At 41.3% G+C, this 144,179-nt stretch overlaps 8 protein-coding genes across 12 annotated transcripts in view; 4 read left to right on the top strand and 4 right to left on the bottom strand.

Annotated features, from left to right (window-relative positions):
- b4galt7 (xylosylprotein beta 1,4-galactosyltransferase, polypeptide 7 (galactosyltransferase I)) overlaps positions 1–17,798 on the bottom strand; it is a 29,128-nt gene extending 11,330 nt beyond the window's left edge. For 2 of the 4 annotated variants that reach the window (XM_061976830.2, XM_061976831.2), the window contains exon 1: positions 17,679–17,798. In XM_061976830.2, coding sequence (XP_061832814.1) covers positions 17,679–17,698 — 20 coding nt within the window. In that variant the 5' untranslated portion in view covers positions 17,699–17,798. Of the gene's footprint in view, positions 1–17,194; positions 17,639–17,678 lie in introns of those variants that run through there. The other 2 variants (XM_061976827.2, XM_061976828.2) reach the window with 1 other exon arrangement.
- Positions 3,254–20,447, top strand: LOC133617107 (potassium voltage-gated channel protein eag-like). The gene is made up of 3 exons (XM_061976832.1): positions 3,254–3,456; positions 18,684–18,879; positions 20,217–20,447. Exons 1-3 carry the CDS (start codon positions 3,442–3,444, stop codon positions 20,294–20,296), a joined length of 291 nt encoding a protein of 96 aa, XP_061832816.1. The 5' UTR covers positions 3,254–3,441; the 3' UTR covers positions 20,297–20,447.
- A 6,278-nt stretch (positions 20,448–26,725) lies between these two features.
- On the bottom strand, positions 26,726–30,256 carry tmed9 (transmembrane p24 trafficking protein 9). The gene is made up of 5 exons (XM_061976826.2): positions 30,092–30,256; positions 29,338–29,438; positions 29,149–29,274; positions 28,910–29,056; positions 26,726–27,804 (listed from the first exon to the last, which is right to left on the bottom strand). Exons 1-5 carry the CDS (start codon positions 30,237–30,239, stop codon positions 27,655–27,657), a joined length of 672 nt encoding a protein of 223 aa, XP_061832810.1. The 5' UTR covers positions 30,240–30,256; the 3' UTR covers positions 26,726–27,654.
- Positions 30,257–31,751: 1,495 nt separating this feature from the next.
- tmem216 (transmembrane protein 216) lies at positions 31,752–37,847 on the top strand. Its single transcript, XM_061977337.2, has 6 exons — positions 31,752–31,880; positions 32,200–32,213; positions 32,331–32,424; positions 32,511–32,603; positions 37,233–37,434; positions 37,514–37,847. Exons 1-6 carry the CDS (start codon positions 31,871–31,873, stop codon positions 37,527–37,529), a joined length of 429 nt encoding a protein of 142 aa, XP_061833321.1. The 5' UTR covers positions 31,752–31,870; the 3' UTR covers positions 37,530–37,847.
- Positions 37,848–68,864: 31,017 nt separating this feature from the next.
- Positions 68,865–102,731, top strand: polr2b (RNA polymerase II subunit B). Its single transcript, XM_061976825.2, has 24 exons — positions 68,865–69,014; positions 69,372–69,444; positions 74,068–74,218; positions 74,301–74,413; positions 74,498–74,717; positions 76,530–76,688; positions 76,757–76,921; positions 76,992–77,188; positions 77,263–77,382; positions 83,130–83,316; positions 83,388–83,531; positions 88,118–88,257; positions 88,336–88,447; positions 88,525–88,679; positions 88,750–88,948; positions 92,762–92,930; positions 92,991–93,182; positions 93,253–93,503; positions 94,308–94,397; positions 94,457–94,564; positions 97,787–97,900; positions 97,968–98,128; positions 102,266–102,461; positions 102,530–102,731. The coding sequence occupies exons 1-24, from the start codon at positions 68,996–68,998 to the stop codon at positions 102,617–102,619; spliced, it is 3,525 nt and encodes a 1,174-aa protein (XP_061832809.1). The 5' UTR covers positions 68,865–68,995; the 3' UTR covers positions 102,620–102,731.
- A 2,948-nt stretch (positions 102,732–105,679) lies between these two features.
- igfbp7 (insulin-like growth factor binding protein 7) lies at positions 105,680–114,790 on the bottom strand. The gene is made up of 5 exons (XM_061976823.2): positions 114,319–114,790; positions 111,790–111,899; positions 106,550–106,657; positions 106,336–106,462; positions 105,680–106,279 (listed from the first exon to the last, which is right to left on the bottom strand). The coding sequence occupies exons 1-5, from the start codon at positions 114,743–114,745 to the stop codon at positions 106,257–106,259; spliced, it is 795 nt and encodes a 264-aa protein (XP_061832807.2). The 5' UTR covers positions 114,746–114,790; the 3' UTR covers positions 105,680–106,256.
- An 80-nt stretch (positions 114,791–114,870) lies between these two features.
- cox18 (cytochrome c oxidase assembly factor COX18) lies at positions 114,871–128,710 on the bottom strand. Of its 2 annotated transcripts, none has more exons than XM_061976822.2 (7): positions 128,513–128,710; positions 127,944–128,296; positions 124,686–124,786; positions 124,459–124,613; positions 124,279–124,394; positions 124,106–124,213; positions 114,871–116,981 (listed from the first exon to the last, which is right to left on the bottom strand). In XM_061976822.2, exons 2-7 carry the CDS (start codon positions 128,262–128,264, stop codon positions 116,820–116,822), a joined length of 963 nt encoding a protein of 320 aa, XP_061832806.1. In that variant the 5' UTR covers positions 128,265–128,296; positions 128,513–128,710; the 3' UTR covers positions 114,871–116,819. The 2 variants fall into 2 exon arrangements, with proteins under 2 accessions (XP_061832806.1, XP_061832804.1); XM_061976820.2 differs by having other exon boundaries at positions 114,872–116,981; positions 128,518–128,707.
- A 938-nt stretch (positions 128,711–129,648) lies between these two features.
- selenot2 (selenoprotein T, 2) lies at positions 129,649–141,583 on the top strand. Its single transcript, XM_061976824.2, has 6 exons — positions 129,649–129,883; positions 132,906–133,016; positions 136,194–136,320; positions 136,388–136,475; positions 136,546–136,699; positions 141,107–141,583. The coding sequence occupies exons 1-5, from the start codon at positions 129,681–129,683 to the stop codon at positions 136,665–136,667; spliced, it is 651 nt and encodes a 216-aa protein (XP_061832808.1). The 5' UTR covers positions 129,649–129,680; the 3' UTR covers positions 136,668–136,699; positions 141,107–141,583.
- The last annotated feature ends 2,596 nt before the right edge of the window (positions 141,584–144,179 follow it).

Below are 144,179 nucleotides of genomic sequence, written 5' to 3'. Positions count from 1 at the left end.
AAAAATAGCGTAATAACAAAAGTTTTAAACAAAATAATACAACCGGAAATTATATAATATGTTACTGCATAACCTAGCAGCGACAATAGAAGCATCTGTAACCTGTATTGAAAAAGTTATATTATCATATATATATATATATACCAAATAATATATTATTATATGTGTACATCGTTATAGCATGAGGCTGCAATATATATCGTGGTAAAGATAGCACCCATCCGTACTCTGTATGCAACCTGTTTAGCCTGGTCCTCCAGTGATGATAATACTTGTAAGAAATTTAGTTTTTTTGCCGCAATGAAGAATTATTGAGTTAGGAGAGCGGCACCACACCGACATGGAGACTGACAGTTTGCCGTTAGCCGCCTCTGTGGCAGCTATTTCTTCCGGTGGACGGGCTGAGCATCAAAAATAGGAATCGATGTTTAAAAACTTGGAATGTGACACCTGGTTCCCATCGATGCCCGACGCCAAGTCCTACCATTATTCTGACCGAACCCAGGGTTTAAGATAAACTTTTACCGCCTTTAGGATAGTTTTTCTCACCTTTTCTTGATCATTGTGAGAGGTTAATATATCATTACATCATCTACATATTGTTGGCTGCCTTCTTCAAAAGACTAAATACGATACTTCCTGAGGTTTCATAAACGATTACTCATTTTGTCGTCAAGTTATCTTCCCCTTAGGTCTTTTCTTTCAAACTGTTGCCTCTTATCGAATGGTTTCTCATTAGCCCCCGTGGCTTTACCTTTGCTGCGGTCGCCGCTAATAACGTCAGGTCTCGGCTTAACAGCACATGCGGTTTTATACTGCTTCCATAAGTCTTCACGTGAGTGAATTTTAAAGTGACGTGTCAGACGCTCGTCTTTAACCCTCCATGTTTAATTATTGCAGAACAAGTTTGGCAAACTACAAGTGAAATGTCTTCTTCTGACATGCTGAAGAAAGTCCCTCTTTGCACACAACAGGCAGCACACGCGGTATCATGACACCACAAATATGCAACCATACTGTAGGGAAGGGAAAGGTTGAAGCCACAAAAGCAAGACCAAGGACTTTATTATTATCAGCTCATTTTATTGGTTGATTTATTGTAATTATTGATGTGACGTCATATTTACCATTATTGCCCAAGTACCACATTAAACATTGTTCAATGCTTAGTAAATAATCAGCACATGTATTTTGGGACCAACAATAGTCGAAGTATTCTTTCCGGTCTTTTTTCATTCTTAACATTTAAGTAGAACATTTAATTACTGGCTGGACAACTCCCTTTCTTCATGCGAGGCCGTCACAAATGTCTGAAAAATGTCACGTTTGTCTTATCGTTTTGGTAAAGACGTTATAGGGCCTAAAAGTGTGACGTGGAAACGCATTGCATTATATGTATATATTAAGGGTGTAACGGTACGTGTATTTGTATTGAACCGTTTCGGTACGGGGGATTCGGTTCGGTTCGGAAGTGTACCGAACGAGTTTCCACACGGACATATTAAGTAGCGTACCGCATGTTGTGTAAACAATGCACACTGAGGCACAACACACGGCATGCTAGCAGCGACCGGGCTACTACAACATGCAAAAGCCAGAGCTGGAAGACCCTCCTGCCTCGTTAAGATCTCCCGTTTGGGAACATTTCAGTTTCGCGGTACGATACAACAATGGATAACATCGCTTCAACGAAGAGAAAGACGAACAAACACAGCTCCCACCGCATTCAAGCAACCTCTCCTCGGCGAGTCCGGCAGGGCTAAAGCAATAACAAATGTTTTTAAAGGAGCAGACTTAAGACCATATTGCATTAAAAACTAGATTTTGACCCACTTCTATGGTGGAAGAACAATGAGCCCATATATCCTCTTACTGCCAAGTTAGCCAGGCACTACCTCGCCATACCTGCTACCTCCGTGCCCAGTGAAAGGGTATTTTCCACAGCTGGAGACATTGTAACTGCAAGCAGGTCTGCTCTTTCTGCAGACAATGTGGATAAACGGATTTTTCTGGCAAAAAAACATGAAAATTGAGTGAACGTCACCAGGGTTAAAGGCTGGGGGGGAAGAAAGGTTAATCTGAGGCTGAGTTGACTTGAAACGGTTTACTGTTGCACTTTTTGTATGGAGAAGAAAAGTTTTGTCATTTTATTTAATCTGAGCAACAACTTGAAGCAGTTTAATGTTGCACTTTATATGTGGAAATGTTGCACTTTATATGTAGAAAGGTTCTGTTAAGAAACCAATTCTGAGCCTTATCTTATTTAGTTGTTTTGTAGTGTTTTATATATGTTGACTGCATTAACCCTGGCAATCAACCCTGTGTGTATATGTATGTTATTGTTATGTTAAAAGTAGGCATGTCCGATTATGGCTTTTTGCCAATATCCGATATTGTCCAACTCTTTAATTACCGATACCGATATCAACCGATATCAACCGATACTGATATCAACCGATATATACAGTCGTGGAATTAACACATTATTATGCCTAATTTGGACAACCAAGTATGGTAAAGATAAGGTACTTTAAAAAAAAATTAATAAAATAAAATAAGATAAATAAATTAAAACCATTTTCTTGAATAAAAAAGAAAGTAAAACAATATAAAAACAGTTACATAGAAACTAGTAATTAATGAAAATTAATAAAATTAACGGTTAAAGGTTAGTACTATTAGTGGACCAGCAGCACACACAATCATGTGTGCTTACGGACTGTATCCCTTGCAGACTGTATTGATATATAATGTAGGAACCACAATATTAATAACAGAAAGAAACAACCCTTTTGTGTGAATGAGTATGAATGAGTGTAAATGGGGGAGGAAGGTTTTTTGGGTTGGTGCACTAATTGTAAGTGTATCTTGTGTTTTTTATGTTGATTTAATAAAAAAAATAAAAAAAATTCATACCGATAATAAAAAAAACGATACCAATAATTTCCGATATTACATTTTAATCGGCATCTCTCGTTAAAAGGATAAAGCCATTGTTTACAAATTTTGGTAAATAAATAACCAGAAAATGTATATTTTGTTTTTTTCTTACTGTACCGAAAATTAACCAAACCGCGACCTCTAAACCGAGGTACGTACCGAACCAAAATTTTTGTGTACCGTTACACCCTTAATATATAGACATACGTGCGTACATACATACATGTATATATATACATACACTGTTGGCGGTAACACACTTTTTGTGTCTTTTTACGCAATGAAATCAGAAAAGACACGCATTTCCGGAAGTCCGTGCGTCCCCGGGACGCAGATTTGATTTTATTCTTGTACCGGAAAGTTCATTACTTTGAAGACGTAATGAACTTTCCGGTACAATTTCTTAAATTTTGATTCACCGAGAGTTTTATCAATGACAAATACGGCCTCAGTTTGCACTCGGACAACTTTACCGCGAGGAGCTGTCAAAAGAAAGACTTCATGGTAAACACAAAGGTGAGTGTAAGGTCAACCTTTTTAACTTCATCCTGTGCCATTTCCCCAGTAAATGACTTGTTTCAGTCTTTGTGAATCCATGGAAACGTCACTTTTATCTCCCGCTGTGTCGACATCGTCCGAGGATGGAGACAGGCTAGCTGTTAGCTTCAAGCAAACCAGCACCCGACCAGACTCCTCCACCTCATAAACATACTTTGCAGGTCAACAAACGGGGAAAATATGTGCCTTTTGAAGTGTTAATGTGCGAAGAGTGTTCAAAAGGAGTCTCTTGGAGAAGTGGCTGACAAGTTAGCAAGTGTTGCTCGCATCGCTGACATCGCCGTCATTGTTTACTGAAGCAGAGATGCTGACTGTGCGTTATGATAAACGTGCATGCTTCGCCAGGCTTTGCCTTTTATCCATAGACTTATCAGATAAACTTTTTTTATTATCTATAGCAGGGTTGTCAAAAATGTGACCCGGAGGCCATTTGTGGCCCGCAGCTAATGTTTTAAAGGCCCAATAGACATTCTAAAAATATTATTAAAATAAACAAAAACATAACAAAAGTGGAATACAAAAGCTTACAGATGAATTATAATTTAGAAAAAGTTGCAATGTTGACTAATAAAACAAAGCTGTTTTTTTTTCTTTAAAACTTGTCATTGCTCAAAAGATAATATTGAATCAAAATAAAAAATGTTTCATGAATTATTAACCTATCCAAAGCTCTGATTACTTCACATCAAATATTCCACTTTGAAAAATATTTTTGTGGAAGATTTTGCATATTTTTTGTGTTTGCCATAAAAAAACAAAATGTTCGACAAAAAGGGCAGAAAACAAACAAACAAAAAAACAAAACTTAGAATTGACGGATAGATGTGAAGTGGATGAGGACTCTAGATATTTAAGCATTAAATAACTCATGTATGTATGCCCTGGCACACCATTATCATCATTTCATGACCGAAGCAAAACATTTTTTACACTTTTATACTGAAATAAATACACCTACAACTTATTAAACAAAAAATATAGAAAAAAAATACCAGCAGCGGTAAAGTTTAGATCCATGAAGGAAAGAAGAAATTGAATGAATGTTTATAACTGAATACATTTACATAAAAACATTTTTTTTTAATTAATTAGGTAACGTTTATGACAACCTTTTCTCTAAACACAATATAAAATGTGAGATATAAGAGGATAATGCATACATTTACCACTTGTTTTCAAAACGGTTACAAAAAAATGGGACGCAAAAATTTACTGTGGGACCCCATTTTTATGACTTTTAAAAAAAACTATTAAAACCTGTACTTAATGGGTAGATCTGAAATTAATCTAGAGATGTAAATGTTGATAGATTATATAATACATAATAATATATAACTTATTTTCAAAAAAATTGTGAGTGGGGGACCTTTTGGATTGCCAAGAATTTTAGTGGGATTTTTTTAATTTATATTTTTTTTAAACTGTCATTGCTCAAAAATTCATAATAAATTAAAATCAACATTATGAATTATTGATCTTTTTAAGGCTCCAATTATTAATCTTTGCATCTTTGCAAAAAGTTCTACATTTGTGTTTTTTTTCTGTCAAGATGGAGGGATGAGTAAACATTATGAGATATAAAATGAACTTTTAAAAATTATTATTATTTTTTTTTTAAAAACATTTTTATGAGAGAGGCCCTTCTGTGTCCCGGGACCAAACTTGAAGGGACCATGAACGGTAAATTTATATATATTTTTTAAATACAAAACCCAAAACCAGTGAAGTTGGCATGTTGTGTAAATGGTAAATAAAAACAGAATACAATGATTTGCAAATCCTTTTCAACTTATATTCAATTCAATAGACTGCAAAGACAAGATATTTAATTTTCCAACTGAGAAACTTAATAATTTTTTTGCAAATAATCATGAACTTAGAATTTAATTGCAGCAACACATTGCAAAAAAGTTGTCACAGGAGCATTTTTTACCACTGTGTTACATGGCTTTTCCTTATAACAACACTCAGTAAACATTTGGGAACAGAGGAGACCAATTTTTTAAGCTTCTCAGGTGGAATTCTTTCCCATTCTTGCTTGATGTACAGCTTAAGTTGTTCAACAGTCAAGGGGTCTCCGTTGTCGTATTTTAGGCTTCATAATGCGCCACACATTTTCAATGGGAGACAGGTCTGGAGTACAGGCAGGCCAGTCTAGTACCCGCACTCTTTTACTATGAGCCCATGCTGTTGTAACACGTGGCTTGGCAATGTCTTGCTGAAATGAGCAGGGGCGTCCATGACAACGTTGCTTGGATGGCAACATATGTTTCTCCAAAACCTGTATGTACCTTTCAGCATTAATGGCGCCTTCACAGATGTGTAAGTTACCCATGCCTTGGGCACTAAATAACCCCCATACCATCACAGATGCTGGCTTTTGAACTTTGCACCTAGAACAATCTGGATGGTTCTTTTCCTCTTTGTTCCGGAGGACACGACGTCCACTGTTTCCAAAACAGTTTGAAACGTGAACTCGTCAGACCACAGAACACTTTTCCACTTTGCATCAGTCCATCTTAGTTGAGCTTGGGCCCAGCAAAGCCGGCGGCGTTTCTGGGTGTTGTTGATAAATGGCTTTCGCTTTGCATAATAGACTTTTAACTTGGACTTACAGATGTAGCGATAAACTGTAGTTACTGACAGTGGTTTTCTGAAGTGTTCCTGAGCCCATGTGGTGATATCCTTTACACACTGATGTCGCTTTCTGATGCAGGACCGCCGGAGGGATCCAAAGTCACGGGCATTCAATGTTACGTGCAGTGATTTCTCCAGATTCTCTGAGCCCTTTGATGATATTACGGACCGTAGATGGTGAAAGCCCTAAATTCCTTGCAATAGCTGGTTGAGAAATGTTGTTCTTAAAACAATTTGCTCACGCATTTGTTCACAAAGTGGTGACCCTCGTCCCATCCTTGTTTGTGAATGACTGAGCATTTCATGGAAGCTGCTTTTATACCCAATCATGGCAACCACCCGTTCCCAATTAGCCTGTTCACCTGTGAGATGTTCCAAATAAGTTTTTGATGAGCATTCCTCAATTTTCTCAGTCTTTTTGCCACTTGTGCCAGCTTTTTTGAAACATGTTGCAGGAAACAAATTCCAAATGAGCTAATATTTGCAAAAAATAACAAGGTTTCTCAGTTCGAACATTAAATATCTTGTTTTTGCAGTCCATTCATTTGAATATAGGTTGAAAAGGATTTGCAAATCATTGTATTCTGTTTTTATTTACGAATTACACAACGTGCCAACTTCACTGGTTTTGGGTTTTCTATTTACATATGGAAAATGTTTGGACACCCCTGTTCTATAATGATGAGGATGTTATTTATTTTAGCTGTGAAATCCAAAAAGTTAGCAGATCATCGATGACAGTGATTCATAAACTGTGGTGTACGCGGACTCCATCTAGTGGCGCGCCAAGGAAGCACTTAAAGTACAGTGTTTTATTTTCCTATATTCAAAGAAGGGTTGTACGGTATACCGGTATTAGTATAGTACCGCGATACTAATGAATCATATTCGGTACTATACCGTCTCTGAAAAGTACCGGTTTAACATGTTAAAAGAGAAAGTAACCTGATATTAACAGTAAATGAACAAGTAGATTAATAATTCATTTTCTACCACTTGTCCTTAAAGGCCTACTGAAATGCGATTTTCTTATTCAAACGGGGATAGCAGGTCCATTCTATGTGTCATACTTGATAATTTCGCGATATTGCCATATTTTTGCTGAAAGGATTTAGTAGAGAACATCGACGATAAAGTTTGCAACTTTTGGTCGTTGATAAATAAGCCCTGCCTGTACCGGAAGTAGCAGACGATATGCGCGTGACGTCACAGGTTGTGGAGCTCCTCACATCCGCACATTGTTTACAATCATGGCCACCAGCAGCGAGAGCGATTTGGACCGAGAAAGCGACGATTTCCCCATTAATTTGAGCGAGGATGAAAGATTCGTGGATGAGGAAAGTGAGAGTAAAGGAATAGAGGGCAATGGGAGCGATTCAGATAGGGAAGATGCTGTGAGAGGCGGGTGGGTCCTGATATTCAGCCGGGAATGACTAAAACAGTAAATAAACACAAAACATATATATACTCTGTTAGCCACAACACAACCAGGCTTATATTTAATATGCCACAAATTAATCCCGCTAAACAAACACCTCCCCCCTCCCGTCCATATAACCCGCCGATACAACTCAAACACCTGCACAACACACTAAATCCCACAGCCCAAAGTACCGTTCACCTCCCCAAAGTTCATACAGCACATATACAGTGGGGCAAAAAAGTATTTAGTCAGCCACCGATTGTGCAAGTTCTCCCACTTAAAATGATGACAGAGGTCTGTAATTTTCAACATAGGTACACTTCAACTGTGAGAGACAGAATGGGAGAAAAAAAAATCCAGGAATTCACATTGTAGGATTTTTAAAGAATTTATTTGTAAATTATGGTGGCAAATAAGTATTTGGTCAATAACAAAAATTCAACTCAATACTTTGTAATATAACCTTTGTTGGCAATAACAGAGGTCAAACGATTACTATAGGTCTTTACCAGGTTTGCACACACAGTAGCTGGTATTTTGGCCCATTCCTCCATGCAGATCTTCTCGAGAGCAGTGATGTTTTGGGGCTGTCGCCGAGCAACACAGACTTTCAACTCCCTCCACAGATTTTCTATGGGGTTGAGGTCTGGAGACTGGCTAGGCCACTCCAGGACTTTCAAATGCTTCTTACGGAGCCACTCCTTCGTTGCCCGGGCGTTGTGTTTGGGATCATTGTCATGCTGGAAGACCCAGCCACGTTTCATCTTCAAAGCTCTCACTGATGAAAGGAGGTTTTGGCTCAAAATCTCACGATACATGGCCCCGTTCATTCTTTCCTTAACACGGATCAGTCGGCCTATCCCCTTAGCAGAAAAACAGCCCCAAAGCATGATGTTTCCACCCCCATGCTTCACAGTAGGTATGGTGTTCTTGGGATGCAACTCAGTATTCTTCTTCCTCCAAACACAACGAGTTGAGTTTATACCAAAAAGTTCTATTTTGGTTTCATCTGACCACATGACATTCTCCCAATCCTCTGCTGTATCATCCATGTGCTCTCTGGCAAACTTCAGACGGGCCTGGACATGCACTGGCTTAAGCAGGGGGACACGTCTGGCACTGCAGGATTTGATTCCCTGTCGGCGTAGTGTGTTACTGATGGTAACCTTTGTTACTTTGGTCCCAGCTCTCTGAAGGTCATTCACCAGGTCCCCCCGTGTGGTTCTGGGATTTTTGCTCACCGTTCTGATGATCATTTTGACCCCACGGGATGAGATCTTGCGTGGAGCCCCAGATCGAGGGAGATTATCATCGGTCTTGTATGTCTTCCATTTTCTGATAATTGCTCCCACAGTTGATTTTTTCACACCAAGCTGCTTGCCTATTGTAGATTCACTCTTCACAGTCTGGTGCAGGTCTACAATTCTTTTCCTGATGTCCTTCGACAGCTCTTTGGTCTTGGCCATAGTGGAGTTTGGAGTCTGACTGTTTGAGGCTGTGGACAGGTGTCTTTTATACAGATAACCAGTTCAAACAGGTGCCATTAATACAGGTAACAAGTGGAGGACAGAAGAGCTTCTTAAAGAAGAAGTTACAGGTCTGTGAGAGCCAGAGATCTTCCTTGTTTGAAGTGACCAAATACTTATTTTCCACCATAATTTACAAATAAATTCTTTAAAATTCCTACAATGTGAATTCCTGGATTTTTTTTCCACATTCTGTCTCTCACAGTTGAAGTGTACCTATGATGAAAATTACAGACCTCTGTCATCATTTTAAGTGGGAGAACTTGCACAATCGTGGCTGACTAAATACTTTTTTGCCCCACTGTATTTCCCCAAAGTCCCCAAAGTTACGTACGTGATATGCACATAGCGGCACGCACGTACGGGCAAGTGATCAAATGTTTGGAAGCCGCAGCTGCATGCGTACTCGCGGTACCGCGTCTACGTATCCAACTCAAAGTCCTCCTGGTAAGAGTCTCTGTTGTCCCAGTTCTCCACAGGCCAATGGTAAAGCTTGACTGTCATCTTTCGGGAATGTAAAAAATGAAACACCGGCTGTGTTATCCGGCACAACAGTCAGGGGGTGCATTCTACGGCAGGGGTGCGTTATTCGGCACAACACCTGCCGCAATACACCGCTTCCCACCTACAGCTTTCTTCTTTGCTGTCTCCATTGTTCATTGAACAAATTGCAAAAGATTCACCAACACAGATGTCCAGAATACTGTGGAATTTTGCCATGAAAACAGACGACTTAATAGCTGGCCACCATGCTGTCCCAAAATGTCCTCTACAATCAGTGACGTCACGCGCAGGCGTCATCATACCTAGACGTTTTCAGCAGGATATTTCGCGCGAAATTTGTTGCAATGTTAAGATTTCATCATTGATATATAAACTATCAGACTGCGTGGTCGGTAGTATTGGGTTTCAGTAGGCCTTTAATAATGTTGACAAAATAATAGAATGATAAATGACAATATGTTACTGCATATGTCAGCAGACTAAATTAGGAGCCTTTGTTTGTTTACTTACTACTAAAAGGCAAGTTGTCTTGTATGTTCACTATTTTATTTAAGGACTAACTTGCAATAAGAAACATATGTTTAATGTACCGTAAGATCTTTTGTTAAAATAAAGCCAATAATGCAATTTTTTGTGGTACCCTTTATTTAGAAAAGTACCGAAAACTACCGAAAAAGTTTGGAAATAATTTTGGTACCGGTACCAACACAGTGTTGCTGTTCAAACTGTTATGTTACAGTGGCCAAACATATTAAATACACGTGTTAAATAAAACCTCTGCCGCGTTTTTATTTGGGACAACACTAATTGATAAGGGTGTAACGGTACACAAAAATTTCGGTTCGGTACGTACCTCGGTTTAGAGGTCACGGTTCGGTTAATTTTCGGTACAGTAAGAAAACAACAAAATATACATTTTTTGGTTATTTATTTACTAAATTTGTAAACAATGGCTTTATCCTTTTAACATTGGGAACACTATAATAATTCTGCCCAAAAATAGAAATAGCTCTGTGTGTGATGGATGTGAGCCTAGGCTGATCAGTGCAACAGCAGGCAATCATGAATGCTAAGGATAATAATAACATACATATACACACAGGGTCCATTGCCAGGCTTAATGTGGTCAACATATATAAAAAAACCAACTAAATAAGATAAGGCTCAGAATGGTTTCTTAACAAACCCTTTCTACATAAGTGTTTTTTTGATTGATTGAGACTTTTATTAGTAGATTGCACAGTACAGTACATATTCCGTACAATTGACCACTCAATGGTAACACCTGAATAAGTTTTTCACAACATTAAGCTGCCTCAAGTTGTTGCTCAAATTAAATAAAATGACAAAAGTTTTCTTCTACATATAAAAAGTGTAACATTAAACAGTTTCAAGTCAACACAGCCTAAGATTAACTTTTCTCCCCCCCCCCAGCCTTTAACCCTGGTGACTTTCACTCAATCTTCATGTTTTTTGCCAGAAAAATCAGTTTATCCACATTGTCTGCAGAAAGAAGAAGTGGGTCAAAATCTAGTTTTTAATGCAATATCGTCTTTCACCATGCTTTCTGTGACCAACCGGACCAAACTCACACGCATTACAAACATAGCAGCTAAAATCCTCGGCCATAATAACACCCAACATTTCAGATTTAAACCACAGGTCCATCACTCGACTGGCAAACACAATAGTCCAGGATATCACTCACCCACTACACCAGTGGTTCTCAAACTTTTTTTGTCATCCCCCACTTTGGACAAGAGGGAATTTTCAAGCCCCACCTGCCCCCATCACCCAAACAGAGCGCTAATGCCAAGCTTTAACATTTTCAAATTTATTGAACATCAAGTTGTATACGTTCAAGCTCAATAACATAAAATAACATCAAGTTCAATAATAAATAAAATAACTGTGCAGCTGTGGTATAACTTGCATCAAGTTCAATAATAAATAAAATAACTTCCATCAAGTTTAATAAATAAAACAAAAGTGTTATAACTTGCATCAAGTTCAATAATAAATCAAAAAAAGTGTTATAACTTGCATCACGTTCAATAATAAATCAAAAAAAGTGTTATAACTTGCATCAAGTTCAATAATAAATCAAATAAGTGTTATAACTTGCATCAAGTTCAATAATAAATCAAATAACTTGCATCAAGTTCAATAATAAATCAAAAAAAGTGTTATAACTTGCATCAAGTTCAAAAATAAATTTAAAAAAGTGTTATAACTTGCATCACGTTCAATAATAAATCAAAAAAAGTGTTATAACTTGCATCAAGTTCAATAATAAATCAAATAAAAGTGTTATAACTTGCATCAAGTTCAATAATAAATCAAATAAAAGTGTTATAACTTGCATCAAGTTCAATAATAAATCAAAAAAAGTGTTATAACTTGCTCACGTTCAATAATAAATCAAAAAAGTGTTATAACTTGCATCAAGTTCAATAATAAATAAAACAAAAGTGTTATAACTTGCATCAAGTTCAATAATAAATCAAATAACTTGCATCAAGTTTAATAATAAATCAAATAAAAGTGCCACTTTGCAATCTTCGCAAAAAAAAAAAGGAGGAGCTATGCATTTGGCAAGACAGGGCAAGTGACAGCACTTTTCCCTGGGAGAGCCACCTTGCTTCACTGTGAAACAGCACGGCTGTATGATCAGCTCCCATTTCCTCACACAGTGCAGAGAACAGTCGCGCTTTCAGTGGTCGTGTTTTGATCTAATTTACCGCGCTCACATCTGTTAAAACCTCATTGAGTTCGGGGCTGAGCTGCCTTGACGCGAGTGCTTACCGGTGAATGACACAGTGTGCCCGTCAGATTTTTGATTTTGTTTCTCTGCAGGCGCTGGCTCTGGCTCGACAACCTTTGAGGTGCGAGTCACAAATGTATATATTTGTGTAATTGTGATCCACACATTAGCCTGCTACCCATCTGCGCGAAAATTTGTTCCGCTTAGCCCCGCCCCCATTAGTTACTGTTGCTATGTCTGTCAAACTTTCGCTCGTACCGAGAAATATAAAGCCTACAGTAAAAATAAGTACCGGTAATTTCCATTTATTTATATAGCGGATTTCACAGACAGAATCACAAAGTGATTTACAGTGTGTATAGAAAATGAAAGCATAGTAAAAAAAATAATCTAAGAATATAATAATAAAAAAAACATTTTAAAGTGAAATTTCCTCCCGTTCCTCGCGCCCCACCTGTCATGTCTCTATTCCCCACCAGTGGGGCGCGCCCCACACTTTGAGAAACGCTGCACTACACCAATACATCATCCCACTACCATCAGGGCGCAGGTACAGAACCATCAAATTCCGAAGGGCCCGCCTCAGGAACAGCCTGATCCCTGCAGCTATAGCCGCCCTTAACAGCAGGCCCGGCCGACCTGTCTGACAAGCCCATAAATGTGTTTGTCATGTATGATGTCTTTTTGTTATGTGATGTGTAATGTCTAGGGATGTCCCGATCCAGGTTTTTGCACTTCCGATCCGATACCGATATTGTTTTTGCATTTTCGATCCGATACCGATACTGACCGATACCGATACTGACCGATACTGGCCTATCCGAGCATGTATTAAAGTTTAAAGTTATTTAGCCTACTTAGTTGTCAGAATCATGTTGAAAAGGGTTTTAGTAACAAGAAACTGGCCTGTTTATTCAAGGATAAACACAAAATAGACAAAATTATACATGACAAACAGAAATGGCATCATTGAACTAGGGCTGGGCGATATGGCCTTTTTTTAATATTGCGATATTTTAAGGCCATATTGCGATACACAATATATATCTCGATATTTTGCCTTAGCCTTGAATGAACACTTGATGCATATAATCACAGCAGTATGATGATTCTATGTGTTTTGATTGATTGAGACTTTTATTAGTAGGTTGCACAGTGAAGTACATATTAACACCCCAATAAGTTTTTCAACTTGTTTAAGTCGGGGTCCACTTAATTGATTCATGATACAGATATATACTATGATCATAATACAGTCATCACACAAGATAATCACATTGAATTATTTACATTATTTATAATCCAGGGTGTGGAGGGGGGCGCCGGATGTAAGTGTCAGAGTTTGATATGAGAATAAATCTAAAGTTAAAATATAGGGTAGAAATGCACCCATTTGCAGGAAATGTAGTCTTGATTTTCAAAATTTTCTTTCAAGGCTTGCATGTCTACATTAAAACATTCTTCTTCATACTGCATTAATATATGCTACTTTTAAACTTTCATGCAGAGGAGGAAATCACAACTAAAAAAATGACTAATTTTTCCATACGGTGTTGATGTGAAAATTTTTGCCTCGGCATTTTGATGGTGTGGACGTGTGGCACCGAATGGAGATAAGCGCCTCGACAGACGTCACAATATTTGAACAATGATGACGAAAACTGTTTTCTCTGTCGTGTCCGTGTGTCGAAAATTGTTATGCGCTTATTTTTTTATTAGATTTTGTGCGTGGCATAGATTTGCTATGCGCAGAGGACGTTTAAACAGTGCGCAATTGCACAGGCGAGCACCTTAGAGGGAGCGTTGCTCGCACGGCTGCGCTAGCATCACAGCTAACGTTAGCCATGCTGCTACCTCTCTGCTCGGGGAGGACGTATACGTATGTGACGTATGACGTGACAGTATGTGACGTGTGTAAGAAGGTGCGCTCGCTGTCTGTGAGAGGGAGACACAGGAAAGAGTGAGAAGAGCCTGTCGTGTAATGCCAGCAGCTAAAAGCAACTGTGTGAGAATTCACAGACATGTGGATGTGTTGAAGGTGTGCTGGAAAATGCGGAACGGAAATTACGGAGCAGCAGAAAAGTGGAATGTATTATTTAAATAAGTGCGTTGGAAAACACGGACCGGAGTTTTTTTTTAAACTGGACCTGGATCGGCATTTTCCTATGCCTTGCCGATACGCAATTTTTGGCAAATATCGGCAGCCGAGCCGATCCAAATATCGGATCGGGACATCCCTAGTAATGTCTATTGTTTAAATGTACGGCAGTGAAAATGAATTTCCCCACGGGGACCAATAAATCTATCTAATCTAAATCTGCTGCTATAAAAACACCAACGGCATTTGTTATTGCTTTAGCCCTGCCTGACTCGCCGAGGAGAGGCTGCTTGAATGCGGTGTATGCACGACGCTCGTCTTTCTCTTCGTTGAAGAGATGTTCACTTGGGGCTGGTGCTGCTTCAAATGGGTTCCCATGTTTTTGACGTGTTGCCAGAAGCATACCCTACTGCTGCTGAACAATGTCGACAAACCGCTTTCGCTTTGTTGTCATAGCCCCGTCGCTGCTAACATGCCGTGTGCTGTGCCTCGGTGTGCATTGTTTACACAACGTGCGGTACGCTACTTAATATGTCCATGTGGAAACCCATTCGGTACACCTCCAAACCGAACCGAAACCCCCGTACCGAAACGGTTCAATACAAATACACGTACCGTTACACCCTTACTAATTGATAAACAGTGTTGCTGTTCAAACTATTATGTTACAGTGGCCAAACATATCAAATACACGTGTTAAATAAGTGAATGTGAGTGTGAATGTTGTCTATCTGTGTTGGCCCTGTGATGAGGTGGCGACTTGTCCAGGGTGTACCCCGCCTTCCGCCCGAATGCAGCTGAGATAGGCTCCAGCACCCCCCGCGACCCCGAACGGGACAAGCGGTAGAAAAAGGATGGATGGATATAAAACCTCTGCCGTGTTTTTTATGATTACTTAAGCCTACTACGTTACTGCGTTTTAATGTCGGCCCTTATGATGGTACTTGGGGAGCGAAGTGTTGTCTAAAGTGATACTTGGTGAAAAAAGATGTTAGCAGCACACAGCAAGCAAACATGACAAGCAGGCTCACCTCAACCTTTGTTTTATCAACATGCTAATGTGTACAGCTCTACTAATGACATTGGAGTGTTACTTTCAAAAGCAAAATTAAAGTATTGCTAGAAACATAATTTTATATGGGACTTTATTGTATTATATGTATGGTACATGTTCCAAAAAGAAAAAAGCATAAAACACCACCAGAATTAGAGATATTACAAGTCAAAGTGATGAATCTTAGTGTTACGCTCATGACTTGGTGTAACTAAACATTACCCTATAAGTTGAAGGCAATTGCATTTTATTGATATTTGAAATGTATTCAATGTTTATAAATGAATATTTAAATATACTAAATGTAAAAAAGGGAATAAATATTCAAAATAAGATTATTAAATGAAATCTAGTTTGGTTACGCCATCATGAGCGCAACACAAGGTTGTAAAAGTTTCAACTACAATTCTAAATAAGATGTCAAAAGCGAACTGAAATCAAATACACACAGCTTAAAGCAGGGGTCACCAACCTTTTTGAAACCAAGAGCTACTTCTCGGGTACTGATTAATGCGAAGGGCTACCAGTTTGATACACACTCAAATAAATTGCCAGAAATAGCCAATTTGCTCAATTTACCTTTAACTCTTTGTTATTATTAATAATTAATTATATTTATCTTTGTGGAAACACTGATCATCTTAATGATTTCTCACAATAAATATATATATAAACAGATAAATATCAATATGCAACACTTTATTTTTTATATTTTCTCTAAGTGCACATTTTTCAAATTGAACATTTTCAAATGATCACTTCTAAGACAGTCTTGTGAAATCACAATATCCCATTTTAACTAGCTAGCCACTAACATTTTTTAACAAATCATGAATTACTTTGCACCATGTTTGTACAAATAATAACTCATTTAAAATACAAAAGTCAATTCTCAAATGTTTAAATAAATCATGTCACACTTTGAACTGGACACCAAATCTGTTATCTGTTTCTTTGTCAGTTAGTGAAGACCAAGTCTTTGAAATATTTTCTTGGATTTTCAAATTCTATTTGAGTTTTGTTTCTCTTAGAATTGAAAGCGAGACCAGCTTGCTAGTAAATAAATACAATTTTAAAAATAGAGGCAGCTCACTGGTAAGTGCTGCTAATTGAGCTATTTTTAGAACAGGCCAGCGGGCTACTCATCTGGTCCTTACGGGCTACCTGGTGCCCGCGGGCACCGCGTTGGTGACCCCTGGATTAAAGATTGATCAATACCGATTTAAATTTAGTAATACATAAATATGATGATTTATCAAAATATAAAAGAAATATACCTGAACAGAACGCTCATGATGGTTACACCAAAAAATAACGCTATGAATCGCATTTTTCCAAGTTGTTGGGGCATTTTTATGCTATTTCCAAGCATCTCCTTTTTATTATCGTTGATTTTAAATGGTCAAACTAATGCATATTATATATGCATGCCCTAGTAAACAAAAAAAGTCATATTTATTTTGATTGTTCCATGTTGAAGTACATTTGTGCAGGTGGGTGCGAATGTACCCATTACCAGAGCTGTACACTAATTCATTAATCAACTCAGTCTTTCACTCACTCAGCCCTCACTTCTTGTTGAACAACTTTTTGTGATGACTCATTTCTTGGAAAACCAACAAGGACTGACTTCAGTTTTCATTAAAATAAATAAAAGCAAAAGTTATCCATAATTTAAAAATGTTCTCACCTTCTCTCCTCCTTGAAGTAGAGCACAGGCTTTCTTCTCGACGAGAACATCATGTTTTAAAAGTCATTCATCTAACAGTGGCTGTGCTTTGCTTTCTTTCAAATGTTTACCATTGTGGCATCAATGGACTAAATGACTCCATGGACTTGGCCAAGAATCAGCAAAAAGTGACAAGATTAAAAATGTAGTTTTTCAGGAAGCTGCCCGGTGTGTACACGTAGCATGCTAGCATACCTGCACCTAGCTATGCTAACGCGCTAGCTTCAGGCTAAAAAGCGAGACGTGAGTCGCCGTGACAGCGCCACGCACCGACCGCTTTTTAAAGGTGTGAACCGACACGGACCAGCAGTTTGAAGACATACACACAACCAGGCATTTTTTTCCCCCAAGAATAATTTCACATTAAGAAAACATCCGGCGATAACAGGTCCAACGTGTACGGGTTCGAATAGGAACAAAGTGGACGCGGAATCAAAGTTCCTACCTCTTTAAACCCTTGGCCATGTCCAGGGCAGCATTTTCCCCAAACAATTATTGCTTGTGTCACGCGTTTCCTGCAGTCCAGATTATTTTTTTCAATTTAATGATTTTAAAAGGTTAGATGTCGGGAGTTTTTCTCCGGTGTCGTGCGAAATTCTCTCTCCCTGGAATATTTGTATCCCTACCGCGGGAGCGCGCATGGGGGCGGAGCTTTGTGGCTCGTTCAGACAGCGGCAGCACTTCCGTGTTATTAGCGATGTCAATGATTATAAATATTCATTTATTATTCATTAATTTATTTATTTCAGGCAATGACATAAAGAAGTACAAAGTTAATATAGTGTAAAAGGTAATGTATGCATACTTGCCAACCTTGAGACCTCCGATTTCGGGAGGTGGAAGGGTGATGGGGGGCGTGGTCGGGGGCGTGGTTAAAAGGGGAGGAGTATATTTACAGAATTCACCAAGTCAAGTATTTCATATACCTATATATATATATATATATATATATATATATATATATATATATATATATATATATATATATATATATATATATATATATACATAAACTGTGTTTAGATCATTGATACTTCATACTTGCATAAATAAATCTTAAGGAATATAACATAACTTGGCTTCTGAGAGCTTCAAAATGTAATGAATACAATGCTAAAGTTGTTGATAAACAAGCAAATATTTTAATAACTAAATATGGTCATTTTAAATGAATCATCATGATCATTTAAAATTAATTATTTCCAATATTTTTATTTTAATGTATAATTCTATGGCTGGATGTAATAAGTAGTCAGAAAAAATACAAATAAAAATACAATTAATTTTGATGTTTTTAGCAAAATAAAGTAAAAATGTATTTATTTATTTATTTATTTTTTATTAATAAATATATTTATTTTTAGGTAAGATAAACATAATAATACAATGTATCTCTAGTCTGGATGATTTAGTTCTTGTCACCCTGTTGTCCTCCCGTCTCTTCCCCAAGGATGGCTCCATGAGCTGGGCAAACGCCTGGAGATGCTCTACGTCAACAACACGGTCGGCGGCCCGTCGGTGCGCAGCTCGTACATCGCCGCCCTTTTGTTTCACCCTCAGCAGCCTGACCAGCGTCGGCTTTGGCAACGTGTGCGCCAACACGGACGCCAAGAAGATCTTCTCCAACTGCACCATGCTCATCGGCGGTATGCCGAACGCCACGTATGGAATAACGTGATTGGGCAGGCACGCTGTTTATATCGTGGGAAAGCGCACGTGAAAAAAGGCTGTCCTCACTCAGGTCCGCATGGAGCTGGAGGGGGTGTGGCCTCCAGCTCCGGCTGAAAATTGGGAGATTTTCGGGAGAATATTTGTCTTGGGAGGTTTTCGGGAGAGGCGCTGAATTTCGAGAGTCTCCCGGAAAATTCGGGAGGGTTGGCTAGTATGAGTATGTAATGTATGATTGTTCAGTTTTGCTTGAAAGTGAGTGGGAAGAAGATAATTTATTTAATCCCACCCCCAGTTCTCCATTCAGTGATTATTCACATGAGTTTCACTCTTACTTTGTTCAAGGATTATAATACAGATGTTGTATCATAGTGGCATTACCACAGGTAACAATAATTATTACACTGTAACAATAATTTATATCAACAATGTAGGAATATTGAATATAGCAACAATGGTAATAGACAACATGGCAATAATGGTAATAGACAACATAGCAATAATGGTAAGGAAACATTGAGCACATGTTAACACTTTGAGACAGAGTATAGCAGCAGGTCAAATTAAAGACACTCATCTCTATATTTGAACCAGACCCCATGTTTGTATAATAGTTTAAATCGATTAATAGTTTGGCATTGCTTGGGTTGTAAGTCCAGTTTGTTCCATAGTTTTACTCCGCATACAGACACACAAAAACGTTTACGAGTGGTTTGAGCTCTTGGCAATAAGAAATATCCAAAGCCTCTCAAGTTATGAGCCTGCACTCGTCTTATAAAAAAACGTTGTAGATTAGGCGGCAATAATTTCTTAAATGCTTTATATAAGATTATTAATGTATTATATTTAACAAGGTCATCAAATTTGAGCAACTTTGATTGCATAAACAGATTATGAGTATGTTCTAAATACCCAACGTTGTGAATGATCCGCACTGCTCTTTTCTGTATTATGATCAGAGGATGAATTGTGTTGTGGTAAGTATTCCCCCATACTTCAACACAGTATGTAAGGAATGGGAGTACCAAGGTGTAGTATAGAGTACGGAGTGCATTTTCATTGAGGTATAGTTTTGCTTTGTTTATAATTGAGAGGCTTTTGGAGATTTTTGTTTTAATGTGTCTGACATGAGGTCTGACATATTATGTATACTTTTTATGCGATTAATAACACGAGTCCAACTTCACAAGTTTTGTTGTTGATGATGCTAAGTATCTACAGAATAAAACACATGATGTCAGTATATCAATTAAAGAAAATAGAGGGGGGGCACATTTTATGTCAGCACAGAAATATTAGCTTTGTCCCAATTCAGGGTCTGCATCCTTCGAAGGACACATCCTATGCGGTCTACAAAGTGTGGGTCCTAGCGAGAGTCCCCCAGCAGTGGCTTGAGCGATATGAATTGGGACAGTCTAGCATCCGGGACACTTCCTGGTCACGTCAGTTGTCCCCGCCCATTCTACGTCACGTATCTGCTGCTCAGTCGCACAAGGTTAAAAAATGGAATTTAAGTTATTTACTGAAATTGAGTGAGCCTATGACTTTACACTTTGTTTATTATATACATACAGTATATATATATATATATATATATATATATATATATATATATATATATATATATATATATTGTATTCTATTTTAGTTACTTTGAATTTACAACCCCTTGGCGCTGCTTTGTACTGTTTTTGTACTGTTTTGTACTGTTTTTGTACTTACTTTGATTATTATTTTCAACTGTTTGTAAATGTTGAAATTTATAAATAAAGGTTAATTTAAAAAAAAAAAGGTGTGAGCACTTTGTTTATTATACATACAGGTATATATTTTGCATTCTATTTTAGTTACTTTGAATTTACAACCCTCTGGCGCTGTTTTGTACAGTTTTTGTACTGTTTTGTACTTTTTTTGTACTTTTTTTGTACTTACTTTGATTATTATTTTCAACTGTTTGTAAATGTTGAAATTTATAAATAAAGGTTTGTATTAAAAAATTTTTTTTAAATAATTTTAAAAAAGCCAAATTGTTGCAACGACAGGATAGTTTTATATACAGGTAAAAGCCAGTAAATTAGAATATTTTGAAAAACTTGATTTATTTCAGTAATTGCATTCAAAAGGTGTAACTTGTACATTATATTTATTCATTGCACACAGACTGATGCATTCAAATGTTTATTTCATTTAATTTTGATGATTTGAAGTGGCAACAAATGAAAATCCAAAATTCCGTGTGTCACAAAATTAGAATATTACTTAAGGCTAATACAAAAAAGGGATTTTTAGAAATGTTGGCCAACTGAAAAGTATGAAAATGAAAAATATGAGCATGTACAATACTCAATACTTGGTTGGAGCTCCTTTTGCTTCAATTACTGCGTTAATGCGGCGTGGCATGGAGTCGATGAGTTTCTGGCACTGCTCAGGTGTTATGAGAGCCCAGGTTGCTCTGATAGTGGCCTTCAACTCTTCTGCGTTTTTGGGTCTGGCATTCGGCATCTTCCTTTTCACAATACCCCACAGATTTTCTATGGGGCTAAGGTCAGGGGAGTTGGCGGGCCAATTTAGAACAGAAATACCATGGTCCGTAAACCAGGCACGGGTAGATTTTGCGCTGTGTGCAGGCGCCAAGTCCTGTTGGAACTTGAAATCTCCATCTCCATAGAGCAGGTCAGCAGCAGGAAGCATGAAGTGCTCTAAAACTTGCTGGTAGACGGCTGCGTTGACCCTGGATCTCAGGAAACAGAGTGGACCGACACCAGCAGATGACATGGCACCCCAAACCACCACCCAACCATGCAAATTTTGCATTTCCTTTGGAAATCGAGGTCCCAGAGTCTGGAGGAAGACAGGAGAGGCACAGGATCCACGTTGCCTGAAGTTTAGTGTAAAGTTTCCACCATCAGTGATGGTTTGGGGTGCCATGTCATCTGCTGGTGTCGGTCCACTCTGTTTCCTGAGATCCAGGGTCAACGCAGCCGTCTACCAACAAGTTTTAGAGCACTTCATGCTTCCTGCTGCTGACCTGCTCTATGGAGATGGAGATTTCAAGTTCCAACAGGACTTGGCGCCTGCACACAGCGCAAAATCTACCCGTGCCTGGTTTACGGACCATGGTATTTCTGTTCTAAATTGTCCCGCCAACTCCCCTGACCTTAGCCCCATAGAAAATCTGTGGGGTATTGTGAAAAGGAAGATGCAGAATGCCAGACCCAAAAACGCAGAAGAGTTGAAGGCCACTATCAGAGCAACCTGGGCTCTCATAACAACTGAGCAGTGCCAGAAACTCATCGACTCCATGCCACGCCGCATTAACGCAGTAATTGAGGCAAAAGGAGCTCCAACCAAGTATTGAGTATTGTACATGCTCATATTTTTCATTTTCATACTTTTCAGTTGGCCAACATTTCTAAAAATCCCTTTTTTGTATTAGCCTTAAGTAATATTCTAATTTTGTGACACACGGAATTTTGGATTTTCATTTGTTGCCACTTCAAATCATCAAAATTAAATGAAATAAACATTTGAATGCATCAGTCTGTGTGCAATGAATAAATATAATGTACAAGTTACACCTTTTGAATGCAATTACTGAAATAAATCAAGTTTTTCAAAATATTCTAATTTACTGGCTTTTACCTGTAATTTATGTCATTTAATACACTAACTTGAATGAAAAAAATAAAAAATAATAAAAAAAGGTTAAAAAATGGCGTGAGCCTATGGCTTTGCACTTTGTTTATTATATATACAGATATATATTTTGCATTCTATTTTAATTACTTTGAATTTACAACCTCCTGTCGCTGTTTTGTACTGTTTTTGTACTGTTTTGTACTTTTTTTGTATTTACTTTGATTATTATTTTAAACTGTTTGTACATGTTGAAATTTATAAATAAAGGTTTATTTAAAAAAAAAATTCTTTTAAAAAGCCAAATTGTTGCAACGATAGGATAGTTTTATATGATTTATATCATTTAATACACTAACTTATATGAAAAAAACAAAAATAAATTAAAAGAAAAAAATGGCGTGAGCCTATGGCTTTGCACTTTGTTAATTATATATACAGGTATATATTTTGCATTCTATTCTAGTTACTTTGAATTTACAACCCCCTGGCGCTGTTTTGTACTGTTTTTGTACTGTTTTGTACTTTTTTTGTAAATACTTTGATTATTACTTTCAACTGTTTGTAAATGTTGAAATTTATAAATAAAGGTTAAAAAAAAAAGCCAAATTGTTGCAACGACAGGATAGTTTTGTATGATTTATATAATTTAATACATTAACTTGAATGAAAAAAAAGGTTAAAAAAAATAGCACACAAAAAATAAATAAATAAATCATTTTTTTTATAAATTAAAATAAAAAAATACAAAAAAATATACAAAAACATTTTTTTTTTAAAAGGTTAAAAAATGGCTAACTTAAGAGAAGAATGTCGAATCATTTTGTGTTCTCTAGGTCCTTTACCTTATGTTTTACGTATTTACCTTATTTATTTTAATAGCTACCGGCACCGTCTGATTTTCCTGCGGTTAGAGACGACCGCTCATGGGAGACGGTTGTCATGGAGATGTGTCACGTGTTGACAAGCATTCTAAAGCTGTTATTCCTAATTATTAGTTAATGATGGATGTATTTTCATGCTTGTTGAAGTGTTGAAGTGGAACATGTACCTCACAGTCTATCTACACAGCAACACCACACGATCTTACGTTTGTACTTTATTTATATGGGATTCACAATTGACGTACCGGTAATTTTCTAATCTTGTCAATTTGGTTGCGTTATAGCCAGTAATAGTAAATATTGGGATAGCATAATATTATTATTATCATATAATTATTTGCAATGAAAGCAGAGGAAATTAATCACAACAACTACAGTTTCAGTACATGAGTGTATTAATTTGGCCCCACCCACATCTGCGGTCCTCTCCAAGGTTTCTCATAGTCATTCACATTGACATCCCACTGGGTTGTGAGTTTTTCCTTGCCCTGATGTGGGCTCTGAACCGAGGATGTCGTTGTGGCTTGTGCAGCCCTTTGAGACACTTGTGATTTAGGGCTATATAAATAAACATTGATTGATTGATTGATTGATTGATTGATTGACGTACGTGTCATGTATTGGTTACTCAGGTCATGGGACAATACCGGAACCATTGTAGGGGGAACTCAAGGGCGGGGGACACAGGATATGATAAAACCTCTGCCTTGTTTTTAATGAGTACTTAGGCCGGGGGTCAGCAACCCGTGGCTCTTGGGCGCCCCAGTGGTTCCCTGGACATCTTTCAGAGATGTGTGAAAATGGAAAAAGATGAAGAAAAAAACATTTTTTAGTTTTAATATATTTTCTGTAGGAGAACAAACATGACACAAACCTTCCTAATTGTTACAAATTCCACTGTTTATGTTATACATGCATGTCCTCCCCGTGACTGCGTGGGTTCCCTCCGGGTACGCCGGCTTCCTCCCACCTCCAAAGACATGCACCTGGGGATAGGTTGATTGGCAACACTAAATTGGCCCTAGTGTGTGAATGTGAGTGTGAATGTTGTCTGTCTATCTGTGTTGGCCCTGCGATGAGGTGGCGACTTGTCCAGGGTGTACGCCGCCTTCTGCCCGATTGTAGCTGAGATAGGCTCCAGCGCCCCCTGCGACCCCGAAGGGAATAAGCGGTAGGAAATGGATGGATGGATGGATGTTATACATGCTTCACTGATGAGAGTATTTGGCAAGCACCGTTTAGTTCGACTAATTTCAGCGATCCTTGAACTCATCGTAGTTTGTTTACATGTACAACTTTCTCCGATGCTGCCACATAGGGACGTGTTTTATGCCACTCTTTCTTTGTCTCATTTTGTCCACCAAACTTTTTATGCTGTGCGTGAATGCACAAAGGTGAGCTTTGTTGATTTTATTGACTTGTTGCAGTGTTAATCAGGCATATTTGGTCAGTACATGACAGCCAGCTAATCGATGCTAACATGCTATTTAGGCTTGCTGTATGTACATATTGCATCATTATGCCTCGTTTGTAGGTATATTTGAGCTCATTTAATATCCTTTACTTATGTCCTCTGTGTATTTAATTTATGCCATGTGTGCCATGTTGTTCCAGACCACAGCAAATGTTACCCAGCTTGCAAAGATTGTAATAAATCCATTAGAAGAAGACAGCCTGCCGTTTCCTTAAACTTGGACACACACATTTATACCTTTGGCCATTCTAAGCCAGTAAATTCCAAAAGTTATCTCATCCTGTGAGAAGCCTCCGTTTTACTAATGATTTCCAATTCCAAAAATGTGTAAAATATAAATTAAAATACAACATTTCTGTCGAAGATTTGCATCAGCATTTGATAGTAGGCTAATATAGACACTTACATCATGTGTTGCCTTCCTTATTATTTTGCGGCTCCAGACAGATTTTTTTTGTATTTTTGGTCCAATATGGCTCTTTCAACATTTTGGTTGCCGACCCCTTACTTAGGCCTACTACACTACTGTGTTTTAATGTTGGTCATTATTGTGTCTTCTGAGGTGGCACTTGGTGAAAAACGTTTGAGAAACGCTGATCTAGTGTTTTCAAGCAGGACAAAAAAACTTAGTGAAATCTTGTAACCTTTATCACAGTGGTTCGTAACCTTGTTGGAGGTACTGAAACCCCACCAGTTCACCAAACCCTTCTTTCGTGAAAAAAAAAATAAAAAAATTCTTAATTTAATCTTAAGTTATAAATATTAATCATTAAATGATGTTATTATATTAAAGAAATACTAATAAAGATATATGTTACAAACAGAACGTTACAGGAATGTACACATGAACCATGTTTACATCTCATTGTGCAACATGTGAATGTTTTAGTGGGAACTAAATGCGATATCGGAAAGGGGTACAAATTATTTCCAAAGCAGGACCCCCACCCAAACATACAATACTAGTACACAGCTCATGAAAAACAATATGTTGTGTTACTGTCATTGTAAGTGGGCCAAAACACTTATATTAGAAAATAATCCCATGGAAATGACTACTGTTATTTGATTATAATAATAAAACATTTGACTTGGTATTTAGTCAGGTTTGGGACAGATGTGCTGCTGGTGTGGCCACAGTGTGCACATCTAAGTTAAAGTACCAATGATTGTCACACACTAGGTGTGGTGAAATTTGTCCTCTGCATTTGACCCGTCCCCTTGTTCACCTCCTTCTTCTCAAATTGTAGCTCAGCGAAAGCAAGACATTGTTAAAAACAGGTTTTTATCTTCAATGGAAGTATAAGTAACTACAGTTGGTCGCTACATCGGTAAGTGCAAGTTAAAACTCTACTATGCAAAGCCAAAGCCATTTATCAACAACACCCAGAACAGCGCCAGCTTCGCTGGGCCCGAGCTCATCTAAGATGGACTGATGCAAAGTGGAAAAGTGTTCTGTGGTCTGACGAGTCCACATTTCAAATTGTTTTTGGAAACTGTGGACGTTGTGTCCTGTGGAACAAAGAGGAAGTGCAGTGATCCTCAAACTGAGGTACGCCTAAGGATCACTTGATGAAAGTACAGTGTTTTATTTTCCTATATAAAATGCTATATTAAATGTTACTGTTCAAACTGTGTGTAATGTTAGTGTATAAATATACCCTTTAAATAAAACCTCTGCCTTGTTTTTAATGAGTACTTAGGCCTACTACACGACTGTGTTTTAATGTTGGTCATTATGGTGTTTTCTGAGGTGGCACTTGGTGAAAAACGTTTTGAGAAGCACTGATCCAGTGTTTTCAAATGTACCAAACAGGACAAAAAACTTAGTGAAATCTTGTAACCTTTATTAGAACATTATTTCAGTTGTTTTACAGTCAGATTTATTCTCAAATTGTAGCTCAGTGAAAGCAAAACATTGTTAAAAACAGTTTTTTTTATCTTCAATGGAAGTATAAAGCGAACAGTGGACACAAACAAATGAGACAATTGTTGATGCCAGTGCAGTTTTTGGAAAAATATTTTCAAACCCGTCATTCAAAATTGTACATTTTCTTAAGTGGGACACAAGTAACAGAAACGTGACCCCCCTTCTACACACTGATGAACGTAAACTCTGCATAGATTGTTAAAGAGTCGTTTAAAACGAGTCCACGTGCACTCTGTAAGATAATCTCTCGTGATTTTCACAGGCTAAAACCATGTTGCCGTCTTTTTTTCCTTCTTTTTTTTAAAAGAAACCCCACGGGGCGTGCGTCACTAAGACGACAATTTCCGACAAGCGGCCATCGAAACAGATGGCGGACTGCAGGCGCGTCGTCACAGAGAGCAAAGCTGGGGTGTATAAAACAACGGAACGTGTGGCGACGACGTCTCGGCTCGACTTCAGAACGAAAGCCGTCAATAAATAGTTCGCCTGACCACTTGTCTGTCATCGTCTCGGCAAGGTTCCAGTAACTTCTCTGCAAGTCATGTGCTGCCACGGTGCTCTACTCAATCACTTCATAGGGCAAACACAAATATACATACATACATACACACGCATACATGCACACACATACATACATACACACACATGCATGCATGCATGCATACATACATACATACATACATACATACATACATACATACATACATACATACATACATATATATGTATACATACACACATGCATGCATGCATACACACATGCATCATGCATTCATACATACATGCATCATGCATACATACATACATACATCTACACGCAGTGAAGGATTTAGACCAGCTTCTTGGCCTCGAAGAAGCTCTTGAGGTGTTTCATCTGCCAGATGCCGATGGCCACCAGGATGAGGGTCTGGACGATGGACCACCAGAGGACGCGCTGGTTGGTGCTCTCACTGGTCTGACGGAAGCGCTCCTCCCGGTACTAAAGGAGAAAAGACAGCAGTGTTGATTATTTCTTGACTTGAATAAAAGGGGAACTGCACTTTTTGGGTCCATTTGTAAATGGACCCTAGACAAGTCTAAGTCTAAGTCTAAGAACCCACGCAGTCACGGGGAGAACATGCAAACTCCACACAGAATGATCCCGAGCCCAGGATTGAACTCAGGACCTACGCATTGTGAGGCACATGCAGTAACTCGTTCCACTGTGCTGCCCTTATGCCTAATTTTCTACCACTTGTCCTTAATAATGTAGACAAAATAATAGGTAGATAAATGACACAATATGTTACTGCATATGTCAGCAGACTAATTAGGAACCTTTGTTTGTTTACTTACTACCAAAAGTATATATATATATATATATATATATATATATATATATATATATATATATATATATATATATGTATACACCCACACACATATATATATATATATATATATATATACACACATATATATATAGATACATACATATATATATATAAATATATATATATACTGTATATGTATGTATACACATATATATTTATACATACATATATATATATATACATATATATACACATATATACACACATATATATACATACATATATATATATATATACATATCTATATATATATATATATATATATATATATATATATATACATATACATACATATATATATATATATATATATATATATATATATATATATATATATATATATATATATATATATATGTTAAGTAAAAGTTAAAGTACCAATGATTGTCTCACTCACACACTAGGTGTGGTGAAATTTGTCCTCTGCATTTGACCCATCCCCTTGATCACCCCCTGGGAGGTGAGGGGAGCAGCGGTGCCGCGCCCGGGAATAATTTTTGGTGATTTAAGCCCCAATTCCAACCCTTGAAGCTGAGTGCCAAGCAGGGATATATATATATATATATATATATATATATATATATATATATATATATATATATATATATATAAACCGCTCGTGCTTTGAAAATTTCTAGCGCCAACACTGTATAATGTTGCACTATCCCGCCGAGACCCCCGTGACACATCAGAATGGTACAATCCGCTTACTCTCTGGTAGTTCTGCTCCTTCTGGATCTGGTCCACTTGCTCCACCAGCTGTCTCACTCTCAGCTGCAGCTCCGTCAGTTTGTCTTTGGCGGCGATCTCGGCGTAGTTGTTGGCGTGCTCGCCTACCTGGATGTCCAGGTGAACCCTCTGCAGCGCGGCGCCAGGAAAACACTCTCATCAGGATGTTGCGGCGGCATTCAAGTGTGTAAGAGGAAAAAAACATCGGGCGCGGCCCTCACCAGCATGCCTCCAGCAAAGAGGGAGAACTTGGAAGAGTTGGAGTGAAGGCAGATCTGATGTTCTCCGGGAGTGTGAGACGTGAAGGTGAACCTTCCCTCGGAGCCGTACTGTCGAGACAGAATCACCTGCAGCCAGCACAGATGTTAGTCAATCCTGCACCTTTAATGTCTTGATGATAACTGATGTACCTTCTCGTCAGGGTCTTTGACCTCCACAAACATGCCCAGACCCTGCGTAGCCGGGAGATATTCCTCTTTCTGTTTGTCGTACAGCTGAGTCCGATAGTTTCCTGTGAAACAAAACACAAATCCTGCTATATTTCCTAGTTGGCCATTTTATTGCAGCCACAAACACTGGAATAAAGTGCCACCATGTGAATAAGTCATATATGACGCTATAATTAACTATTGCAAAAAACTAGGGCTGCAACTAACAACTAATTTGATAATCGATTACTCAGTCGATTATTACTTCGATTAATCGATTAATAATCGGAAAAAAGAGACAAACTACATTTCTATCCTTTCCAGTATTTTATTGGGGAAAAAACAGCATACTGGCACCATACTTATTTTGATTATTGTTACTCAGCTGTTTGTAAATGTTGCAGTTTATAAATAAAGGTTTATAAAAATAAAATAATTTAAAAAATAAATAAAAAAAGTAGCCTCTGCGCATGCACATAGCATAGATCCAACGAATCGTTTACTAAATTAATCGCCAACTATTTTTATAATCGATTTTAATCCATTAGTTGTTGCAGCCCTACAAAGAACCAAATAGAAACACGGTAAAGTAATGCTTAATTTAGCCTAATACAATAAATAAGACGTATCCACATTTGCTGCAACTTTGATATAAATTATTAGCTTCAGTGTTGCCATGTTAGCTAAAAGTTGGTCAGCTAGCCGTTAGCGTTAGCAAGACAGCTTGCTTCGTTACCGATGATCATCGTCTCATCTGGGATTTCTTCTATGAAACATTTCTTTTCCGTCTCCCCGATGTGGAAGTACAAGGCGGAGACGAGGCCGTAGAAGACGTTGAAAAGTAAAAACGACAACAGAGCAGAATACATTCTGACAGCCGCCATCTTACTGCCAGGCGAGAGCGCTACTGCGCCTGCGCGGACGCAGCAGCGCCACGTAACCCCACGGACTGACACTGGCCAATCAGCGAAGCGCAAGATAATGCATCGATTTTAAAACTGCCTATATTTTCATCTAATACCAATAAAGTGATTGAATAGAGTGTAAAAAAAAAAACGTAACAAAAAGTACTTATTTGTAAAGACAAAAAACTGACTAGTTTATTTAAATTTCCTTTTTTTTTTTTTTTTTTTTAAATTGAAAAACAAAACGTCTTGGGTTTTGAAGAGCAATAACAACGCCTAAAACAGGTTGATTTTAATTTAATTTCCTATAAAAAAAACATTTAGATCCTTAGTAAAAAGAAACGAAAACAGACCAAAACGGATGCTTTTAAAAAAAAATATTCCGACAGCGGAAGTTTTTATTTTCAAAGTAAAAGCGAGATACTACGGTAGCCGTGCAACCGGCGAAAATGTATTTGAAGCCCCACAAATAAATTATTTTAGACATGGTGCAACAATCATGGAATACATCTTCAGATATCTCAATGCACATATAAAACAAAGGTGGAGGCAAAAAAAGATTTGATTTATGGTACCGTTTCTACAAGCCAACACGGTCCAGGCTTTAAAATCGCTACTTCCGGTTTCACTGTGGGCATATAAAAACACGTCCGTTCTGGTCTGTTTTCCAGTTTCTGTTGATATGTGCGTAGAGATTTCCGTAGGTGTTAGCCCTCGTTGTGCATTGTCTAAAAATAATTTATGTGTAGTACTCGAAAGACATTTTAGTCAAAGTCAGTAATTATCCCTGCTTTTATTTTGACATAGATTTTCCGGTGTTTGTACATTTAAAAAAAACCATCTGTTTTGGTCTGTTTTATCGTTTTTTATTTACTGGGGATTTTCATTTTTTGTTACATGATGCATAAAATTAAAATTGAGGTGATTATTGTTCTTCGGTCTCGAATTCTCAAATGCAAATCAAAAAACACATTTTGGGCCATTTTTTCTATATTTAATTTCTGAAACAAAAGTTGGACAACTATTTAATGACATATTTTTAAAACGACAATAGGACTCTTGCTGAACAAATGTGCTAGCGTAACGCTAAAAACATGCTAAACGCGAAGGAAAATCTTAAAATACTGCTTCCGGTTCAATTTGTCATCACACAGATAAACACGCATTTTTGCATTTTGGATAAACATGAATTGGATTTTTGTGTTTATCTGGAAAAATAAAAATCCATAAAAAGAAAACAGTACAAACTCAAATATTATGGCAATATTTTAATGAAAAGCAACCCTTTTTTGTTTGTTTTAAAATCTGCTTATATAGTAAAAATCGAAAAACGGCCCTAACTTTGTTTTTTGATTTGCGTTTCAGAATTGGAAATATAATGAATTGAAGGTACACAGACCGTCTTCGACACCACAAAGAAAAACGCTTTGTTTTTGTATTCATTTTTTTGCATTTTTAAAATGAAATTCAAACAAACGTAATCGTTTTTTCCCCCTAATTTCCATTCATTGAATGAAAATAATTAAAGAAAAATATAAAAATCGCGGTGTGTTTTAATCGACGGACGCCGAAACGTCACTTCCGCACAGGTGTTTCCACGGTAACCAGAAATGGCGCCGGGTAAGTCGCGCTGCCGTATTATGTTGCGATGTACGAGTAAATTATGGCTCTTCGAAGTTGTACTTGACTGTAATTGTATTAGAATACGTGTGCGCTTTTTACCTTGAGGGGCTACGGTTTGACATATTTTGATATTCCCTTCTAAACGCAGTTTTGTAAATTGAACTAGCAAAAGTTAAGAAGCGGAAGCTAACACTAGAACCTACCAGTAAAACCACAGTAAAGTATCATTTTAGCAGCACCACATATTACTGTTTCATTATTCTGATAATAACACATTTGCACTGTTGTTTTACTCTTTTGTTGTTTTTTTCTGCAGGAAGCCAGCCAATTGTATCCTTCATGTAAACAGTGAGGCTGATGTCGCACGTGCGTGTGCGCGCGCGTGCGCGTGTGTGTGTGCGTGTTTGTGTGTGTGTGTGTGTTCGAAACCTTGACCTTTGCCCTCAGCTGTCATCCACTCCTCTGCAGGTCCTCTTGTACCTCAACAGTTGGTACTTTGGAGCTTTCTACCTGGCTGAAGTTCTCATGTTCATCTATAAAGGTGCTATTCTTTCAACACACCTTTACGACCTGGCAGACATCTGCACGTATGCTATATTGGCTTTTATTAACTCATGTTGTCTGCAGGTATTTTACTGCCGTACCCGACTGGTAATCTGGTTCTTGATGTGGTGCTACTGGTTCTCTTCCTCGGACTGGAGATACTCAGGATATTCTATGGTGGGTGTGTACTCATAGTGGACCTAAAAGTCCATTTAAGCCAAGGGCTGTTTAAACTTTTTCCAGCATACCGTACATAAAAAACTATTTTATACATTATGTACTAAACCCAAAACTGGTGAAGTTGGCGCGTTGTGTAAATGGTAAGTAAAAACAAAATACAATGTATTTGCAACTTATATTCAATTGAATAGACTGCAAAGACAAGATATTTAACGTGTGAAATGGAAAACTGTTATTTTTTGCAAATATTAGCTCATTTGCAATTTGATGCCTGCAACATGTTTTAAAAAAAAGCTGGCACAAGTGGCAAAAAAGACTGAGAAGGTTGAGGAATGCTCATTAAACACTTATTTGGAACACCCCACAGGTGAACAGGCTAATTGGGAACGGGTGGGTGCCATGATTGGGTATAAAAGCAGCCTCCATGAAATGCTCAGTCATTCACAAACAAGGATGGGGCGAGGGTCACCACTTTGTGAACGAATGTGTGAGCAAATTGTCGAACAGTTTAAGAACAACATTTCTCAACGAGCTATTGCAAGGAATTTAGGGATTTCACCATCTACGGTCCGTAATATCATCAAAAGGTTCAGAGAATCTGGAGAAATCACTGCGCGTAACATTGGATGCCCGTGATTTTCGATCCCTCAGGCGGTACTGCATCAAAAAGCGACATCAGTGTGTAAAGGATATCACCACATGGGCTCAGGAACACTTCAGAAAACCCCTGTCAGTAACTACAGTTGGTCGCTACATCTGTAAGTGCAAGTTAAAACTCTACTATGCAAAGCGAAAGCCATTTATCAACAACACCCAGAAACGCCCGAGCTCATCTAAGATGGAAAAGTGTTCTGTGGTCTGACAAGTCCACATTTCAAATTGTTTTTGGAAACTGTGGACATCGTGTCCTCCGGAACAAAGAGGAAAAGAACCATCCGGAGTGTTCTAGGCGTAAAGTTCAAAAGCCAGCATCTATGATAGGTGTATTAGTGCCCAAGGCATGGGTAACTTACACATCTGTGAAGTCACTATTGATGCTGAAAGGTACATACAGGTTTTGGAGCAACATATGTTGCCATGCAAGCAACGTTATCATGGACGCCCCTGCTTATTTCAGCAAGACAATGCCACGCCACGTGTTACAAAAGCGTGGCTTCGTAGTAAAAGAGTGCAGGTACGAGACTGGTCTGCCTGTAGTCCAGACATGTCTCCCATTGAAAATGTGTGGCACTTTAGAAGCTTAAAATAGCACAACGGGGTCCCCGGACTGTTGAATAACTTAAAGCTGTACATCAAGCAAGAATGGGAAATAATTCCAACTGAAAAGCTTCAAAAATGTGTCTCCTCAGTTCCCAAACATTTAGTGTTGTTAAAAGGAAAGGCCATGCAACACAGTGGTAAAAATGCCCCTGTGCCAACGTTTTTGCATTGTATTGCTGCCATTAAATTGTAAGTTAATGATTATTTGCAACGAAAAAAAAATATGTTTCTCGGTTGGAACATTAAAAATCTTGTCTTGGCAGTCTATCCAATTGAATATAAGTTGAAAAGGATTTGCAAATCATTATATTCTGTTTTTATTTACCATTTAAACAACGTGCCAACTTCACTGCTTTTGGGTTTGGTACATAAAAGATACTGAAACCAATGCAATAGAAGTCTGTCAACATATGCTTAACTATCATCCACAACATCCACATCTTTGTGTTATCGTTAACAAAGCATATTCTATGTAATTCCGCCTTATATTAAGCATTTTCAAGCATAACAATGACTAAATGAGCTAGAAATACCAATACTACAGTCGTATTGGCCACGAGAATAAAACAAAAATAATGAGACCACTCTGTTCAGTATCGTGGCCACTGATTGGCTCAGCCTTAGGCAGCATTGCTAACATTAGCATGGTATCTTTTTTTATATCCAGATTTGCAGCCAAACCCCTCAGGGTCATATAACTTGGTACTCGGCACACGCTAGCTGTTGGCATGCAACCTTTTTTTGAGCTAAATTTTCATGCGTACGCTTCATAATCAAATAACCTGGTACTTGACACATTCTAACTGTTAGCATTTAAGTTCGGCTTACACATTTCGGCATCCACGCGCAATTTCTCCTGAAACTGCATGTTTTTTTTGTGTTGTGCTCTAACCCAGTATGTGTTTATTTCGTCTTTAAAATGTGTCGAAGGCCAAAAAAAAAAAGAAATTTTTGGGGGGGTTTCTAGTCACATACAATTGACAAGAATAGTCAAAAATACATCAAATGTTTCCTCCCCAAAGAGTAACAAAAAATAATAATAATTAAAGCTGCAAGCAGCGATGGACGGGACCAACTTTGAGGGCTCATAAAATCCAAACCGGAGCAGTAATTATAACTCTTTCATCAACTTTTAATCAGAAGGGTTCAATCTTTCTCCTGTGCTAATTTGAAGCCGACACGACAAACGAACTCAGAGATAATATTTGAAAAAAGGTGATTGTTTTTACACAACTTTTGTTTTGAAGGGGGAATTGCAAACTTCCTGTTCATTTTTGCTGGGGGTTGTCAGTGTATGAAATATAGGTCTAAGTGAGACCTACGTAGAGGTTTTTATTTTATGTCTCAACGACATTTCTACTGGGAGTTACAGGCAGTTTTGTCTGTGTTTTCTTCCTAGGGGGCGCTGGAGTGCAATTTTGAGTTTTGGGGTATTTGGTTTTTTGATTAGATCGCCATTTTCGCCAGTCCTGATGTGTGTGTCCAATTTGGTGAGTTTTGAAGCATGTTAAGGGGGTCAAATTACAGCTCAAAGAGGCGGCGGTATAATAATAAAACGCTAGAAATACAATAGGGTCCTCTGTCCCAAAGGGACTCGGTCCCTAATAACTAAAACAATACATTTGAATATCAACATAAAACCACAGGCATTCCTGAATGGCCCTACAGAGATACAACAATCGACAAGCATACAAAAGGCTCATCAACAACCCACATTTCAATTGTGATTCAAGCCCTTTTAAATGGCAGAGGGACATGGTAAAATACACTATATTGCCAAAAGTATTTGGCCACCCATTCAAATGATCAGAATCAGGTGTCCTAATCAATCAAGGTAAATAAATAAATAAATCACTTGGCCCGGCCACAGGTGTATAAAATCAAGCACTTAGGCATGGAGACTGTTTGTACAAACATTTGGGAAAGAATGGGTGGCTCTCAGGAGCTCAGTGATTTTCCAGCGTGGAACTGTCATAGGATGCCACCTGTGCAACAAATCCAGTCCTGAAATTTCTGATGGACGAATCAGGGTTTGGAGGTTGCCAGGAGAACGGTACATTTCGGACTGCATTGTGCCGAGTGTGAAATTTGGTGGAGGAGGAATTATGGTGTGGAGTTGTTTTCCAGGAGTTGGGCTTGGCCCCTTAGTTCCAGTGAAAGGAACTTTGAATGCTCCAGGATACTGTGGAGAATACATATATGTTTTTAAGAGTTCTTTCTTTATTCATAATCATGCTTAAAGCAGATAGTGTTTTTCCATTTGTATTCTTTCTATTTTTTTAGGAATATGTCCGCAAGTAAACTGTGTGTTACCTTGAAGGCTTGCAATGTAGGAGTTGGAGTACTCCCTTATATCTTATCTGTAGTAGAACAATGAGCCTGTATTCCTTTCTGGAGAGGGTGGGGGCTGTTTGCGTATTCAAGAAGTTGTCTCTTCCTGTTTGAATGTTAGACCATCCCGAGATGACGGTATGACTGTATTGATGTGGGCTGGTCTCCTGAAGCTTCAGTAAAACATGATAATATTCCTATTCTGTCTTGATGGTCCTTCTTACTCTGCATATATGTCATCTGAAAGAACTTGGGATTGACCAGTGACTTTAATTCCCTGAGAGGGAATACTGGTCAGACGCAACAATACCAAAACATTTTTGACAATTACATGCTCCCAACCCTGTGGTAACCGTTTGGAGCGGGCCCCTTCCTGTTCCAACATGACTGTGCACCAGTGCATAAAGACATGGATGACAGAGTCTGGAGTCTGGTGTGGATGAACTTGACTGGCCTGCACAGAGTCCTGACCTGAACCCGATAAAACACCTTTTGGATGAATTAGAACGGAGACTTAGAGCCAGGCCTCCTCGACCAACATCAGTGTGTGACCTCACCTTTCTATAAACATACTCCGCAACCTTGTGGACAGCCTTCCCAGAAGAGTTGAAGCTGTAATAGCTGCAAAAGGTGGACCCACATCATATTGAACCCTATGGGTTAGGAATGGGGTGGCACTTCAAGTTCATATGTGAGTCAAGGCAGGTGGCCAAATACTTTTGGCAATATAGTGCAGTTGGCGTAGCGAATGCCACAGCGAGCCGGCTAACAGCCGCTGTCTCACTTGACAGCGTTAGCTAGCATGGATAGCTACACACAGACAAGATGTAGTTTGTCAAACCATGGGATGGGAGGAAGTGAGAAGAAGTGTGTAATACTCATTGAATTAAGGAAAGAAATCACGGAAAACATGGTAGAGGTGCGTGTAGCCACCTTGGTGAAATGTGGCACTTTAAACTGTACTTTACCGTGTGTGTGTGCGTGCGTGTGTGTGTGTGTGTGTGTGTGTGTGTGTGTGTGTGTGTGTCTCTCCAGCCTGGAAGGGCAACTTGTGCGAGCACTCTCTCACCACGGCCGTGTCGCTCTTCCTGCTGCTGCCGTGCGCCACGCTGGCCGCCTACTTCCTGCTGCTGCAGACCTTCGTCCTGCGTCTGGAGTTCCTCCTCAGCATCGTGCTCCTCTGCTTCTACGGCCTCCAGTTCCTGCTGGGCGTCCTCGCCTTGTCCGCCTTCTCCAGGTCAGACCCAGACCCCCTCCTCCCCCCCGATCCTGTTGTTTAGTGTGAAAAGTTGACGTGGTTTGTTTCCCTCCCGCAGGTCCGTAGTTTACTGACCAGCACAAAGCTGAGCCGGTGACGTCACGTCTGATCATGAAACTCGCTGTAAATATTTTTGTTTATGGAAGCTTTTTACTTTTATACAAAATGACAAATTGTGTGTAAATAAATGATGTTGAGACAGACAGACTTTTGGCATCTTCCAGCATGTCAGGTGAGCAGCGCCCACACCTGTCACACTCCCCTGTGGACTGAGTGGTCAGTATGTTGATGATGGACGCCAATTTTTTGTCATTTTATTTCACAAACCATCTACAGGTGTCAAATCTGGACCGCCACATTGTTATTAAAATGCAGCCTGCCACATCGTTTTATGTGGTCCCCCATTTCATTTTAATTTTGGCCTACCATATCATTCTAGTGTGGTCCGTCCCACGATATTACTATGGGATGCCACATAATTCTAACGTGGCCTACCACATTATTTTATGTGGTTTGACATAACATTCTATTTTGGCCCATCCCACAGTTTCATCATGGCATGCCACATAATTCTAACGTGGCCCGCGGTATCATTTGATGTGTCCTGCTATATCATTTTCATGTGTCGACCCACATCATTTTATTATAGACCACCACATCATTTTATTATAGACCACCACATCATTGTAATGTGACCCACCACATCATTTTATTATGGACCACCACATCATTCTGAAGTGGACCACCACATCATTCTAAAGTGGACCACCACATCATTCTAAAGTGGCCTGCCACATCATTTTATTATGGACCATCACATCATTCTAAAGTGGACCACCACATCATTCTAAAGTGGACCACCACATCTGTCACGGCCCTGACGCGCACCAGTGCGCGTTCATCTGGGAGCCGCGCTGAGCGCACCTGCGCTCGCGCGCGCGTCACTCAAACTGCTGCAGGCAGCTGCGTTTCTTCAATCAACACACCGGCAACTGATGAGAGGGACGACTACTTAAACAACCGCCACCAGAGATCCTTTGCCAGAACGTAGCAATCTGTACATCGTACCGTAAGCTCGTCTCCAGCTTCCTAGTGCCTTTTTGATCCTGATCTCTGTGCTTTTTTCCCCTGCGTTAATTGTCGTGTCTTCCTCATCCCGCAGCTTCCTGTGTGCGTCCCCGAGTCACGCTGTGTGTCGTGTGCTCCTGGATCTTCCCTGTCATCCTCTTGCTTCCTGGTTCTGGACTCATCGCTCCCCCCCCCCCCGGACTACGACGACCCACTCCTGCATCTCGACCAACGCTTCCGCCCCTGGACAAACCCTGTCTGACAGCACCGCTCCTCTCAACACGCACCTCCAACACTTACGGTAAAACCCTCCAGTTAAATTCCACACATAGTCTGACACCCATTTCCTGTTTGGTTACATACACATCTAATATATATATATATATATATTGATATATATAATATATAATATCATATAATATATTGGATAATATATTGTATGAATTATACATATATATTATTATTATTATTATTATTGTTATATAGATATATATTTATATAGAGATATATATATAATTCCCTTTTGAATAAATACGCCCCAGGCTAAACGCTCTCCCTGTCTCAGTGCCGTCTCCTTCTACCCGGTACCATCACAGTACGTTCTGGCCATGTCGGAACCAGACGGCACGAGAAGAGCACGCTCCACTCCCTCTCCCCGACCCCCCACGAACCCCGATCTTCCCACCGTGTACACTATTGTCCAGCAGCAACAGTCCCGCTTCGATCACTTGGAGACCCAGCTTACTGCTTGCTTTGCCAACCTGCTGTCAAGGCTGGACACCATTGATCCAAGACCCCCCCCTCCACCTGCGCTGAATACGGGTGCCTCAACGGCTGCCACATGGGACACCTCCCTCACCAGGGAACCCAAGATTGCCACCCCCAAGACATTTGAGGGAGATTTTGAACTCTGCCTGGGATTTTTGGTCCAGTGCGAGCTCATATTTCAGCACAAGCCTTCTCGCTACTCATCTGATGGGGCAAAAATTGCCTTCCTGTTCTCCCTCCTGTCAGGCAGAGCGCTGCGATGGGCCACAGCGGCAATCGACCAGAGCAACGGACTCGGTACTGACTACTCAGCCTTCCGCGCCGAGTTCCGCGCTGTTTTTGACCACACAGTGGACGGGGGGGATGCCGCCTCCCACCTCCACTCCATTCAGCAGGGCTCCCGCTCCGTTGCTGATTACACCCTGGAGTTTCGCACCCTCGCAGCTGACAGCGGGTGGGGGGACAAGGCACTCCAGAGCGCGTACCGATGCGGGCTCAGTGACTCAGTGAAGGACGGACTTCTTCGGGACCGACCAACGTCCTACCGGGCCTTAATTGACCTCGCTCTCCAGATGGACCAAAGACTAATCGAGCGAGCGGCAGAGCGAGCACACAGCAGGTCAAGCCCAAGTGCTCGCACCAGAACGCCCGCTGTCATGTGGCCACCACTATCGGCCCCTGAGACCACCGGCACGGATGATCCCATGCAGCTAGGCAGATCCCGCCTGGCAGCCGAAGAACGAGAGAGACGCTTCCGGCAACGCCTCTGTCTCTACTGCGGGGTGGCAGGTCATGAGATCAGGAACTGCCCGATACGGCCAAAAGACAAGGCTCACTAGTCAGGGGAATCCTGGTGAGCCATACGTCCGTTCCCCACAAGCTGAAGAATCCAGGCATCCTTTTCCCAGCGACTTTATCATGGAACTCCAAGAACTTAACCATCGGGGCCTACTTGGATTCTGGAGCGGACGACAGTCTCATGGATCGGGAGTTCGCACAACAGGCTGGTATACAGCTTCTACCCCTTGAGACCCCCCTACCGGCTCAAGCCCTGGACGGACACCCCCTCGGTCCCATAACCCACCGGACGGAACCCCTCTCACTTACCCTCTCAGGGAACCACACTGAAACTATTAGTCTCTGGGTTCTGGATGCCCCCATTGCCCCCCTAGTCCTTGGTCGCTCTTGGCTCTGCAAGCACGATCCCCACATTGCCTGGTCTACAGGCAAAATCCTGGCCTGGAGCGCTACATGCCACGCTAACTGCCTCGGATCCGCAGTTCCTCCGAGTGGCAGCCCCAAGGCCACCTTACCCCCCACAGACCTCTAATGTGCCCCCCGTCCATCACGACCTTGCCGCGGTCTTCAACAAGGAACAGGCACTCTCCCTTCCCCCGCATCGACCATATGATTGCTCCATAGACCTAGTTCCCAATGCTGTCCTCCCATCTAGCCGCCTATACAATCTGTCCCTGCCCGAGAAGAAGGCCATGCAGGACTACATTTCGGACTCTCTCGCCTCCGGCATCATTACTCCCTCTAAGTCCCCGGTGGCAGCAGGATTCTTCTTTGTGGGCAAGAAGGACGGATCTCTACGCCCCTGTATTGACTATCGGCAACTAAATAACATCACAATCAAGAACAGATACCCCCTCCCCCTCCTGAGCTCTTCCTTCGAGCCACTCGCACCCGCCACAGTTTTTAGTAAATTGGATCTCCGCAACGCGTACCACCTGGTACGCATCAGGAAGGGGGACGAATGGAAAACCGCCTTCAATACGCACCTGGGCCACTTCGAATACAGGGTAATGCCCTTCGGCCTGACGAACGCCCCGGCGGTTTTCCAGGCTCTGGTCAACGACGTATTGCGGGACATGTTGGACCAGTTTGTGGTGGTGTACCTTGATGACATTCTTATTTTTTCTAAAACCCTACAGGAACACCAACAGCATGTCCGACTGGTCCTGCAGCGTCTACTGGAGAACCGCCTGTTCGTCAAGGCCGAAAAATGTGAGTTCCACAATTCTGCAATTAACTTTCTGGGTCACATTATACAAAAGGGACACATCAAGGCAGACCCCAAAAAGGTCGAGGCAGTAATGGAGTGGCCACAGCCCTCCACACGGACGGAGTTGAGACGCTTTCTGGGCTTCGCAGGATTCTACCGCCGCTTCATAAAGGACTTCAGTAAGGTGGCCGCCCCTCTCCATAACCTCACGTCCACCCTCATCCCATTTCAATGGACCAAGGAAGCCAATGTCGCCTTCCAGGGGCTGAAGAGGAGCTTCACCTCCGCACCTGTGCTCGTCCACCCCGATCCTGATTGTCCATTTATCGTCGAGGTGGACGCATCAGATTCGGGTATCGGGGCAGTACTCTCCCAGCGTGCCCGAGAGAATAATGTCTTGCATCCATGTGCATTTTTTTCCAGAAGACACACCATCGGAGCGCAACTACGACGCAGGTAATCGGGAACTGCTGGCAGTTCACGACGCCCTAACTGAGTGGAGACACTGGCTGGAGGGGGCAAAACATCCGTTCCTGGTACTCACCGATCATCGCAACCTCATCCATATTCGCTCTGCCAAGAGACTTAATGACCGTCAGGCACGATGGGCACAATTTCTCAGTAGATTTGACTACACGCTCTCATTCAGACCAGGCTCCCGCAATACAAAGGCTGATGCCCTCTCCAGACAGTTCTCTGTGGAGACCATCAGCACACACTCAGCGGAACCCATTCTCCCCCCTGCCCGGGTGGTGGGGATGGTCACCTGGGAGATCGAGGCACTGGTAAAAGCGGCACTCCTCGTGAACCCAGGACCTGGTGGTGGACCCCCCGACAGACTGTTTGTTCCACCTGACCTTCGATCCAAGGTACTGGACTGGGGTCACTCCAGTATTTTCGCTTGCCATCCGGGGGTCCACCGCTCGCTATCATTTATCCGGCGCTCATTCTGGTGGCCATCTATGGAGACCGACACCAGAGAGTTCATTGCCGCTTGTTCCACGTGCGCCCACAACAAGGCTTCCCACAGCCCTCCGGCGGGACTCTTACGCCCCCTACCTATTCCTGGTCGACCCTGGTCTCACATTGCTCTGGATTTTGTGACCGGATTCCCCGCCTCCCAAGGTAATACCACTATCCTAACCATAATCGATAGATTCTCCAAGGCTGCACATTTTGTCCCCCTCCCCAAGCTTCCCTCCGCAGCTGAGACTGCCGATTTACTCATCAGACATGTGGTCAGACTGCACGGCATCCCCCAGGACATCCTCTCTGACCGTGGCCCCCAGTTCACCTCCCGTGTGTGGCAGTCATTCTGCAAGGGAATTGGGGCAACAGTCAGCCTTACCTCTGGATATCACCCACAGAGTAACGGACAAGCAGAGAGAGCCAACCAGGGGTTAGAGACAATGCTCCGCTGTGTCTCCGCCCGCCAACCCTCTCACTGGAGCAAATACATACCCTGGGTGGAGTATGCCTTTAACTCCATGACCAGTTCCGCCACAGGTATGTCCCCTTTCGAGTGCTCTCTAGGCTACCAACCACCCATGTTTTTACAGCAAGAGGTCGAGGCAGCGGTACCCTCCACCCGGGCCCACCTTAAACGTTGCCAGACCATTTGGAAGACTGCTCGGGCTGCCTTAGTGAAGACATCAGACAGGATGCGCCGCAACGCCGACCGGCACCGCATCCCGGCACCCTCCTATCAGCCCGGGCAGCAGGTGATGTTACGGGCCAAGGACCTCCACCTCAAGGTACAGTCCTCTAAATTGGCACCCCGCTACGTGGGACCTTTCCCCATCAACGCCATTGTCAACCCTGCTGCCGTTCGTCTCTCTCTCCCATCTTCCATGAAGATCCACCCAAGTTTTCACGTGTCCCAAATCAAGCCTGTGTCTATCAGCCCTCTCTCACCCCTCACCCTTGCCCCCCCTCCTCCCAGGGTCCTCAAGAGCGGTGATCGGGTTTGGACTGTTAAGGAGATCCTCAGGGTTCGTCGGCAGGGTAGAGGGTTGGTCTATCTGGTCGACTGGGAAGGCTATGGACCGGAGGACCGATCCTGGGTGCCGGCCTCCTACTTCGCGGACCCCTCTCTTATAGAAGATTTTTACCATGCCAACCCGGATGCACCCCGTAGCTCGTCTGGAGTCTCGCATAAGGTAGGGGGTACTGTCACGGCCCTGACGCGCACCAGTGCGCGTTCATCTGGAAGCCGCGCTGAGTGCACCTGCGCTCGCGCGCGCGTCACTCAAACTGCTGCAGGCAGCTGCGTTTCTTCAATCAACACACCGGCAACTGATGAGAGGGACGACTACTTAAACAACCGCCACCAGAGATCCTTTGCCAGAACGTAGCAATCTGTACATCGTACCGTAAGCTCGTCTCCAGCTTCCTAGTGCCTTTCTGATCCTGATCTCTGTGCTTTTTTCCCCTGCGTTAATTGTCGTGTCTTCCTCATCCCGCAGCTTCCTGTGTGCGTCCCCGAGTCACGCTGTGTGTCGTGTGCTCCTGGATCTTCCCTGTCATCCTCTTGCTTCCTGGTTCTGGACTCATCCCCCCCCCCCCCGGACTACGACGACCCACTCCTGCATCTCGACCAACGCTTCCGCCCCTGGACAAACCCTGTCTGACAGCACCGCTCCTCTCAACACGCACCTCCAACACTTACGGTAAAACCCTCCAGTTAAATTCCACACATAGTCTGACACCCATTTCCTGTTTGGTTACATACACATCTAATATATATATATATATATATATATATATTGATATATATAATATAATATAATATAATATATAATATCATATAATATATTGGATAATATATTGTATGAATTATACATATATATTATTATTATTATTATTATTGTTATATAGATATATATTTATATAGAGATATATATATAATTCCCTTTTGAATAAATACGCCCCAGGCTAAACGCTCTCCCTGTCTCAGTGCCGTCTCCTTCTACCCGGTACCATCACAACATCATTCTAAAGTGGCCTGTCGCATCATTCTAAAGTGGCCCGCCACCTCAATTTAGTATAGATCACCACATCATTCTAAAGTGGCCTGTCGCATCATTTTATCGTGGCCCACCACATAATTTTTTTATGGACCACCACATCGTTCTAAAGTCGCCCACCACATCATTCTAAAGTGGCCCACCACATCATTCTAAAGTGGCCCACCACATAGTTTTTTATGGACCACCACATCATTCTAAAGTGGCTCACCACATAATTTTTTTATGAACCACCACATCATTCTAAATTGGCCCGCCACATCATTTTTTTATGGACCACGACATCATTCTAAAGTGGCCCGTCGCATCCTTTTATTGTGGCCCACCACATCATTTTATCATGGACCACCACATCATTCTAAAGTGGCCCGCTACATCAATTTATTATGTATCACCATATCATTCTAATGTGGCCCGTCTCATTTTTCTAAATGGCCCGCCACCTCAATTTAATATGGATCACCACATCATTCTAAAGTGGCCGGTTGCATAATTTTATTGTGGCCCGCTGGCCGCCACACCATTTTATGGATGGCCCGTTACATCATTTCATCATGGACCACCTCATCATTCTAAAGTGGGCCACCACATCATTCTAATGTGGCTCACCACATCATTTTATCATGGACCACCACATCATTCCAAAGTGGCCCGTCACATAATTTTATCATGGACCAACACATCATTCTAAATTGGCCCGTCACATCATTTTATTATGGCCTGCCACACCATCTGCCACACCATTTTATGGTCGCCACCACTTCATTCTAAAGTGGCCCGCCACATCATTTTATCATGGACCACCACATCATTCCAAAGTGGCCCGTCACATAATTTTATCATGGACCAGCACATCATTCTAAATTGGCCCGTCACATCATTTTATTATGGCCTGCCACACCATCTGCCACACCATTTTATGGTCGCCACCACATCATTCTAAAGTGGCCCGCCACATAATTTTATCATGGACCACCATATACTTCTGAAGTGTCCCACCACATAATTTCATTATGGACCACCACATCATTTTATCATGGACCAGCACATCATTCTGAAGTGACCCACAACAAAATGTCATTATAGACCACCACATCATTCTGAATTGGCCCACCACATAATTTTATTATGGACCACCACATCAATCCAAAGTCACCCGTCATATAATTTTATCATGGACCACCACATAATTCTAAATTGGACCGTCGCATCATTTTATTGTGGCCTGCCACACCATTTTATGGTCGCCACCACATCATTCTAAAGTGGCCCGCCACATCATTTTATCATGGGTCACCACATCATTCTGAAGTGGCCCACCACATCATTTCATTATGGACCACCACATTATTCTGAAGTGGTCCGGCACATAATTTTATCATGGACCACCACATCATTTCAAAGTGGCCCGCCACCTCATTTTATCATTGACCACCACATCATTCTGAAATGGCCCACCACATAATTTTATTATGAACCACCACATAATTCTGAAGTGGCCCGCCACATCATTTGATCATGGACCACCACATCATTCCAAAGTGGCCCGCCATGTCATTTTATGGTCGCCACTAAACCATTTTAATGTAGCCCGTCACATCAATTTATTATGGACCACCACATCATTCCAAAGTGGCCCACCATTTAATTTAATCATGGACCACCACATCATTCCAAAGTGGCCCGCCAGACCATTTTATGGTCACCACCAAATCATTTTAATGTGGCCCGTCACATCATTTCATTATGAACCACCAAATCATTCCAAATTGGCCCGCCACATAATTTTATTATGGACCACCACATCATTCCAAAGTGGTCCACCATTTCATTTTATCATGGACCACCACATAATTTTATTATGGACCACCACATCATTCAAAAGTGGCCCGTCACATCATTTCATTATGGACCACCACATCATTCCAAACTGGCCCGCCACATCATTCCAAACTGGCTCGCCATTTCATTTTATCATGGACCACATCATTCTGAAGTGGCCCACCACATAATTTCATTATTGACCCCCACATAATTTTATCATGGACCACCACATCATTCTGAAGTGGCCCACCACATAATTTCGTTATTGACCACCACATAATTTTATCATGGACCACCACATCATTCTGAATTGGCCCGCCACACCATTTTATTGTGGCCACCACATAATTAAAATGTGTCCCGTCACCATATTTTAACATGGCATGCCACATAATTCTAATTTGGTCCACCACATCATTTAATGCAGTGTTTCTTAACCATTTTTCACCCGCGAGCGCTGCCAAAAATGTCTGTTTCTCAGTTGTAATACACTTGTCCACCACTTGTGGCAGTAATGACAATATCAAACAAACAGTCTGGAGCTAAAGTCATTGAGAAGTTTAAAGCGCAAAAATGATAACCAAAGTGGTGAAGATTTCAACACTTTCTCATTTGCACTTTAATGTTAATGACAGTTTTTTTGAAGAAACAAATATATTGTTGTTATTTATTGTTCATTTTATTAAAATGTATTTATTTTAGCACTGTCTATGTGCATTTATTTTTCATCCGTTTTTATCAGTCCTTTCTTTTGCAGAATATTTCAATAGTATTTATTATTGTGATCAGCGTGACCTGATGATAATATTTGTGATTAAAACATGCATTCATCTCATTTGACAAGGTTTATCCAGTTTATCCAGTACAATTAAAATCAAGAGTAAGATGCCGAATTCAATGTTAATATTTGAGTGAGCTTGGGCCCCGAGGACAAAAAAGTTAAGAACCCCTGTGTGGAGGTTGCCCTCCAGGGGGTTCTACGGACCACCAAGCACCGACATGATAGTCCGGATCAAGGTTACAACACTGTTTTATTTTTTCCAAAATAGTTCAGTGGGTGTCTTTTACAGCAATTATTTTTGTGTCTCAGGCTCGCTCTCGCTCTTGCTCGCTCTCTTGCTCCAGCTCCAACAACTCTCTCCTCCCGGCTGCCGCATTTTAACAGAGCGACAGGTGATTAGATAACCAGGCCCAGGAGGGCCATCTACGCACCTGTCGCTGATCTCGAAGCCGGTCTTGGCACACTCCGCTTCGCTGCAGGTCCGCAGGCCACGCCCCCCTTCACACCCTGCTTTAGTGTATTCCGACACATCATTTTAAAGTGATTATTTATGTAGCATGCGAAAGGCTCTTTCTGACTAAATGTATTTGTTCTTTCAGTTTTGACAGAAAAATGTTGCACGAGCAAGTGTATAATTTCTACACTTTATTCTTATCTGATGTTCCAGGCATTTTTGGTTATCAAAAATAAATATATGGTTGACATCTTGATTTACGATTTCAAAGAAAGTAATCCATCTATCTGTAAAAAATATAATAACAAAGCTATTATATGTTTATATACGTACAGTCGTGGTCAAAAGTGTACATACACTTGTAAAGAACATAATGTCATGGCCTTTTCACCTTTGAGGCCATTAATCCCAGAAACACCACCCTACCGTCAAGCATGGTAGTGGTAGTATTATGCTCTGGGTGTTACGATCCGCTGCCCGGATCATATTTTTTGTTTACGTTTTCAAGATACTTGTGTTTTTGGTTAGTTTTGGACTCCTTGAGTACCTGTTTTGTACACCTGAGTTTGTTGCCATGGCTGCTTATTATTTTCACCTGCTGCGTTTGTTCCCGACACGCACCTGTTTGTCATCACTGACATTATTATTTAAGCCTGTCCTTCCTGTCATTCGTTCTTGCTTGTTTGTTTTCATGCAACAGTTGACGACTTTTGTTCTGGCTCGGTACCTGTTAGCTTCCACGCTAATCTTCCTTAGTTTTTACCTTCTAGCTCCCATGCTAGCTCTTTTAGTTTTTGCCTTATGTGCTATGAGCACCCTTTTCTTTGTTCCAGTATAACTTATTTATTAAATAAATACCTTCTTACCTGCACGCTGTGTCTGACGCCTGTCTGCATTCCTGAGAGAACGAACCCCGCATCACAATGCGTCCTGGTCGTCCCTACTAGAGATGCGCGGATAGGCAATTTATTTAATCCGCAACCGCGTCAGAAAGTCGTCAACCATCCGCCATCTACCCGATGTAACGTTTGATCAGAACTGCACCCGCCCGCCATCCGCCCGCACCCGCCCGAAGTTTTATTTACGGAGGCAATAATTGAGCATGGATTTCCAATCGCACTGGCTGATCACATGGGACAGTTAAATGTTTGTAATGCAACCTTTAAAAATCATTACGCGGTGATCGCGGTCCCAAAAATAAACTTTTCTTGCATGATAATGTCCAGAAAAATTCGCTTTATATTACTATAGAGTCCTTTTAACGAATGAGTTTGATGGTTTATCACAAACCTTAAATGAAAGAAGTCCTTTGTTCTCCTGCACCATGCGCGCGTGCGCTTTGGCCTTGCTTCGTGTTTGGTGCGCAATCCTGTCGGCTGTATTTCACAGCACGACATACTGTTAAAAGTGTTTATACTATTTATGCTTTCAAGTCCAAGTTGAAGAAATCTTGTTAAATGTTGACAGCATAACTACCAAAATACAGAAGTATGTCCTTAATATTTTTGCAGTGCTATTTCTGTTGAAAAGTTCAAATGATTACATTAGAGATGTGATGTGCCACTTTTCAAGTGTCTGATGGCTTAAATTAATTTTCATTAATTTTTCATATTTTGAATTCTTTTGAAAGGCTTACAAAAAAACTACATTTGAATTGTAATTCCATGCTATTGACAGGACTATTAATTTTAATGAAGTTAGCTTACCATGTTTACAGTATGATAATTGTGATAGAAATGTGAATTTTAGGCACAGAATATTTTTTACAATTGAACAAGGCAGTAGATTATACAAGCTTGGACAGAAAGTTAATAATGACACCAATTTTTTTTTTAATGGAATTGTTTAGTACTGTTTTATCATTTGTTTACTGTAAAAAGTGTTTATACTGTTTATACTTTCAATTAACAAATTGAAGTCTTGTGAAAGGTTGACAGGATAACTGGCATTAACTGTCAAAATAATTTCAAACTATTGAAGTTAGCTTACAGAATAAACATGCCAATCAACCCATTTGATTTTTGCTGTAATATTTTTGTTTTGAAAAGTCACTGTGACTGATAGAAAAGTGATGGTTTTAGCAACATTTTAACCTGTCTGAATGCTAATAATCATTTTGCGTCGGGGGCGAAGCCCTGAACCCTCCACCAGGACTTTGTCCTGGACCTACCGGGGCCTGCGGCCCTTGGACCCTGGCTACTAGGTTTTTCTGATTTCAAAAGTTGGCAGGTATGGTGAGGTTATAAAGCTTTTGCCTGTTAAAGAAAGGAGACTGATCCAATGCAGCACAGACTTTCGCGTGCCACGCTGTCACGACCCAGACGCACACCAGTGCGCAATCATATGGGAGCCGCGCTGAGCGCACCTCCAAGCGCATCTCGCTGCCGGCGACGGCCAGGTATGGGCCCACGCTCCAGCGCCATCCATTTTCAGGGCTAGTTGATTCGGCAGGTGGGTTGTTACACACTCCTTAGCGGGTTCCGACTTCCATGGCCACCGTCCTAGCTGCTGTCTATATCAACCAGGGTGAGCCCCACCCCTTTCGTGAGCGCACTGCGCGCGGAGTGACCCCTGTTACGCGCCCCCGGCAACAGGGGTGGCGGGCAGGTAAGCTGCGCGGGCGGAGCGCGCGGAGTGACCCATGTTACGAGCCCCCGGCCACGGGGGTGGCGGGCAGGTAAGCTGCTTACCTGCTGCGCGTGACGCCGGCCGCGGCGAAGGCGGACGAGGCGGGGTGTCGGTGCGGTGGGCGCGGTAGTGACCCTGGACGTGCGTCGGGCCCTTCTCGCGGATCGCCTCAGCTACGGCTCCCGGTGGGGCCCTCTCGGGGGAAGGGGCCTCGGTCCCGGACCCCGGCGAGGCGTCCCTTCTCCGCTCCGTAAAAGTGTCCATCTCTTTTCTTTTTTTTTCTTCTGTTGTGGCATATGCTGCGTTTTTTGTATGTGGGTAACAACATTTAACTATGTATATATATTTCCGAATTGGTTTAACTGCCACCTGCAAAAAAAAAAAAAAAAAAAAAATCTAATTAATCCGCCCGACCCGACCCGCGCGCGGATAAAATCTTATTTTTTAAATTTCATCCGCCCGATCCGCGGATAATCCGCGGACTCCGCGGTTGTGCCCGCAAACCGCGCATCTCTAGTCCCTACAGTCCACTATTGAAGAGCAGAATAGACAATTTGGACAATCAAAAGGGGAGGAGCCTACCCACCTCCTCACCTCCTCCCTCCCACCCCTAAAGACTTTTCCAGACTGCACAAGACGCGTCTGGGATCCGCTTCTTGAGGGGGGGGCTAGTACTGGGTGCTTTGCTAGTGGGCGGGCACAGCTGCGCCCAGCCAAGCCCAAAACTCCATGCCGGCCTCCGCCACCAGACATTCGGCATGCTAAGCCGCAACCCCCGGCCAGGCTACCTCCGCCAAAGTCACGCCCAGCACCTGCTCCAAGTCTGGTTCCCACACCAGCATCGACTCCAAGTCTGGTTTCCGCACCAGCACCTGTTTCCACGACAACGACAGCCCGGATGCCTGCCACTCTGACGCCACCATCAACCCTGGTGGTCCTGCAAACACCATCCTCTCCACCTCCTGCTCCATCGCTGCAAAGCACACGAGACCCCGCAGAGACCGACCAAGTAAAAAGGGCATTGCACCAACAGGCCAAACAACTTGGACAACAGGAGGAACAGTTTGGCGTTCTTGGGGCTTGCGTCAATGCCATGGCGGAACGCCAAGACGCCCGCCTTGATGTTTTGGAGAGACAGCTGGGCAGTATACTCTCCGCGCTGCAGGTGATGATTCCCCCTACGGCCAACCCAGCAGTCCAGCTGAGACATCCACCACCCGCAGATACTCCGTTGCCTGCTCCGCCTCTGGCTCCGCCCACGCCGACAGACGAGCCGCCTGCTCCGCCTCTGGCTCCGCCCACGCCGACAGCGACAACGCCTTCTGTTTCCACGGCGACGACGCTTCCTGTTTCCACGGTGACGACGCTTCCTGTTTCCACGGCGACGACGCTTCCTGTTTCCACGGCGACGACGACGCTTCCTGTTTCCACGGCGACGACGACGCTTCCTGCTTCCACGGCGACGACGACGCTTCCTGTTTCCACGGCGACGACGACGCGTCCTGTTTCCACGGCGACGACGACGCTTCCTGTTTCCACGGCGACGACGACGCTTCCTCCTGTTTCCACGGCGACGACGACGCTTCCTCCTGTTTCCACGGCGACGACGACGCTTCCTCCTGTTTCCACGGCGACGACGACGCTTCCTCCTGTTTCCACGGCGACGACGACGCTTCCTCCTGCTTCCACGGCGACGACGACGCTTCCTCCTGCTTCCACGGCGACGACGACGCTTCCTCCTGCTTCCACGGCGAGGTCTGCTCTCTCCTCGTCGTCTCAGCGACCTCGGGTGGTCTGGCGGCGCAAGCGGCGCTCTCGGAGGTTAGAGTATGGACGCCAGTGGCGCAAACAGCAGCGACACCCGAGACGTAGTCGCAGAACTCTCCGGCTGATGAACTTCTGGCGCCACTCACGCCCACCTTCTCGGCAGCCACAAATGTGGCCTTTCCGTGGTCGCCCGCCTCGCCTCCGGCAGCGGCGTTCCATTCGCCGCCGCCACCTGACTCGTCCCCGGTGGATTCGGGGACATGTGACCTGGCGACCCTCCGCCAAATCCTCCCTCCACCCTCCCTTGACTCTTGAACTTTGTTATAGTTGGGGGGGTTTTAGTTTTTCTAGGGGACATGGTGGGGGAGGATGCCGGACAGACCTGGCAGGCCCAAACGCATTGTGAGGGTTTGCTGGGAACGTCTGGCAGAGTCTCCTGTCAGAGAGAGTTTCAATTCCCACCTCCGGAAGAACTTTGAACATGTCACGAGGGAGGTGCTGGACATTGAGTCCGAGTGGACCATGTTCCGCACCTCTATTGTCGAGGCGGCTGATTGGAGCTGTGGCCGCAAGGTAGTTGGTGCCTGTCGTGGCGGTAATCCTAGAACCCGTTGGTGGACACCGGCGGTGAGGGATGCCGTCAAGCTGAAGAAGGAGTCCTATCGGGTTCTTTTGGCTCATGGGACTCCTGAGGCAGCGGACAGGTACCGACAGGCCAAGCGGTGTGCGGCTTCAGCGGTCGCGGAGGCAAAAACTCGTACATGGGAGGAGTTCGGGGAAGCCATGGAAAACGACTTCCGGACGGCTTCGAAGCGATTCTGGACCACCATCCACCGCCTCAGGAAGGGGAAGCAGTGCACAACCAACACCGTGTATGGTGCGGATGGTGTTCTGCTGACCTCGACTGCGGAAGTTGTGGATCGGTGGAGGGAATACTTCGAAGACCTCCTCAATCCCACCAACACGTCTTCCTATGAGGAAGCAGTGCCTAAGGAATCTGTGGTGGGCTCTCCTATTTCTGGGGCTGAGGTTGCTGAGGTAGTTAAAAAGCTCCTCGGTGGCAAGGCCCCGGGGGTGGATGAGATCCGCCTGGAGTTCCTTAAGGCTCTGGATGCTGTAGGGCTGTCTTGGTTGACAAGACTCTGCAGCATCGCGTGGACATCGGGGGCAGTGCCTCTGGATTGGCAGACCGGGGTGGTGGTTCCTCTCTTTAAAAAGGGGAACCGGAGGGTGTGTTCTAACTATCGTGGGATCACACTCCTCAGCCTTCCCGGTAAGGTCTATTCAGGTGTACTGGAGAGGAGGCTACGCCGGATAGTCGAACCTCGGATTCAGGAGGAACAGTGTGGTTTTCGTCCTGGTCGTGGAACTGTGGACCAGCTCTATACTCTCGGCAGGGTCCTTGAGGGTGCATGGGAGTTTGCCCAACCAGTCTACATGTGCTTTGTGGACTTGGAGAAGGCATTCGACCGTGTCCCTCGGGAAGTCCTGTGGGGAGTGCTCAGAGAGTATGGGGTTTCGGACTGTCTGATTGTGGCGGTCCGCTCCCTGTATGATCAGTGTCAGAGCTTGGTTCGCATTGCCGGCAGTAAGTCGGACACGTTTCCGGTGAGGGTTGGACTCCGCCAAGGCTGCCCTTTGTCACCGATTCTGTTCATAACTTTTATGGACAGAATTTCTAGGCGCAGTCAAGGCATTGAGGGGATCCGGTTTGGTGGCTGCAGGATTAGGTCTCTGCTTTTTGCAGATGATTTGGTCCTGATGGCTTCATCTGGCCAGGATCTTCAGCTCTCACTGGATCGGTTCGCAGCTGAGTGTGAACCGACTGGGATGAGAATCAGCACCTCCAAGTCCGAGTCCATGGTTCTCGCCCGGAAAAGGGTGGAGTGCCATCTCCGGGTTGGGGAGGAGATCTTGCCCCAAGTGGAGAAGTTCAAGTACCTCGGAGTCTTGTTCACGAGTGAGGGAAGAGTGGATCGTGAGATCGACAGGCGGATCGGTGCGGCGTCTTCAGTAATGCGGACGCTGTATCGATCCGTTGTGGTGAAGAAGGAGCTGAGCCGGAAGGCAAAGCTCTCAATTTACCGGTCGATCTACGTTCCCATCCTCACCTATGGTCATGAGCTTTGGGTTATGACCGAAAGGACAAGATCACGGGTACAAGCGGCCGAAATGAGTTTCCTCCGCCGGGTGGCGGGGCTCTCCCTTAGAGATAGGGTGAGAAGCTCTGTCATCCGGGGGGAGCTCAAAGTAAAGCCGCTGCTCCTCCGCATCGAGAGGAGCCAGATGAGGTGGTTCGGTCATCTGGTCAGGATGCCACCTGAGCGCCTCCCTAAGGAGGTGTTTAGGGCATGTCCGACCGGTAGGAGGCCACGGGGAAGACCCAGGACACGTTGGGAAGACTATGTCTCCCGGCTGGCCTGGGAACGCCTCGGGATCCCCCGGGAGGAGCTGGACGAAGTGGCTGGGGAGAGGGAAGTCTGGGCTTCCCTGCTTAGGCTGCTGCCCCCGCGACCCGACCTCGGATAAGCGGAAGAAGATGGATGGATGGATGGATAGGGGACATCTGGAATCTGTCCCTTAAGGGGGGGGGTACTGTTATGATCCGCTGCCCGGATCATATTTTTTGTTTACGTTTTCAAGATACTTGTGTTTTTGGTTAGTTTTGGACTCCTTGAGTACCTGTTTTGTACACCTGAGTTTGTTGCCATGGCTGCTTATTATTTTCACCTGCCGCGTTTGTTCCCGACACGCACCTGTTTGTCATCACTGACATTATTATTTAAGCCTGTCCTCCCTGTCATTCGTTCTTGCTTCGTAGTTTGTTTTCATGCAACAGTTGACGACTTTTGTTCTGGCTCGGTACCTGTTAGCTTCCACGCTAATCTTCCTTAGTTTTTACCTTCTAGCTCCCATGCTAGCTCTTTTAGTTTTTGCCTTATGTGCTATGAGCACCCTTTTCTTTGTTCCAGTATAACTTATTTATTAAATAAATACCTTCTTACCTGCACGCTGTGTCTGACGCCCGTCTGCATTCCTGAGAGAATGAACTCCGCATCACAATGCGCCCCGGTCGTCACACTGGGCCTGTTTTGCTGCCAATGGAACTGGTGCTTTACAGAGAGTAAATGGGACAATGAAAAAGGAGGATTACCTCCAAATTCTTCAGGACAACCTAGTATCATCAGCCCGGAGGTTGGGTCTTGGGCGCAGTTGGGTGTTCCCACAGGACAATGACCCCAAACACACGTCAAAAGTGGTCAAGGAATGGCTAAATCAGGCTAGAATGAAGGTTTTAGAATGGCCTTCCCAAAGTCCTGACTTAAACGTGTGGACAATGCTGAAGAAACAAGTCCATGTCAGAAAACCCACGCATTTAGCGGAACTGCACCAATTTTGTCAAGAGTGTAAAAGAAAGGGCATCTCTATCCTCCTTCAAAACCACACTAAAAGAACACCTCCAGGTAGTGATGGGTCTGGCAACACCGATGCATCGGCGCATGCGTCGAGCTCATAGAGCAAAACCCTGTGTCGGTGCGCGTACCGCTTTTAGAAAGTCACGTGACCGATCATGAGCTGTTTCGGTCACGTGACCGATACACGAACTGTGTCGCACTGATGCCTCCTCTGTGCCCTGTGAGCGGGTCTTTTCTACAGCCGGAGAAATAATGACTAAGAAGAGAAATCGTCTAAAATTGAATACGTTGGAAAAACTGTTTTTTTTTTTTAAATAAAAATGTGTTAAAAAAAAAAAAAAAAAAAAAAAAATCCCAGTCCACAAGCATCCTCATTCACAACACACTCTCTTAGATTTCCATGTTATGATACATGTTCACATTATTTATTGACTGTATCTAAAAAAGATAAAAATATATTTTTATTTAAATGAAGATATGAAATAATCCTAAATGAAATACAATGACTTGGTTTATATTATTGTATATACTAGGTCATAAAATCAGTGTCAGTTGAGTCGGTCCATAGGTTGCCTGTAGGGATTTTTAATGTCCAGAAGATGTCAGTATTTAGTGACACAGTATCGATACAGTTTTGCAATGTGTCGAAACGCTTCATGACGCCTCATCAACCCAGGGGCGGATTAAGAAATTTTGGCCCCCTGGGCCTGACATGGTCTTGGCCCCTCAACCCCGCGCGTGCACGCGCACACACACGCACGCACTATGCAAGAAATACTGTATACTGTGAACAGACATGCACACTGTACTGTACAGAAGAGTGCACATACTGCACACACACTATTAGGTATACCACACAGACAAGCACAGGTTTCACACAGACACAGGTAGGGGGAGGGGATAAATGGCCTAAAAATAAAAATTTTGGAAAATGATTACGCCCACTTCAGTGATGGTGCATTGGGTCATTTGAGAGATATTATGTATTGGAAGTTGGTACCTATCATGAAATAAACCCCCCACCCCACCCAAAAAACTAAATTGGACATGATTTTTGCCCCCTTTTCCTCCCTTCTATCATTAAAAATAAAATAATATCTTAGGAAAACACTTTGGCATAACGGCAGCTGTGCAGCAAATTGAGGCTCAAAGTCTGTATCTATTTTGTGGGAAAGCTTGAGGAGGAGAAGGAGAAAGGTAAAATGATAACACATGCATCGGAGAGCACCACAAAGAAAGGTGTAGGCCAGTTCATGGTACAAGGGCTGCATGCAGGTCAAGATAGCCCATTTCCTCTGCCTGTCTTACCCATTCACCGAGAGACCACTGAGGACATAGAAATGCAAGTGGATATGGGGTTCGAAATACTGGCGTCGGTCAGAGGAGTCAATGTGGAGGATGTTTATAAACTTGTAGATGCACATATGACTGACAGCACAGAGCACAACAAAGGCTTTTCAAAGCTGTTGGCAGAGATGAACAACTTGGAAAAACCAGCAGGGCAGATCTTTTGTGGCACCCACACTACACTGGGCTTCAGCAGTGCCATGAATAAAGTGATGCGGTTGGCGGAGGCCGATATGAAGATGGAGCAAGTGCTACAGAGTTTCATGGTGGATCTGGAGGTAGACAGCAAGAATGATATAGTGGCTGGACAGGCACTGGACATGTCCTGAACTCAGTGTCAGACGTGGCTGCCGAATACTTGGATGAAGTGAAGCAGCTGACAGATCTCATGCTGCCCCATCTGAAGACTGTCCTGGCCAGGCAGAGGATGGACTATGGGATGGATGAGGAGACCTTCCCAATGGACCCTGTCAGTGAACAGGCTAATAACATTGATGGCACCCCTGTGCACAACATTGGGATGGAGAGACAATGTGGCAAGGTGGACTACAGACTGAAGAAGTTGGGCACACTGAACGCAGTCAATAAGTCAATAATTTTACAGAAGAGCCAGGAGCTTCAGAGGTTTCAAGGCAGCAGCACAAGCAAAAAGAGAGGTTGAACTCAACTGGAGTAAACTCATGAAGGCAAAATTCGAGAGTTGGGCTGACGAGAAACAAGAGATGGCTCAAAGACAGGAGAAGAAGAGACTAGACATGCTGGACACACTGAAATCTTTTGGTGGCCCCTTCACGATAGTGGGGATGTTGAAAAGTTCCTTGTCGATGAAAGTCTGAACAAGAATGCAAAGCTGCAGAGAATGAAGCTTGAGGTTCAGTTTGCCAGAGAAAGCACCAAGCTTCTGCCTAAAGTCAATCCTATCTTCAGAATCCAGGTGACAGACAGTTCCCAGAAATGGCGAAAGTGCAATTCTCCCAGTCATAATGGATACTTAGAATTTTATGGTGGTGGTAAGTATTCATGAAAACAGGTAGCCTAACATTAGTGAATGGGTGAATTCTGGAAATAACAACCTAAAAATCTTACACAGTGCACCTTTAAGCAAGGGGTTTCTTTCGTGCTTTCAATTTCGCAAAATCATCCACCACATCATTGAAGTCCAACTCTCTTGTCAGCTCACTCTCAATTGCCATTAGAGATAACGCATTTAATCTTTTCTGAGTCATTGTTGTGCGCAGCTCATTTTTGACTCTTGACAAAAGAGAGAATGAGCGTTCTCCCTCACAGTTACTGACCGGTAGAGTGAGAAAAATCTGTAGCGCAATGTATGTATTAGGAAACGTAGGCTGTAGTCCAAAATGTATTATTGTTTTGAGCAGTCCTGAAGGGGTCCTCTCCTCATCAGTGTTGTTGAGCTGTATAAAAGATTTGAACTGTATAAGCTCCTGTCCAAGACTTTCATTGAGGTCAGATGAGTATGATTCAGTGAGAATCTTGGCCTTGTGAAGGACTGAAGCATTGGACTCTGTATCCAAAGAGAAAAGGACACTGAACAAATTGTTCAGATGTTTGTAGGCCTCCAGACGGTGATTAAGGCTTGAACTCAGTTGATCAATAGAGGCAATAAATGTCTCTATTTGAAACAGTTGCCTTCCCTCAAGCACAACATCTGGGGATGCTGATTCATCAGCAAACTTTTTACGTTTCTTCGTCCGTTCAGCCCTGTAAGATGGGGTGCCACCCAACATGTTTAAGGCTTTCTGCTCAAAATGATCAAATAGATCTCTTTGGGAGAGAACAAAGGTGCGCAGAGATTCCAGCAATCTAACTGCTGTACCAAGGTCCATGTCTGCTTTTTGAAGTTGCAGACTTGTGGCCTGAAATCTGGACAGAACAGTGTCCCAAAAGCCTGCCATGAAGGCCATCTCAAGTGAATCCAGCTTCCGCACTAGACTGTCAGCTTCAGTTTGTGTGTCTCGTTTCTCTGTGTCATCAGTGGAAATACCCTGTAGTGCTGCTCTTATTTTACTGTAGTTCTGCCACAGTGCTTTGGTAGATTCTGCACGGCAACTCCAACGCGTGTTGGATAAAGCTTTAAGTGTGAGATCTATGTTGGAATTGCCAAATACCCTGTCCCATCGGTGTGTGGATGCAGTTGTGAAGTTGTAAATAGACTGAATCAAGTCAAAATATTTAGAGACTTCATTTCCACATCTGTCAATGCTGTTGACTCCCACCAAATTCAAAGAGTGAGCTGCACATGGAATATAGTGTATTAATGGGTTGCTTTTCTTTAAGTGAGCCTGCAACCCATTATACCTCCCTGACATGTTGCTGGCATTATCATAAGCCTGCCCCCTGCAATTTGACAGCTCTAACCCTAGATTTTCCAACACAGACATGACACAGTTAGCCAAACTTTCACCTGTATGGCTAGTAATGGGCTCAACACCCACAAAGCGTTCAACAACACTGCCCTCTTTGCTAACAAAACGGAATATGAATGTCAATTGGTCCACATGAGATAAATCTGGGGTTGAATCCACAATGATAGAGTAGTATTTGCTTGCTTGCAGTTCATCTGCTATAGCCTGTTTGGTTTTTGCACCCATCAATTCAATGAATTCCTCACAAATGGTGGAGGACAGATATGAGGTATTACCTCGACCCATCTGCCCAAACTTTCTGATGTGATCCTTTAGAAAGGGATCAAATTCAGCCAGGACCTCCAGAATACCAAGGTAGTTCCCATTGAGAGGAGACCCTAACGATTCATTTTTACCCCTAAATGCAAGGCCCCTTTCTGCAAGGAATTGAATGACTGCAACAACTCTTTGTAACACCTGCCTCCAATAGCTGCTCTCTGCCTGAAACTGTTTGAACAGGTCTGCATCAACTGTGGCACCTGTGGCGCGGTTCAAGACTGCTTGCATGCAGGTTATGTGCTCAGCACTTCGCTCATGTTCACCAAATCTTTCTGAGTGTTTTCAATCACAATAGCCTGTCACAAAATAATGCGTTTTTGGGGAAAACAGTTTGCATGCAAAGCAGTAAACATTACCAGTAGAGGGAGAGTACATCATCCACTCTCTTTGTACTCGTTCTCCATTGGGCAGGTGTGAAGTAAAATGTTCATTGTTTAGGCATCGGGTTTTGCCTCCTAGCCCACTGTTCCTCACAGAAGCTGGATAATGGCTGTGACGGTTGTGAAATGATTTTGCACCTCTTTGAATAAGAACTTCCTTCATTGACTCAGTGAGGGTATCAGCCCATTTAGCGGGATCACTAGGTAGAGTTGTCACTGTAGATGGTGTTGAAGAAAGATTCAACTCATTTTCTATGCTGTCCAGAGGTGCAGTGACCTCACATTCATCCGAGCAACTGGCTACTGCTGAGTTGGTTGAATCATTAGCATCCGAAGCATTTGGTTCAGTGCGTACACTTGTAGTGGTCTCAGGATCTTGGGAGCTACATGCTAGCTCAGGTGCATTGCTAACCTTAGCTGAATTTGCAGTAGCATTTATAGAATTGCTTTCAGCAGATGTCTTTGTACTGAAGAAGCTGGAGATATTTGGAACACTCTCAAGTAAAACTGATTCCTTTTTTTTCTTTTCTTGCTGAATTTTTTTTCTAGCTCCTCCACTTAGACGTTTATGATCCATATTTCCCTTCTTTCTGTGCACATTGGCTCTTTGCCTATCACAACAGCTTAACCAACTATGTGTGTGTGTGTGTGTGTGTGTGTGTGTGTGTGTGTGTGTGTGTGTGTGTGTGTGTGTGTGTGTGTGTGTGTGTGTGTGTGTGTGTGTGTGTGTGTGTGTGTGTGAGTGATGCAATTTTCAAAACTAGCAATCTAGCATTAACAGTCAAAAGCAGAAATCAGCTGATTTCTATAAGAACTGATAACAGATTTCCAATCAATGCTAAACTCAGACAGCGAAAGTCACTAGATGACGTTTTGAGTCGCCAGTCATGTATGGCCAAAAGTCTCTAAATCGAATGCCAACGTTGCTTAATCGCCAACACACTGGGACTCACTGAAGGACTGACAGTGAATAAAAAAAGATGATTAAGATAATTGTGTACTTTTCTCTTCTGATATTTTCACTAAGGACCCCAAGCTATCTGCATGCAGCAACAATGTCTGACAGACAGGAGAGCGGAGTGGTCAGTGATGAATGGCAAGGGAACAGACTGATTTGTACTGAGGAGAAAGAGAGAGCCAAATACAGTGAAATTAATTCCAAAAGAGCCAAGTGACTAGCTGAAGGCAGGGACAAATGCCTTGGAGTGACCAACAAGAGTGCAAAGTACCAAATGGCAAAATGTGGGAAGACCAACAGGCAGATCTGCTTTTACCACTTATCTTCACAACCAAAAAGTCGCTAAATGATGTTTTCAGTCGCTAGCCAGGTATGGCCAAAAGACGCGAAATCTAGCGGTAAAGTCGCTCTATCACACTGACAGTGAAACAAATAATTTTTAAAAAGATAGTAATCGTACAATGTCTTGTACTTTTGTCTTCTTTCTTAATATTTCTCAAAGGACACCAAAATGTCGCTATCTGCAGGCAGCTTGCTAGCTATGATGGCAGCAACAATGTACCTTAGAGTGACTGACCAACAAGAGCTCAAAGTACCTAATGGCAAAATGTGGAGAGACAGACACAATAAATTGCATTAAGATGAAGAGAACTGTTGCTATTATTAATTTTAACAACAACCAGAAAGTCGCTAAATGTCACCAGCCAGGTATGGCCAAAAGTCGCTTAATTGGCCACACACAGTAACAGAGAAACAAACAAACAAACAAAAAAGATCATAAAGATAATAGTTGTACAACTTTGTGTACTTTTGTCTACTTTCTAAATATTTTCACAAAGGACACCAAAATGTTGCTATCTGCAGGCAGCTTGCTGGCTATGATGGCAGCAACGATGTCTGCCAGACAGGAGAGAGTGGTCAGTGACGATCGAATCGAGAAAATGACAAAATGGGTCAAAGACCAAAAAGTTATTAACTGACAGCAGTGACAAATGTCAGACTGTAAACTTTTTTGAAAGAAAAGGACAAAATGGGAAGATGCTGATAATAACAGCAAAATGGAAAATATAAGAATTTCCAAGTAATGCTCAACTCAAGTGTGTGTGTGTCGTGTGTGTGTGCACGTTAAACTTCTTGTGGAATGATTTCAAATTATCTCTGAGTCTGAACTGAGGGAAAGGAAACCAAATTTTGAGCAGTCACTCACGAGTTCAAAGTACCAAATGAGGAGATTCTAAAAGAACAGACCGGTTTATGAAAGACTCGATGGGGGAGGGGCACAGCTAAGAATACTTGAGTGAGATTCTGTGATCCAAATTCGAGATAGAGCTTTTTGATAATGATAATTTGTTAGAGTAAGGTCTATGTAATCAAAATTTGAGAATGAGCTTTGCCAATCAATCAAGAATATTTGCATTAAGTTCTGTGATCAAAATTCAGAAACAACCTTTAATAATTGATAAAGAATATGTGAGTGAGGTTGTGTGATCCAATTTGAGAATTAGCTTTGATAATAATGATTGAGAGCCTCTGGCCCTCTGTGGATCGTGGCCGCGGGGCCAAGTTGGCCTGGCCCCTTGGGGCCTCTGACCCTCTATGGATCGGGGCCAAGTTGGCATGACCCCTCGGGGCCTCTGGCCCTCTATGGATCGTGGCCGCGGGGCCAAGTTGGCCTGACCCCTTGGGGCCTCAGGCCCTCTGTGGGTCGCGGCCGCGGGGCCAAGTTGACCTGGCCCGTTGGGGCCTCTTACCCTCTATGGATCGTGGCCGCGGGGCCAAGTTGACCTGGCCCCTTGGGGCCTCTGGCCTTCTGTGGGTCGCAGCCGCGGGGCCAAGTTGGCCTGGCCCTTTGGGGCCTATGACCCTCTGTGGGTCGTGGCCGCGGGGCCAAGTTGACCTGGCCCCTTGGGGCCTCTGACCTTCTATGGATCATGGCCACGGGGCCATGTTGGCCTGGCCCCTTGGGGCCTCTGGTCCTCTGTGGGTCGCGGCCGCGGGGCCAAGTTGACCTGGCCCCTTGGGGCCTCTGACCCTCTATGGATCATGGCCGCAGGGCCAAATTGGCCTGGCCCCTTGGGGCCTAAGATTATTATTTTTGCAAAAGTAGTTTTGCATGCGTCGCGGCCGCGGGGCCAAGTTGGCCTGGCCCCTTGGGGCCTCTGGCCCCCTGGGCCTGGGCCCGGTAGGCCCGTTCATTAATCCACCTATGCATCAACCCATCACTACCTCCAGGCAACTTCAACCCAAAACTAACACCCTCCCCCCACCTCATCCCACCTCCCCGGATTGTTAATAATCAAATGTAAATAATCAAATGTAGATACTTTTTCTTATGCTTTCTGATCTCTCTCTCTGTGTCCACTACTTGCTGTACATATCCTACCAAGTCAGTCCTACACTGTTTCAATGTCCATTTCTCTAATGATGCAATTGTTGATGACTGAAGTGTTGATAACAACCAAACCTAACCCCCCACACCCCCTCCACATCCCACACCCCGGATTGTAAATAATGTAAATAATTCAATGTATATACTCAGATGGTTATCTTGTGTGATGACTGTATTATGATGATAGTATATATCTGTATCATGAATCAATTTAAATGGACCCCAACTTAAACAAGTTGAAAAACGTATTCGGGTATTACCATTTAGTGATCAATTGTACAGAGTATGTACTGTACTGTGCAATCTACTAATACAAGTCTCAATCGATCAAAAAGTGATGGTCAAAAATTCATGCAGAAGCTTGCCAGAAGCTTGTGGATGGCTACCAAAAGTGCCTTATTGCAGTGAAACTTGCCAAGGGACATGTAAGAAAATATTAACATTGCTGTATGTATACTTTTGACCCAGCAGATTTGCTCACATTTTTAGTAGACCCATAATAAATTCATAAAAGAACCAAACTTCATGAATGTTTTTGTGACCAACAACTATGTGATTGTGCTCCAATCACTTTATCACAAACAAATAAGAGTTGTAGAAATGATTGGAAACCCAAGACAGCCATGACATTATGTTCGTTACAAGTGTATGTAAACTTTTGACCACGACTGTATATTCACTTTTATGTTTGGCGCCCCTGATAAATGACGCTTAGCTGCAGTTCCGTCGTGGACCCGGAGAGGACGACGGGTGACGTGTTAACGAAGGCGGAAGTAAAACAAGGAGTGGTGGCTAACAAGTGAGCGTATCTAAATCTCCTTGGCGGTTGTGCATAAGCTGTATTGTGACTGGATCGAGATGGAAGGGGATAGTGACGGGATGTATGAGGAAAGTATGGATGTGGATAGGACTAGAGGGGAGAGAGGAAAGAAGGGGAGTGGAGGGCATGAAGGAAAATCGAGTGCTAAAAGAGTACACGAAGAAGATGAAGAAGTAGAAAAGAGGAAAAAGACCATGGAAGATAATTACAGGATCATATATACATTTAAATCAGGTCAAGACATGAATGATATAAGTTTGATGACACTGGTTAAGGGGTTAAAGAAGGACATTGGAGAGGTGGAGATAGCGAAGGTGCTCAGGGACGGACGACTTTTGATTAAATGCAAAAATGGAGAGCAAAAGAACAAAGCAATGCGGTTGCAAAAACTGTGCAATAAGATAATAAAGGAAAAAATGGAAGTGGGGGAACGAAAGGGGGCAAGAGGAGTAGTGACAGGAATCCCAAGGGGTGAAAATTTAGAAGAATTGAAAAGACAAATAAAAGGGGGTACTGTCAAGATGATGACAAGAATGATGGCATTTAGAAATGGAGAAAAGACGGAGAGCGAATCTGTATTAGTACAGTTTGTCGAGGAAGTTCTACCGCAAAGAATTATGATTGGGTTTTTAAGCTTTTACGTTAGAGCTTACGTCCCACCCCCAGTACGCTGTTTCAAGTGCCAACGCTATGGGCACATAGCCAGTGTGTGCCATGCTAAGTTGAGATGTGGAAGATGTGGAGGAGAGCATGAATATGGACAATGTGGAGACAATATACTGGTCAAGTGTTGTAACTGTGGCGGGAATCACACAGCAGCGTATGGAGGATGTGTCATTAGGAAACAGGCAACAGAAGTACAGCAAATCAGAGTAGAAAGAAATATTACATACGCAGAGGCAGTTAAAGTAAGAAATAAAGAAAGTGCAGAACAAGATAGAAGTGAGAATATATCAGAACAAGACACATGTGACAATAGTACAAGTAATAAAAAACAAGAGGCAGCAAATACAGGACTTTCCATGGACAAGCTAGTTGTGTTCCTGGCATATGTAATAAACTGCACAGAACAGGCAAGAAATAAAACTGAGAAGATCAAAATAATTGTCAAAGCAGCAGCAAAGTTCTTAAATTTAAAAGAACTATCTTGGGAACAGGTACAAGGTGAACTACAGAGAGTAGACGAGACCGAGTCATGTTACCACAATCCAACGCCATGTTAATTGTTCAGTGGAATGCCAGAAGTTTAATAGCAAACGGACAGGAACTAAAGGGTTATATTAATAATATGAAAAATAAACCACATATACTATGTATTCAAGAAACCTGGCTGAAGCCAAAATTGAGCTTTATAATAAAAGGATACATAACAATACGTAAAGATAGGAATGATGGGCAAGGAGGAGGATGTGCCATATTTATTAAAGAAGACATGCAATATACAATATTAAAAGAAAAACAAGAACTAGAAATAGTAGGGGTAGAAGTATGGAATAATAAAGAAAGATACAAAGTGCTAAACTTCTATAATCCGTGCAAGAAATTACAAAATCATCAACTAGAAACAATAGTCGAGCACTGGAGTGGCAATATCATTTGGTGTGGTGACTTTAATGCACATAGCACAATGTGGGGTGAAAGGGATGACTGGAATGGGGAAACATTGGAAGCATTTTTGGAGGAAAAAGAACTGGTGTGTGTGAATGATGGATCGGGAACAAGGTTAGATGTAGTTACGGGTAAAGAAACAGCAATAGATTTAACACTAGTGTCACAAGGGTTAGCAGGAAAGGTAGAGTGGGAAGTAAATAAAGACAGCACTATAGGAAGTGATCACTACCCAATATTCATTCACATAAACATAAATCAAAGGACAGAAAGCACTAAAATAGAAGGAAGATGGAAGTATAATCACGGTGACTGGGGACAATATAGGGAAAGTACCGACATGACATTAAAGGAAGTGGATATAAATCAAGATATTGAACAACTGAATACAGATATTACAAAGTGCATAATGGAAGCAGCCAAAAAGAGTATACCAAGGAGTAGTATAGGGAAAAGAAGGAAGATAGTGCCGTGGTGGACACAAGCGTGCACAGACGCAATAAAAGAACGGAATAGAGCATTTAGAATATTGAGAAGAACACATAATTTCCAAGATATGATCCAATATAAAAGGCACCAAGCTAAAGTAAGGTATGTTATTAAAAAGACAAGAAAACACTACTGGAGAAAGTTTTGTGAATCATTAAATAGAACTACTCCTTTAGGCCAAGTGTGGGGAATGATCAAGAAAATGTCAGGGATCAGAAATGAACATAAAAATCATGTGATGAAAGATGGGACACGGTGTGTGGTAGAAAATAAAGAAAAAGCAGAACTTTTAGCAAAAACATTTGTTAAAGTGCACAGTAATGATAATTTGAGAAATGTAGAAATACAAAAGAGAGAAGAAACAATTAGTTTAAATATTGGGGAAATGATGGAAGACAACGATAATAGGGTAACCAACACTATAGATATGAAATTTTCTTTGAATGAAATGGTTCGAATATTGAAAAAGGTTAAAAATACAACACCAGGAAAAGACCAGGTGAGTTATCAAATGATCAAAAACCTAAGTAGGATTGGCAAAGAAGTGGTCTTGAAATTATATAATAGGATATATGAAGAAGGAAAATTACCAGCAGAGTGGAAAGAAGCTGTAATAATTCCAATATGCAAACCAGGGAAAGATCCGGAAGAGGCAGGTAATTATAGGCCGATAGCATTGACCTCAAATTTGGGCAAAGTAATGGAAAAAATGATTAATGAAAGACTAGTATATTATTTAGAGTCAAAAGAAATAATAAAAAATTACCAAAGTGGATTTCGCAAAGCAAGAAACACAAACGACCCAGCAGTGCAGCTGGAAGAGGAAATTAGAAAGGGACAAATAAATAAAGAAAGTATTATTGCAGTATTTTTTGATATAGAGAAAGCTTATGATATGTTGTGGAAACAGGGGTTGCTGATAAAACTAAATAAAATTGGGATTAGAGGGAAAATGTATAGATGGATAAAAGACTTCTTAACAAGTAGAAAAATATTAGTAAAAATAGAGAATGAATACAGCAGAGTATATGAAGTGGAAAATGGGACCCCGCAAGGAAGTATAATAAGTCCAGTATTATTTTCAATAATGATAAATGAAGTTTTTAGTGAAGTAGAAGGGTTAGTGGATGTGGCACTGTTTGCTGATGATGGTGTGATGTGGAAGAGAGGTAGAAATACTAATCATATAGAAAAGAAGATTCAAAAAGCGGTAAATAATGTTCAAGAATGGGGAACGGCTTGGGGTTTAAGATTCTCTGTTGGAAAGACAAAAGTCATAAATTTTACAAAGAGGAAAGTACAAAACAAGCTCCAAATTAAACTCTATGGAGAAAATATAGAAGAGGTACAAGTTTTTAAATATTTGGGTATATGGTTTGATAAAAATATTAACTGGTCAACCCACATCAGCAAAATAGTGGAGAAAAGTAAAAAGGTGTTAAATATAATGAGGGCTTTGAGGGGTAAAGATTGGGGGGCTGATAGGCAGACATTGAAAGCAATATATATGACTTTAATTCGTTCTGTTATTGATTATGGATGCATTATTTATCAATCTGCTTCAAAAACATTACTTGGGAAAATAGACAGGCTCCAATCACAGGCTTTAAGGTTATGTTGTGGAGCTACAAAATCAACCCCAGTTGCAGCATTACAAGTAGAGATGAATGAAAAACCTTTAGATATGAGGAGAGATCAATTGTCAGCAGTTTATTGGGCAAACTTAAAAGGGTCCAAGCAAGGACATCCAACCCATCAAGTGTTACTAAACTGCCAAGAAAAAGAGAAGAAAAAAATGAATAGTTTCGGGTGGATAATAGGAGACATATGTAATAAAGCTCAAATTGATCATATTAAAGTTAGCCCTACAGTACCAATCCCTGCAATACCACCGTGGATGTATGAAAACCCAAATGTAAATATGCAATTACTAAAGAATAGAAATTTAAATAGTTACCAGATAGAACAATGGATTGAGGAAACGTTTTTAGACAACATCATGGTGTACACAGATGCATCAAAAACTATAAATAATAAGGTAGGAGCAGCAGCTGTTATCCCACAAGGAAACATAGTATTAAATAAAAGAATTAGTGATAAGTTATCTGTTTTTACGGGAGAATTGGTAGCAATTTATATGGCAATTAATTGGATAGAAGAAAATAAAGCAAGAAAAGCAGTCGTGTGCTTGGACTCAAGCAGTGCATTGATGAGCATAAAAAACATAGCATCAGAAACAAGACAAGATTTAGTATATGAAATAGTTCAGGCAAATTACAGAATAAATAAAGCGGGAGGTGTGGTAACATTTCTTTGGGTTCCTGCTCATGTAGGAGTTGAGGGGAACGAACTAGCGGATAAATACGCAAAACAAGCAACCACTAAAACAGAAGTAAACATGGAGATTAAGCACAGTAAAGAGGAAGTGAAGAACATAATTAAGATGGAACACAATAAAAAGTGGCAGGATAAATGGAATAAGGAAACAACAGGTAGAGAGTATTACAAAGTCCAGAGGAGAGTAGGTGTAATGAGAGGAGGCAATAGAAATAGGAAGGAAGAAGACATTATTACTAGAATGAGATTAGGACATACATATCTAAATAGTTCATTAAAATTAATAGGGAAACATACTACAGGACTGTGTGATTCTTGCCAACAGCTAGAAAGTGTAGGACATGTTTTAATATATTGTAGGAAATATAATAGAGAAAGGGTAATACTGGAAAGTAAGTTAGCGAAAGAGAATATTAGGTTAGCAGTGGAAGATATATTAGGAATGCACTCAGAACACATAGGTTATAAAGCAATATGCACATATTTAAAACATACTGGGTTAAATAAAAGAATATAGAGTAGGGATCCACCTCGGTCCACACTCCAATACAGTAGGTGGCGGTAATGCACACCACAAGGTTGCTTGCCAACCGCCATAAAAAACAAAAAAGAAGAAGAAGAAGTTCCGTCGTGTGAGCAGAGGGGGCAGCGTCTCATTTAATTCAGCAGTTTCTCCGTAAAAGAAGAAGCCGGTAGCGCGCTGTCGCGAATCAGCATCTCGTAAAACTTGTCATCTTGTTTCTTTTTCCTTTGTTTTGAGGCTAAACATGTACGACCAAGACGAAGGTAAGGCGCTAGATGTGGGCACTTTATAGACAACACATGTGCTTTGCGCTCATAAATCGATCACGGCGCAGGTGCTAACGCGCATGCTAACGTTAGCCACAGTCACTGAATGAACACAATAGCATCACAGCTACAAACTCTCGCATATTCTAACTTGCTGTTTGCATCTAAAACATTTTGTAGCAAACATGCTAGCCAGTCGTGACCTCAACGAGCACACGTGTTTATTTCAATAGCAAGTAAATAAAGTATGGCAACAGACGCTAACTGCTTTATTCAAGCCAACATGTCAGGCTATTAACTTTCTTGTGTGGTAACTTTCTTCTGTTGATCATGAGTTGTCATGTCTGCGTGCAGAGAACCAGTACGAGGAAGATGATGATGAGATCACGCCGGATCTGTGGCAGGAAGCATGCTGGATCGTCATCAGGTGAACTTCCACTACATACTGTACACCTGTAATCAGCAGTGTTGGGTTAGTTACTGAAAACCAGTAACTAGTTACAGTTACTAGTTAATTTATTTCAAAAGTAACTCAGTTACTTACACTAAAAAGTAATGCGTTACTGTGAAAAGTAACTATTTAGTTACTTCTCCCCCCCCCCCCCCCCCCCTTTTTTTTAAGGCTCCCATTAATGCCCTTTTAGCCTTCCTTTCAGTACTGTTATTGGACTGGAAAATAATACAATCTGTTGATCAACTTGACATGCATTTGCATCACTGAACTCAGAAAGCAATGTGATCTACATACAACACACAAAGACAAAGATATGTTTCAAAAGGCCAATTTATTTCAGGCCAGAACAAATTGACAAAAATATTTTAAATAGCTGCAACATAATGGCACTTTAACTTTAACTTTAAGTAGATAGGATCTTTGATCTAAGACACAACTTACATTTAACTAAAGTGTTCTTTTCTTTGTGCTTCACAAAAGAAAAGTAGTGAGAATATCTCCATGTTAAAAAACTTGACTTCTGGCTCCGACATGATGTAAACACAGACACGCCCCCTCCCACACACACACATACACAGCGCGCGCCTGTTTTCCGGTCGCCTCTTCTGCAGCGCTCCAATAAAACACACTCGGATCTTCTCAGTTTCTAGCCGATAGTACATAAAAAATAACGTAGTAACGCATCATGTAGTAACGGTAACTGAGTTACTGAATATAAAAAATAACACGTTAGATTACTATTTACCGCCGAAAGTAATGGCGTTACAGTAACTCGTTACTTTGTAACACGTTAGTCCCAACAGTGGTAATTAGTGATGACGACATTCTTTTCTCTTAAACTAGGTTTAGGCATGTGTGTACTAGTGTTGTCCTGATACCAATATTTTGGTACCGGTACCAAAATGTATTTCGATACTTTTCTTATCGGGGCTTTTCGATACTTCTTTTAAAATAAAAAAGTATATTCCGACAAGTTGGTACACTTTGACAATGGATTTAGACCTGGGAATGGCGAGAACGACACAAAAAGACGCTTGGGGCCGCCCCTCTTTACTTTGCGAGGATTATGAGTCATTTTTCATATAAAGGGGAATATATGAACATCCTAGCAGTTGACACCCAAATGACAGCAGACTTTGCTCAGTAAGTGATGTTTTATTATGTTTGTTGGCTCTCCTGAAGTCTGCAGTGAGTAATAATCAGTTATGAAGAAGAAAAAAAAGCAAACGTCGTGATGCATTTTTGAAAATAATGCACCGCGTATGTTTAAAATGTTTAAAATACATAAATATTACATGTTTTAAATGGGCCCATTACTTATATACTTACAGCATGTATATACAACCTTAATAGAAGTGTTTTTAAGGGCTCATAGGCAGAATAATGTAAGCAAACTTTTGATCGCATTTATTTAATATTTAGCATGGATTAAAAAAAGAAAAACCAATGTTTTCTTGTTTTACATAAGTGTTGTCAATGATAGGTAAAATTCCCCTTATAAGGAGTGAGACTATACAGAACCAGCTGCAGTGTGCTCAAACAACCACTAGGTAGCGTCTGAGTTAAAGTTAAAGTACCAATGATTGTCACACACACACTAGGTGTGGCGAAATTATTCTCTGCATTTGACCCATCACCCTTGATCACCACCTGGGAGGTGAGGGGAGCAGTGAGCAGCAGCGGTGGCCGCGCCCGGGAATCATTTTTGGTGATTTAACCCCCAATTCCAACCCTTGATGCTGAGTGCCAAGCAGGGAGGTAATGGGTCCCATTTTTTATAGTCTTTGGTATGACTCGGCCGGGGTTTGAACTCACAACCTACCCATCTCAGGTATTGTCAGACAGGTGGTGCATTTTTTACGCATTTTTCAAAAGTGAAGGATGAGTCAAAAACTAACCAAGACCCACTGTACGTCGTCAGTAGTGGTGATGAAAACAACGCAAACGCGGTTGAACTCTGAATACGTTCCGGTTGCTATTCACATTGCGGCATAACGCTTGCAAGTTTTTAAAACAGGGGTGCCCACACTTTTTTTGCAGGCGAGCTACTTTTCAATTGACCAAGTCGAAGGGATCTACCTCATTCATATATATGATTTATATTTATTTATTTATGAAAGAGAAGTTTTTGTTAAGAAGTTAAAGGTGTTTAATGATAACACAAGCATGTTTAACACATATCGATTTCTTTCTTTCATGAAGACAAGATTATAAGTTGGTGTATTACCTGATTCTGATGACTTGCATTGATTGGAATCAGACAGTAGTGCTGATAACGTCTACATTTTTCAATGGAGGAGAAAAAAATCCTCCTTTCTGTCCAATACCACATGAAAGTGGTTGGTTTTTGGCACCTTATGTATCCAGTTTCCATCCATCCATCCATCCATCCATCCATTTTCTACCGCTTATTCCCTTTGGGGTCGCGGGGGGCGCTGGAGCCTATCTCAGCTACAATCGGGCGGAAGGCGGGGTACACCCTGGACAAGTCGCCACCTCATCGCAGGGCCAACACAGATAGACAGACAACATTCACACTTACATCCACACACTACAATTGTTATATTTATTAAATATGACATTACTTAGCCTTACAAAAATGATGTTACAGAGACTGCCGTAACAAATACCAATCTGAAGATATCACCTTCTGCTTCGGGGTCTCAGTCTCCAGTCATTGACAGTCCAACATGTGATCCCTTAAATTACCACCATATTCATGAGCTAAATAGCATGACCAATTATGGATGCCTTGTAAAGTTCTTCATAAGTCTCCTCATCGATCTCCACCGTGGTCACGGTCTCTTCCACGTCACCGAGTATCATGTTCAAGTGCTGATCATATGCATGCAGTCGTCCACGTAGCTCACGGTCGTTCCTCATCTTGACGTAGATCCTCTCGTCTAGACTCAGTCTGATCAGATCGAGTGGTTCCTCTACTGTGTTGGTGTTTGGTTGCTGCTCCACGTCGTCCGCCATCCAGTTTCCATACTTGTTTTTATACACTTTACAAGAAATACATTGGCGGCAAACTCCGTAGCTTACTAGCTTTCTGAGACTCTTATTTCGTTAACGCCGGCAGGATGAAGCAGCGCTTATATTGTGAAGACAGGAACTGTGCAGTTGATCTTTTAGAGTTTTGACAGCAGGTACGGCGTGAGAGTCTGTTGAAATAAAAAGTGTTTCTCGTCTTCCTGTCGGTCATTTTTTCTTAATGATCTGGCAGCAGCCAGGTCATCTCACAAGATCCTCGGGTGCCGTGAATGTCAGTCAAGTGACGAAAGTGACGTCTTGGTGAAGATTGATGGTTGCTAATTTTTAGGTGTATTTTTTTAATGCCTGGCTGGCGATCGACTGACACACCCTCCGCGATCCACCGGTAGCTCGCGATCAACGTAATGGGCACACCTGTTTAGGGCTGTAACGGTACGTGTATTTGTATTGAACCGTTTCGGTACGGGGGTTTCGGTTCGGTTCGGAGGTGTACTAACGAGTTTCCACACGGACATATTAAGTAGCCGCCTCCGCTTCTTTCTGCCTCTGTCTCTGTCAGTCCTCTACACAGCACCCAGCATTGTCCCACCCACACAACCATCTAATTGGTTACAAACAGAGCGGTAACAGCCAATCAGCAGTGCGTATTCAGAGCGCATGTAGTCAGTGCTTAGCGTTTAGCAGGTAAGCATCAGGCAGCGGACTCTCCCCAAACTATAATAAACACCTCCCAGTCAACTACTAGTAACATCACTATGAGCCTGTTGACCTTCTAGAAATATAAAAGGCAGCTCAGCTCGCTCGCAGTCCTGGCTTGAGGTGAACGCTAATTCGCTTTTAGCGTAACGTTAGCTTATTTTGCGGTGTGTGTGCGTGTGTGTGTTACGGACAGCAAAGCCCTGTCTGTCTGTTATTTCACTTTACCTTTTTCTGTGTTGATTGAGCTGTGTTGAAGCAGCAAAAAAGGACATGTAAATTGAAGTTTCTGTCTCTGATAGTTGATATAATAATGTAACTGCATCATTAAGTCTACATGAACTCCATGGTGTTCAGGAATGAATAGTCTCTCTTATTGCTATTGTACCATTTTTTTCAGCTATAGTTACATTAATCATTAGAAATGCAGCAGCCTAGTTTTGAATGGCAGGGTCCCTGCTATCACATGTTGATAAAAATATAACATTTACATAATAAAAATCAACTACAGGCTTCCCAAATGCTGTAATAAATTAAGCATGATGACTTGACTTGAAACTGTTTAATGTAGCACTTTTTATATGTAGAAGAAATATTTATTTAATCTGAGCAACAACTTGAGGCAGTTTAATGTTGATTAACGTGGGCAGAATTATTATAGTGTTCCCAATGTTAAAAGGATAAAGCCAGTCTTTACAAAGTTGGTAAATAAATAACCAAAAAATTTATATTTTGTTGTTTTCTTACTGTACCGAAAATGAACCGAACCGTGACCTCTAAACCGAGGTACGTACCGAACCGAAATTTTTGTGTACCATTACACCCCTACACCTGTTTGAAGAGTTTTGTGTCCTCTTGTAGGTCTTCTTTTTTTTTTTTTTTTATAAATAAAGCTTTCTTTTTCAGCTCTTATTTTGACGAGAAGGGTTTGGTGCGGCAACAGCTGGATTCTTTCGATGAGTTCATCCAGATGTCCGTGCAGAGGATAGTGGAGGATGCTCCACCCATCGACCTGCAGGCTGAAGCCCAGCACACCTCAGGAGAGGTGGAGGAGCCGGTAAGCGCCTGGTGGAGGTTTACCGCCGTGAAAGGGACCCTGTTCCGTTCAGGCCTTGTGACAAGTGTGACGTCTGTTGCAGCCTCGCTACCTGCTGAAGTTTGAGCAGATCTACCTGTCCAAACCCACGCATTGGGAAAGGGACGGCGCTCCGTCTCCGATGATGCCCAACGAGGCCAGACTCCGAAACCTCACGTAGGTCCCCGTCCTCCCTGAGAATGTTCTTCTTTCCCTGTATCGCACTTAGTCCGTGCGGTCTTCTTGTTGCTACTCCCGCAGATACTCGGCCCCTCTGTACGTGGACATCACCAAGACCATCATCAAGGAGGGCGAGGACCAGCTGCAGACTCAACACCAGAAGACCTTCATCGGGAAAATACCCATCATGCTGCGCTCCACCTACTGCCTCCTGAGCAGCCTGACAGATCGTGACTTGTGTGAGTTGCACGAGTGCCCGCTTGACCCTGGAGGATACTTCATCATCAACGGCTCGGAGAAGGTGCGTTGTGAGCGCCCCGGGCCCTTATGCTAGGCCAGGGGTCGGCAACCCAGAACATTGAAAAAGCCATATTGGACCAAAAATACAAAAAACAAATCTGTCTGAAGCCGCAAAAAACGAAAAGCCGTATATAAGTCTTATAATGAAGGCAACACATGACGTAAATGTCTATATTAGCTATAATAGCCTACTATCAAAATGACTATGTGTCGCAGGTTGAAACAAATCTTCGTTGACAGAAATGTACAACATGGCACACAAACAACAATCTGAACTGCAGCCAATATTACAAACAGATAATGTGTCCTGAGTAGAGATGTCCGATAATATCCGACTGCCGATAATATCTGCCGATAAATGCTTTAAAATGTAATATCGGAAATTTTCAGTATCGGTTTCAAAATTATCAGTATCTGTTTCACAAAGTAAAATTTATGACTTTTTAAAACACCGCTGTGTACACGGACATAGGGAGAAGTACAGAGCGCCAAAAAACCTTAAAGGCACTGCCTTTGCTTGCCGGCCCAGTCACATAATATCTACGGCTTTTCACACACACAAGGGAATGCAATGCATACTTGGTCAACAGCCATACAGGTCACACTGAGGGTGGCCGTATAAGCAACTTTAACACTGTTACAAATATGTGCCACACTGTGAACCCACACCAAGCAAGCATGACAAACACATTTCGGGAGAACATCCGCACCGTAACACAACATAAACACAACAGAAAAAATATCCAGAACCCCTTGCAGCACTAACTCTTCGGGGACGCTACAATATACACCCCCCCCCACCCACCTCAACCCCCTCATGCTCTCTCAGGGAGAGCATGTCCCAAATTCCAAGCTGCTGTTTTGAGGCATGTTAAAAAAAAATAATGCACTTTGTGACTTCAATAATAAATATGGCAGTGCCATGTTGGCATTTTTTTCCCATAACTTGAGTTGATTTATTTTGGAAAACCTTGTTACATTGTTTAATGCATCCAGCGGGGCATCACAACAAAGTTAGGCTAATTCCACGACTGTATATATCGGTATTGGTTGATATCGGTATCGGTAATTAAGAGTTGGACAATATCGGAATATCGGATATCGGCAAAAAAGCCATTATCGGACATCTCTAATCATGAGACATGCAAAACTGAATTATATACAAAGAGGATAAAAGTAAAGGAAATTAAATGCGCTGAAATATACCTACAAATGAGGCATAATGATGCAATATGTACATACAGCTGGCTTAAATAGCCTGATTAGCACTCCAACAAGTCAATAACATCAACAAAGCGCACCTTTGTGCATTCACGCACAACATGAAACTTTTGGTGGACAAAATGAGACAAAGGAGTGGAAGATTTTACATGTAAACAAACCGTTGCGTCACAGTCCACACTACGGTGAGTTCAAGAACCGCCGAAATTAGTGGGACAAAACGATGTTCACCAAATACGCTCATCAGTGAAGCATACACACAAACATATCGAACAGTGGGCTTTCTAACAAATGGGAAGGTTTGTGTCATGTTTGTCCTCAAACAAAAACCATACTAAAACAAAAAAATTATTTCCTAATTTTCCATTTTCAATCCTTTTTTAAAAATGCTCCAGGGAGCCACTGGGTTGGCGCTAAAGAGGTTGCTAGCCCCCGTGCTAGGCTAACCGTTGAAGATTACCAATACCGAACTTTTCAGACCGTAGGGCGCACTGCCGATTTTTTTTAGAAAATGAAAGAATTTTAAGTGCGCCTTGTTGTCGGAAAAATACAATCAATCTTAATTGTAAACGTGTGCGTTGTTGGTGCTCAGGTGCTCATTGCTCAAGAGAAGATGGCCACCAACACGGTTTATGTGTTCGCGAAGAAGGACTCCAAGTACGCCTACACGGCGGAATGTCGGTCCTGTTTGGAGAACTCGTCTCGTCCCACCAGCACCATCTGGGTCAGCATGATGGCCCGAGGAGGGCAGGTGAGTCCGAATGTCTGCTGGCCGTCGACGTGGCGGGGAACGTGTCTGACGTGCTGATGGTCTCTCAGGGAGTGAAGAAGAGCGCCATCGGCCAGAGGATCGTGTCCACGCTGCCGTACATCCGACAAGAAGTCCCCATCATCATCGTGTTCCGAGCACTGGGCTTTGTGTCGGATCGAGACATCCTGGAACACATCATCTATGACTTTGACGACCCCGAGATGATGGAGATGGTGACTATGGCCGACCGTGCGCTCGGTAGTCCGCACCGGGCTGACGCGTGACCACGCTCTCGTTCCGCAGGTGAAGCCGTCTCTGGACGAAGCCTTCGTCATCCAGGAGCAGAACGTGGCCCTGAACTTTATCGGATCCAGGGGCGCCAAACCCGGAGTGACCAAGGAGCGGAGAATCAAGTACGCCAAAGAAGTTCTGCAGAAAGAAATGCTGCCGCACGTTGGCGTCAGCGACTTCTGTGAGACCAAGAAGGCCTACTTCCTGGGGTGGGTTCACACTCTCTAGCATTCACCCAACAATATGCTGCGTCACTGTTGATTGTGTGCGTGTGTGTGTGTAGATACATGGTCCACAGGTTGCTGCTGGCCGCACTTGGTAGACGAGAGCTTGATGACAGAGATCACTACGGAAACAAGAGACTGGACCTGGCTGGCCCACTCTTGGCCTTCCTCTTTAGAGGGTAAGTCTCTCTCACTCTCTTTCTCTGTGTGTACGCATGTGTTAGAGATGCAACAGTACACAGTAAAATACTGGACCACTCGGTCCGCCATGCAGGGAACAATCTGTCCTTATCAACCTTGGTTTTTCGGTTTTGTAATTAATTGTGTGTGTGTGTCAGAGTGTCCGTGGAGTCTTAAAAAGTATACACCGTATTTTTCGGACTATAAGTTGCTCCGGAGTATATGTCGCACCGGCCGAAAATGCACAATAAAGAAGGAAAAAAACATATATACGTCGCACTGGAGTATAAGTCGCATTTTTGGGGGGAAATTTATTTGATATTATTTTATTCCAACGCCAAGAATAGACATTTGAAAGGCAATTTAAAATAAATAAAGAATAGTGAACAACAGGCTGAATAATATTGTTAGTTATATGAGGCATAAATAACCAACTGAGAAAGTGCCTGGTATGTTAACATAACATATTATGGTAAGAGTCATTCAAATAACTATAACATATAGAACATGCTATACGTTTACCAAACAATCCGTCACTCCTAATCGCTAAATCCCATGAAATCTTCTTCCTTGGTGTTGCCTCTGGTATGCGCCCCGCTAGCGTCCTTTCTTTCTGCTGCTCAATTGCTGTTCTCTGCAGCATATTTCACTACGTCCAGCTTGTAATCTGCAGTATATGATTTCCTTTTTGGTGCCATTTTAGTTCAGTCCTTCTCAGTTTTTATAAGTTACCGCGATTGTTGATGTGATCCATTTTAATAGCTCCGGCAGTAGCGCATAGCATATAGCAGTTAGCATGTCATGGCCCACAATGCACTTCTGCCATGACTCGCCCCCGCCGAATTCTTATTGGTTGGCGTGTGAGTGACGATTGCTGACGTGTGTGTGACGATTGCGGACATTTTCTTCGTCTCTCACGCGAATGAGTTAAATAATATAATTTGATATTTTACGGTAATGTGTTAATAATTTCACACATAAGTCGCTACGGAGTATAAGTCGCACCCACGGCCAAACTATGAATAAAACGTCGACTTATAGTCCGAAAAATACGGTCGTCCAATAATTTGAATTTAAAGCCTTAAATTGTCTTAAATTCCATCCATATCTTGTAAAAATTCTTGAATGCGCTTATCCAAAGTCGGGTTGGGGGTGCAGCAGCCTAAGCAGAGAAGCCCAGACTTCCCTCTCCCCATCTATTTATATACGAGATCTTAAAAAAAAAAAAAAACTTTGTGTCCTGAGCAAGACACTTCACCCTTGCTCCTGATGGATGCTGGTTAGCGCCTTGCATGGCAGCTCCCTCCATCAGTGTGTGAATGTGTGTGTGAATGGGTAAATGTGGAAGTAGTGTCAAAGCGCTTTGAGTACCTTGAAGGTAGAAAAGCGCTATACAAGTACAACCCATTTATCATTTATTTATTTATTTTGTTTGTGTTTGCTGCGATTCAACGCCTCAGATATAACCAGTGTTTCATCTACATGTAATTAATTAAAAGTGAACTCAAAAGCCCGCACACATTAAAAATGTATGAATGGATATGTATAGTAGGTGTGTCAAAATAATAGTTTTTGGAATGAATCTTGATTTTTATTTGTAACGATTCTTAATCAATTAAAAACATCAATAATCGATAAAAAAAAAAAAAGTGTATATATATATATTTATTTATATATTTAAATCTGTCCTGTCCAGCCACTCAGGCAAATCATATTGTTGATGTAGATCAGACCTGGGCAAATTAAGGCCCGGCGGCCACATGTGGCCCGTTAAGCTTTTCAATCCGGCCCGCCGGACATTCCCAAATAATTTTTTTAGATCTTTAAGATGGAAAGTGTAGCTGCCATTATGATGTGCAGTTATGTTTTCAAATGACTGTAAGTCTTGAACTATACAAAGTATTTCAATGGTTGCAATCTGTGCTTTTGCATGATATACTAGTTACTATGGTCATCTAATTGGTTACTATGGTCATCTAATAAGTTACTATGGTCATCTAATTAGTTACTATGGTACTCTAAGTCACATCAGTTTAGACGAGGCACTAAGCAGTGTGAGTGGGGAGCGTTTCCACAGAGTGTTTCCAGAACGGCCAGCCTGCGTGTCAAGGACAGACACGGAAGGAGATTTTTACAACAAAGTTCCAAAGCTTAGTGATTTATCAGATTGTAGGTGGGTTTTTTTTACCCTTCACGTTCATATTTCGCTGTTTGTTGCATTTTTGTTGCCATTGACTTGATTGTAAAATATGTCCATAGAGAGGGGGTGTGACGTTCATATGTTGCCAATATTCAGTGTTTAATCGTTCAGTTATATTGTAAATCCCACATTCTTTATTTTCATGTACATTCTGGGTGTCTCATTCAGTAACAAATGTAAAATTCCATTCCGTTTTTTAAGGCGGTCCGTCATAACGTTTTTAGCATTCAATCAGACATTATTGTGAGGTTTTGTATTAGTGTTCCTAAAAATAGATATACCGGCCCCCAGACACATTTCTTTCTCTAAATTTGGCCCCCCGAAGCAAAATACCGTATTTTCCGCACTATAAGGCGCACCGGATTATTAGCCGCACCTTCTATGAATTACATATTTCATAATTTTGTCCACCAATAAGCCGCCCCGGACTAAAAGCCGCGCCTACGCTGCGCTAAAGTGAATGTCAAAAAAACGCTGCGCTAAAGTGAATGTCAAAAAAACAGTCAGATAGTTCAGTCAAACTTTAATAATATATTGAAAACCAGCGTTCTAACAACTCTGTCCCAAAATGTACGCAAATGTGCAATCACAAACATAGTAAAATTCAAAATGGTGTAGAGCAATAGTAACATAATGTTGCTCGAACGTTAATGTCACAACACACAAAATAAACATAGCGCTCACCTTCTGAAGTTATTCTTCATTCGTAAATCCTTCGAATTCTTCGTCTTCGGTGTCCGAATTGAAAAATTGCGCAAGCGTGGGATCCAAAATGGCCGGTTCCGTCTCGTAGAAGTCATCGGGAGTCAGTGTCGCTGTTGTTCTGTGAATCCTGCCTTCCGGAAAGCTCGGACCACAGTTGTGACCGAAATATCTGCCCAAGCATTTACGATCCACTGGCAAATGTTGGCGTATGTCGTCCGAGGCTGTCTGCCCGTCTTAGTGAAGGTGTGTTCGCCTTCGGAGCTGTGTGAAAAAAGCCACCCGGCCTCTTCGCGTAAACTTCCCTTAACCACTCGCTCATCTTTTCTTCATCCATCCATCCCTTCGAGTTAGCTTTTATGATGACGCCGGCTGGAAAGGTCTCTTTTGGCAAGGTCTTCCTTTTGAATATCACCATGAGTGGAAGTTAGCATGGCAAGCTAGAACCACAGTGAAGGATGACTTCTCATTCCCTGTGGAGCGAATATTCACCGTACGTGCTCCCGTTCCACAGTGCGGTTCAGTTGCTGTGAAATACGGTAGTAATCCGTGTGCGGATGGAGAGATTGCGTCTTTTTATGAACCGGATCGTTTAGCAGGAGCCATTTTGTGGTCTTTACAGATGTAAACAGGAAATGAAACGTACGGTGATATCCGCGCGTTTTTTCTTCTTCTTCCGGGGGCGGGTGAAGCGCTTCCTGTTCTATGGGGGCGGGTGAAGCGCTTCCTGTTCTATGGGGGCGGGTGCTTTCCTTGGCGGTTGCTTGCGTAGAAGAAGAAGCGCTTCCTGTTCTACCGGGAAAAAAGATGGCGGCTGTTTACCGAAGTTGCGAGACCGAAACTTTATGAAAATGAATCGTAATAAAGCGCACCGGGTTATTAGGCGCACTGTCAGCTTTTGAGAAAAATTGTGGTTTTTAGGTGCGCCTTATAGTGCGGAAAATACGGTAATTGCCAAGGGAGAGTGGCCATGCCAGCAACCTGAGGGTTCCTGGTTCAATCCCCACCTTCTACCAACCTCGTCACGTCCGTTGTGTCCTTGAGCAAGACACTTCACCCTTGCTCCTGATGGGTCGTGGTTAGGGCCTTGCATGGCAGCTCCCGCCATCAGTGTGTGAATGTGTGTGTGAATGGGTGAATGTGGAAATAGTGTCAAAGCGCTTTGAGTACATTGAAGGTAGAAAAGCGCTATACATGTATAACCCATTTACCATTTACTAGAGATGTCCGATAATGGCTTTTTGCCGATATCCGATATTCCGATATTGTCCAACTCTTTAATTACCGATACCGATATCAACCGATACCGATATCAACCGATATATGCAGTCGTGGAATTAACACATTATTATGCCTAATTTGGACAACCAGGTATGGTGAAGATAAGGTGCTTTTTTTAAAAAATTAATAAAATAAGATAAATAAATTAAAAACATTTTCTTGAATAAAAAATAAAGCAAAACAATATAAAAACAGTTACATAGAAACTAGTAATTAATGAAAATGAGTAAAATTAACTGTTAAAGGTTAGTACTATTAGTGGACCAGCAGCACGCACAATCATGTGTGCTTACGGACTGTATCCCTTGCAGACTGTATTGATATATATTGATATATAATGTAGGAACCAGAATATTAATAACAGAAAGAAACAACCCTTTTGAGTGAATGAGTGTGAATGAGTGTAAATGGGGGAGGAAGGCTTTTTGGGTTGGTGCACTAGTTGTAAGTGTATCTTGTGTTTTTTATGTTGATTTAATAAAAAACCCAAAAATAAAAACGATACCGATAATAAAATACCGATAATTTCAGATATTACATTTTAACGCATTTATCGGCCGATAGTGCTTTTACAAAGTGAAACCCAATATCTAAGTTACATTTAAACCAGTGTGGGTGGCACTGGGATCAGGTGGGTAAATGTCTTGCCCAAGGACACAACCGCAGTGACTAGGATGGCGGAAGAGGGGATCGAACCTGGAACCCTCAAGTTGCTGGCACGGCCACTCTACCAATCGAGCTATACCGCCCCAGTAGTAGTAGAGTTTTAACTTGCATTTACAGATGTAGCGACCAACTGTAGTTACTGACAGTGGTTTTCTGAAGTGTTCCTGAGCCCATGTGGTGATATCCTTTAGGCACCGGTGTTGCTTTTTGATGCAGTAACGCCTGAGGGATTGAAGGTCCGTAATATCATCGCTTACGTGCAGTGATTTCTCTCGATTCTCTGAACGTTCCTTGAGAAATGTTGTTCTTAAACTGTTCAACAATTTGCTCACACATTTGTTCACAAAGGGGTGACCCTCTCCCCATCCTTGTTTGTGAATGACTGAGCATTTCATGGAAGTTGCTTTTATACCCAATCACGACACCCACCTGTTTCCAATTAGCCTGTTCCCTGTGGGATGTTCCCAATAAGTGTTTGATGAGCATTCCTAAACTTCTCAGTCTTTTTTGCCACTTGTGCTAGCTTTTTTGAAACATGTTGCAGGCATCCAAGTCCAAATGAGCTAATATTTGCAAAGTTTTCCAGTTCGAACGTTAAGTATCTTGTCTTTGCGGTCTATTCTATTGAATATAGGTTGAAAAGGATTTGCAAATCTTTGTATTTTGTTTTTATTTACGATTTACACAACGTGCCAACTTCACTGGTTTTGGGGTTTGTACAAAAACCGAGGTACCCAATGCGCGTGTGTTGGGCGTTTGAAGGAACCTTATGTCCTCCCTGTCAGCGCTTTGTTAGTCTTGTTCCCAGCGTGTGGCGTTTGGTATGTGCATGTAAAACTACCCGCCTCCATATGAGGCATAACGCTCAACTACTGAGGTGTCACACCATCTCTTCAGAATGTTCAAGAACCTGCTGAAGGAGATCAGGATGTACGCACAGAAGTTTATCGACCGAGGGAAAGACTTCAACCTGGAGCTCGCCATCAAGACCAGGATCATCTCAGACGGCCTCAAGTACTCGCTGGCCACCGGCAACTGGGGAGACGTCAAGAAGGCCCACCAGGCCAGAGCGGGCGTGTCCCAGGTGAGGCTGGCCGCTCATGACACGCCCATGTCCGCCTGGACCGTGTCCCCTAACCGTCCCGTCGCTCGCAGGTGCTGAACCGCCTCACCTTCGCGTCCACACTGTCTCACCTTCGCCGAGTCAACTCCCCCATCGGTCGAGACGGAAAACTGGCCAAACCCAGACAGCTGCACAACACACTCTGGGGGATGGTGTGTCCCGCTGAGACCCCCGAGGTAAGCGTTGTGTGCACGACACGACACGATTCCCGTTTTTAGGAGTCAAGGAGGCCCATAACTGACATCCATTTGCAGTTAAAGTTAGTTCAACATTGTAAATACCGTGGTATTTCAGTATCAAAATCATCACAATAACGCCTTGGCGATTGACGGCCTTTTTGAATTGGCCGGTCCGGAAGTAAAGTACATCTCCCAAAATTCCCTGCGTAGCGCGAGTGTGCCAGGTCCGTGTGTGGAGAGAGAGAAAGGGTTTTTTTCCCGGACATTTCCTGAAGTTTTCTTTAAAATCTGTCCGTAACTATTTGAGTTACGTTGCTAACAGACAGACCAACAAACCCTGAAGTGGCGAAAACACAACCTCTTTGGTCTGCGTGCACTGCCGCCTTCGTCAGGAGTGTTTCCATGACGACGCATAAAGCCGGTCAGAAGTTGTGATGTCTTAACCCACTTTTTTTTTCCCAATAACATTGAATCAATCAATCAATCAAACTTTATTCATAAAGCGCTTTTCATCGTAACAGAAATGCAACACAAAGTACTTTACAGAGTTAAAAACAATACCCCGGTTACCGCTGAAATATCGTGAACTTTTGAATATAAACTATTCTTGGCTCCTTCACGTAGATTATAGTTGAGACATTTTTCAAGCTGGCTGACATCATTTCGTCCTGGATGTTACATAAAGTTTGAGAATGTTTTAGTTGCTGCCTGCTCTTTTTTTAAATGTTATAATAATCTCCTATTCCTCATTCATATCCAATTCACAGAAGAGCTCAAATAAATGCCATGCCAGATATCAAAACATATTTAGGAAGAATTATTAACAGAGTAATTTTTATTCTTAAATTAATCTAAAATTGGGCAGCAAATGCAGGGTATGTTGCTTGAGCAGTGGTTATTACTATCTACCTCACTAATAATTATTTGTTTGTATCGTATGTATATTGTATCTGCCGATGTAGTTTTGAGAGAAAAAATGTTAACAATTTAAAAAAAAAAAAAAAAAAAAAGAAGATATATACTGTCTTGTCCGGACCATAGGGCGCACCGGATTATAAGGCACACTGCCTATGAATGGATTATTTTTAATCTTTTTGCATATATGAAGCGCACCGGATTATAGGGCGCATCAAAGGAGTCTAATTACCGTATTTTCCGCACTATAAGGCGCACCGGATTATTAGCCGCACCTTCTATGAATTACATATTTCATAATTTTGTCCACCAATAAGCCGCCCCGGACTATAAGCCGCGCCTACGCTGCGCTAAAGGGAATGTCAAAAAAACAGTCAGATAGGTCAGTCAAACTTTAATAATATATTAAAAACCAGCGTTCTAACAACTCTGTTCACTCCCAAAATGTACGCAAATGTGCAATCACAAACATAGTAAAATTCAAAATAGTGCAGCGCAATAGCAACATAATGTTGCTCGAACGTTAATGTCACAACACACAAAATAAACATAGCGCTTACTTTCTGAAGTTATTCTTCATTCGTAAATCCTTCGTCTTCGGTGTCCGAAGTGAAAAGTTGGGCAAATTTACGATCCACTGGCAGATGTTGGCGTCGTCTGGCGCTGCCTCCTCGTCTTAGTGAAGGTGTGTTCGCCTTCTGTCTTCCATTGTTCCCACGCAGTTAGCAGTCTAGCTTCGAATGCCCTGTTGACACCAATATCTAGCGGCTGGAGGTCTTTTGTCAATCCACCCGGAATGACGGCGAGTATTGAATTAAGCGTGTCAGCGTGTCTCTCAATGTGCTGTTATGAGCTAGCAAATATAACAACTACACTACCCAGCATGCAACGATAGTTACGAGCATGCGCGGTAGCCCTGAGAAGTTCCCACGCAGTTAGCAGTCTAGCTTCGAATGCCCTGTTGACACCAATATCTAGCGGCTGGAGGTCTTTTGTCAATCCACCCGGAATGACGGCGAGTATTGAATTAAGCGTGTCAGCGTGTCTCTCAATGTGCTGTTATGAGCTAGCAAATATAACAACTACACTACCCAGCATGCAACGATAGTTACAAGCATGCGCGGTAGCCCTGAGAAGTTCCCACGCAGTTAGCAGTCTAGCTTCGAATGCCCTGTTGACACCAATATCTAGCGGCTGGAGGTCTTTTGTCAATCCACCCGGAATGACGGCGAGTATTGAATTAAGCGTGTCAGCGTGTCTCTCAATGTGCTGTTATGAGCTAGCAAATATAACAACTACACTACCCAGCATGCAACGATAGTTACGAGCATGCGCAGTAGCCCTGAGAAGCGATGTTGTATGCTGGGAGTTCGAATGTGGTTATGAGCACGCTGTGAGAAAACGTTGAGAACTCAGTTAACACGCCTCGTCTGCATTATTTATAATTAGACAGACAACACACTTAATAGGAGCCATTTGGGGTCTTTACATAAACACACAAATGGAAATGAAACGTCACATATCCCAGCATGCACCGCGCGCTTCTTCTACGGGGAAAAAAGATGGCGGCTGTTTACCGTAGTTGCGAGACCTAAACTTTATGAAAATGAATCGTAATAAAGCGCACCGGGTTATAAGGCGCACTGTTAGCTTTTGAGAAAATTTGTGGTTTTTAGGTGCGCCTTATAGTGCGGAAAATACGGTATTATACTTTTTTTTTCTAAATGTAAAAAACTTCCTTGTGGTCTACATAACATGTAATGGTGGTTCTTTGGTCAAAATGTTGCATAGATGATGTTTTACAGATCATCTTCAAGCCGCCTTCTGACAGTCGCTTCAGGATGCGCCGTCTTATTTACGTGGCTCACATTCGACAGCGTCTTCTCCCCGTCATCTTTGTTGTAGCGGTGTAGCGTGCAAGGACAGGAGTGGAAGAAGTGTCAAAAGATGGAGCTAACTGTTTTAATCACATTCAGACTTTACTTCAATCAATAACGGAGCAGCATCTCCTCATCCGGAAACACCGGAAATGTGTCCCGTGAAAAACCGTCCAACTGGAACTCTCTAATAACTAGGGGTGTAACGGTACACAAAAATTTCGGTTCGGTACGTACCTCGGTTTAGAGGTCACGGTTCGGTTCATTTTCGGTACAGTAAGAAAACAATAAAATGTTACCTACCAAATTTGCAAAATCTTCCACCAAAAATATTTTTCTTAGTGGAGTATTTGATGGGAAGTAATCGGAACATTGGATAGGTCAATAATTCATAATAACATTGATTTTGATTCAACATTATGTTTTGAGCAATGACAGTTTGAAGGGAAAAAAACAGCTTTGTTTTATTAGTCAACATTGCAACCTTTTTCTATATTACATTTAACCTTTTTTATTTCACTTTTGTTATGTTTTTGTTTATTTTAATAGTATTTTTAGAATGTGCCGTGGGCCTTTAAAGCATTAGCTGTGGGCCGCAAATGGCCTCCGGGGCACACTTTTGACACCTCTGCTATAGATAATAAAAAATTAAATCTGATAAATCTATGGATAAAAAGCAGAGCCTGGCGACGCATGCGCGTTTATCATAACTCTCTCTCTCTCTCTGTCTCTGTCCCTCCCTCACCAATGCTGCTGCACGCACAACTTGTTTTGTTTTTAACCCCTTCTTAACCCTGAACGTACATAGAAAATACATGCAACCCTAATTCAAAATGCCGGACATTTGAGGCATTTAAGAAACTCCGTCCTGACAGCTCCGCAAAAGAGGACATGTCAGGACGGATGGTCAGTCTATCGTATCCCGTTAGCTGCTAGCATGCTGTGTGTTGTGCCTCGGTGTGCATTGTTTACACAACGTGCGGTACGGTACTTAATATGTCCGTGTGGAAACTCGTTCGGTGCACCTCCGAACCGAACCGGAACCCCCGTACCCAAACGGTTCAATACAAATACACGTACCGTTACACCCCTACTAATAACTAAAGTTCGTTGGGTGAATAATGTAAACTCACTGCACCGGTATGTTTTAGCGCTTTCATGGCGAGTTTACTGACAGATATAAGTAAGAACTTTACACTACTTAATATTAGTAACGGCAACAGCGGAGGATGAATGTCCCATAACAAGAAGATAGAGAAAAAGAAGAAGCGTATCTACTACGTTGTCAAAACGCCAGATATTATGTCTTACCTTATACACACACCATAATAATATGTACAGTATGTTGAAGCACAGTACAATCCATCAAGCGGTGCGGCTTCATAGCTTACCAAAGTCGTACTAAAACATTTTGATAGATTTTTGAGCACCGTGTGTAATGTTCTATATTTTCAATGGAACATATAAAATGTTGGTGTTTACTTGAGTCATATTGCCATCATATTACAGTCTACACGTATCTCTTATGTTTGACTGCTATCTACTGGTCTCACTTATTACACCATGTACCAAATAAAATTGCTTCGAGGACGGTAAGCAAAACCAGAATTATTCCGTACATTAGGCGCACCGGGTTATAAGGCGCACTGTCGGGTTTTGAGGGAAAAAGGATTTTAAGTGCGCCTTATAGTCCGGTGTAATACGATAGTTAGATATATGCCGGCGCCGATAATCGGTCGATCTCTACCACAATCCACCATCAGATGTCAGCTGATTGGTTGGATGTTTCAGGGTCACGCTGTGGGCCTGGTGAAGAATCTTGCCCTGATGGCTTACATCTCTGTGGGATCCCAACCGTCTCCCATCCTGGAGTTTTTGGAGGAGTGGAGTATGGAGAACCTGGAAGAGATCTCTCCTGCTGCCATCGCAGAGTCAGTGCCCAACACACACCTACACACACACTTTTCTAACGCCACACACAGCATATCTGAGTTTGTGTAATGTTGTAGCGCCACCAAGATCTTTGTCAACGGCTGCTGGGTGGGTATACACAAAGATCCCGAACAGCTGATGAACACGCTGAGGAAGCTTCGGCGTCAGATGGACATCATCGTGTCTGAGGTGACGCCTGTTTTCGCACGCCGCTCGTGCTCAATAAATCGGCGTCCGCGTCTCCTTGACCTCCTCGAATGTCCCAGGTGTCCATGATTCGAGACATCCGAGAGCGCGAGATCCGAATCTACACGGACGCCGGGCGGATCTGCAGACCTCTGCTGATTGTGGAAAAACAGAAGCTGTTGCTGAAGAGGCGGCACATAGACCAGCTTAAAGAGCGGGAGTACAACAACTACAGGTGAGGCGCCAAGTCCACAGGTGAGCCACAGGGAGCGGATCCACGTAATGAGGTGTGTCTCCTCCTTTAGCTGGCAGGATCTGGTAGCGAGTGGCGTGGTGGAGTACATCGACACGCTGGAAGAGGAGACTGTGATGCTGGCCATGACCCCTGATGACCTGCAGGAGAAAGGCGTGGCTTACTGCTCAACCTACACCCACTGTGAGATCCACCCGTCCATGATCCTGGGAGTGTGCGCATCCATCATCCCTTTTCCGGATCACAACCAGGTGGGATCTGCCATCATTGTGCTTCTTGTCCAACTTAAGGCAGATATTTGGGAATAATGTTAGATCCTTCCAAGCTTCTGAGGGTGTAATCAAGGAAAACCGTATCACGATATAGTGTAAGTGTTTTATATCGTTCGATATGGATAATTGAAATTTTTTATGACCTATGGAAAATAAGGACCAGGAGAAAAATACATTAAATGTAAACATTATTGTTTCAAATGTAACCTTCCTCTGATTATAATCCCCTCAACTATCAAGGCAGAAAGGAAAGGAAATGTCAACACAAGCATGGAAAACACCCAAACAATGTCAACAAAATGGTAAAATCACATTGAACACTTCAAATAAGGTCTTAAAATGAAGGTGCAAAATTAAGGAATATGTAAGAAATGCTAAATAAAGTATAAGAAAATAGTGAAAATGTAAACAAGAACAAATATAGAAACAAGAAGAACTATTTTCTGTGGGTTTAGTGCCAGGAAGTTGGGTGCTTGGTCGTGTGTGGGTGTGTGTATTTCTTTCTGGCGTGTTTGTGTGTCTGTGCGTGTTTGTTTGTCTGTTCTGTGTGTGCGTGTTTTTGTATGTCTTTCTGTCTTGTGTGTGTACATGTGTGTGTGTGTGTGTGTGTGTGTGTGTGTGTGTGTGTGTGTGTGTGTGTAAGGTCTTCAAATTAAGGTGCAAAATTAAGGAATATGTAAGAAATAATTAATAAAGTGTAAGAAAACAGTGCAAAGTGTGAAAATGTATACATAAAGAAACCTGAGAATAACTATTTTCTGCCGGTTTAGTTCCAGGAAGGTACAGCTGTGCTCTAAAGGGCGAGCGCGGCTAAAGTGGTGTGGTATTACCGGTCTTGGTGGGGACGAGCGCCTTGCATCATTTACAGACCCACGTCTGACTACGGTCCCTTTTTTAAAAATAAATCCCAAAACTCTCATACTCGCGAGGTGACTTTTCCTCCTTTTATCCACAATTTCTTCATTTTTACTTTCGCATCTCACTCCATGCAAAGAATCAACCGCAACCAGATTTCGCAACCAAACCTGATAGTGGATACTGTTACCGGATTGGCTGTTAGCGTGTCAATCCCACTGATCAGTGATCACTTCCTTCCTGCGTTGCTCGGTTACCAGAAAGGGAGTGCCTTTGTTCATGCAACCAATCTTGCTTCCATACTTACACTTTCTTCCAACAAAGATTTTTATTTTTTTTTATTTTATCGAATATTTATATCAATTACGTGTTTATTGCGGTATATATTGGTATAATTTTATCGCCCAGCCCCAGTGTAGTCACACGTGGTCAATTCATGCGAATTCAGGACCAACAACGTGTAACAATTGTCATTTACCCGCGTAGCTTAGACGTTCTTCCCGTCTACAATCCTCAGCCTTCTGGGTAATGTAGTATAAAAAAAGAAATTGCAACACACTGGCATCCTCACTTCCTGGTTTACATGTATTTATATATTTATTCATCATTTATTTACCCATGCTAAGGCAACTAAGAACATATTTACATTTGCAATGCTGACCTAGCTACATGTCAGAGATGTTGAAGTGTGATGATAATCTCATATGTCATTTACCAACAAAAGTTTGCGCTATAGATTACTTTCAACGGTTTACAAATATTCTTACTGTGGCTGTCAAAGTTGACCAACACTACGTCCTCATCTTTCTACTCTCCAAGTGAGAGGTGTGATTTATGATCTACAATAAACTTCCACGAGCACGGAGGCGAGGAAGCGGCTTACTAGTCAATCATGTTAACATTGGCACACAACCTTCTGATCACTGCGCCGCCATAAATAGTTTAGCGCTTATAATAGCAATATCACGAATACTTGGTTAATATTCAAGTCACAAAATGTAAATGGAATATTGTTGGTGCTATTTGGATGGTTATTTATTGGGTTTTATGGGTGAAATAGAGACAGACTTTTATTTAAGTGTATTTACGAGCTAGAATGCATTAAAAAAATTATATCAATCAATCAATGTTTATTTATATAGCCCTAAATCACAAGTGTCTCAAAGGGCTGCACAAGCCACATCCGTCATCTGTCGTCATGTCTGAACGATGGGCAAAATTCCCAAGAAAGCGCAGTTCCCCTTTTAAAGTTTAAAATATATGCAATTAAATGCAATACATTTATTTTTTTCTGTCAAAACAGAAAAAGAATACATCTAGTAAGAAAAGAGAAAGTACTTAAATGGTGCATAATATATATCCCGGCTTTCACGAGACACATAAGATAATGTGGCGGGCCAGATCTGGCCCCCGGGCCTTGAGTTTGACACATGTGGTTTAGATAGCTCTGCTCAGTGACCTTGTGATTAGAGTGTCCGCCCTGAGATCGGTAGGTCGTGAGTTCAAACCCCGGCCGAGTCATACCAAAGACTATAAAAATGGAACCCATTATCTTCCTGCTTGGCACTCAGCATCAAGGGTTGGAATTGGGGGTTAAATCACCAAAATGATTCCCGAGTGCGACCACCGCTGCTGCTTACTGCTCCCCTCACCTCCCAGGGGTTGAACAAGGGGATGGGTCAAATGCAGAGGTTAATTTCACCACACCTAGTGTTGGGCTGGGCGATATGGCTTTTTATTAATATCTCGATATTTTTAGGCCATGTCACGATACACGATATATATCGCAATATTTTGCCTTAGCCTTGAATGAACTCTTGATGCATATAATCACAGCAGTATGATGATTCTATGTGTCTACATTAAAACATTCTTGTTCATACGTCATTAATATATGCTCATTTTAAACTTTCATGCAGAGAGGGAAATCACAACTAAGTCAATTTACCAAAAGTGTATTTATTAAACAGTTATTAAGCAGTAGCACAAACATTAATGTCATTTCAAAAACAGAAAGTGCAAGATTGTCAAAGACATTTTAAAACAAGCTATTAGTGCACTTTTGTGCATGATGTCACTAAGATGACATATGAAAACAACACTAAATTAAAGTACACTTTTTGTACAGAACGCCACTACAATAGTTAAAAACAAATAAAGTGCATTTTTGTGCATGATGTCACACAAGATATTTCAATAAGTGTCACATAAAAATGAGCTGCATATCAAATAGTGTAAGTCATACGGTGTTGAAGTGGAAATGGTTGCTTCGGCATTTTGTTGGTGTGGCCCCGAACGGAGATGTTGACATGCAAAGTTTGAAGCACTCTTCATTCTCTAGCGGGTGACTTTTCAAATGATGCTACAAATTAGCAGTGGTGCTACTTGTAGTAGCAACGCTTTTGCCGCATAATTGTTTGACATATTCCCGCGAGAAGCCAAACCACCGCCAGACGATGGACCCTGTGCTGTTTTTCTTGGGAATTAATTCTTCCTCCATTTGTTACCAGATTGGCACCTTCTCTCTCTCGTATTACCACTCGCACCACTCCGGTAGCATCACAGCTAACGTTACCATGTTGCTACCTCTCTGCTCCTTGGGAGCATGTGACGTTGCACATGTAACGTGTGTAAGAAGGTGCGCTTGTTTTAAGTCTCTGTGAGAAGGAGAGACAAGAAAGAGGGAGAAACGCATGCAGTTTAATCCCCGCAGCTAAAAGCAACTGTGTGAGAATGTATACTCGAATATCACGATATTGTCATTTTCTATATCGCACAGAGACAAACCCGCGATATATCGAGTATATCGATATATCGAGTATATCGATATATATCGCCAAGCCCTAACCTAGTGTGTGTGTGACTATCAGTGATACTTTAACTTTATATCATGACCTACACTGGATTGCTTTTAGCCTCTCTCGTGTTGACCTTCAGTCTCCCAGGAACACGTACCAGTCGGCCATGGGCAAGCAGGCCATGGGCGTCTACATCACCAACTTCCACGTGCGAATGGACACGCTGGCGCACGTCTTGTACTACCCTCAAAAACCACTGGTCACCACGCGCTCCATGGAGTACCTGCGCTTCCGAGAGCTGCCAGCAGGTACAAAGCGGCAGAAGACCGAGTTTATCACTATTTAACCGGAAACCTCCTGTTCTGCAGGCATCAACTCCATCGTGGCCATCGCCTCCTACACGGGCTACAACCAGGAGGACTCCGTGATCATGAACCGCTCAGCGGTGGACCGAGGCTTCTTCCGGTCGGTCTTCTATCGATCCTACAAGGAGCAGGAGTCCAAGAAAGGCTTCGATCAGGAGGAGATCTTTGAGAAACCCACACGAGAAACCTGCCAGGGTGAGTAAAGCCAACAGAGTCCAACCTCCGCTTCCCTTCCCTGGAGATGCGAGTGACTTTCTGTGTCCAGGGATGAGGCACGCCATCTACGACAAACTGGACGACGACGGGCTCATCGCGCCCGGCGTGCGCGTCTCCGGCGAGGACGTGATCATCGGCAAAACCGTGACACTACCGGAGAACGACGACGAACTGGACAGCACCAACCGGCGCTACACCAAGAGGGACTGCAGCACCTTCCTGAGGACCAGCGAGACTGGCATCGTGGACCAGGTGATGGTGACCCTGAACCAGGAGGGCTACAAATTCTGCAAAATCCGGGTAAGACCGCCTGTGACACAAAGTTAGACTTACGGTAGACTTAGACTTCCTTTTTATTGTCATTCAAATTTGAACTTTACAGTACAGATAAGAATTTTTTTTTGTTGCATTAGCTTGTTGTAGTGCAGGATAAAAAACAACAAGGTGCAGATATAAATAAATAGATTACTGTACAGATAAATATATTGCACTTTTGCATCCAGGTTTATGGATGTATGTTATATTGTCTTTTTATTCCAGCCAGTTAATCCATTTTTGGGGGAAATTGAGGGGATTATTATGATGCGTTCAAGAGTCTTACGGCCTGAGGAAAGAAGCTGTTAGAGAACCTGGAGGTTCTGCTTCGGAGGCTGCGGAACCTCTTTCTAGAGTCCAGCAGTGAAAACAGTTCTTGGTGGGGGTGGGAGGAGTCTCTGCAGATTTTCTGAGCCCTGGTCAGGCAGCGGCTTTTTGCGATCTCCTGGATAGGAGGAAGAGGAGTCCTGATGATCTTTTCCGCCGTCCTCACCACTCTCTTGGAGAGACTTCCAGTCTGAGGCATTGCAGGCTCCAGTCCAGACAGAGATGCAGTTGGTCAGCAGGCTCTCTATAGTGCCTCTGTAGAATGTGCTGAGAATGGGGGGAGGGAGCTGTGCTCTTTTCATCCGATGCAAAAAGTGCATGCGCTGCTGAGCTCTTTTTACAAGAGCTCCGGAGTGTAGGGACCAGGTTATATTGTTAGTAATCTGTTACTTTGAAGTTACTTTGAACATTTCCTTTTGGCTCTCGCCTTTTCACTTCCTCACCGCTTTGTTGGCCCGCTAGGTTCGCTCTGTCCGGATTCCTCAAATTGGAGACAAGTTTGCCAGCAGACACGGACAAAAAGGAACCTGCGGGATCCAGTACAGACAAGAGGTATACAGGAAGCCAGACAGGAAGTGGGCGCGTCTGTGACGGTTGTTTTTGTTTCCAAGGACATGCCGTTCACGTGCGAGGGCATCACACCGGACATCATCATCAATCCTCACGCCATCCCGTCCAGAATGACGGTCGGCCATCTGATCGAGTGCCTGCAGGGCAAGGTGACGTCACTCGCCACACGCACACGTAGCGATGCGTACCGGATTCCGTTGGCACTACCGGGTATCGAGTCACAGCGCATCCATCTGTACCATATTTCCATTGCCGTAGGCTTCACTTTTCAAAATGTGCTAGCTTGATGCTAATTTACATTGCATATGCCATATACAGTCGCGGTCAAAAGTTGACATACACCTGTAAAGAACATAATGTCATGGCTGTCTTGAGTTTCCAATCATTTCTACAACTCTTATTTTTTTTGTGATAGAGTGATTGGAGCACATACTTGTTGGTCACAAAAAACATTCATGAAGTTTGGTTCTTTTATGAATTTATTATGGGTCTACTGAAAATGTGAGCAAATCTGCTGGGTCAAAAGTATACATACAGCAACATACATGATCAATTTTGGTGATGTAGAAAAGTTACAATCAAATCAAATTAGCTTCATGGCATGGCCTCTTAACTTCATGTGAGTGATTATGATTGACGACACCTGTTGACTTCTCTGAGCCCACTTAAATAGGTGCGGAATGGCGTAGTGGGTAGAGCGGCTGTGCCAGAAACCTGAGGGTTGCAGGTTTGCTCCCCGCTGCAGTCGTAGGCGCAAACTGGCAGCCTCGCTTCCGCCAGTCTACCCCAGGGCAGCTGTGGCTACAAATGTAGCTTACCACCACCAGGTGTGAATGAATGATGGGTTCTCACTTCTTTGTGAAGCGCTTTGAGTATCTAATAATAGAAAAGTGCTATATAAAATCTAATCTAATCCATTATTATTATTATGTGATGCAGTCATTAGACTCGGTTACAAACGCGACAATGGAAGCCCTTGCTCCAGAAGCGACACCTTAAGGCTTGTCTAAAGTTTGCTGCTGATCACATGGACAAAGATAAGACCTTCTGGAGGAAAGTTCTGTGGACAGATGAAACACAAATTGAGCTGTTTGGCCACAATACCCAGCAATATGTCTGGAGGAGAAAAGGTGAGGCCTTTAATCCCAGGAACACTATTCCTACCGTCAAGCATGGTGGTGGTAGTTATATGTATATATACCAAACTTCATGAATGTTTTTTGTGACCAACAAGTATGTGCTCCAATCACTCTATCACCAAAAAAATAAGAGTTGTAGAAATGATTGGAAACTCAAGACAGCCATGACATTATGTTCTCTACAGACATTCTTTACACCGTCAGTCTACCCCAGGGCAGCTGTGGCTACAAATGTAGCTTACCACCACCAGGTGTGAATGAATGATGGGTTCCCACTTCTCTGTGAGCGCTTTGAGTATCTAATAATAGAAAAGCGCGATATAAAATCTAATCCATTATTATTATTATTATTATTATTATTTACAAGTGTATGTAAACTTTTGACTAAAGATGTGCTATAATGGCTTTTTTGCCGATATCCGATATTCCGATATTGTCCAACTCTTAATTACCGATATCAACCGATACCGATATATACAGTCGTGGAATTAACACATTATTATGCCTAATTTTGTTGTGATGCCACGCTGGATGCATTAAACAATGTAACAAGGTTTTCCAAAATAAATCAACTCAAGTTATGGAAAGAAATGCAAACATGGCACTGCCATATTTATTATTGAAGTCACAAAATGCATTATTGGTGGGCGGGGTTGAGGGGGTAGCGGTGTGTATATTGTAGCGTCCCCGAAGAGTTCGTGCTGCAAGGGATTCTGGGTATTTGTTGTGTTGTGTTTATGTTGTGTTACAGTGCGGATGTTCTCCTGAAATGTGTTCGTCATTCTTGTTTGGTGTGGGTTCACAGTGTGGTGCATATTTGTAACAGTGTTAAAAGTTGTTTATATGGCCACCCTCAGTGTGACCTGTATGGCTGTTGACCAAGTATGCCTTGCATTCACTTGTGTGTGAGAAAGGCCGTAGATATTGTGTGACTTGGCCGGCACACATAGGCAGTGCCTTTAAGGCGCTCTGTACTTCTCCCTACGTCCGTGTACACAGCGGCGTTTTAACATGTCATAAATGTTACATTTTGAAACTGTCGGAGGCAGATATTTACATATATCCGAATTTAAGTGTTACTTCTTTTTATTTCATAATCATATTACAAAACAGCTAGTGTTTTTCTTCCAAATGTGGTCTTTTGGTTGTCTGCAAATACTGTGTGCTTAACCTTGAGTGAGGAATGTTAGAGAGAGAGATAATAAGCATGTGTTTTGGCTGGAGAGACATGACTGCCAGGGGGGGAGGAAGAGAGACTTAAGAGGGGAGAGGGTATGGTCGGGGGGGGGGGGAAGACCATCTTGGCGGCGGGATTGAATGTGCTATGCTGGACTGGTCTCAATGTATATGCAAAGCTTTGCAAATATATTACAATATACCTATTCTGTCTCTGGGGGTTTTTCTACTCAGCTTTAAGTGTCGTAAAGAGCTTGGGAGCGACTTGTGACTTGAATTCCCTGGGAGGAACAACTGGTCCAAAACGCAACAAAACCGATACCGATAATTATGAAACAGATACCGATAATTTCCGATATTACATTTTAAAGCATTTATCGGCCGATATCGGCAGGCCGATATCATCGGACATCCCTACTTTTGACCACCACTGTACGTGCTACTGATTAGCATCAGCGATTTTACATGGCGATTTCAACACCGCCAGATGTGGTAATTAAAACTACAACTAGGACTAACACAATATACAAAACTCTCCATATCCCACATTTCTCCCCCGATTCAAACCGTTCCACCATCAAACAGCTCGGGTGTCATCGGTACAATACTTACAGTACAAACACTTTGTAGGACTCAAAAGACAAGGCAACTTAATGGCAAAGACTACTTCCTGGCTTGGAAAGAATGATGTGGCGGGCCAGAGTTTGAGTTTGAGTCCTGTGACTTGGAGGAATTTTTTGAAAGTCTGCCCAGAGTGCTGCTTGAATAATTATTTTTTTTAGGTCAGCCAGTGTTTAGTCTGCAGCCAGACATGACGGGTCTGCAGCAAAGGTTTGATTATTTTTGGCAAGGTTTGATTTTAGGTGAATCGATGCCCGGTAGAACCGACGGAATTCAGTTGGTACTCAGTGCCTATGAAAGTACCCATTGTATCGATTCCCAGGTACCGTATCGGTTCCGGTGTGAAAAGTACCCATCCCTACGCACATGAAATCCTTTAAAAATATATTTCTAGTTTTAATTTGAAACTGTGGCGGTCTTATTTGCTCTTTGCAGGTTTCTGCCAACAAAGGCGAGATTGGTGACGCCACGCCCTTCAACGACGCCGTCAACGTGCAGAAGGTGTCCAACTTGCTGTCAGAGTACGGTTACCACCTGAGAGGAAACGAGGTGAAGTCTTTACGCCACGGCTCCTGCGCCTGTTCACATTGGAAGTGACGGACTGATTTGTGTTCAGGTTTTATATAACGGCTTCACAGGCCGCAAGTTGACCTCGCAGATCTTCATCGGCCCGACGTACTACCAGCGCCTCAAACACATGGTGGACGACAAGATCCACTCCCGGGCCCGAGGACCCGTCCAGATCCTCAACAGACAACCCATGGAGGGACGATCGCGGTAAGATGCACACTGTCTGTCCTGTCTACGTGTCTTTGTGTACGTGTCTGTGTAAGTGTGTTTGTGTGTCTGTCTACCTGTGTCTGTGTACGCGTGTTTGTGTGTCTGTCCGTGTGTCTGTGTACGCGTCTCTCTACGTGTGTCTGTGTACGCGTGTTTGTGTGTCTGTCCGTGTGTCTGTGTACGCGTCTCTCTACGTGTCTGTGTACGCGTGTTTGTGTGTCTGTCCGTGTGTCTGTGTCCGTGTGTCTGTGTCTGTCTGTGTTTCTGTATACGCATCTCTTTACGTGTGTCTGTATGCGTGTTTGTGTGTCTGTACGCATGTTTGTGTGTCTGTGTACGCGTGTTTGTGTGTATGTGTCTGTACGCATGTTAGTGTACATGTACGTGTTTTTGTGTCTGTGGACGCATCTTTGTGTGTCTTTGTGTGTCTGTCTACGTGTGTCTGTGTACGCGTCTTTGATTGTATGTGTACGTGTGTTTGTGTCTGTGTATGCGTCTTTGTGTGTCTGTGTACGTGTTTGTGTGTTTGTGTACGCGTCTGTGTGTTTGTGTACGCGTCTTTGTGTGTCTTTGTACATGTGTTTGTGTACGCGTCTTTGTGTGTCTTTATACGCGTATTTGTGTAGGCGTCTTTGTGTGTCTGTCTACGTGTGTTTGTGTGTCTGTGTACGCGTGTTTGTATGTCTGTCCGTTTGTCTGTGTACGCGTCTCTCTACGTGTGTCTGTGTACGCGTGTTTGTGTGTCTGTGTCTGTACGTGTGTTTGTGTCTGTGTACGCGTTTGTGTCTGTGTACGTGTGTTTGTGTACGCGTCTTCGTGTGTCTGTGTTTGTGTGTCTGTCTACGTGTGTCTGTGTACGCGTCTTTGAGTGTATGTGTACATGTGTTTGTGTCTGTGTATGCGTCTTTGTGTGTCTGTGTACGTGTTTGTGCGTCTGTACGTGTGTTTGTCTGTGTACCCGTTTGTGTGTCTGTCTAAGTGTGTTTGTGTACGCGTCTGTGTGTCTGTCTGTGTGTTTGTGTGTGTGTCTCTGTACGCGTATTTGTGTAGGCGTTTTTGTGTGTCTGTCTACGTGTGTTTGTGTGTCTGTCTACGTGTGTTTGTGTGTCTGTGTACGCGTGTTTGTGTGTCTGTCCATGTGTCTGTGTACGCGTCTCTACGTGTGTCTGTGTACGCGTGTTTGTGTGTCTGTGTCTGTACGCATGTTTGTGTTTCTGTGTACGCGTGTTTGTGTCTGTACACATGTTTGTGTACGTGTGTTTGTGTCTGTACGCGTTTGTGTCTGTCTACTTATGTTTGTGTACGCGTCTTTGTGTGTCTGTTTGTGTGTCTGTCTGCGTGTGTCTGTGTACGCATCTGTGTGTTTGTGTACGCGTCTTTGTGTGTCCGCGTTTGTGTGTCTTTGTACGTGTGTTTGTGTACGCGTCTTTGTGTGTCTCTGTACGCATATTTGTGTAGGCGTCTTTGTGTGTCTGTCTCCGTGTGTTTGTGTGTCTGTCTACGTGTGTTTGTGCGCGCGTCTTTGTGTGTCTGTGTACGCGTATTTGTGTAGGCGTCTTTGTGTGTCTGTGTACGTGTGTTTGTGTGTCTGTGTACGGTGTCTGTGCGCGTGTTTGTGTGTGTATCTGTGTACGCGTCTCTCTACGTGTGTCTGTGTACGCGTGTTTGTTTGTCTGTGTCTGTACACGTTTGTGTGTTTGTGTTTGGGTACGTGTGTTTGTGTCTGTGTACGCGTTTGTGTGTTTGTGTACGCGTATTTGTGTGTCTGTGTTTGTGTCTGTCTACGTGTGTCTGTGTACGCGTCTGTGTGTTCGTGTACGCGTATTTGTGTAGGCGTCTTTGTGTGTCTGTCTACGTGTGTTTGTGTGCGCATCTTTGTGTGTCTCTGTACGCGTATTTGTGTAGGCGTCTTTGTGTGTCTGTCTCTGTGTGTTTGTGTGTCTGTCTACGTGTGTTTGTGTGCACGTCTTTGTGTGTCTCTGTATGCGTATTTGTGTAGGCATCTTTGTGTGTCTGTCTACGTGTGTTTGTGTGTCTGTCTACGTGTGTCTGTGTACGTGTGTGTATCTGTGTACGCGTTTCTCTACGTGTGTCTGTGTACGCGTGTTTGTCTGTGTTTGTACACATGTTTGTGTGTTTGTGTTTGGGTACGTATGTTTGTGTCTGTGTACGCGTTTGTGTCTGTCTACGTGTGTTTGCGTACGCGTCTTTGTGTCTGTGTTTGTGTGTCTGTCTACGTGTGTCTGTGTCTGTACACATGTTTGTGTGTTTGTGTACGTGTGTTTGTGTCTGTACGCGTTTGTGTCTGTTTTCTTGTCTTTGTGTGTCTGTTTTTGTGTGTCTGTCTACATGTGTCTGTGTACGTGTCTGTGTGTTTGTGTACGCGTCTTTGTGTGTCCGTGTTTGTGTGTCTTTGTATGTGTGTTTGTGTTAGTGTCTTTGTGTGTCTCTGTACGCGTATTTGTGTAGGCGTCTTTGTGTGTCTGTCTCTGTGTGTTTGTGTGTCTGTCTACGTGTGTTTGTGTGCGCGTCTTTGTGTGTCTCTGTACGCGTATTTGTGTAGGCATCTTTGTGTGTCTGTCTACGTGTGTCTGTACGCGTGTTTGTGTGTGTATCTGTGTACGCGTCTCTCTACGTGTGTCTGTGTACGCGTGTTTGTGTGTCTGTGTACGCGTGTTTGTTTGTCTGTGTCTGTACACATGTTTGTGTGTTTGTGTTTGGGTACGTGTGTTTGTCTGTGTACGCGTTTGTGTCTGTCTATGTGTGTTTGTGTACGCGTCTTTGTGTGTCTACGTGTGTCTGTGTACGCGTCTGTGTATTTGCGTAGGCGTCTTTGTGTGTCTGTCTACGTGTGTTTGTGTGCGCGTCTGTGTGTCTCTGTACACGTATTTGTGTAAGCGTCTTTGTGTGTCTGTCTACGTGTGTTTGTGTGTCTGTCTACGTGTGTCTGTGTGTGTGTATCTGTGTACGCGTCTCTCTACGTGTGTCTGTGTACGCGTGTCTGTACGCGTGTTTGTTTGTCTGTGTACACATGTTTGTGTGTTTGTGTTTGGGTACGTGTGTTTGTGTCTGTGTACGCGTTTGTGTCTGTCTACGTGTGTTTGTGTACGCGTCTTTGTGTCTGTGTTTGTGTGTCTGTCTACGTGTGTCTGTGTACGCGTGTCTGTACGCGTGTTTGTTTGTCTGTGTACACATGTTTGTGTGTTTGTGTTTGGGTACGTGTATTTGTGTCTGTGTACGCGTCTTTGTGTGTCTGTGTACATGTCTTTGTGTGTGTGTTTGTGTGTCTGTGTACGTGTGTTTGTGTCTGTGTACCCGTTTGTGTGTCTGTCTACGTGTGTTTGTGTACGCGTCTGTGTATTTGTGTACGCGTCTTTGTGTATCTTTGTAAGTGTGCTCGTGTACGCGTCTTTGTGTGTCTTTGTACGTGTGTTTGTGTACGCGTCTTTGTGTGTCTCTGTACGCGTATCTGTCTACGTGTGTTTGTGTGTCTGTCTACGTGTGTTTGTGTGTCTGTCTCCGTGTGTTTGTGTGTCTGTCTACGCGTGTTTGTGTATGTCTGTCTTTGTAAGTGTGTTCGTGTACGCGTCTTTGTGTGTCTTTGTACGTGTGTTCGTGTACGCGTCTTTGTGTGTCTCTGTACGCGTATCTGTCTACGTGTGTTTGTGTGTCTGTCTACGTGTGTTTGTGTGTCTGTCTACGCGTGTTTGTGTATGTCTGTCTGTCCTGTGTGTACTTATGTTTATGCCTGTGCATGTTTGTGTGTGTGTGTGTGTATGTCTTTTTGTCGTGTTTGTGTGTACCTGTTTGTGCATCTGTCCTGTGTGTGCTTGTGTATCTATGTCTTTCTATCCTGTGTGTGTGTGTGTGTGTGTGTGTGTGTGTGTTTGCGCGCGTGTGTGTGTTTGTCCTGCGTGTCTGACCTCTGTTTGTGTGTGTGTGTGTGTGTGTTTGTCCTGTGTGTGTGTGTGTGTTTGTGCGCGTGTGTGTTTGTCCTGCGTGTCTGACCTCTGTTTGTTTGTGTGTGTGTGTGTGTGTGTTTGTCCTGTGTCTGACGTGTGTGCGCGTGTGTGTGTGTGTGTGTGTCTGTCCATTGTGTGTGTCTGACCTGTGTGTGTGTGTGTCACTGCGCAGCGATGGCGGTTTGCGATTCGGGGAGATGGAGCGTGACTGTCAGATCGCTCACGGCGCCGCTCAGTTCCTGCGAGAGCGTCTCTTCGAGGCGTCCGATCCCTACCAGGTGCACGTGTGCAACTTGTGCGGACTCATGGCCATCGCCAACACACGCACACACACCTACGAATGTCGCGGCTGCCGCAACAAGACGCAGGTACCTCACACTCGCATCACGTGACTCCAGGAGGCGTGGCCTACACCGTGTGTGTCTGTGTGTTTCAGATCTCGCTGGTGCGGATGCCGTACGCGTGCAAACTTCTCTTCCAGGAGTTGATGTCCATGAGCATCGCCCCTCGTATGATGACATCATAGAGCGCCTCGGCCAATCAGACGCCTGCCCGCAAGTGGACTCGTTTTAAGTTTCCTAAAAGTCGTCTTTTTTTTGTGTAGATTTTGTAAGCGACAATAAAGGTTTGTCACGTGACCTTATTTAGTAATCATTTGGTTCCGCCCCCTGGGGGTGTGGAGGGTGAAATGCTCCCCCAGCTGGTTAGCGTCACGCTTGGCTTTATCCAGCAACTCTTTATTGACGATACATATTGAGGATGTCTACAAATTAGCGATAAACGGTAAACTTCGAAATGAAAAGTCTTGTAAAAAACTTTGTTCAACCACAGCCTGGTGACTTTACGAGAGAAGTGAGCTTAAACGTTAACATGAAAACAAGAGACAATAACATATTTCCCCAACATAAAAGGTGTTCCCCAATCTAAACGTCTGCGCAACAAGGATATTCAATTGTGCACACTAAACGTTCGATCGATAATGATTTGCGGATCGACACTTTTATGCTCTAATATCGATTGTCAAATCGAAATATATATACTTTTTAGTTATTTGAGATAATGTATGTCATGAACAGGAATACAGTGTCAACTATATCACTGAGATCACCACAAATACACTAAAACGTGTTTTTCTCCCAACAATTTTCTGCAGGTAAAAATACAATTTGCAAGTAAGAAATTTTTTTTTTTCAAGTAAAAACTTGTGGCAGTAATATGTATGATTGTTGTTGGTTTTTTTAATTAAACTGAAAAGTGTTTGTATTTTTATTTTGAGAGTTTGTAATATTTTAGATCAGGGATCTCTAAACTTTTCCCACCAAAGGCTGCATACTGAAGGGTCAAGTATGCAAGGGATTTTTTTATATTTATTAATAATAATTTAAAAAAAATAAAAAAGCTCAGTTATTTATATTTAAATAGAAAACGTTGTATTATTGGGGACTAACTATATTATTATTAATCATTAGTTTGAACATTTGTTTTTGCTCATTACTGTCTGATTTAAAAAAAAAAAAAAATGTTCTCTTACATTTTCATTGTTGTTTTTTACTCTCTCCCAACAATTTTCTGCATGTAAAAATACAATATGCAAGTTAAACAAATGTTTTCAAGTTAAAACTTTTGGCAGTAATATTCCACCCTGCCTGATCCACACGCTACAACAGGTGGTGCTGTTAAGTCAATTTAAGACCTTCAAACAAGCTCAACCTGTAAGTGTCCCTCTCTTCTTTCATCTATATTACTCCCACCCTGCTTCTTCTTCTTCTTTGTTAGTTTTGGCGAACAGCCACCATGCACAAATACCAGAATTTGACAGTCTTAAATTGACTCAGCAGCACCACCTGTCGTTGTGTGGATCGTGCAGGGTGAAATACTACTGCCTAAAGTTTTTACTTGCAGGAAATTGTTTTTATACTTGCAAAACTTTTTTTTATAATTGCAGACATTTTTTATACTTCTAAAGTTTTTTTGCTACTTGCACAAACATTTTTTTATACTTGCTATTGTTTTCTTTACTTGCAGAAAATAGTTTTTATATTTCCCCCAAAAACTTTTTTACTTGCAGAATTTTTTTTTCTACTTGCAGAATTTTTTTTTCTATATGCAAATCTTATTTTTTATAATTGCAGAACATTTTTATACTTTCAAAAACGTTTTTCTACTTGCAGAAAATTGTTTTTAAATTAGCAATTTTTTTTTACTTGCAGAAATTTTTTATATTTGCAAATCTTTTTTTTTTTTTTATATAATTGCATAACATTTCTATACTTTCAAAAATTGTTTTGTTTGTTTAAAAAAAAAAATTTACTTGCAGAAATGTTTTTTCTACTTGCAGAAAATAGTTTTTCTACTTGCAAATCTTTTTTTCTACTTGCAAAACATTTTTTATATTTGCAATTTCTTTTACTTGCAGAAAATTGTTTTTATATCCTGCGGATCCTTTTTTTTTTTTACTTACAGAAATTTGTTTTTGTATTTTCAAAAAGTGTTTTTTCTACATGCAGAAAATATTTTTTATATTTGCAAATCTTTTTTTTTATAATTGCATAACATTTCTATACTTTCAAAAATTGTTTTGTTTGTTTTAAAAAAAAATTTACTTGCAGAAATGTTTTTTCTACTTGCAGAAAATAGTTTTTCTACTTGCAAATCTTTTTTTCTACTTGCAAAAATTTTTTAATATTTGCAATTTCTTTTACTTGCAGAAAATTGTTTTTATATCCTGCGGATCTTTTTTTTTTTTTTACTTACAGAAATTTGTTTTTGTATTTTCAAAAAGTGTTTTTTCTACATGCAGAAAATATTTTTTATATTTGCAAATCTTTTTTTTTTATAATTGCAGAAAATGTTTATACTTTCAAAAAAGTTTTTCTACTTGCAGAACATTGCTTTTATACATGAAAATCTTTTTTTCTACTTGCAGAAAATTGTTTTTATATTTGCAAATCCTTTTTTTAATAAATGCAGAACATTTCTACACTTTCCAAAAAGTTTTTCTACTTGCAGAAAATTGTTTTTATACTTGCGGATCTTTTTTACTTGCAGGTATGTTTTTTCTACTCGCAGAATGTTTTTTTATATTAGCGAATCTTTTGTTATATAATTTCAGAACATTTTTATACTTGCGGATCTTTCTTTTACTTGCATAAAATTGTGTTTCTGTTTTCAATTTTTTTTTAACTTGCAGAAAATAGTTTTTATACTTGCAGAAAATAATTGTTATACTTGCAAACCTTTTTTTACTTGCAGAAAATAGTTTTTCTGTTTAAAATTGTTTTTTTTACTTGTAGAAAAGTTTTTTCTACCTGCAGAAAATAGTTTTTATATTTGCAAATCTTTTTTTCTACTTGCAAAAAATGTTTTCTATTTGCAATTTTTTTTTACTTGCAGAAAATGTGTTATATTTGCACAAAATGGTTTTTATATTTGCAGATCTTTTTTTTTTTTACGTACAGAAAACGTTGATATTATACTTGCAGATCTTTTTCATACTTGCAGAATTTTTGGCAGTAATTTCACTCCATAGTGGTCAAAATGGAACGTGATTGGCAAGAAAATGACAATGAAAATGAGTCACACAGTATTATAAAGCAGCAAGTGTAAGTATAATTTTATTGCTCGCTATTTAGAGATAGAGAGAAATAAGATAAGTGCGGAATAACACCCTGTGATTTTATATCATTTAAAGACGATTTCCCAAAAGCAGCAACACTTGAAATGCACAACTTTTACCAAACATATATTGGGTACATTTGCACACAGTAGCGAATCGGATCGGTATTTCTGATACCAGCCACAATTTTACTTGGTATCACACATCACTATCGATTGTCACCCGAAGCGATATGACAACAGGAAGTGAATTTGTGTGACGCACCCAACACGTTTTTTTTTTCTTAGCATTAAAAAAAAATAAAAAGGGAAGAAAATACTCTAAAATATAAATTGCCAAAACAATATTTAAAAAAATCTGTGTGGCTATTAATTGTATTTATATTTTCAACAAAACTTGGTTTGTATAAGTACTTTATGAGCACAGTCAACAACACCCTGATCATTTGATGTGCAATGTTCTTATCGTTTCATCCCTACTACGAATAAAATATGCGGGCAAGAAGAGAGAATAAATGTCAGGCGAGTCAAGGATGAAGATCAGCCGCTCACAGTTCTTCCTCCTTCGTCACTGAAAGGAAATGACATCATCAGTAACTCACTTCTTACCAGCCAATCAGCTCTTACCTTTCTTGACGACCATGTCATCCATGGACTCCACCACCTCAATGGAGCCGACAGCCGACGCTTCGCCTTTGGCATTAGTGGCGTGGCACTCGTAAGAACCCTCCTCCTCTTTGGTGAGTGGCGAGATCTGAAAGGTCAAAGGTGACATGCGTGAATGTCACAAAAGTTTTTCTCCCCCGGCCCCCAAACCCTCAGGTGACATGGCGACACGGACCAGAACCCAGCCCGTCACTTGATGTTTCTCCGGGCCTCCTCGGGTCTGGATGGCCAGGTTGTCTCGGTCTCCGGGAAGAAGCTCCACCCTCTTTCTCCCGGTGATCACCTGATGAGAGGACGACATCGTCATTGGTCAGTCTCGCTCAAACCTTTTCCACGCCGCTGCATGTTCTTTAAAAACTTTTACCTTAAGGATTGCCTTCAAGTTTGGTCCCAGGGACCCAAAAGTCATGAAAATGTTAAAAATAGGTCCTATATTATTATCATTATTTCTTATTCTACCCTTACAGTAAATGTCTATATCAACTTCTGGTCTGTCGATATAAAGCATTTATTTTATTTTTTTTATGTTTTATGCTTTTTCTGTCAAAACCCTGTTTTTATGGCAAAAACACAAAATATGCAATATTTCCCCTCCAAAATGCTTTCAAAATGGAATATTTGATGTGAAGTAATTGGATACTTAAATAGGTCAATTATTTGAAAAGTAAATTTTAATTCATTTATGGACAGAATTTCTAGGCGCAGTCAAGGCGTTGAGGGGATCTGGTTTGGTGGCTGCAGGATTAGGTCTCTGCTTTTTGCAGATGATGTGGTCCTGATGGCTTCATCTGGCCAGGATCTTCAGCTCTCGCTGGATCGGTTCGCAGCCGAGTGTGAAGCGACTGGGATGAGAATCAGCACCTCCGAGTCCATGGTTCTCGCCCGGAAAAGGGTGGAGTGCCATCTCCGGGTTGGGGAGGAGATCTTGCCCCAAGTGGAGGAGTTCAAGTACCTCGGAGTCTTGTTCACGAGTGAGGGAAGAGTGGATCGTGAGATCGACAGGCGGATCGGCGCGGCGTCTTCAGTAATACGGACGCTGTATCGATTCGTTGTGGTGAAGAAGGAGCTGAGCCGGAAGGCAAAGCTCTCAATTTACCGGTCGATCTACGTTCCCATCCTCACCTATGGTCATGAGCTTTGGGTTATGACCGAAAGGACAAGATCACGGGTACAAGCGGCTGAAATGAGTTTCCTCCGCCGGGTGGCGGGGATCTCCCTTAGAGATAGGGTGAGAAGCTCTGCCATCCGGGAGGAGCTCAAAGTAAAGCCGCTGCTCCTCCACATCGAGAGGAGCCAGATGAGGTGGTTCGGGCATCTGGTCAGGATGCCACCCGAACGCCTCCCTAGGGAGGTGTTTAGGGCACGTCCGACCGGTAGGAGGCCGCGGGGAAGACCCAGGACACGTTGGGAAGACTATGTCTCCCGGCTGGCCTGGGAACGCCTCGGGGTCCCACAGGAAGAGCTGGACGAAGTGGCTGGGGAGAGGGAAGTCTGGGCTTCCCTGCTTAGGCTGCTGCCCCCGCGACCCGACCTCGGATAAGCGGAAGAAGATGGATGGATGGATGGATATAATTTTTTAAGACATTTAAAAAAGGGACCCACTCATAAAAGTGTTAAAAAAGTCACTTTTTTTTAAATTATTATTTTTTTTACTTATGTCTCTTGATCAACTTCAAATCAATCTGGCGATTATAATATTTTATGTTTTCATGTATTTTTATCTTATTTCTGTCAAAGAAAACGTAGGTTTTTATATGCCATCCTTCCATCCATTTTCTACCGCTTGTCCCTTTTGGGGTCACGGGGGGGGCTGGAGCCTATCTCAGCTGCATTCGGGCGGAAGGCGGGGTACACCCTGGACAAGTAGCCACCTCATCACAGGCCCACAGATTCACACATTCACACACTAGGGCCAATTTAGTGTTGCCAATCAACCTATCCCCAGGTACAATATGCAATATTTTCCCCAAAATATATTTCAAAGTGGAATATTTGATGTGAAGTAATAGGAGCCTTCAATAGGTCAATAATTCATAACAACATTTATTTTGATACATTATTATTTTTTGAGCAATAACAGTTTTGGAAAAAAAAATGTTGGGCATCTAAAAGGGCCACTCATAAGTGTTAAAAATATTGTTTTTTTACTTTCAAAACTTTATCAAGAGGGGTGTCAAAGCGTTTTCCACCTATAAAAAGCGGGGCTATTTTGATATACATATATATATATATATATATATATATATCCATCCATCCATCCATTTTCTACCGCTTATTCCCTTTGGGGTCGCGGGGGGCGCTGGAGCCTATCTCAGCTACAATCGGGCGGAAGGCGGGGTACACCCTGGACAAGTCGCCATCTCATCGCAGGGCCAACACAGATAGACAGACAACATTCACACTCACATTCACACACTAGGGCCAATTTAGTGTTGCCAATCAACTTATCCCCAGGTGCATGTCTTTGGAAGTGGGAGGAAGCCGGAGTACCCGGAGGGAACCCACGCAGTCACGGGGAGGACATGCAAACTCCACACAGAAAGATCCCGAGCCCGGGATTGAACCCAAGACTACTCAGGACCTTCGTATTGTGAGGCAGATACACTAACCCCTCTGCCACCGTGAAGCCCTATATATATATATATATATATAATTTTTTTTTGTTTGTTTGTTTTTTGTTGTTGTTGTTGTTGTTGTTGTTGCTAAAAACATATGTTAAATATTTACAGACACAACTTTGTGTCAGCTTTGTATTATAAATGACTAAGTATATTATCATTAATTATTAGTTAAAACATTTAAGTTTTTCCGAGTTTTTTTTCTCTCTTTCCTTACATTTTTACAGTTTTTCTCCCTGTAAAAATATAATAATATTGCGATTGTATAACTGCATAACCTAACCTAACCTTAAAAATTCAGCCTGTATGAAAATATTAATGTTCAGTTACACATTTATCAGTGTTTATTGTTGTTGTAATTTCAAATTATTAATTTATAAGTTTGTATGTTTTTTTGTTTTTTTTATTAAACTAAAAAGTGTTTTTATTTTGAGAGCTTCTAATATTTTAGATCAGGGGTCTCTAAACTTTTCCCACCAAAGGCTGCATACTGAAGGGTCAAGTATGCGGGGGATTTTTTAAATATTTTTTTAATGAAAAAAATAAAAGTTATATATACTTAAATGGAAAACTTTGTGTTATAGGTGACTAACTATATTATTATTAATCATTAGTTTGAACATTTCAGATTTTTCTCATTACTGTCAGATTTGTTACATTTTTGTCTCTTACATTTTCATTGTTGTTTTTTACTCTCCCCCAAAAATGTTCTGCAAGTAAAAATACAATATGCAAGTAAAAAAAATTGTTTAAGTTAAAACTTTTGGCAGTAATATTCCACCTTGCCTGATCCACACACCTGTCGTTCACACGCTACAACAGCAGGTGGTGCTGTTAAGTCAATTTAAGACCTTCAAACAAGCTCAACCTGTACTTGTCCCCTCTCTTCTTTCATCTATTTTACTCCCAACCCTGCTTCTTCTTTTGTTATTTTTGGCGAACGGCACCATGCGCAAATACCAGTAGCTTTGACAGTCTTAAATTGACTCAGCAGCACCACCTGTCGTCGTATGGATCGCGCAGGGTGGAATATTACTGCCAAAAGTTTTTACTTGCAGAACATTTTTTTTATACTTGCAAATGTGTTTTTATAATTACAGAAAAAGTTTATACATCCAAAGTTTTTTTTTCTACTTTCAGAAAAATACTTGCTCATGTTTTTTTAATTGCATAAAAGTGTTTTTTCTACTTGCGGATCTTTGTTTTACTTGCAGAAAATAGTTTTTGTACTTTCCAAGAAACCCCTGTTTTTTATGGCAAAAAAACTAAATATGCAATGTTTCCCCCCAAAAAAATATTTCAAAGTGGAATATTGTGAAATATTTGGAGGCTTAAATAGGTCAACAATTCACAACAAAATCGATTTTGCTTAATTGTTATTTTTTTCAACAATGACAGCTTTAAAAAATAAAATGCAAATCACTCTAAAAGCCATAGGGACCCAAAAGGGTCCCAGTGGCATTTTCTACCGCTTATCCCTTTCGGGGTCATTAAAGTGTTAAAAAGCAAGTCATATATATATATATATAGATTTTTTTTACTTTGAACACTAAAATATCTGCAGATAAACCTTTAATCTGTACGTCGACATAAAGTTTAAATGTTTTTATGTTTTATGCCCTTTATTCGTCAAAGGAAAAAATAGTAAATATGCAATATTTTCCCCCGAAAAGTGGAATATTTGATGTGAAGTAATTGGAGCCTTGAATAGGTCAATAATTCATAACATTGATTTTCATTATTTTAATTTTTTTAACAATCACAGTTTAAAAAAAATCACATTAAAAATCTCGGGGACCCAAAAGGGTATGAGTCATGAAAGTGTTAAATCAATTTATTTTTATTTTTATTTTCAACAATAAAATACCTACAGATTAACTTCAAATATATCTATTGACATAAAGTTTAATTTAGTTTTTGTTTTATGCCTTTTTTGTCCAAGAAACCAGCTTTTTATGGCAAAAAAACTAAATATTCAAAGTGGAATATTGTGAAATATTTGGAGCCTTAAATAGGTCAACGGTTCATAACAACATCGATTTTGATTCATTATAATTTCACTATGGGTTATACTTGTATAGCGCTTTTCTACCTTCAAGGTACTCAAAGCGCTTTGACAGTATTTCCACATTCACCCATTCACACACACACATTCACACACTGATGGCGGGAACTGCCATGGAAGGTCCTAACCACGACCCATCGGGAGCAAGGGTGAAGTGTCTTGCTCAAGGACACAACGGACGTGACTAGGATGGTAGAAGGTGGGGATCGAACCAGGAACCCTCAGGTTGCTGGCACGGCCACCCTCCCAAATGCGCCATGCCGTCCCCTAAATGCCTCAGGGACCCAAAAGGGTCCCAGTCATTAAAGTGTTATATATATATATATATATATATAATATATATATATATATTTTTTTTAACTTTCAACACTAAAATATCTGCAGATAAACCTTTAATCTATACGTTGACATAAAGTTTAAATGTTTTTATGTTTTTAAGAAAAAGACAAAGAAAAAACAGCCTGCATGAAAGTTTTGTTATTGGAGTCAACATTGCAACTTTTTCTTGTTACATTTCACCTGTTTGCTCTTTTGTTCCACTTTTTTTTTGTTTTTTCAAATAGTATTTTTAGAACATTTTATATTGAAATGTTATACTATAATATTATCAGAATTATTTTTAGAATGAATGGACATTTTGTATTTTCTGTCTGGACGCTCTTATTGTGTAAAAAGGAAGCAGGAAGTTGGTGTAAAGATAGCGTTGTTGTTGTTGGCATTGAGCAGGCATACCTTCCTCCAGGTGAGCACAGGTGTGGGCACGCCCACTGCCTCACAGCTGAGGTACACCTGAGCGCCGCTCACGTTGAAGACCCGGCCGGGGGGTGTGACGATGAGTGGAGCTGCACAGACACGATGAGACAGGTCAGCATTCTGTTGAGTCTGAGCGCGCTCAGTGTGGAATTCTGTGTTTGCGTGAGGATTAGGAGGATAGACGCTGACGTTCCGCCTGGACGAGCGACATGAGTCGACGTGCGGGAACAAACATCGCCGCGTTCTTGCTGCGCTTCACATCGTGTTGCTTCAAGTCTAAAACACGCTGAGTCGACATGTGCCACGTTGGCCTCGTGAGTGACGGGAAAAACACCTGAGCGTGACCTCGACCTCCCCTCGAGCAGGTGTCAGCGTGACCTTTGAACTGCCCCTTCCTCTAGCACAGTGCTTCTCAATGGTTTTATGTCACGCCCCCCCAAGGTAATGTTTCATTTATCTGTATGTGTCAAGATAGTTGTTTGATAACACTAAAGATGCCATTATTCTATTGCCTCTCACGCCCCCTTTTCCTCCCCGACACCTAACCATGTTTCAAAATATACGCTTTTGCCTTTCATGCCCCCTTTCTTTAACACCTAACAGTCATCTGTATGTTTCAAAATATACACTTTTGCCTCTCACGCCCCCTTTACCCCCGACACCTAATAGTCGTTTCAAAATATACGCTTTTGCCTCTCACGCCCCCTTTTTTCGACACCTAACCGTCATCTGTATGTTTCAAAATATACGCTTTTGCCTCTCACGCCCCCTTTCTCCCGACACCTCACCGCAATCTATATAATTCAAAGTATATGCTTTTGCCTCTCACGCCCCATTTCTACAAAACCTAACAGTCATCTGTATGTTTCCAAATATACACTTTTTCCTCTCACGCCCCTTTTCTCTCGACACCAAAAAGTCATCTGCATGTTTCAAAATATATGCTTTTGCCTCTCACACTCCATTTCTTCGACACCAAACAGTCATCTGCATGTTTCAAAATATACGCTTTTGCCTCTCACACCCCATTTCTTTGAAACCTAACAGTCACCTGCATGTTTCAAAATATACGCTTTTGCCTCTCACGCCCCATTTCTTTGAAACCTAACAGTCATCTGCATGTTTCAAAATATACACTTTTGCCTCTCACGCCCCCTTTCCCCCGACACCTCACAGCAATCTATATCATTCAAAGTATATGCTTTTGCCTCTCACGCCCCATTTCTTTGAAACCTAACAGTCATCTGTATGTTTCCAAATATACACTTTTGCCTCTCAAGCCCCCTTTCTTCGACACCAGTCATCTTCATGTTTTAAAATATACACTTTTGCCTCTCACACCCCATTTCTTTGAAACCTAACAGTCATCTGCATGTTTCAAAATATACACTTTTGCCTCTCAAGCCGCCTTTCTTCGACACCTCAGTCGTCTGCATGTGTCAAAATATACACTTTTGCCTCTCAAGCTCCCTTTCTTCGACACCTAACAGTCATCTGCATGTTTCCAAATATACACTTTTGCCTCTCACGCCCCCTTTCCCCCGAAACCTCACAGCAATCTGTATAATTCAAAGTATACGCTTTTGCCTCTCACGCCCCATATCTTCAAAACCTAACAGTCATCTGTATGTTTCAAAATATGAGCTTTAGCCTCTCACACCCCCTTTCTTCGACACTTCACAGTTGTCTACATGTTTCAAAATATAGGCTTTTGCCTCTCACGCCCCTTTTCGTCGACACCTAACAGTCATCTGTGTGTTTCAAAATATACAATTTTTGCCTCTCACACCCCCTTTCTTTGACACCTAACAGTCATCTGTATGTTTCAAAATATACACTTTTGCCTCTCACGCCCCCTTTCCCCCCGACACCTAACAGTTGTTTCAAAATATACGCTTTTGTCTCTCACGCCCCCTTTCTTCGACACCTAACTGTCATCTGTATGTTTCAAAATATACGCTTTTGCCTCTCACGCCCCCTTTCTCCCGACACCTCACATGTTTGGCGATTTAACCCCCGATTCCAGCTTGATGCTGAGTGTCAAGCAGGGAGGTAATGGGTCCCATTTTTATAGTCTTTGGTATGACTCGGTTTGAACTCACAACCTACCGATCTCAGGGCGGACACTCTAACCACTAGGCCACTGAGTAATGAGTTTTGCCTCTCACACCCCATTTCTTCCGACACCTCACAGTCATTTGCATGTTTCAAAATATAGGCTTTTGCCTCTCACGCCCCCTTTCTTCGACACCTCACAGTTATCTGTAAGTTTGAAAATATATGCTTTTGCCCCCTTTCCCCCCCCGACACCTCACAGTATGTTTCAAAATATTCGCTTTTGCCCCCAGGGGACCACAACTTGATGTTTCAGTGTTGAGATAGTTCTTGACTCACACTTAACATAACATTGCCTCTCACGCCCCCCCAGGGGGTCTGCCCCACTACTTTAGAAGCACTGCGCTCGCATGTGTCAACGTGACCCTTGACCCCCTGAACAGGTGCGCTCACCTGCGGCGCAGCGTCCTTTGTTGTGGATGGTCACTTCCGCTTGTCCGTCTTTCTGCGCTCGCACGCCGGCGCTCTTCAGGGCGCAGGCGTTGGCGTAGGTGACGCCATCGCTCCCGCACACCTGGTAGTTGTTCTTGCACGTGCACACGCCCTGCTTGCTCTTCTTGTCCTCGGAGGCGCGCACGCACTCCAGCCCGGGTCCGCAGCGGCGGTTGGCCGCGCGGCGCCCGCCGCACTGCTCCCCTTCTGCCGCGGCGCAGGTCGAGCAGCAGCCACACGGGTCCGTGATCGAGCCGGCGGGACAGCCGGCCTCCGGGAGGGGGGCGCAACGGGCCGGGTCGCAGGGTTCGCATTCGGGAGCCGCCGCCTCAGCGAAGAGGACGCAAAGCAGCGGAATGAGACACGCCAGCACAAGTTTGGACGCCATGATGCGGACCGGCTGAAGTTCACAAGCTTCTGACTAGAGAACGGAACCACAGGGACTCTGGGATGCAGACTCCGCCTTGTGGGATGTGGGCGGGGCTTGGGAAAGAATCCATGTTGGGATGTTTCTCCCACGCAATTTATTGAAGGCACATTCCATGCAGCACACACAATATTATCAGGACACTCCAGCCTCCTCTGGAAATACACCCATCATATCTCATCTTTATCACATCAGTCAGAATTATTCCTCCATCAAAAGTCATAATTATCAGATCAAAGTCATAATTATGAGATAAAAAGTTAAAATTATGAGATCAAAAGTCATGATTATCAAATCAAGATTAGATCAAAAATCTAAAAGATGAAATAAGTCATAATTATGAGTCAAAATTATGACATCAAAAGTCATAATTATCAGATTAAAATTCAAAATGATCAGATCAACACTGACAATTATGAAATAAAAGTCATAGTTATGAGAAGTCAATGATCAGATAAAGTAATAATTACAAGATCAAATCATAATTATCAGATCAAAGGTCAAAATTATTAAATCAAGTCATAATGATCAAATCAAAAGTCATAATCAGATCAAGTCAAAATTCTTACATCAAGTCATGATTAAATCAAGTCATAATTATGAGATCAAAAGTCAATTATGAGATCAAAAGTCATAATTATCAGATAGTCATAATTATAAGATCAAAAGTCATAATTATGTGATCAAGTCATATCAGATCAAGTCATAATTTAATCTAAAGTCACAAATCAATAAAAAGTCATAATTATTCAATCAAAAGTCATATCAGATCAAAAGTCATAATTATTCAATCAAGTCATAATTCAGAGATCAAAAGTCAAAATTATTACAAAGTCAACTATGAGATAAAAAGTCAAAATTATGAGATCAGGAGTCTTAATTAATAAATCAAAAGTCATAATTATCAGAACAAAAGTCATAATTATGAGATCAAAAGTCATAATTATAAGTTCAAAAGTCATAATTATCAGATCAAGTCATAATTATGAGATCAAGTCATAATTGTCAGATCAAAAGTCATAATTGTGTGATCAAAAGTCATATCAGATGAAGTCATAATTATTAAATCTAAAGTCACAATTCAATCAAAAGCCATATCAGATCAAAAGTCATTATTCAATCAAGTCATAATTCAGAGATCAAAAGTCAAAATTATGACAAAGTCAACTATGAGATAAAAAGTCAAAATGATGAGATCAGTAGTCTTAATTATTAAATCAAAAGTCATAATTATCAGATCAGAAGTCATAATGATCAAATCACAAGTCATAATTATCAGTTCAAAAGTCATAATTATAAGATCAAGTCATAATTATCAGATCAAAAGACATAGTTATCAGATCAAGTCATAATTATTAAATCTAAAGTCAATTATTCAATCAAGTCATAATTATCAGATCAACACTCAACATGAAATAAGTCATAATTATGAGAAGTCATAACTAAGATAAGTTAAAATTATGAGATCAGAAGTTTTAATTATTAAATCAAAAGTCATAATTATCAGAGCAACACTCAACATTATGAAATAAAAGTCATAATTATGAGAAGTCATAACTGAGATAAATTAAAATTATGAGATCAGAAGTCAAAATTATTAGTAAGTCAACTATGAGAAAGTTACAATGATGAGATCAGAAGTTAAAATTAAATCAAGTCAATCAGATCAAAAAACAAAATTATGAAATTTATGAGAAAGTCATAGCTATGAGATACAAAGTAAAAATGATGAGATAGATTTTTCATCTCATTTCAACTTTTTAACTCATATTTAAGACTTACCTCATTTCATCTTTTTATCTCATAATTATTACTTTTTATCTCATCATTTCATCTTGTTGTCTCGTGATTATGACTCACTGTTGGGTGATTGTTTAGTTGCAGAGGAGCTTCCACACTTTGTACAGGAAACAAAAACAGTAAGTAGGAAAACAGGAAATGTTTGAGGGTCCACAGTAGATTTGTATTGTCTGCAGTGGACAGGAAATGAAGTTCTAGCTCGGGGTCAGCGAGTCCAGCAGGAAAATGTTCCAGTTTACTTGCAGTACTTGGCCACCAGGGCGGCCAGCAGGTCTCTGTACGGCGTGTCTGAGCGTCTGCTGGGAACTTTCAGGAGCTTGTGGAGGGCGGGAGAACGAAGGAGCAGATTGTGACCCAGGCCCACCACGCTGGAGGAGAACCAGTAGAGCGCCATGGACTGGAGGAGTGGGCGGGGGTGGGGGTGGGGGTGGGGGGGTCGGCACAGCTAGGTTAGATCTTCCCCAAGTCAACATGAAGACCAGGGTGTCAAACTCCTTTTCATGGAGGGCCACATCACTTTATGTTTGCCCTCAGGGGGCCTCTTATATCACTTGATTACGCAACTTCCTATGCTTTCATTATTGTATTTGATTATATATGTATATATATATATATATATATTATATATCATCTGTAGATTGTATGGTAAATAACTTGCAACTCAGTCACAGTAATATTACTGTAAAATTGTTTTTTTTTTTACAGCATATTACTGTAAATAGAAAAACCGTACCACAGTTTTTTACGGTAAAAACTGGCAGTTTAGTTGCAATAGGTTTACTGTAAAATTGACTTTTTTCCTTTTTTTTTTTTTTTTTTTTTTACAGCATATTACCGTAAGTAGAAAAACAGTACCACTGTTTTGGGGGTTTTTATGACAAAGAACTGGCAGTTCATTTGCAAAAGTTTTTTATGTAAAATTGACTGTTCTTTACAGCATATTAATGTGAATGGAAAAACAGTACTGCAGTTTGTTTGTTTTTACAACAAATTACTGTGAATTGAAAACCGAACGGGACAAGCGGTAGCAAATGGATGGATGGATGGATGGAAAAACAGTACCGCTGTTACAACGAAAACTGGCAGTTCAGTCGCAGTAATTTTACCATAAAATTGACAGTTTTTTTTTTGTTTTGTTTGTTTTTTTACAGCATATATTAAATTGACAAACAGCACAACTGTTTTTACGGTAAATAAATGGCAGCTCAGTCGCAATAATTTTACCATAAAATTGACAGTTGTTTTTTTTACGGCATATTTTAAATTGAAAAACAGAACAGCTGTTTTTTTACGGTAAAAAACTGGCAGCTCAGTCGCAATAATTTTTATGTCAAATTGACAGTGTTTATACAGCATTTTACTGTAAATGGAAAAACAGTACTGCAGTTTTTTTGTTTTTTTTTTACAACAAACTACTGTGAATGGAAAACCGAACGGGACAAGCGGTAGAAAATGGATGGATGGAAAAACAGTGCCGCTGTTTTGTTTTTTTTTACAACGAAATCTGGCAGCTCAGTCACAGTAATTTTACCATAAAATTAAAAAATAATAATTTTACAGCATATTTTAAATTGACAAACAGCACAGCTGTTTTTTTACGGTAAAAAAAAATGGCAGCTAGGTCGCAATAATTTTACCATAAAATTTACTTTTTTTTCTTTTTTTTTACAGCATATTTTAAATTGACAAACAGCACAGCTGTTTTTTTTACGGTAAAAAAATGGCAGCTCAGTCGCAATAATTTTAATGTAAAATTGACAGTGTTTATACAGCATATTACTGTAAATGGAAAAACTACTGCAGTTTTTTTTTTCAACAAATTACTGTGAATGGAAAACCGAACGGGACAAGCGGTAGAAAATGGATGGATGGATAGAAAAACAGTACCGCTGTTTTTTGTTTTTTTTTTACAACGAAATCTGGCAGCTCAGTCGCAGTAATTTTACCATAAAATTAAAAAAAATAATTTTACAGCATATTTTAAATTGACAAACAGCACAGCTGTTTTTTTACGGTAAAAAAATGGCAGCTCGGTCGCAATAATTTTACCATAAAATTGACCGTTTTTTTTTTTTTTACAGCATATTTTAAATTGACAAACAGCACAGCTGTTTTTTATGGTAAAAAAAATGGCAGCTCAGTCGCAATAATTTTTATGTAAAATTGACAGTGTTTATACAGCATATTACTGTAAATGGAAAAACAGTACTGCAGTTTTTTTTTTTTTACAACAAATTACTGTGAATAAAAACCGAACGGGACAAGCGGTAGAAAATGGATGGAAAAACAGTACCGCTGTTTTGTTTTCTTTTTTACAACGAAATCTGGCAGTTCAGTTGCAGTAATTTTACCATAAAATTGACAGTTTTTTTTTTTTTTTACAGCATATTTTAAATTGACAAACAGCACAGCTGTTTTTTATGGTAAACAAATGGCAGCTCATTCGCAATCATTTTTATGTAAAATTGACAGTGTTTATACAGCATATTACTGTAAATGGAAAAACAGTACTGCAGTTTTTTTTTTTTTTACAACAAATTACTGTGAATGAAAAACCGAACGGGACAAGCGGTAGAAAATGGATGGAAAAACAGTACCGCTGTTTTGTTTTCTTTTTTACAACGAAATCTGGCAGTTCAGTCGCAGTAATTTTACCATAAAATTGACAGGTTTCTTTGTTTTTTTTACAGCATATTTTAAATTCACAAACAGCACAGATGTTTTTTTACGGTAAAAAAATGGCAGCTCATTCGCAATAATTTTTATGTAACATTGACAGTGATTATACAGCATATTACTGTACCGTATTTTCCGCACTATAAGGCGCACCGGATTATTAGCCGCACCTTCTATGAATTACATATTTCATAATTTTGTCCACCAATAAGCCGCCCCGGACTAAAAGCCGCGCCTACGCTGCGCTAAAGTGAATGTCAAAAAAACGCTGCGCTAAAGTGAATGTCAAAAAAACAGTCAGATAGTTCAGTCAAACTTTAATAATATATTGAAAACCAGCGTTCTAACAACTCTGTCCCAAAATGTACGCAAATGTGCAATCACAAACATAGTAAAATTCAAAATGGTGTAGAGCAATAAATAGCAACATAATGTTGCTCGAACGTTAATGTCACAACACACAAAATAAACATAGCGCTCACCTTCTGAAGTTATTCTTCATTCGTAAATCCTTCGAATTCTTCGTCTTCGGTGTCCGAATTGAAAAGTTGCGCAAGCGTGGGATCCAAAAATGGCCGGTTCCGTCTCGTAGAAGTCATCGGGAGTCAGTGTCGCTGTTGTTGTGCAGCAGTTCTGTGAATCCTGCCTTCCGGAAAGCTCGGACCACAGTTGTGACCGAAACTATCTGCCCAGGCATTTACGATCCACTGGCAGATGTTGGCGTATGTCGACCGGCGCTGTCTGCCCGTCTTAGTGAAGGTGTGTTCGCCTTCGGAGCTGTGTGAAAAAAGCCACCCGGCCTCTTCGCGTAAACTTCCCTTAACCACTCGCTCATCTTTTCTTCATCCATCCATCCCTTCGAGTTAGCTTTTATGATGACGCCGGCTGGAAAGGTCTCTTTTGGATGGGTGGAAGTTAGCATGGCAAGCTAGAACCACAGTGAAGGATGACTCCTCATTCCCTGTGGTGCGAATATTCACCGTACGTGCTCCCGTTCCACAGTGCAGTTCACAGGAATATCAGTTGCTGTGAAATACAGTAGTAATCCGTGTGCGGATGGAGAGATTGCGTCTTTTTATGATCCGGATCCTTGTCGCGTAGTAGGAGCCATTTTGTGGTCTTTACAGATGTAAACAGGAAATGAAACGTACGGTGATATCCGCGCGTTTTTTCTTCTTCTTCCGGGGGCGGGTGAAGCGCTTCCTGTTCTATGGGGGCGGGTGCTTTCCTTGGCGGTTGCTTGCGTAGAAGAAGAAGCGCTTCCTGTTCTACCGGGAAAAAAGATGGCGGCTGTTTACCGAAGTTGCGAGACCGAAACTTTATGAAAATGAATCGTAATAAAGCGCACCGGGTTATTAGGCGCACTGTCAGCTTTTGAGAAAAATTGTGGTTTTTAGGTGCGCCTTATAGTGCGGAAAATACGGTAAATGGAAAAACAGTACCGCTTTTTTGTTTTTACAACGAAAACTGGCAGTTCAGTCGCAGTAATTTTACCATAAAATTTACAGTTTTTTGTTTTTTTACAGCATATATTAAATAAAAAAACAGCATGGCTGTTTTTTTACGGTAAAAAACTGGCAGCTCAGTCGCAATAATTTAATGTCAAATTGACAGTGTTTATACAGCATATTACTGTAAATGGAAAAACAGTACTGCTAATTTTTTTTACAGTAAAAAATCGGTCGCAATAGCTTCTCCGTAAGATTTACTGTGTTTTTACAGCATATTACTGTGAATGGAAAAACAGTACTGCAGCTTTTTTACGGTATAAATATGGCAGTTAAGTTGCAATAATAAATGGACTGTTTTTTTACGGCATATTACGGGAAATAGAAAAACAGTAATACTGGTTTTTTTTTTACGTTAAAAAACTGGCAGTTCAGTTGCAATCATTTTTAACGTAAAATGTAATGTTTTTTATGACATATTACTGTGAATGGAAAAAACAGTACCGCTGTTTTTTTTACGACAAAAAACTGCCAGCTCAGTCGCAATAATTTTACCATAAGATTTACTTTGTTTTGTTTTTTTTACAGCGTATTTTCAATTGAAAAACAGCACGGCTGTTTTTTTTACGGTAAAAAACTAGCAGCTCAGTCGCAATAATTTTACCATAAAATTTACTTTGTTTTTTGTTTTTTTTACAGCATATTTTCAATTGAAAAACAGCACAGCTGTTTTTTTTACGGTAAAAAACTGGTAGCTCACTCGCAATAATTTTTATGTAAAATTGACAGTGTTTATACAGCATATTACTGTAAATGGAAAAACAGTACCGCTGCAATTTTACGGTAAAAAAAGGCAGCTAAGTCGCAATCATTTTAATGTCAAATTGACGTTATTGTAAATAGAAAAACAGTACTGCTATTTTTTACAGTAAAAAACTCAGTCGCAATAACTTCACCGTAAGATTGACTGTGTTTTTACAGCATATTACTGTGAATGGAAAAGTGGACCCCGACTTAAACAAGTTGAAAAACTTATTCGGGTGATACCATTTAGTGGTCAATTGTACGGAATATGTACTTCACTGTGCAACCTACTAATAAAATTCTCAATCAATCAATCCATCAGTACTGCAGCTTTTTTACGGTTTAAATATGGCAGTTACGGTAAGTTGCAATATGTTTACCGTAAAATTGACTGTATTTTTACGGCATAATACGGTAAATAGAAAAACAGTACCGCTGTTTGCTTTTTTTACGACAAAAAACTGGCGGTTCAGTTGCAATAATTTCTTACATAAAATGTACTTCTTTTTTTTACAGCATATTATTTTAAATTGAAAAACAGCACGGCTGTTTTTTACGGTAAAACACTGGCAGCTCAATAGCAATAACTTTGACGTAAAATGTATTGTTTTTACAGCATATTACTGTAAATGGAAAAACCGTACAGTTGCTTTTTTTACGGTATAAACATGGCAAAATGTACTGTAAAATGTAGTGTTTTTACAGCATATTACGGTAAATAGAAAAACAGTACCGCTGTTTTCTTGCTTTACGACAAAAAACTGTCAGTTCAGTCTCAATAATTTTACAATAAAATTGAGTGTTTTTTTTACTGCATATTTTAGATTGACAAACAGCACGGCTGTTTTTTACGGTAAAAATCTGGCCGCTCAGTAGCAATCTGTTGTTTACAGCATTTTACTGTAAATGGATAAAAAGTACGGCTGCAATTTTTCGGTAAAAAAATGAAGCTAATTTGCAATCATTTTACCATAAAATTGACGGTAATTTTACAGCATATTACTGTGAATGGAAAAACAGTAACACTTTTTTTTAACGGTAAAAATCTGGCAGCAATCATTTTAACGTCAAATTGACAAGTGTTTTTACAGCATATTACTGTGAATGTCGAGGAACAAGCAGTAGAAAATGGATGGAAAAACAGTACCGCTGCAATTTTACGGTAAAAAAGGCAGCTCAGTCGCAATAATTTTACCATAGAATTTTTTTAATTTTTTTTTACAGCATATTACTGTAAATAGAAAAACAGTACTGCGTTTTTTTACAGTAAAAAACTTACAGTTTGGTCACAATAACTTTACCGTAAAATTTACTGTGTTTTTTACAGCATATTACTGTGAATGGAAAAACAGTACTGCAGCTTTTTTACGGTATAAACATAGCAGTTTAGTCGCAATACATTTACTGTAAAATTGACGGTTTCTTCACAGCATATTACGGCAAATTGAAAAAGAGTACCGTGGTTTTTTTTCACGACAATAATTTTACCATAAAATTGACACTGTTTTTTTGTTTTTTTTACAGCATATTTTAAATTGAAAAATAGTAAGGCTGCAATTTTACAGTAAAAAACTTGCAGCTCAGTCGCAATCATTTTAACGTAAGATTGACAGTGTTTTTACAGCGTATTAATGTAAATGGAGAGGGACAAGCAGTAGAAAATGGATGGATGGATGGAAAAAACGTACAGCTGCAATTTTACGGTAAAAAAAGGCAGCTCAGTCGCAATAATTTTACCATAGAATTTGTTGTTTTGTTACAGCATATTACTGTGAATGGAAAAACAGTACAGCTGTTTTAGTTTTAACGACAACAAACTGGCAGTTCAGTCGCAATAATTTTACTATAAAATTGACAATATTTTTTTACAGCATATTTTAAATTGAAAAACAGCCCGGCTGTTTTTTTTACGGTAAAAAAACTGGCAGCTCAGTCGCAATAATTTTACCATAAAATTTAGTTTTTGTTGTTTTTTTACAGCATATTTTGAATTGAAAAACAGCACGGCTATTTTTTTACGGTAAAAAACTGGCAGCTCAATCGCAATAATTTTGACGTAAAATTGACAGTGTTTTTACAGCATATTACTGTGAATGGAAAAACAGCACGGCTGCAATTTTACGGTAAAAAAAAAGGCAGCTCAGTCGGAACAATTTTACTGTAAAATTGAAGCTATTTGTTGTTACTGTAAATAGACAACTGCTTTTTCACAGTATAATTCCGCCAGTTTTTTACTGTTAAAAACAACACCTGTAGATTTTATAGTATATATACATTTTTATACATTTTTGACATGAAAAAAAAATTGACAGCTCACTTGCCAGAATTTGATCTTACTTTTTTTCCCCCCATTTGCACAAAGTCAATTTTACCGTAAAATCTTGTGGTTTTTAAAGTACATAATTGATTTTGAAATCATGTCGAGCAAATAAAAATGATTTCTATTTAAACAGAAAAAAGTTATCGGATGATTTTTAAGCTGAAAAAAGAAGAAAAGACGATATTTCCAGGCCAATTTAAAGGATGTGGCCCTCGGACCTTGAGTTTGACCCCTGTGGCATAGACCACCAAGTGGGAGCGGACCAGAACTCACGGAAGGGACGGCGGCGGCGACGGGGATCATGAGCAGGGCGAAGCCTCGCATGGCGTTGGTCAGCCATTTGTGAATAGACGACGCCTCGGACCTCTGGAGGGAAAATACCTGAGGAAGAAAGCGCGGCGATGTCATCGAGGAGTCATGTGACCCGGCAGCTGTCCGTCACGCACCTCCACCGTGAGCAGGTTCACCAGGCCCAGGGAAAGTGGGAGGAGCCAGGTGGCGTCGGGCGACGTGAGGTCGGTGAACCACAGAGCGCCGCCGGTCATCAGATCCGGCCTCAGGGCTGCAACGCAAACACAGGCTAGTCTTAGTCTCAGGCCATGGACCCAGACCCCAGCCGGTCTCACCCAGTTCTTCCAGGCTGAGGTTCCGCAGGGCCAGGGACAGGCTGATCCAGAGGGGCAGCTGGACCCACACCAGCAGGCTGGCTTTGACCGGGTGACAGTTGTCCCGGATGTACAGCTGGGACACCACGCGGCGCAAGTTCTTGCGGAACTGGAACCTGAACAAGAAGAAGAAAGACCGGTATCATGGAGTTCCTGGAAGACCGAGGAACAAGTCCGCCTCTTCTCACCGGCACTGTTTGTCCGTCCAGCCTCTCTCCTTCGCCCGCAGGGACACCTCGTACCGGAGCCTCTTAGCCAGCGCCGCAATCTCCGCCTGGAGCGCCTCCACCTGCAGGTTGCCATGGTTACGGGAGACTCGGATGAGAGGGGGCAGGTTGCCATGGTTACAGTGATGGAGGCCAGCACAGCAACAAAACAAATACTTGAGGGACGGTTTACGACAAGGACGTGCAAACTTTTTCCACTTCCATTTTGATATTTTTCATTTTCAAAACCATTACAATATATTGTTTTTTTTTGTTTATTTTTTTTTACCTTTTAAGGCTCCGCTCAAGTTTGGCCCCGGGACCCGAAATGGTCTTTTTTTTAAACAAGTATATTTTTTAAATAGTATTCAACACCTACATCTCGAGACCAGTGACTCTCAAACTGAGGTATGCTAGCTCCATCTAGTGGTAGACCAAAGAATCATTTGACTAAACATTCAAACACAGTGTTACTGTTCAAACTGTGCATAATGTTACAGGAGACAAAAATAATAAATATAATTGTTAAATAAAACATCTGCCTTGTTTTTAAGGAATACATAGGCCTACTACGCTACTGTGTTTTAATGTTGGTCATTATGGTGGTACTTAATGAATACTTAGGTCTACTACACTACTGTATTTAATGTTATCATTACGGTGGTACTTAATGAATACTTATGTCTACCACACACACTACTGTATTTTAATATTGTCATTATGGTGGTACTTAATGAATACTTAGGTCTACTACACTACTGTATTTTAATATTGTCATTATGGTTGTACTTAATGAATGCTTATGTCTACTACACTACTGTATTTTAATGTTGTCATTGTGGTGGTACTTAATGAATACTTAGGTCTACTGCACTACTGTATTTTAATGTTGTCATTGTGGTGGTACTTAATGAATACTTAGGTCTACTATACTCATGTATTTTAATGTTGTCATTATGGTGGTACTTAATGAATAGTTAGGTCTACTACACTACTGTATTTTAATGTTGTCATTATGGTGGTACTTAATGAATACTTAGGTCTACTACACTACTGTATTTTAATGTTGTCATTATGGTGGTACTTAATGAATACTTAGGTCTACTACACTACTGTATGTTAATGTTGTCATTATGGTGGTACTTAATGAATACTTAAGTCTACTGCACTACTGTATTTTAATGTTGTCATTGTGGTGGTACTTAATGAATACTTAGGTCTACTACACTAATGTATTTTAATGTTGTCATTATGGTGGTACTTAATGAATACTTAGGTCTACTGCACTACTGTATTTTAATATTGTCATTATGGTGGTACTTAATGAATGCATAGGTCTACTACACTACTGTATTTTAATATTGTCATTATGGTGGTACTTAATGAATACTTAGGTCTACTGCACTACTGTATTTTAATGTTGTCATTGTGGTGGTACTTAATGAATACTTAGGTCTACTACACTAATGTATTTTAACGTTGTCATTATGGTGGTACTTAATGAATACTTAGGTCTACTACACTACTGTATTTTAATGTTGTCATTATGGTGGTACTTAATGAATACTTAGGTCCACTGCACTACTGTATTTTAATGTTGTCATTGTGGTAGTACTTAATGAATACTTAGGTCTACTACACTAATGTATTTTAATGTTGTCATTATGGTGGTACTTAATGAATACTTAGGTCTACTACACTACTGTATTTTAATATTGTCATTATGGTGGTACTTAATGAATACTTAGGTCCACTGCACTACTGTATTTTAATGTTGTCATTGTGGTGGTACTTAATGAATACTTAGGTCTACTACACTACTGTATTTTAATGTTGTCATTATGGTGGTACTTAATGAATACTTAGGTCTACTACACTACTGTATTTTAATATTGTCATTATGGTGGTACTTAATGAATACTTTTGTCTACTACACTACTGTATTTTAATGTTGTCATTATGGTGGTACTTAATGAATACTTAGGTCTACTGCACTACTGTATTTTAATGTTGTCATTGTGGTGGTACTTAATGAATACTTAGGCCTACTACACTAATGTATTTTAATGTTGTCATTATGGTGGTACTTAATGAATACTTAGGTCTACTACACTACTGTATTTTAATGTTGTCATTATGGTGGTACTTAATGAATACTTAGGTCTACTACACTACTGTATTTTAATGTTGTCATTATGGTGGTACTTAATGAATACTTAGGTCTACTACACTAATGTATTTTAATGTTGTCATTATGGTGGTACTTAATGAATACTTAGGTCTACTACACTACTGTATTTTAATGTTGTCATTATGGTGGTACTTAATGAATACTTAGGTCTACTACACTACTGTATTTTAATGTTGTCATTATGGTGGTACTTAATGAATACTTAGGTCTACTACACTACTGCATTTTAATATTGTCATTATGGTGGTACTTAATGAATACTTAGGTCTACTGCACTACTGTATTTTAATGTTGTCATTGTGGTGGTACTTAATGAATACTTAGGTCTACTACACTACTGTATTTTAACATTGTCATTATGGTGGTACTTAATGAATACTTAGGTCCACTGCACTACTGTATTTTAATGTTGTCATTGTGGTGGTACTTGGAGAGCCACGCGTTTTCTGAGGCGGTAAAAAGTTTGATAAGCTGGTCTCGATCAACTTTCGGTCTTTCTGACTATACATGTTTTTTGTTATATACCTTTTATTCCCCCCCCCAAATTTTTTTTTATGGCAAAAACATAAAATATGCAATATTTTCCCCCCCAAATATTTTAAAAGTGGAATATTTGATGTGGAGTAATAAGAGTCTTAAATAGTACAATAATTCATAACAACATTGAGTTTGATGTATTATTTTTTGGACAACAACAGTTGAAAAATAATCCCACTAAAATCCTTGGGAATCCAAAAGGGTCGCACTCATAAAATATTAAAAAATAAGTTATAAAGATATATATTACTTTCACTGCTTAAATGATAACTAAACTTCAGATGTATCCATCCATTATAAGGTTTTTTGTTTGTTTGTTTCATGCTCTATTTGATATTCTTCGATTGTGCCGCGGGCCGTTAAAACATTAGCAGCGGGCCATAAACGGCCCCCGGACCACACTTTGGACGCCCCTGATGTACTACCAGTTTAGCGCAAAGCCATGGTCTAGCAAGTAAAAAGTCTCCATGCCAGGTGGCCTGGCGGACCAGGACGTTCCAGGCGGCGCTCACCTTGCCAAGAATGACGAGCTGGTAGGCGGCGAGTGGCAGCGTCACGAGGGTCCTTACTGACAGCGTGCCGACGACGATGCTGAGCCACCATGGCAGACCGCTGCTCTGCTGGACGTGGACCAGGAAGTCTTCGGCCAGGTGCACGGGGGCCGAGTGCGACACCTGATGGTACCATCCAGAAGCGGCGTCACCAGAGGACAGCCGGCGTTGCGCTGAGCTGTCAGAGTGAGTGGCCGAAGGCGAAGACTTCCTGAGGAACGCCGCGCCACAGGCAGCTCTGGCGGGCAGCCGCAGGAGGCGGAGCCCCCCCAGAGCCAGCATGGTAGCACCCCCCTGCTCCCCAAACACGTCACCTGTCAGGGGTCAGAGGTCATCACAAAATGGTAAGTTTATTTAAATAATTTTCTTGAGACAAATACAAAACATTTGCTACAGCTGACAAAGTTAAGCCTAATCTCATTTTAATGTTGATGAAAATGTGACGTCAGCCGGAGGCTCACCTGTTTCAAATTATGACGTGTCAGATTTACATTGTACAATCAAAGTAGGAATAAAAACAAAAGACCAACCTTACATTAATTAAAACATTGGATTTATTCTCTTCGAGTGCGTTTTGGTGACTTTTCTCCGCCGTCCCGCAGTCAGACAACAGCCGACAAGCCGCGGTGCATCTTGATGACGTAAACCACTTCTTCGGCGACTACATGTGACGTCAACAAAACGATATTACCAAAAAATACATATTTTAGTTACTTTGAATTAACAACCCCCTGCCGCTGCTTTGTACTGTTTTTGTATTTACTTTGATTATTATTTTCAACTGTTTGTAAATGTTGAAATTTATCAATAAAGGTTTATAAAAAAAATGTTTTTTTTTAAAACAACATATTTTAGTAATAATTGATCATGCTATGAACGACACTGTCCATTCACGGATGTATACTGTTTTAAAAGGGGAGAGATAGGGTGTCACACATTTATATAAAATGCTTTATTTACCCACCATGTTGTGTTTGTAGAGGTTTTACATAACTCACCCACGGAACTCGCAGTTGTTTTTAGAGAGCTCTAGTCGGAGGGGTTTTCACGCAACACAATTCCGTTGTGCGTTTGTTGTTGCACATTAAGCGGCGTATGACGGGTTTAGTTGTTATTATAAACAAATGTGAATGTCATTAAAACAGTAAAGCTCCATCCTTTGACACTCCGTACACGCGACATGTTTACCTTTGCTTTATTTAAAACTTTAGTTAATTTTAGAGCGTTCCAGTCGGAGGGTTTTTCACGGGACACATTAAACCGCGGATGAGTTTTGGTTGTTTTAAAACAAAAGCGAATGTCATTAACAGTTAGCTCCATCCTTTGCCTCCCGTCCTTACACACGACATGTTTATCTTTGGTTGAATAAATGTAATTCAATGTGTTGACACAACGTAACGTCTATTAAAAAAGAGGATTTGGATGAACACACAAGAAAGGATTGAGGAAATCGGATGAGATTACGCTGGATTGTCATCAAAGTCAGACCGGAATCTAACACTACATTTCACATTACATTACTTCCGCCGTTGATGAAGTCGTTCTTTATAAACTGGTATAAGGCAACATAATATTAAATATATGGGATGAATCACTTGTAGAACATATACCACTTATGTCCGGAATGAAATAATTCATTAGCGTACTTCCCTTTTATAGCTTTATTTTGAAGGCGGAAGTGGAACACAGCCAGACAAGATGGCGGAGTATAGCCAGGCAGGGCTTGTCGCGGCTCTGCTCCTCTTCACGGCTCTTACCCTCCACGACGTTTACGTCGGCAGGTCGAGTCCGCCACACAGCAGCGGTCCCGGCCCGTCAGTGGACGTGAATCGGGGGATGGAGCCCGGCAAAGCTGCCAAATCGACAATGTATAGCGGGCCTGTACTCAGATTCCAGTACTGGTGAGCTAACCGTTAGCATCAAGCAAAAACATTGACTCATTATGAGCTGACATTACATACCACTGTAGCTTTTATTAGTGCCCTTAGTATTAAACAACATGATTTGATTTGATAGAAAAGTAGTAGTTCTCGTCTTGTAGAATATACAAACACACACCATGAATGCTATGGATGATGTCGCGAAATTAGCTACTCAAAGCTACTGCGCATGCGCGTCACCGATAAGTGTCTGGAGTTAAATACCCATCGAAATGAGCTACCTTGTGTAGATAAAAAGTGGACTTTTGTCACTGGTGCTACAACTAAGTAATAATTTAAAGTATATTCTGTCATAGTGTCTTCTGACCAGTAAGCATGTAGACCATTGCAGCGAGAGGAATTTCACATTGACGCTAATATTGGTAGCCTACGTTTTAGTTTTTATCACCGTCTAAACAGAAATATTGAGGTGCAGGCAGCATACCCCTTCCCCTTCGAGCTGTCCTGGATGAAATTAAATTCTTTTTTCCAATCATTTTGGAACTTGCAAGCGTATTTCTTCTTACTCGTTGTCGCCATCTCTCTTCTTCCTTCTTCTGCTTCGTCTCCTTCTTGTTGTGTGTGCAGTTGTGCACTCAGCTCCAAAAGCCGTAGATGTTATTGTAGCGTCCCGGAAGAGTTAGTGCTGCAAGGGGTTCTGGGTATTTGTTCTGTTGTGTTACGGTGCGGATGTTCTCCCGAAATGTGTTTGTCATTCTTGTTTGGTGTGGGTTCACAGTGTGGCGCATATTTGTAACAGTATTAAAGTTGTTTATTCGGCCACCGTCAGTGTGACATGTATGGCTATTGACCAAGTATGACTTGCATTCACTTGTGTGTGTGTGTGTGTCAACGTTATCATTACACCAGTTAAAAGATCATACAACGTGTCAGCATTTCTTGACATCTTCGAGTAAAGACCATTGTTAAACCCGTCCAATGCTACATTATTACCGTATTTTTCGGACTATAAGTCGCTCCGGAGTTTAAGTCGCACCGTCCGAAAATGTTTAAAAAAGAAGGGAAAAAACATATATACGTCGCACTGGAGTATAAATCGCATTTTTGGGGGAAAGTTATTTGATAAAACCCAACACCAAGAATAGACATTTGAAAGGCAATTCAAAATAAATAAAGAATAGTGAACAACAGGCTGAATAAGTGTACGTTATATGAGGCATAAATAACCAACTGAGAACGTGCCTGGTATGTTAACGTAACATATTATGGTAAGAGTCATTCAAATAACTATAACATATAGAACATGCTATACGTTTACCAAACAATCTGTCACTCCTAATCGCTAAATCCCATGAAATCTTATACGTCTAGTCTCTTACGTGAATGAGCTAAATTATATTATTTGATATTTTACGTTAATGTGTTAATAATTTCACACATAAGCCGCTCCTGAGTATGTGTCTGGGCCGGCACGCTGTTTAAATGGAAGAAAAGTGGATGCCTGGACAGCATGCGGCTGTTAAGGGGTGAAGTTTCAGGTTGTAGAGGACGCTAAAGGCAGTGCCTTTAAGGCACGCCACCAATATTGTTGTCCGGGTGGAAATTGGGAGAAATTCGGAGAATGGTTGCCCCGGGAGATTTTCGGGAGGGGCACTGAAATTTGTGAGTCTCCCGGGAAAATCGGGAGGGTTGGCAAGTATGACTCTTAAGAGCTGTTTCCGTCACGACCATCACAAATGTCGTCGCATTTAGGGCGAAATGCCACCTCCTTTTATCTTACTCGGAAGTAAAAATGTCAGTGAGCTGATATCTGTCCATTAAGACCCTCCTTTCAAAAGGGAAGAGTCCACCAGATCCTTTTACTCTAAGGCTGTCTAAAATGATGAGAGATGTACGGAGCCCCTAAAGCAGGGGTGTCAAACTCAAATACAGAGTGGGCCAAAATTTTAAATTGAACAAAGCCGCGGGCCAAGGTTGAACAAATTAACCTTTAACGTACTCTACGAGCTATCGTCACGTCCGCTTTTCATCCATTCTAACATCGGTCAGACCCAGTCACAGGATATGTACGGTTTCTGTACGCACACACGAGCGAATGCAACGCATAGTTCATCAACAACGATACAGGTTACACTGAGGGTGCCAGTATAAAAACTTTAACACTGTTAGAAAAATACACCACACTGTGAATCCACACCAAACAAGAATGACAAACACATTTCGGGAGAACATCCGCACCGTAACACAACAGAACAAATACCCAGAATCCTTTGCAGCACTAACTCTTCCGGGACGCTAAAAAATACCGGCCAGCTTTAGTGTTAATTTGATATCGCCTCAAGGGCCAAGTGAAATTACACGGCGGTGTAATATTTTTTATTTTTTAGACATGTACTGTATCTTGTGCGCAAGAGAAACTTTCTCGTGTGCACAAGAAACTTTTTATAAAGTTATAAAAATAAAAAATGTAATAATGTTTTGTTTTTTTAAATTTTTAGACATGTATCTCGTGCGCACAAGAACGTTTCTCCTGCGCACAGATAGTTTCTCGTGCGCAAGAGATACATTTCTAAAAAAAAAACTACAAAATAATTTTTACTTTTTTTTTTTAGACATCGCACGAGAAAGTTTCTCGTGCGATGTCTAAAGATACATATCTAGAAAAAAAAAAAAATATTTTTTATTTTTTTTAGAACTTCATAAAAAGTTTCTCGTGCGCACGAGATACATGTCTAAAAAAACAATTTTAAAAACATTTCCCCCACGTCCCTTTAGGGGCTACGTAGAGATGACTATAATTTAATTTATTCTAAACAAAGAAGTACAAACAATCTCTAAAATGGTCGTCCTCGTCCCATCCTTATGTCCACTGAGGTTGATCGAAACTGAAAGTTAACTTGGCATGTGTGTTGGACACACACACACCTTTTTTTTCCCATTCTCCCTTAGTCCCAGTATTAAAACAGCCCACTTTGATGAATACCTGTACCCACGTCTGGTTTGTATACGCACTAATTTGCTGACTGTATGTGTGTGTTTCTAGTATCTCCTGAGGCTACAGTAAAGCATTCCAGGAGTACTCTCGGGCTATCAGCCAATTGTACCCGGACATGCGCATTGAAGGCGAAAACTTCCCCCCCACCCGTCTCAACAGGTGACCTTTTAGACGTGAACCTATGATCATTAACTTGTAACGCTTCTTCCAGCAGGAACAATTAGGCTGTAACATGCCATGTTTACCACAAGAACCTTGTGATACATTTGGGGCCCGCAGCTTGATTTTTATTGGCAGGCGACACATTCTAAAGACAACATAAAAATAGAGATGTCATATTATCGGCCGATAAATGCTTTAAAATGTAATATCGGAAATTATCGGTATCGTTTTTTTTGTCTTTTTTTTCTTTTTTTAATTTTTTTTTTATTAAATCAACATAAAAAACACAAGATACACTTACAATTAGTACACTAACCCAAAAAAACTCCCTCCCCCTCATTAACACAAAAGGGATGTTTCTGTTATTAAAATTCTGGTTCCTACATTATATATCAATATATATCAATACAGTCTGCAAGGGATACAGTCCGTAAGCACACATGATTGTGCGTGCTGCTGGTCCACTAATAGTACTAACCTTTAACAGTTAATTTTACTCATTTTCATTAATTACTAGTTTCTATGTAACTGTTTTTATATAGTTTTACTTTCTTTTTTATTCAAGAAAATGTTTTTAATTTATTTATCTTATTTTATTTTATTAATTTAAAAAATAAAGGACCTTATCTTCACCATACTTGGTTGTCCAAATTAGGCATAATAATGTGTTAATTCCACGACTGTATATATAGCGGTATCGGTTGATATCGGCATCGGTAATTAAGAGTTGGACAATATCGAATATCGGCAAAAAGCCATTATCAGACATACTACATAAAAACATCCTAGATTAGAACTAAACTAAAAACTAGAATATGCAATTTTGGGTGTAATTGTGTGCAAATGCTTCAAGTACCAAGTCATATGACTATGACATGTACGCATGTCAAATTAGCTAAAAAGTTAGCACGCTAAAGTGTCCTGTACCAAGTTATAGGACTCTGGGGTGTACGGCTGCAAATTTGGCTAAAAAAGGTAGCATGCGAATGTTAGCGTGTTAGCATGCTAACAGTTAGCAAGTAACACGTTAAATGACTCTGAGGTTTTCGGTTGTAAAATTGGCTAAGAAAAAGTTAGCACCTTAATGTTAACTTGCTAACAGTGTAAATGTGTCAAGCACCAAGTTATACGAGTCTGAGGCGTTCAGCTGCAGAATTTGCTAAAATTTAGCCTGCTCATGTTAGTAATGCTGCCTGAGGCTGAGCCAATCAGTGGCCACGATACTGAACAGTGCGGTCTGATTGTTTTGGTCTGGTCTAGTGGCCAAATACTACTGTAGTCTTGATACTTTTAGTTCATTTAGCCATTTTTATGCTTGAAAATGCTTATTTGGGGCAGGGGTTCTTAACCTTTTTGACATTGGGCCCCAACTTTTCCACAAGAGGCCTTGGGGCCCACTCAAGTATTAACACCGAATGTAATCTTACTTTTGATTTTAATTGTGTTGAGTAATTACATCTAACCTACTTACAGTTTACAACCTTGTCAAATTATATGAAACCATGTGTTAATCACCAGGATTATTCATTTTTACACATACACCTTAGACTTAGGTCAGGCTGATTAGAAAAATAAGTACTAACCAAATATACTGCATAAGAAAGGACTCATAAATAACTGACAAAAAATGAATATTTACAATTATGCCATGTTAAAATAAACAAAATTAATAACGAATGTTTCCTAACTAAACTGACAATAAAATTAAAGTGCAAATGACAATACAGCTTCACCACTTTAGTCATAATTCTTGCACTTAAAAACTATCTATGACTCCAGCGCCAGACTTCTTCTGTTTGTTTGACATTGTCATTACTGCCACAAGTGGTAGAAAAGGGTATTGCAATTAAGTACCTCTGCGGCCCATACGGATTGCAGCTGAGAAACAAATATTTTCTTGCAGCCCTAAGCGGCCCAACAGTGTGTTAAGAAACACTGATGTAGGGCACATTTACCTAGAATGTGCTTTCTTAATAATAATAATATTAATAATAGATTTTATTTGTAAAAAGCGCTTTATATTGAGTAAACAACCTCAAAGTGCTACACTGTATTAAAAAAATAAAAATAAAAAGATAATAAAAAATACATACAAATAAAAACTAGAACAGCCAAATAGCTAGAACAGTGGTTCTTAACCTGGGTTTGGTGAGTCGGGCTCCGGCGCAGGTCAAAACACACCTGACTCATCGTGTAAATAAAAACTTATCCCTATCGGCGTATTACGGATACGGCAACAGCAGAAGTCACACTGATTTGCAGGTGTGTAATTTGTTGTGAGTTTATACACTGTGTTGGTTTTGTTGTTTGAACAAGGTGATGTTCATGCACGGTTCATTTTGTGCACCAGTAACAAAAACATGGTAACACTTAAGTATGGGGAACATATTCACCATTAATTAGTTGCCTATTAACATGCAAATTAGTAACATATTGGCTCTTAACTAGTCATTATTAAGTACTTAATAATGCCTTATTCGGCATGGCCTTATTATAACCCTAACCCTCTAGCCGTAACCCTAACTAAATAACTCTAAATTAAGTCTTTGTTACTTAGAATATGTTCCCCATTCTAAAGTGTTACCAAAAACATATAATAACTTTGTCTTGAATTTGAAAAAAAAGGAGGGTTCGGTGAATGCGCATATGAACCTGGTGGGGTTCGGTACCTCCAACAAGGTTAAGAACCACTGAGCTAGAACTAGTATGCATATATCTAAAAAAAAATATTTTTTTTAAAAAGAAGGGTTTTTAAGCCTTTTTTAAAAGCATCCACAGTCTGTGGTGCCCTCAGGTGGTCAGGGAGAGCGTTCCACAGACTGAGAGCGGCGGAGTGTTCGTAGTTTTGTCCTCGGAGGTTGGAGGTGGTTAGCCTGTCCGGAGCGGAGGATTTGGGGGTGAGTAGTTCTTTGAGGTAGAGGGGGGCATTTCCATGGAGGCACTGGTGGGTTAGTAGGGAGACTTTGTATTCAATCCTGAGTGGAACAGGAAGCCAGTGAAGAATATTGTTTCCAATAACACAACATGGATGTTGTGTTGAGACAGTGTATCAATACATTGATTAACCTATGTTTTAGTATCTTTAATCCTCCAATTTTTACTGATGTGGTCCTCGCTGGAAAACGTTTGGAGTTTGTCCTGTAAGCCTCCAGCTGGTGTCTGCTGTGTCTACAGGATTCTTGGCAACTTGATCTCCTATGTGAAGCTTCTCTCCATCTTGTTGATCGTCAGCGGCCAGAACGTGTTCGTCATGCTCGGCGTCAACACGCCCAGAGCCTGGACCTGGAGTCAGGAGAACAAGGTGGGTGGTTGCCATGCCAACGGCTCATGTCGACTCGCCCCAGACTAACGCCAACTGTCCTTGTCAGATTTTCTCCTGTCTGATGGCCTTCTTCCTTTGCAACATGATGGAGACCCACTTCCTGTCCACCGGAGCCTTTGAAGTTACTCTCAATGGTGCGTCTGATTGGTCCGTCGCCTCATATCAAACACTGACTCTTAATTGGTCGTCTTGGTGCCGCCTCAGACGTTCCCATCTGGTCGAAGCTTCAGTCGGGTTACGTGCCAAACATCCAGGAGATCTTCCAGATTCTAGACAACCACTTGAAGATGAACCAGGTGGATCCCGCAAGCTTCTCCACGGTTTAGAGGATAGATGAGGGTCAACCAAGCAGATGCAGGTGACGTTCTTATTATTTACTACTTGGTAGGGCTGGACAAGAATCACTTTTTGATTTTGATTATGGCTCCACACGATCATGAAAATATAATAATCGGATTAAAAACAATTAATGAACCGCGCAACATGCAGATAAATTCCAGAGCTTGTAACAGGAAACAGGTGGGTGAGCATATGAGTGGGGAAAAAAGACGTCTGTGATCTCATCTTAGTTACTACTTTTTGACACAGCGCTAACCAATAATCGCTGAACTCAACAAAAAAGGTAAGGCGTATGATTTCCGTGTTGCAGTAACCGCGAAATAGGTCACATAATCCACGAATAAATGAAAAATAATATCAGGGAAAATGACTGAAATGTTGTCATTGTAAGGAGAAGAAACAATTGTTTGGGGGAAATAATGTGTCTAGGAACGCTCATTTGCCACGGAAACACGCCATAAATTAAACAATGTCGAAATGGCGACTTGTCCAGGGTGTACCCGCCTTCCGCCCGATTGTAGCTGAGATAGGCTCCAGCGCCCCCCGCGACCCCGGAGGGAATAAGCGGTAGAAAATGGATGGATGGATGGAAACGGTCACTTGAAACAGCGACTAAATTAGGAAGCTAAAGCTCGCAAGAACAATCCATACACCCACAACACATCTCATCTGCTTGTGTTGTTGTGAACGACATCATCGATGTAACGTACACTATATAGCCAAAAGTATTTGGCCACCTGCCTTGACTCGCATATGAACTTGAAGTGCCATCCCATTCCTAACCCATAGGGTTCAGTATGATGTCGGTCCACCTTTTGCAGCTATTACAGCTTCAACTCTTCTGGGAAGGCTGTCCAAAAGGTTGCGGAGTGTGTTTATAGGAATTTACGACCATTCTTCCAAAAGCGCATTGGTGAGGTCACACACTGATGTTGGTCGAGGAGGCCTGGCTCTCAGTCTCCGTTCTAATTCACCCCAAAGGTGTTCTATCGGGTTCAGGTCAGGACTCTGTGCAAGCCAGTCAAGTTCATCCACACCAGACTCTCTTTATGGACCTTGCTTTGTGCACTGGTGCACAGTCATGTTGGAAGAGGAAGGGGCCTGCTCCAAACTGTTCCCACAAGGTTGGGAGCATGGAATTGTCCAAAATGTTTTGGTATCCTGGAGCGTTCAAAGTTCCTTTCACTGGAACTAAGGGGCCAAGCCCAACTCTTGAAAAACAACCCAACACCATAATTCCTCCGCCACCAAATTTTACACTCGGCACTATGCAGTCCGAAATGTACCGTTCTCCTGGCAACCTCCAAACCCAGACTCGTCCATCAGATTGCCAGATGGAAAAGCGTGATTCATCACTCCAGAGAACACGTTTCCACTGCTCTAGAGTCCAGTGGCGACGTGCTTTACACCACTGCATCCCACGCTTTGCGTTGAACTTGGTGATGTATGGCTTAGATGCAGCTGCTCGGCCATGGAAACTCATTCCATGAAGCTCTCTGCGTACTGTACGTGGGCTAATTGGAAGGTCACATGAAGTTTGGAGCTCCGTAGCGACTGACTGTGCAGAAAGTCTTTGCACTATGCGCTTCAGCATCCGCTGACCCCTCTGTCAGTTTACGTGGCCTACCACTTGGTGGCTTTAGTTGCTGTTGTTCCCAAACTCTTCCATTTTCTTATAATAAAGCCGACAGTTGACTTTGGAATATTTAGGAGCGAGGAAATTTTACGACTGGATTTGTTGCACAGGTGGAAATCACTGAGCTCGGCCCAATCTTTCACAAATGTTAGTATAAACAGTCTCCATGCCTAAGTGCTTGATTTTATACACATGTGGCCCGGCCAAGTGATTAGGACACCTGATTCTGATCATTTGGATGGGTGGCCAAATACTTTTGACAATATAGTGTATATGTACAAACAGGAGGAGAGCAGCCGTAACTTGGGAGTCCCGCTGCGCTCTTTTTTTTTTTTTTACAGCCCAAGGGCCTTTCTTTGCTCATCAAGCTGAGAACAATAGCACTGCACACTCCCGCCCCCCGCTTCCCAATAATAGCGCGGTGTGCCACATTCAGTCCGACTGCACTAACAAAATAAAGGTTTCAAAAAGAGTACCTTACACACGTATTATGCACTTAAAACACTTATTGATACATTTACACAATTATTATGCTTTGACCTAAAGCAAGGGTGACCAAAATACGGCCTGCCAGCCTCTTCAATTTGGCTCGTGAGACGTCGTGAGTTCAACAAAGCATTGCAAATTCATCTAAAATGTCAGGTGATCTCTGAATGCCACATATTTGCTGCTATCTTGTGGACAATGTGAGTAAATCAGATCAATCACCCTTGAAAATACTTTGAAATAATCAGAAAGCAGAAATACTTTGTTAATACACGAGGGGAATAGCACAGCATTGACTTTTATGACACAATCCAAACAACCTTCCCTAGTCATGGTGCAAAAAAAATGCAAGGAACATAAAGGTCAACACACATGGTCACACATCTTGCTCACTGAACATTGTGGATATTATGAAAAACCCATTTAAATCCATGAGAGTGCATGATAGGAAAAGTGTAAAACACTCCACACTTATCCATGTTTGGCTCATTTTAGCTGCTTGATACTTCTGATTGATTACAAACTTTAAGAAGGTCTTCATGGAAGTAAACAATGTAGGGGTAAAACTTTCACATACTCCTAATAGCCAATTATATATCCAATACATTATATATCAATCATATTAATATAATATGTACACAGTAGGGTTGTACGGTATACCGGTATAAGTATAGTACTGCGATACTAATGAATCATATTCAGTACTATACCGCCTCTAAAAAGTACCGGTCCCCTACACCCCGCCCTCCGTCGTCATCACGTCGTGTCATTGCTGGTTTTACGAGCAGAGGAGCATGTTCGGCAGCGCACAATCACAGAGTACTTACAAGCAGACACAGTGTGTAGACAGAAAAGGGAAAATGGACGCATTTTGGCTTAAAAACTAACAATAAAGGTAAAGTTATAACACTGAAACGCCCTCAGGAAGAGGTGCTTTAAGACATGGCTAGCTAGCTAGCGGCTAAAGTTCATTCGCAGTCTGCAGTGTTGTAGCTACTTCTAAATCACTAATCCTCACCTCCATTGCGACAAATAAAGTAAGTTTCTTACAAGTATCATCCCTGCAGGACGAGGGATAGCTTAACATGCTTCACTACACACCGTAGCTCACCGGCGTCACAGTGTAAACAAACACCATTGGTGGATCTACACCTAACATCCACTGTAATGATACCAAGTACAGGAGCTTATCTAGTCGATACTATATTTTTTAGCATCACAATATCTTCTTTCGGTTTTTTTAAATTTACATTATGTTTATAAACTCAGGAAATACGTCCCTGGACACATGAGGACTTTGAAGATGACCAATGTATGATCCTGTAACTACTTGGTATCGGATTGATACCCAAATGTGTGGTATCATCCAAAAATAATGTAAAGTATCAAACAACAGAAGAATAAGTCATTATTACATTTTAACAGAAGTGTAGATAGAAGATGTTAAAAGAGAAAGTAAGCATATAATAACAGTAAATGAACAAGTAGATTAATAATTCATTTTCTACCACTTGTCCTTAATAATGTTGACAAAATAATAGAATGATAAATGACATACTGACATATGTTACTGCATATGTCAGCAGCTAAATTAGGAGCCTTTGTTTGCTTACTTACGACTAAAAGACAAGTTGTCTTGTATTTTCACTATTTTATTTTAGGAAAAGCTTGCAATAAGAAACATATGTTTTATGTACCCTAAGATTTTTTGTTAAAATAAAGCCAAAAATGCAATTTTTTGTGGGCCCCTTTATTTAGAAAAGTATCTAAATAAATTTTTGTATCAGGACAACACTAGTACACACACCCACACACACACACACAGGTTTGGACACCCGCTGACCTAAAATATTGGTAAAAAATTGTCCAAAGATGTATTTCACCAATAAATGTGAGCATTTTTGCATTTGATTAACAAACATTTTATACAATTTTATTTGACACAAAAATCACGCAAAAGGTAAAAAACGGAATTAAAAACAAAACGGAAAAAATGTTTTTATATTTCTATTATTTTAATTTGTTAGTACTAATATTGTTTTATTTGTTGAGGTTTATTTGTTATTAATTTTTATCTGTTTTTTAACTATATTTAAAGTTTAGTTTTTGTGGTACTATAAATACTCATGTTTTCAAATTAATGAATAATCTTGCAATTGTTTGTGATTACAATATCAATTAAAAATAATCGTGATTATTATTTTTGCCATAATCGTCCAGCCCCACTACTTGGTACAAAGGAATCCTGCATGTTATGATGTCAAAAATGTCCGCCTTCTCAGACGTCGGTCATGTCGCCTTCAGGTGTCCTTGTTGAGTAGGACGATCAGCCGCTGGCGTCCATGAAGGCTCGGTCTTAAAGCAGACTCTGCGGGGCCGTGCCGGAAGTTTCCCGCCGGCGACGGAGCGCCTCTCACCGCCAGGACACGCAGCTCAGCACCTGATTGGCCGAGGTCGTCTTTCTTGGTCATTTCTTTACCGAGTTCGAACGTCGAGAGAAAATGACGCTGCTAATGTTAGCGTCGTGCTAGCTTGCCTCAGTTTAGACGGGAAGTACAAAAATAAAATATCAATTATGTTTAAAAACGACTGATGATCAAAGCAAACAAAACCGCTGAAATCTTTATGTTTTTGAGGGCGGGGCCTAAAACAACATCATTAAGGCTTGTCTCCTCTCCTTTGTTAGCCTCGACAAAAACACTGTTAGTTCCCGCTGGCTTTCTTTAATTGTCTACTTCAAAACTGAGGAAGAATTTTGGAAATAAAGGATGACTGACTTGACGGAAATGGACTTGCTCGACTTTTTTGAGCTTTTAGATTTCAGCTGCATGCTAATTAGCGCAGAAAGCGTCAAACATGATGCTACATAAACTTTATACACCAAGTACAAAACAAACATGGCCCTCGCTCAAGCTTGTTTCTGTCTACTATTGACTGCAACCCAAGTGGAAGAGGCAGATGGCCGCCCCCAAAGGTGACCTTGACCTCCGAGAATGGACAGAGAACTGTTAACTAGGTGTGAGATTATTGTTTTTTCAACTGATGCAAAATGTCCACTTGAGCATTTTTTAGAGGTCGGCAACATTTTGTGTCAAAAAAGCAATTTTAGGGCACCAAGCCAAGTTGGAAGTGCAGCATAGCAAACATTATTTTCTTTCGAAGCAGGTGCTCCAATACAAGCATGCATATACTGTACATATATATACTGTGTATATATATATATATATACCGGTGTATATATATATATATATATATGTGTATATATATAACTGTCGGCTCTATTGATAACCTCACTAACAACTTTTAACGACGCCCTGCGCGACACCATTGATAGTATAGCACCGCTAAAGCTTAAAAGAGCCCCTAAAAGGCGCACCCCATGGTTTACAGAAGAAACTAGAGCCCATAAATTATCATGTAGAAAGCTGGAACGCAAATGGCACGCTACTAAATTTGAGGTTTTCCATCAAGCATGGAGTGATAGTTTAACAACTTATAAACACATGCTTACCCTAGCTAAAGCTAAATATTACTCAAATCTCATCCACCTCAACAAAAATGATCCGAAATTTTTGTTTAGTACAGTAGCATCGCTAACCCAACAAGGGACTCCTCCCAGTAGCTCCACCCACTCAGCAGATGATTTTATGAATTTCTTTAATAAGAAAATTGAACTCATTAGAAAGGAGATTAAAGACAATGCATCGCAGCTACAACTGGGTTCTATTAACACAGATACGACTGTATCTACGAAGGATACCGCCCTCCAAAATAGTTTCTCTCTCTTTGATGAAATAACATTAGAGGAATTGTTAAGATGTGTCAATGGGACAAAACAAACAACATGTTTACTTGACCCATTTCCTGGGAAACTTATTAAGGAGCTTTTTGTATTATTAGGTCCATCAGTGCTAAATATTATAAACTTATCACTCTCCTCTGGCACTGTTCCACTAGCATTCAAAAAAGCGGTTATTCATCCTTTGCTCAAAAGACCTAACCTCGATCCTGACCTCATGGTAAACTACCGGCCGGTGTCCCACCTTCCGTTTATCTCGAAAATCCTCGAAAATATTGTCGCACAGCAGCTAAATGAACACTTGGTGTCTAACAATCTCTGTGAACCTTTTCAATCCGGTTTCAGGGCAAATCACTCTACGGAGACAGCCCTCGCAAAAATGACTAATGATCTACTGCTAACGATGGATTCTGATGCGTCATCTATGTTGCTGCTTCTTGATCTTAGCGCTGCTTTCGATACCGTCGATCATAATATTTTATTAGAGCGTATCAAAACACGTATTGGTATGTCAGACTTAGCCTTGTCGTGGTTTAACTCCTATCTTACTGACAGGATGCAATGCGTCTCCCATAACAATGTGACCTCGGACTATGTTAAGGTAACGTGCGGAGTCCCCCAAGGTTCGGTTCTTGGCCCTGCACTCTTTAGTATTTACATGCTGCCGCTAGGCGACATCATACGCAAATACGGTGTTAGCTTTCATTGCTATGCTGATGACACCCAACTCTACATGCCCCTAAAGCTGACCAACACGCCGGATTGTAGTCAGCTGGAGGCGTGTCTTAATGAAATTAAACAATGGATGTCCGCTAACTTCTTGCAACTCAACACTAAGAAAACGGAAATGCTGATTATCGGTCCTGCTAAACACCGACATTTATTTGATAATACCACCTTAACATTTGACAACCAAACAATTACACAAAGCGACTCAGTAAAGAATCTGGGTATTATCTTCGACCCAACTCTCTCCTTTGAGTCACACATTAAGAGTGTTACTAAAACGGCCTTCTTTCATCTCCGTAATATCGCTAAAATTCGTTCCATTTTGTCCACTAGCGACGCTGAGATCATTATTCATGCGTTCGTTACGTCTCGTCTCGATTACTGTAACGTATTATTTTCGGGTCTCCCTATGTCTAGCATTAAAAGATTACAGTTGGTACAAAATGCGGCTGCTAGACTTTTGACAAGAACAAGAAAGTTTGATCATATTACGCCTATACTGGCTCACCTGCACTGGCTTCCTGTGCACTTAAGATGCGACTTTAAGGTTTTACTACTTACGTATAAAATACTACACGGTCTAGCTCCAGCCTATCTTACCGATTGTATTGTACCATATGTCCCGGCAAGAAATCTGCGTTCAAAGAACTCCGGCTTATTAGTGATTCCCAGAGCCCAAAAAAAGTCTGCGGGCTGTAGAGCGTTTTCTATTCGGGCTCCAGCACTATGGAATGCCCTCCCGGTAACAATTAGAGATGCTACCTCAGTAGAAACATTTAAGTCCCATCTCAAAACTCATTTGTATACTCTAGCCTTTGAATAGCCCCCCTTTTTTTAGACCAGTTGATC

The sequence above is a fragment of the Nerophis lumbriciformis genome, linkage group LG16, assembly GCF_033978685.3.
Source record: "Nerophis lumbriciformis linkage group LG16, RoL_Nlum_v2.1, whole genome shotgun sequence".
NCBI lineage: Eukaryota > Metazoa > Chordata > Actinopteri > Syngnathiformes > Syngnathidae > Nerophis > Nerophis lumbriciformis.
The sequence above is the reverse complement of the archived record's forward strand: the minus strand, read 5'-3'. Positions and strand labels throughout refer to the sequence as shown.

Coding starts and splice junctions, on each gene's coding strand:
- igfbp7 (XM_061976823.2), bottom strand. CDS start 114,745: ATGGCGTCCAAACTTGTGCTGGCGTGTCTCATTCCGCTGCTTTGCGTC. Junction 111,900..114,318: donor CAAAGGACGCTGCGCCGCAG/GTGAGCGCACCT, acceptor GTGTCTGTGCAG/CTCCACTCATCGTCACACCC. Junction 106,463..106,549: donor AAGTGACGGGCTGGGTTCTG/GTCCGTGTCGCC, acceptor TTGACCTTTCAG/ATCTCGCCACTCACCAAAGA.
- LOC133617107 (XM_061976832.1), top strand. Junction 18,880..20,216: donor CTGCACCATGCTCATCGGCG/GTATGCCGAACG, acceptor GTCCCAATTCAG/GGTCTGCATCCTTCGAAGGA.
- tmed9 (XM_061976826.2), bottom strand. CDS start 30,239: ATGGCGGCTGTCAGAATGTATTCTGCTCTGTTGTCGTTTTTACTTTTC. Junction 29,057..29,148: donor TCTTTGCTGGAGGCATGCTG/GTGAGGGCCGCG, acceptor GCCGCGCTGCAG/AGGGTTCACCTGGACATCCA. Junction 27,805..28,909: donor AGGAGCAGAACTACCAGAGA/GTAAGCGGATTG, acceptor TTTCTCCTTTAG/TACCGGGAGGAGCGCTTCCG.
- cox18 (XM_061976822.2), bottom strand. CDS start 128,264: ATGCTGGCTCTGGGGGGGCTCCGCCTCCTGCGGCTGCCCGCCAGAGCT. Junction 124,214..124,278: donor TGAACCTGCTCACGGTGGAG/GTGCGTGACGGA, acceptor TTTCTTCCTCAG/GTATTTTCCCTCCAGAGGTC. Junction 116,982..124,105: donor TCGCCGCCGCCGTCCCTTCC/GTGAGTTCTGGT, acceptor CCACTCCTCCAG/TCCATGGCGCTCTACTGGTT.
- polr2b (XM_061976825.2), top strand. Junction 74,219..74,300: donor CAGGAGAGGTGGAGGAGCCG/GTAAGCGCCTGG, acceptor CGTCTGTTGCAG/CCTCGCTACCTGCTGAAGTT. Junction 76,922..76,991: donor ACCCCGAGATGATGGAGATG/GTGACTATGGCC, acceptor CTCGTTCCGCAG/GTGAAGCCGTCTCTGGACGA.
- tmem216 (XM_061977337.2), top strand. Junction 32,425..32,510: donor TCTCATGTTCATCTATAAAG/GTGCTATTCTTT, acceptor TGTTGTCTGCAG/GTATTTTACTGCCGTACCCG. Junction 32,604..37,232: donor GATACTCAGGATATTCTATG/GTGGGTGTGTAC, acceptor GTGTCTCTCCAG/CCTGGAAGGGCAACTTGTGC.